The following is a 140,780-nucleotide window of genomic DNA, read 5'->3' as shown; positions in this document are numbered from 1 at the left end:
AAGTCACAGAGATGGGGATCCGCGCGGGCAGAACCCAGGGCATGCAGATCCAGAAGGGCCTGGTTCAGGCTCTTCTCCAGAAGCAGGGCGGCTTCCATGGCATCCAGGGTCTTCCCCCACTCATCTTGGGACGGTTTCTGCAGGTCCCGGAAGAGGGCGCGGCCGCCGCGCTGGTTTTGCATCTTCAAGAAACGCTCAGCGCCCTCGCGCTTCTCCTCAGCCAACTCGCGGAAGAAGTGGCCCACACCCTCCAGAGCCGCATCCTCAAAATAGAAGCCCAGAGAGAGGTAGGTGTAGGAGGCCCGCAGGTGCAGGTGACCAGGTGGTTGACGGCGGCCTCAACCTCGGTAGAATAATTCTGACGAATCCGGGAGCTTATGGTTGATCCCAGACAAGGAATTAAATTCAAACTTGGGTGTTCACTGCCGGTGGCAGAAGATGGCCAGGAAGATGGCTCCGAAGGTTGCGACTGGAAAAAAGGTTGGAGGGTGGCCGTTGGCTGGTAGAAGGGGCGTCCCTGGGTCTGTTCATCCAAACACTGTTGAAGCAAGAGACAGATCCGCAGGACCGCCGAGAGCACCGCCTGGTGTTAGATTTCTATAGGTCATGATCCCAGGGCCTGGGATGAAGTTCTGCATGGAGCTACCCAACCCTGCTTTTCCCTCTGCCTGTGTCTCTGCCTCTCTCTGTGTCTCTCATGAATAAATATACAGAGAGAGGGGCGGAGACATAGGCAGAGGGGGATGCGAGATGATGCCCTGAGCCGAAGGCAGACACTCAACCACTGAGCCACCCAGGTGCCCCTAAATAAATAAAATCTTTAAAAAATGTCCTTATGAAATGAAATGCTAGTGATATGGGTGATTGTTATTAATTTCTCTAATGTTATCTTTGACAAACTAAAAAATTAATAACTATATACGAGTCTCCTGATTCTGGTCAGTATATTTTACTGGTCTGTAAAACAGAAGAGTTTGGGAAGTACTAAACAAGTCATAATTATATGGGATTCTGTATAAGAGTGTAAGATGTTTCTTAATCTTTAGCTTATTTTTAACTCCAAAATTTAATGACAAGGCTAAAAAAAAAAAAAAGCATGGACCTACATCATGCATAGATAATAGATGAAAAATCTTTTTTTTAATTAATTAATTAATTAATTAATTATTATTATTTATGATAGTCACACACAGAGAGAGGCAGAGACACAGGCAGAGGGAGAAGCAGGCTCCACGCACCGGGAGCCCCACGTGGGATTCGATCCCCGGTCTCCAGGATCGAGCCCTGGGCCAAAGGCAGGCGCCAAACCACTACGCCACCCAGGGATCCTAGATGAAAAATCTTAAAATAACACCAAATATAACTCAGGACTATTTTGATTCCTACACCTCATGAATGTGTAGTGGTACAATTTTTATGTATTTCTGGATAATATGCATTATTTTTAGTGAATTATCTAGAGTTACTGTATTCATCTTGACCATATCATAGTCTATGGCCAAATAATATGCCACTTCACTTATGTCAGGATCCTACAACAGTAAACTTATATTTCTCTCCTCCCATCCTTTGTGCCATTGATGTCATACTTTTTATTTCTATCTATGTTAACCTCACAATACAGTATTATTTTTACACTAGGCTATATTTTCTTTATGTATATGTAAGTTAAATAATCTCTACACCCAGTGTGAGGCTTAGACTCATGACCCAGAGATCAAGAGTTACATGCTCCATCGACTGAGCCAGCCAGGCACCCCTAAACCACACTTTCTTAACAGGAATCATATTGTTCCTTTGTATGGGGGACTGATTTGATAAAAATGCCTAAAAGGCTCCTTAGAAAGATGGCATTGTTTTTTGGTTCTAACAGTTTTTTGGTATGTATTTTCTTTCTTTTTTTTTTTTTCCCCAAGACCACAGGCATGGTATGTATTTTCTTAGGTTTTTCTATTTGTAAGGTAATATTGGATAGTGTTCTATATATGTCTGTTAGGTACAACTGGTTATAATATTTATATTATATTAAATATTAATATTTAAATATTATAAATAAGTCCCCTTTTTCATTAGTGATCTTCAGTCTACTTAGTCTCTGTATTATTTAAAGTAGAGTATTAGAATTACTACAATTACTGTAGAGCTATCTATTTCTCCCTTTAATTCTGTCAACAATTGTTTCATATATTTAGGAGCACTGATGTCTGATCCATATAATTATAATTCTTCTTTCTTCCTGATGAATTGGCTTTTTATTGTTATATGATACCCTTCTCTGTCTCTTGAATAGTTTCTGTCTTAAAGTCTGTTTTGTCTTACATCAGTATAGCTGCCTCTCTGCTTTCCTGTCATTACCGTTTGCACAGACTACCTTTGTCTATCCGCTCACTTTCTAGCCATGTGTGTCCTTATATCTAAAGTGAGTCTCTTATGGATGGCATCCAGATGGACCCTGTTTTTTTTTCCATCCTGCCAATATATGACTTTTGATTATGGAGTTTAATTTATTTATATCTTCTTTTTAAGTTTATTCATTTTAGTAATCTCTATACGCAAAATGGGGCTGCAATTCATGATCCCAAGATAAAGAGCTACATGCTCTTCCAACTGAGCCAGCCAGATACCCCTAATTCATTTGCATTTAAACTAATTACTGATTAAAGAGGACTTAGTTTTGCCATTTTATTTGTTTTCTATGTCTTAAAGCTTTTATCCTTTCTCATTTCCTCCATTACTGCCTTCTTTCATGTTCGGTTGATTTTTTTGGTAGGGAAATTTTGGTTCCTTTCTCATTTGCTTTTGTGTATATTCTACAGATATTTTCTTTGTGTTACCACAGGGATTACACTTAATACCTTAAAATTATAAGAATCTCAGTTAAGTTGATGCCAATTTAACTTCAACCATATACAAAAATGACTTTTTTAGAGCTGTGTCCTCCATTTGTTATTGATGTATCAAGTTACATCTCTATACATGGTGTATCCACAAACATAGATTTTATGCACTTGCCTCTTAAATCGTGTAGAAAATTAAAAGCGGGGTTACAAAACCAAATTGCCATAATATTTGTCCATGTATTTACCTTTGCTAGAGAACATTATTTTCTTATTTTTTTGTAAAAATAATAAACTTTATTTATTTATTCATGACAGACAGAGACAGAGAGAGAGGCAGAGACACAGGCAGAGGGAGAAACGGGCTCCCCATGGGGAGCCCAATGCCGGACTCAATCCCAGGACTCTGGGCTCACGCCCTGAGCTGAAGGCAGATGCTCAATCACTGAGCTACCCAGGCTCCCCTTCTTATGGCTTTGAGCTACTCTCTAGTATCCTTTCATTACAACATGAAGGTCGGCCTTTAAGCTGTTCTCTGTAGGGCATTTCTAGTGGTAATGAATTCTGCCAGCTTTCATTTTTCTGGAAGCTTTAATTTCTTTCTCATTCTTTTTGAAGGACAGATTTGCTAGATACGGAAAACTTGATCGACAACTTGTTTTTTCTCTTTCAGTACTTTAATCGTCCCACTGCCTTCCAATGTCCAAGGTTTCTACTAGGAAGTCTGCTGATAATTTTATTGAGGATCCTTGCACATAAGTTATCCTTTTCTTGAAACCTTAAAAGATTTTGGCTTTTGAGAGTTTAATTTAAAAATGCCTCAGTATAGGTCTCTTTGGTTTATCCTGCTCAGAGTTCTTAAGCCTTCTGGATTTATAGATCCATGATCATCTTTCCTCAAACTTGGGAAGTTTTCAGCTATTATTTCTTCAAATAATCTTTTTTTTTAATTTTTATTTATTTATGATAGTCACACAGAGAGAGAGAGAGAGGCAGAGACATAGGCAGAGGGAGAAGCAGGCTCCATGCACCGGGAGCCCGACATGGGATTCAATCCCGGGTCTCCAGGATCGCGCCCTGGGCCAAAGGCAGGCACCAAACCGCTGCGCCACCCAGGGATCCTATTTCTTCAAATAATCTATTTCTCTCTCTCTCTCTCTCTCTCCTCTCCTTCTGGGACTCTCATAATTCCTATGAGATGGTATCCTATAAGTCTCTTAGCCTTTCTTCACTTTTCTTCATTCTTTGTCTTTCTGCTCCTCTGATTCACTGATTTCAAATGACCTATCTCCGAGTTCACTGAATCTTTCTTCTGCCTGTTCAAGTTTTCCAGTGGAACCTCTAGTGGATTTTTCAGCTCCAGAATTTCTATTCATAAATCATTTTCCTGATTTCCACTGATTCTTTGTCCATTTTCCCCCTTAGATCTTTGAGGATTTTGGGAAGGAGGTTTTTTTTTTTTGTTTTATTTTTGTATTGTTTATTTACATTCAATTAATTAACATATAGCTTATTATTAGTTTCAGAGGTAGAGGTCAGTGATTCATCAGTCTTATAGAACACCCAGTGCTCGTTGTATCACATGTCTTCCTCAATGCCCATCACCCAGCTACCCCATCCCCCCACTTCCCTCCCCTCCAGCAACCCTCCGTTTGTTTCCTATGATTAAGAGTCTCTTATGATTTGTCTCCCTTTCTGATTTCATCTGTTTTATTTTTCCTTGTGCTCCTCTCTTTTGTTTCTTAAATTCTGCATATGAAAAAAAAATCCACGAGTCAAATAATATGATAATTGTGTCTCTGATTGACTAATTTTGCTTAGCATAATACCCTCTAGTTCCACCCATGCTGTTGCAACTCGCAAGATTTCATTTTTTTTGATGGCTCAATAATATACCACATATTCTTTATCCATTCACCTGTCGATGGACATCTGGGCTCTTTCTGTGGTCTGGCTATTGTGGACATTGCTGCCATAAACATTGGGGTGCAAGTGTCCCTTCATTTCACTACGTTTGTATCTTTGGGGTAAATACCTATAGTGCAATTGCTGGTTTGTAGGGTAGCTCTAGTTTCAACTTTTTGAGGAACCTCCAAACTTTTCCAGAGTGTCAGCACCGGCTTGCATTCCCACCAACAGTGTAAGAGGGTTCCACTTTGTCTTTGAGCATTTTTAAGACAATTGTTTTAAAGTCTTTGTCTCAAAAGCCTATGTTTATAAGTCTATGTTAAACCTCTGTCTTATATAAGTCTATGTTCAGGAACTATTTTCGGATATTTGTGTTTTTCCTTTGTATGATGCATGTTTTATTTGTGCCTTGTGATCTTTTGTTGAAAATTGGGCATCTGAAAAATGTCCCAGTTTTTGTAGACCATTTCTGTGCAGAGGAAGACTTTTGCTGATTGGCCTGATATAGAGGCTCTTCTCAGGCTTTTTCTGGGTGTGCATCATCCCTGGGCCTATGTATATGCCTTTCTAATCCACCCCCCCCCCCCCAGTTACAAAGCTGCTTTTAAATGTCTTAATTTTCTTGAGAGTATTACCCCGTCTTCTCGAGCCTCAGACGTTCTATTATATTCCTCCATCAGTAATCTTTTGCCCCCAGTGTCTTCAGGTAGTCCTCTTGCAGTTTTCATGGGCCATGCCTGTTGCTTCTTGTAGCTTCCTGTATTCTGAGATTTGAGCTGTGCTGCTTTCGACTGAGCTCCAGGTTATGAGACACAAAGACTAGCCCTTCAGCCTCTGATAGGCTGCTTTGCTCTCCCTGGTTTGTAAAAAAGGGGACTGGGGACCTGGCTGCCACTTCCCCCAAACCATGCTGTGCCACACCTGGGAGGGAGTGCGGGAGGAGGCAAGGGCAAGTGAAAACACCTTGAAATTTCCTATCACTGTAAATGTAGCTTTTTCTTGACTGCACATTTGCTTGCTTGCTGTAGATGTTTGATTCCTAGAGCTTCCATAAAGTTGTTTCAGCCAGTCTGTAGTTCTTTGCTGTGTCTGTGGGGAATGAGGGCCCAGAGCTTCCTAGTCCTGCATTTTGGCTGACATAACCATCTACGCCTTTCATTTAAAGGTTATATTTTATTAAGTTATAATTTGCAAAAGTGTAAATTAAAAATCTTTTAAAAGAAAAACTCATTTACAGAAATATGTCAGTCTTAAAATCCAGTCTAAATCCAGCCCTTGACACACAAAAATGGGCTCTGAAATCCTCAAGTACTCTTAGGGCAGGTCCCATAGTGAGGGGCCTGGCACCAACCAAAATCTGTCCATCCTCACATTCTCTAGACTCAGGAAAAAAGGGAATAGTTACTCATGAGATTCACTTTTATGTCAAGTACGACCATAAATTAAGCCCCAATGATTGTAACAGCAATAAAACCAAAAGAGGAAAAATTGTCAAAATTGTCTTAGAGATTATTGTTTTATTTATGGATTATTTTAACAGACTTAGTAACAAAAATTCTATATTCACACTACCATAAATAGAGTGACATGGAATTATCTAAGTTATAAGATTCATATTCAGATATTCTTCAGTTATTAATCATCTTAAGAATAGTTTTATCAAGACTCTAATTTGAACCACTATATAATCTCTGAACATATGAAATATGTTTTATATTTTTAGCAATAAAGCTAAAAGAGAAAAAACTCAGTTACTTTAGTGCAAAGATAAAACTATGTAGGTAAGGTTCTAGATCGTTAGAAGGCAATCACTTCCTCAGACTGTGGATGAAGGTGGATTCTGGTGTAGACATTTCTCTTGTAGTGGAGTATGTGTTGAGCCAACAAAGACCACAGGAGGAGAGACTGCTTGGAGGGCAGCATTCTCATTTTCCTGAATGTAGGGAAGTACAGGTGCTGGGCTTGGTCCCTGGGACCTCTTGGTTTGGGAAAGATCTGAGTCCAAGGAGATGACTGACATCTTGGCCAGCGGTTCTGGGCAGATGAGTGTCTAAGCATCTGGGTCTGCCAGCCATCAGGAGGATGGACACACTCAGTGGAGGGTCTCTTCTCCTGAGGGCCTGAGCCTGTGGGGGATGCCTGGGGCCCTGTACCATCACAGCTCCATGTTCCTTCTTCTTCAGGGGGCTGGTTTCCCTGCTGGGCCTCTTGGGCCTCTGCCAGATGCTTCACCCAAAATATTAGGGATATATGTTAAACTTTTAATTTTTTAAACTTTTAATTCCTTCTGAGTAGCTTTTGTCTGAAGTCTGCATTCTTTTCCTAAATTACTGTGCTTCTCTCATGGGAAATGAACTGACCTTGAGAAAGTACACTGAGGATTTCTGATGTTTCCGGAAGAATTTTGGCCTCCTGACCAGGTTTTAGCTGTTCACATTTGTGTCTGACCTTTAAATTGCTTCAGAAAGATTCTCCTTTCTCTTTCCATGGAGAATGAATTCTTGATTGAATGGTAGTAGAGATACATTTCTTCATCTCTATTCAGTTTCTGCTGGACTCCTACCTCTCACTTTCTGTGACTTTTTTTTTTTTTTTAAGAGAATCGTAAGGAAAAATGGGAAATTTTTAACATCCAGATTCTATTCTTTATGTGATCATGAGCTCATGTAAAGTTGATTTTTACCTCTCAGGGTGAAGGAGCCCTCTGACTCGGAGATTAGAACCCCATTCCTGGGGATCCCTGGGTGGCTCAGCGGTTTAGCGCCTGCCTTCGGCCCAGGGTGCAATCCTGGAGTCCTGGGATGGAGTCCAGCGTCGGGCTTCCGGCATGGAGCCTGCTTCTCCCTCTGCCTGTGTCTCTGCCTCTCTCTCTTTCTTTCATGAATAAATAAAAAATAAAATCTAAAAAAAATTAAAAAAAAAAAAGAACCCCATTCCTATAGAGCTGCAAGAATGTGCCAGACTACACCAACCCCACCAGGTAAACGCCATGCCTATTTTAAATATTTTCCAAAAGCTGGGAGGTGGGCAGAATGACTGAAGGTGAGTGGGATTCCAGTTATGGAAGGAGTGTGTCCCAGGGAATACAGTCAGTGTTGGCATGGTAGTGTGGGATGGTGACAGACAGCAGCTATGCTTGTGGGGAGCAAAGCATAACATGTAGACTTGTCAAATCCCTGTGTTGTACACCTGAAACTAGTGTAACATTGTGTGTCAATTGTACTAAAAAATATATATATATTTTTCAAACCCAGAAGATCCTATAACTTTCATATGTAAATCATTATTGATACATTTTTATTTTTTTTTTTTATTTTTTTTTTTTTTTTATTTTTTATTTATTTATGATAGTCACAGAGAGAGAGAGAGAGAGGCAGAGACACAGGCAGAGGGAGAAGCAGGCTCCATGAACCGGGAGCCCGACGTGGGATTCGATCCGGGGTCTCCAGGATCGCGCCCTGGGCCAAAGGCAGGCGCCAAATCACTGCGCCACCCAGGGATCCCTATTGATACATTTTTAAAGTGATCTCAAACTTTTATTTTTTAAAGTACAACGAGCAGCAGGGTGAGGGGCAGAGAGAGAGGGAGAAAGAGAATCTTATGCAGACTCCATGTTCAGCATGGAGCCCAACATGGGATTCAATCTCATGACCCTGAGATCATGACCTGAACCGAAACCAAGAGTCGGATGTTTAACCAACAGAGCTACCCAGGCACCCCAAACTTTATTTTATTTTATTTTTATTTATTTTTTTTTATTTTTTCAAACTTTTTTTTTTTAACAGAAGTTTATGAATTTTATTTTTTTCCAGTTTGAGATACAGTTGACATATGACATTGTGTTAGTTCAAGGTGTACAATATAATGATTTGGTACATGCATCTATCACTGTTTTTCTCTGATTGCACTGAAGGATTCTCTGGAGATTTTAAATGGGACCTGTAAGGGCACAGCTAATTTTCTTTCCCTGACACCATAGCACACATTTGGTGTTCTCTTTTCTCAAGACTTTTTAAAGTATCTGAGCCACATCAATCAGTTTCTTCAAAACTTGCAACACACCTTCTGTGGGCTTTCTGCTTCCTGACAGAGCCGTCCCATCCAAGTTCACATCCCCACATTACATCCTCCCCGTATTGCTGGCCAAGCCCTCCTGGAGCTGAGCTGTGGGACCAGCTAGGGATATCCAGTGTCCCCTGCATCAGGACTGGCATTGGACTCCCTGCCCCACATGCCCTCTTGGCTCATCTGACACTTTATTCCATGCGCTGACACCCTTCCTCCTCCAGCTTTCTCCTGCTTCTGAAAATAGCTTTATGCTTCCCTAGAGATGATAATTCTGATTTAGGGCATTGTGAAGGGGACTTGTGAAGCCTCCCTTCATTCCTCTGTTGGCTTCTAGAGGTTGATTTGGTTGCAGTTACTTGGCGCTGGGTGTGTTTTGAGGACTCGCTTGAAGACTGAGCTTTCATCCATCAGCTGTTGGCGCAACTGTTCCACACATTGAGTTTTCTCTTTGCTTAGTTGACTTGTGAAACTCTTGACATGAAATCTCAAGTAAGGGGGGTTGGGGCTTTCTGTGTGAAGCTAAGCTGCTCAAGGGGGCTGCTTTTCCTTCAGGAAGGCTCCTTGTCTTGTTTGCACAAATCAGGCTTTTCGTGATGAAAAATCAAGTATGACCCTAATTGTCACCATCTCCCACAGCAATCTGTGTGTGCTGGTCCCCGGCTGAGGTCCTCTGCAGAAGTGTCACCTCTTGGCAGCATGACCAGCATGACATAGAGCACTGCAGCCGTCAACAGGTAGGTGAGCACATACTTCCCTGGCACCTACAGTACAAAGACAGAGGCGCTTTCGCCCAACCTCCCCTGGGAGCCCCTGGGCAGGAATCTGACCCCATGACCCCCAGCGCTGGTGCACATGGTCCCTTGGGGCCAGAGGGGCTTCCTGGAGTCTGGATCACCCTGGCCCTGCCTGATGGCCTATGAGCCGTGGGGGGCCGGTACATGTGGCCAGCTGTGGCCAGCACTGTCCTTTCCCTGCATCATTCTGTGTCTGGATGGCACATCCGCCCTGCAGGGCTCAGGAAACTCCCCCCATGCAGGCCCCTCCTGCATTAGGTCTGGCCAGCTTTGAATATCTAGGAGGGTTACGGGAGGGGTTCTGGAGGGTCTCACACAAGGTACTACTCTCCCCTTAAAAGCCAGTGGAATGTTCAGTGTTCACAGTTCAGGAATCTGAGGTCTAGCTGTGAGCAAGGAAACGATTTCAAACCCATCCTGCAAGCAGTGAAATGCTTGAGGTGAGGTAGAAGCCCTTCAGGATGTTGAGATCACAATAGGGATCCTGGGGGCCAAGGGCTCCTCCTGGGGGCAGGGGGGTTGGGGGCGCCTGGTCTGCAGGAGGCTGATCCTTGGCCAGCTCCAGGAGCAGCTCCACGTGGTGACAGGACTCTGCAGGTTCCCTGAGAATCAGCTGAGCTTCCCCAGGCCGAGATGCAAGACTGGCCATCACAGGCTGGCCCCCACACGGGATGGAGTCTGTCTCACGTCCTTCCACCTGCTGTGGGAACGGAGCAGGCGCCCTGCGATGGCATTTTTACCACCTCCTCTGCAGGTGCCATGTGGTGACTGCATCAAAGGGGACAGAAGTAGGCGGGCAGAGCCCAGTTAGAGGGTTACTGGGGCGGTCTTGGGGAGGTGCAGGTGCTTGGACAGGCCTGTCTGGCCCACCCCTCCATCCAGGCATCCCCCAGCTCATAGGACACCTGGTACAGGAGAGTGGAGCCGCGGGAATGCTGGCTATGGTGGAAAGTCAGCTGCTCGGTGTGGAGAGGGCTCCAGGGTGGCAACAGACGGGTGAGTGGTGTCTGGGGAGCTTGCAAAGCCCTGTATAGAAAACGAAAGTCTCCATATCAAGAATGGCAGAGGTAGAAACTTCTAGATAATATGTGGTTGCAAAGGCTTCCCCAGGTCACTCAGGTGCCTTGGATCCGGGTTCCCAGCCTTTGTGTGGAGACAGGGAGGACTAGGGCAGATGTTCTTCAGGGTCTCTTCTCTCAGGCTACAGCTGCAGGTTTGAGGGTGGACCCCTCCTCTATTCTACTTGGTGAACAACTTGCAAACATCTGTGTTCACTCACTCACTACCAACCAGACCGAGGGACCATGCACATCCAGAGGCCCAGAAACCTCCTTCAGGCCCTTTCTGGACATCACTGTCCTCAGATGGAAGGACTCTTCTGACACACTATCACTTCTGTCAACATTTTTGAGAATCTTCTGTGTTGCTGTATCAGAGGCTCAAGAGTTAAGTAATCCACCCCCCAAAGTCACAAAGTTATGAACTGGAGTTGGATTCAAACTCAAGACTCTCCCAACCCCTCCTAATCCTGCCATCTCCCAGGAGGTCACAGTGGGGTTGCATCTTTGCCCAGGGCCCCAAAAGATGGTTGGAGACTCTGGTTCTCGGTTCTGAAAAGTGCCCATCCAGCACACCTGCCCGGCATGCTGAGCAGCAGGAGCTGACTTCTGTTTTCTGGCAGAGGCTGCCCCAGGTTCTCAGGACAGCTCCTGGCTGGATGCAGAGAAGCAGCAGAGCCTAACACCCTGTGCCCCAGGATGCAGAAAGGTAAGACCTTTCACGTGTAGCATCATTACACATGAACATTACAGCAGAACAGTATGAGCCATTATGATGAAGTGCTTACATGTCGGCATGGAACATACTTAAATGGTACAAAGCCCCTGGGAGGAAGATGCTATTTTCCCCCATTTTACAAATGAGTAAACTGAGACACAGGGTAGGTAACATGTTCAGGGTCATGTTACAAAGCCAGATTCAATTCCAGGTCATGACTCTCAGTGATGCCATCCTTCCTCTTGAGGGTATTTTGTATATCTATCTATCTATCTGTCTGTTTCTGACCATCAGGTAAGCCAAGTGAGCCATTGATGTGGCTGCCCCACGGAAGGCCAATGTTGTTGGTTGAGGGGAGGATAAAGGAACAAACCAGTAAGTTTCAAAAGAGCAGATTTATGAAGTTGTTGAGAAAGTAAGCAGGGCAGGTGTGGGGACACAGGTATACTGATTGAACAGAGAAAAAGCCCTGATGTGCCAGACATTCCTAACCGGAGCACAGTCCCCTCACCAACAGAAGAGTGCAGGACAGCTTCTGTCTACACTGAGCCTACAGACCCCCTGTGTATTCCAGTGACCCATGGGTGGGAGGTGAATGCAAATATGACCAGTCATGTCAAGGACATTGGCAGAATAGAAAGCACTAGGAATCTATCTCCACTCAAACAAAAATTCAAATGGAATTCTGGGGCCATTTAAATGCTTGCAACTTTGAGCAGAAAGCTTTACTGGTAAATTCTGATAAACTGTGGCGAATTCTAGCCTATTTCAGCATTTAATGTAATAATGGCTGCCCATCCCCTTACTTGTAGCCCTCATGGCAGCCTGGGTTGTTGGTGCATCTTGCCAAAGCTGGGGGAGGAAGTAAGATCCTCGTCCTTCAACTGTGAGATTCTGTGTTCTGACCACTGATGGCTGCTTTTGACCTAAGAAGTGCAGACACAGAGGTGGACAGCCACTGTTGCATTCCCCACTGGCTGACGTGCCTTTCAAGGGATTTAAAGGAATGGCCCACTGCCCCAGTTGTTATTTCTTCCCTCTATTTCCCATTTTGGGAACCAAATGTTTAAGGAAAAGGATATTCAGAAGCAACTGCATGGACAGTCACTATGGTCTCAGGATGGCTTGTAGCCAAAAACTAGTAAGAAGCCAGGACTTTCATTCACAAAGCTACAACACATGAATTTTGCCAGCAACCCAAAGGAGCTTGACTGAGGATTCACCCCTGCTTGATCTCGAGAAGAGACTGTCGTATGACACACTGATTGCAGCCTGTGAGACTCTGAGCAGAGGACCAACTTGAGTTGTGGTAGGAGTCCTGATCCATGAAAAATGTGAGTTAAGAAAAAAAAGAAAAAAACAGCCATGTATACAAGGGAATTTAAAAAGCCATGCTCATGTTCATGGAAAGACACAAGTTCAAGAAAGACCAGAGAAGACCTCAAGCTTTCACCTCAGGCTCATCAGAGATACCTTCAACAATTGAAAAGAAAAAATAAACACCCTGGGGAAAGAGGATAATCTGATTTCCAGATTTACATTATAAAATTCAAATGTCCAGTTTTCAACAAAAAGTCACAAGGCATACAAAGGTATGGCCTGTTGAAAGAAACAAGTAAACAGAAATAATCACTGAGGAAGCAGACAGCAGATGTACTAGACCCAAGGACTTTAAAACAATGGTCTGAAGGCTGCTGAAAGGGCTAGAGGAGGACATAGAAAAAGACAGGAGGGGGATCCCTGGGTGGCGCAGCGGTTTAGCGCCTGCCTTTGGCCCAGGGCGCGATCCTGGAGACCCGGGATCGAATCCCACATCGGGCTCCCGGTGCATGGAGCCTGCTTTTCCCTCGGCCTGTGTCTCTTGCCCCTCTCTCTCTCTCTCTCTCTCTTTCTTTCTTTCTATGACTATCATGAATAAATAAATAAAATCTTAAAAAAAAAAAAAAAGAAAAAGAAAAAGACAGGAAAACAGTATGTGACCAAAAATAGGAATATCAATAGAAACAGGAATTACAAAAAAGAACCAAAAGAAAATTCTGGAGGTGACAAGTGTAATAACTGAAATGAAAAATTCCCCGAGTTTTAAAAACACATTTAAGTAGGAAGAATCAATGAACTTAAAGATAGGACAGTTGAAATTGAGAAAAAAAGACAAGTGCACAGAACCAGAGTCCTGTGGGACACCATTAACGCACTGTGCGAATCCCAGAAGAAACAGAGAGGGGAGGGAGGGAAGGAGGGAGGGAGGAGTCAAAAGAATATTTGAAGAAACAACGACCCAAAACTTCTCAATTTGATGAAACACATCAATCTATATGTATAAGAAGCTGGACAAACTCCAGATGGAACTAACTCAAGGAAACAGCAAGATAAAGAATCTTGAAAGCAGCAAGAGAGGTGACTTGTCTTGTACAAGAGATCCTCAATAAGATGATCAGATTTCTTATCCAACTTTGAAGGTCGGAAAGCAGAGGACTGATTTATTCAAACTGATGAAAGATACTTTCAGAATTCTATATCCAGCAAAATTGCTCTTCACAAATGAGGGTGTGTGCCACCACCAGGACTGCTTTACAAAAAGTGCTTAAGAAGTCCTTCTATTCAAAATAAAGGATGCTTGCTAGACAGTAACTCAAAGCTGCAAGCAGAAGTCAAAATCCCCAGTAAAAGTAATACCTGGACTATTATAAAAGCTAGTATTATAATTTTGGTTTGTGGGCAGCCCCGGTGGCGCAGCGGTTTAGCGCCGCCTGCAGCCCAGGGCGTGATCTGGAGACCCTGGATCGAGTCCCACGTCAGGCTCTCTGCATGGAGCCTGCTTCTCCCTCTGCCTGTGTCTCTGCCCCTCTCTCTCTCTCTCTGCATCTCTATGAATAAATAAATAAAATCTTAAAAAAAAAAAACCTCAAACTTTAAAAAAAATAATAATAATTTTGGTTTGTAAGTCGGCTTTTTAAATTTTCTACAGGATTTAAATACATAAAAAACTAATCTATATTACTGGGCACACAATGTATCGAGATGTCATCTGTGACATCAATAATAGGGGGAGATGGAGCTGCACAGGAGCAGGGAATTTCACGTGCTATTCAAATTGGCATAAATTAGGTTGTTGCAATATTAGGATGTTAAGTGTAATCCCTGCATAACCACCAATAAAACATCTATAGAATATATACAAGAGGAAACAAGAAGAGATTCAAAACATGTCGCTATAAAAAAATCAGATACAAAAGGCAGTTAATGGAGGAAGTAAGGGACAAAAAAAAACTATAAGGTACATAGAAGATGAATAATAAATGGAAGAAACAAGTTCCTTCTTCTAAGTAACTAAATGTCAATATATTAAACTCTCTAATCGAAAGGCAGAGATTGAAGATGTCTAACTAGAAGTTCCAGGCCTGTGCTACCCCCTTGGAAACACTGAAAATACATACATAAAAACAACTACAGACTAAAATAACTTTATAGGCCCTCTGGAAAGCAGACAAAAATTTACCTAAAATTTACCTACCTAAATTTTAAGCACCTAAAAATTTAGGTGAATGCCATCAAGAAAAAGCCATAGTCAAAATGGCAAGGTATTCTGTGGCAGTTTTGTTTGCCTTTGTCTCAACCCCTCCTAGCACAACAATGCGTGGTTGGGAGGAAGCAGCCCAATTCCTGGTTTCCTCCCTTGTGACGAAAGGAGGACAGCAGAACTCATTTGCCATGTTCTGAGCTGTCTGGACTGCCCGAGGGCCTGGTTTCTGTCTTGCCTGGCTTGGAGCTGGGGAAGATGGCATGAGGGACTGCAGGTTGGCAACAGCAAGCAACACAACATGTGCAGACCTACAGATGCCTGGGGCAAGATATTATGAGAAGCAAAATACAGTAACATGTCTAAGGTCCCGAGAAGAAGCTGGGGTGAGATTTTGGGAAATTAGGACTTCTTAAAAGCAGCCACATGTGTATGGGGAAAAGGGGCAGAGAGTGCTTGGGAAATGTATGGGCCCAGGCAGGACACGAGCCCAAAAAAGACCTGACTTAAGCCATCACTCTGGGTTGATCACAAGTCTTAGAACACACTCTGCTAATTAGTGAAGGTCTTCCTGCCATTCTGCAAAGAATGTGAAGATATGGCTGTTTTTTCAAATGATTTCAAAACAAATCTTTTGTTTGTTTTTTTAAAGGTATTTATGGCTTTTTTTTTTTTTAAGATTTTATTTATTTATTCATGAGAGACAGAGAGAGAGAGAGGCAGAGACACAGGCAGAGGGAGAAGCAGGCCCTATGCAGGGAGCCCAACGCAGGACTCTATCCCCGGACCCCGGGGTCATGCCCTGGGCTGAAGGCTGCGCTAAAAGCCACCCAGGCTGCCCAAATCTTGTTTTCAATGAAAGATCTCAAGGCATACAAAGAAACAGGAAAACGGGAATGTTCAAAGGAACAAAATATTATCTTCAGAAACCCTAGAAACCATCCCTGAAGAACCACAGGCATCAGGCTTACTAGAAAAGACTTTAAAATAACTGTTAAATATGCTTAGAGAACTAAAGGAAATCAAGCAACTGATATATGAACAAAATGAGAGTATCAAAAAGTTACCTTCTTAAAGTATATTAGTAAAAAGAGCCAAATTCTGGAGCTAAAAAATACAACAGCTGAATTGAAAAATACAATATAGGGATTCAGCAGCAGACCTGAGCCGTCAAAAGCATCTGTGAACTTAAGACAAGTCATTTGAAATCAGTGAAACAGAGGAGCAAAAAGAAAAGCAAAGAGGGCCTCAGGGCCTTATGGGACACCATTAAACAAAGATTTGCATTACTGGCGTCCCAAATGGAGAAAGAGAGGGGAAAGGAGCAGAGAACATACTTGAAGTGATAGACAAAAATTTCTCAAATCTGAGTATAGAAATGGACATACAATTTTAAGAAACTCGACAAATTTCAACAAGATAAACCCAGAGACACCCACAGCAAACACTGAAAAACTGAAGGGCAAATGGACAGCTCGACTTAATAGGATTCTTTAGGACCTCACTCTGAGTAAGTTAGAACAACCAACTAGAAGATCAGTAGGATCTTGTGAGGACTTGAACACTAGAGACCATTTGGACCTAATCAACCTATATACAAATATCTCTGCCAACAGCAGCATAATATACCTTTTCCTCAAGGGCGCAGGGAACATTCTCCGTAATAGGCCACATCCTGTAAGGCCATGAGTCGAGTCTCAAAAAATTTTAGAAGATTGAAAGCATACAACACAGTTGCTCCTCCCACAATGGAATGAAGCTAGAAATCAGTAACAGAAGGAAAATTCATGAGTATGTGGAAGTTAAGCAATACATTACAAGGGAAATTAGAACCTATCTTGGAAAAAAAAAAACCTATCTTGAGATAAGTGATCATGAAAACACAAAGCAGCACTAAGAAGGAAACTTAAAGCTATAAATGCTTACACTAAAAAAGGAAGGTCTGAAATAAAAAACCTACCTTATACCATAAGGAACTAGAAAGAGAAGATAAAACTAAGCTGAAAGCTAGCAGTAGGAAAGAAACAATATCACAGCAGAGAGAGAACAGAAAACAGAAAGCCACTGAAGTCAAGAGTTGGTTCTATCAAAAAATCAACATAATGGGAAACCTTTAGCTAAATGCCTATGGCAGGGGAAAGATGTGAACTCAACCACACAAGAGGGCACCTTACTACAAATACATTAAGAAGGATTATAAGAGAGCTCTATGAATAATTGTATGCCAACAAAATGGATAACCTGGATGAAATGGACAAATTTCTAGAAACACAACCTACCAAGACTGAATCATGAAGAAATAAAGTCTGAATGGACCTGTAACTAGTAAGGAGATTGAGTCAGTAATCAAATGCCTCCCAACAAGAAAAGTCCAGGACCCAATGGCTTCATCAGTGAATTCTACCAAACATTTAAAGAACAAATACCAATCCTCCTCAGACTCTTCCAGAAAGAGAAGAGAATGCTTCCTAACTCATTCTTAGGAGGCCAGCATCACCTTGATGCCAAAGGCAAAGACACTACAAGAAAGCAATCAGTCAATATCCCTCACGAATACTGATGTAAAAAATTTCCAACAAAACATTAGCAAATTGAATACAATAACACAGTAAAAGGATTAAACACATCATGACAAAGTAGGATCACCAAAATGCAAGGATCATTCAGTATATAAAAATCGATTTAATATGCCATATTAACAGAATGAAAGGGAAAATGATGATCTCAACTGACAGAATCATTTGACAGAATTCAATACCTTTTCATAATAAAAACACTCAACAAACTAGCAATAGTGGGAAAATGCCTCAACACGGTAAAAGCCATACATGAAATATCCCACAAGTCCTATCATTCCTAAAGGTAAAGGACTAACAATTTTTCCTCTCCGATCAGGAACAAGACAGCATGTCCACTTTCATTACTTCCATTGAACATAGTACTGGAAGTCCTAGCTGGAGCAATTAGGCAAGAAAATAAAGAAACAGGCATTCAAATTGGAAAGGAAAAAATAAAATTGCTGACAATACGATCTCATATATTGACAACTTTAAAGATTATACATGCATCATTAGGATAAATGAAATCTGCCAAGTTGAAGGATAAAAGTCAACACACCAGCCAGTTGTGTTTTTAGACAATAACAATGTATAATCTGAAAATTTAAAATTCCATTTAAAATAGCATTTAAAAGAACACAATACTTAGAAATAAACTTAACCAAAGAGGCTAGTGACTTAGACACTGGAGACTACACCACACTCCGAAAGGAAGCAAAGACAACACAGCTGTTAGTCCAGAATGTCTCTTCTAGGTACCATGGCCAGATCAAAACACATAAAGTCAACTATCACGACAAGTGTCCATCAAACCAAGGGAAATGAAAAATGTGCTACATTCCTACAAGGGAGCATTACTCAGCCATAAAAAGGAATGGAATTGTGGTATAAGCTCTAACACAAGTGGACCGTGAAGTCTGCTAAGACCTGGGGAGACAACTGTTTCATATAAGATTCCACTTATATGAAGTCCCTAGAATGGGCAGGTTCACAGACAAAGCAGAACAGAGGTGACCAAGGGTCAGGGGATGGAGGAATGGGAGTTACTAGTTAGTGGGTCCAGAGTTTTAGTTTGGGAGGATGTCTTAAGAGGCTTGGGTATAGACGGTGGTCACTATTGCACTATGTTGTGAATGTTTTCATTGCCACTGGAGTGCACTTTACCAATGGGTTAACTGACAGATACTATGTGTGTTTTACCACGAAAAAAATATATTTAAAAAGAAAATAAAAATGAGTATGCCCAGTGTGTGAAGATACCAGTTAACAGATTCAAAACTTTCTCTAGCCCACAAGTTTATCCTCGACAGAGCACGTTCAACTGCCTGCTGTGTTTTTATTCACTCTTTCTACAATTCTAAAGTTTAAAAAAAAAATTTTTTTAAAAAGATTTTACTCATTTATTCATGAGAGACACACACACAGAGGAGAGAGAGAGAGAGAGAGAGAGAGAGAGAGGCAGAGACACAGTCTCCATGCAGGGAGCCCAACGTGGGACTTCCGGATCCCGGGACTCCAGGATCACGCCCCAGGCTAAAGGTGGCACCAAACCGCTGAGCCACCCGGGCTTCCCTACAACTCTAAAGTTTGTCCCTTTTCCATTCCAAGTTTGTCTAACCATCACCTTTCTTTTTTGTGGGACTTAAAAAAAAAAACCCAAAAAAACAAACTCCACCTCATTTCCACACCAAAATATCAGACACCAAAAAGTGTAAAGTCGTGAGTTTATTGCATATGTAACAAAATGAATCTGACCTCCCGGGTCCAGCCTGCTGTACAATCACTGTTTGTTTTGTGTTTCCAGCTGGTTCCATAACCACATTAAATAGAACTAGTATTTCTTTAAATATTTTTGATTTTGACATAAAACACAACATTAGTGTACAATTTTCACAAAATAAATCAGCAATAAAAACAGTGGGAAGAATAACAAGGATAGCAGCAATACTTAAAAACAAGACGTTACAAAATAAATTAAAAAATACATTATAAAGTGGTTGAGAAACAAAAATAAACAAATTTTAAAAATTCATACTATGTTTTGGGAAGGCTGCCGTGCGGCACACACCTGGCTGCACATGGGGCTGGGGGACGGGGCATCTTCTCTGCGGAAGGCCATTCCTGACAGCCCAGGTTTGAGGACCACCTCACCTGAATTGGGACCACGCAGCTGAGCAAGCTTAGGGAACACACTCCACCTGGGGGGCAGACGTCCCCCTCAGAAGAGAGCTGTCCTCACGGCCCCCACACGGCCCCTCTGGTTTTCCTACCTACAGCACTGGCAGAGCGGTGGTTTGCTACATCCCTGAGGGTCGGCTGATGACCGCTGGTGAGGGCAAGCCTGGAAGTTGGGCCCCTGAAGCATCTGGGCAAAGAGGTGAGGGGGGACGGGTGGGTGGGTGGGGATTACTGAGGAGGCTGGCGAACGAGAGCTTGTGGGGAACGGGGTCTGCACAGACCCAAAGTGGAGCGATCGGGAGCTTTCACCCACTGTCTGCCATGCTACTCTTGGGGTAGCTCAATCCACTGTTGATAGTGAAGGTTCTAGAAGTGTGATGCCACTGACAAGCCCGTTTGGCAAGAGTAAACCAGGGCTCTGGAAGGTTCTGCCCTTTCAGGCTCCTTTGTACCACACAGCTGATGAGGGTGCCCACGTGCAAGTGTAAGAAGAAGAGCCAAGACCCAGGCCTTACAAGACAGGTAACACTCGCTGAGGTGACATCTGAACCTGACACACGGGAGCAACACGGGGCTGGCAGGTGCAGTTCCTAAGGACCGTGCTCTGATCCTCCCCACAGCAGGAAGATCGTCTTAAAGGAGCCAAACACAAAAACCCTACTAGACCCTCGTCTCCTCACTAATCCCTACAGATTTTGGCCAACACCACAGAAGACTCTAGAGGTCCTTCCCACCACGGTAGGGGGTGCTCTCAGCTCCCCCGGAGAGGACTCCTCCTCACACTGTGGAGGTTCACCTTGGAGAGGAGGCCTATCTAGGGGAAGGTCTGTAGTGGGTATTTCCTCGCTCTTCCAGAGGAAGATTACGAGTGAGGACGAGAGAGACAAGGGGGATCCAGCTTCTAGAACGCCCTCAGAAGGATCATGGTAAACGAGACACGAGATAAGCCCAATGGGGGCAAGGCAGAGCTTCTGGAAGACCAAGCCCACAAGTTGGCCTGGACTTCCTGAATAGATTTAATTTTCCTTCCGCGCTCTCTCCTAGAACCTCCACAAGCAGCCCAGAAGTGTGCTCTCGCAGCTCCTGGCACCCACAGCCGGCACCTGTGGCCCACCAAACTGGCAAACCCCTCATTCCAAAGGAGGGTCTCTCCCCCAAGAGGTCCCGGAGCTCCTCACAGGGCACCCGAAGAACCACAGCGAAATAGGAAGGGTAAGCATGCCTCCAAACCCACCATGGTCCAGAGATTTCAGTAACCGAGAGTCATCCAAAAAAGTCCTTCCGGACCCATCTCAGACCTACAGCTGGATCCCAACGCTTAACTCCAAAACCAACTGCAAAATTTCAACAGTGAAATGTCGTGCTAATGAATTACCCCACACTGGCCCCCCCAAAACAAAAACAACAACAAAAAACCAAACAGGACAATTTGCTGCTGCTGCTGCTGCCACTGCTGCTTCCCTTCATGGAAGTTTGTCTCCAATCAAACCACCCGGTTAAAATACTGCTTGAACTGCTTGTGCCCATTGGAAAGGGGTGTTAGAAACTCAGGGTCCGGGCTGACTTTGGCCTCGCTCAGCACGTGAAAGATGTTTGGGCAGGTGAAGTGAGCAGTGATTGCTAGTGTCGCCATCTGACACTTGGAGAATGAGCAGAATGAGCAGAGTGGAACCATCCCCCCAACCTCCCCCACTGTCAGAACAGCAACTCGGTGAGGGGAGCTAAATCACTGAGGTTATCCGTCTCCCCCTCTCCCTTTTAGACTAGTGCACACCAAGCCAGCAGCTGGAACAACAGACTTCTCTTGTTCAGCTCGTAGCAACTTCCTGTGATGCGGTGCTTTGTTAGTGTTGGGGGTGCCCAGCCCACATACAGGCAGGACAGGCTGCACAGATCTGAGGCTGCTGTGGTCTGTTCTTTTATAAGCTCTGTTATGTGGCATTTTCACTGGAAAAATATCTTGAACTAGATCAATAACATGGCAAAGGGGACTCTTAACAGAAAGATCATTCTTCTCGATGCAAAACACATTTTTCAGCCAGGACACCCTGAAAAATACCCCGGGCCTCCAGCACAACTGCCCTAGTTTCCTTTACCTTTCCAAAAGGGAAGCACATTTTCGATGCAAGCTTCCTGCCGTAGAATTCCGACAGGAGATATGGTTATTTTTTTCAGTTAGAAATTAATCTGCTACCCCGAGCAGACTGCTAGGCTGTGACTGGAATGTGAGCTGCTGAACTTGCAAAGGGCCTCGGGACTGTTTGGACACAGCACAGCTAGTGGAGCTACCAGTTACGAACCCTCAGTAAGTCAAGCTCAGTTCCAGAACTTGTGGGTCGATCCTCCGCTAAAGACCACAGGGCAGTGAGCCTCTCACCATAGGGTTACAGTCATAGAATATCCTGTGTGACCGAAGCCAAATGCTAAACCTGGCTGCCTTTTATTGGATGGGTGATGGAAGGGGGTGGGAGTACTGTCATAAAGGAGGAAAATACGGGTGGAAGCCACCAACCAAAGTCCCCCCACCCCCCTTGCTCCCCCCAACGAAAAGGAGGGGAGACAACCCTTTCCCTCCGGTTATCTAGGGTTCCCGGGCCTCAGCCAGCTTCGCAGGAGGCACACAGAAAGCTTGCTTTTGGTCTGGTGGTCATGAGCTAGAATCTGTTGCCTTTGGTTGCTCTTCACTCCACAGCAAACCCACAAGTCTCCTCCACGGCTGTCAGCAGCTTCTCATAGAGCTTCTCATATGATTCATAAGGTGGAATGTCAATCCGATTAAAGCTGGAACAGGACAAAAGAGGGAGAGTCATTGCTGGGGGTGGTCCAGACCTAGAACCTACTTCAAGGGCAGGACAGGCGGGGGCAGTGCCTTCGTGGCCCTGAGCTAGCAGAGTGTGTATGTGCGTGCACGGAGGAGGGATGGAGCCAAGGGAAGGGGAAAGCAGCTCATCGCCTCGTTGGGATAAGGAGGTAGAGGCAAGTTTTCCACTTCTCCCTGGTCCTTCTGCTTTGAAAATCAAGATTTTTCATTGAACACACAGCAAAACAGCTTCTAAGATCTTTAAAACCAAAATGAAACCAGTTACTATTTCTTGGTTCTATTAGGACAAAGCTCTCAGCTCGTTTTGTTTGTTGTCTTCGGGAGGAGTTACTGCTCAGCACCAGGAATACCAGCTTGGGAGACCACAGTAAACCAGACCAGCCGTGGTCAGATCACCACTAACAATCTACTGCATGTCTATCTAATCCTCCGTGACTTGATCTGAGACCAGATGGGCCAGCCTGGAATACTTCTTGCAAAAACAAGCTCTATCTCAAAACTAATGAAACGTCAAATCTCTGACACTGATGTGAAACAAATGATGAACCAGCATTTCCCTGGGGAAATTCATTTCTAATGCTGTTTTTAAGAAAAAGGAAAAAAGAACACCCTTAAGAAGGATATTCTCTCCTAACAAATAAAAAAATACAGAATTCAGACCGAGAGGCCATGTAGTAGCTTACTAAATTACAAGGGATTAAGCAATTAAGGATGGTTTTTCTCAAGAAAGATTTAGGCTGAATGGCGGTGAGTCTTTTTGTAAACTCAAGCGTCAGAGGACACTCCTCACATCTGGTTCCCTCGAGGCACAGAACTATGAACGGACAGAGCCTTACATGGAGCACAGCAGCTGCCGGGTATCAACATGGCACTGTTGGCCTCGCTGGGCAGAGCACTGTAGCCTCGCCATGGCCTCGGGATGGCGCAGACATCGGAACCCACGCCCTGAGGTTCCCAATCAGGAACCTTCTGTTACACCCTGATGCATCCTGGTGACCAGGAGCTGGCTCTCCTGAACTAGAACCACTAGTCTTTTCAATACACAGTTTCTGAGGCAAACTGTATGGAAGTAACTTGATTTTTAAACCACAAAGGAAATAACCTGCTATAGATATTATTTAAGTTAAAATTTAGGGAAGAAACATTTTTCAATATACAACATGCATCCATCATGGACTAAGTCCTGAGAAAGGAAACGGAGCCCCAGGAAGTGAAGACTGGTAACTCCAAATTAGAAACTACAGATTTGGGGACCTGGGTGGTGCAGTTGGTTAAGCATGTGACTCATGGTTTTGGCTCTGGTCCTGATCCCAGGGTCATGGGGCCAAGCCCCAGGTCTGACTCTGAGATCAGTGCAGAGTCCGCCTGGGTTCCTCTCTCCCTCTCACTCTACCCCTCCTCCCTCGTACCCTCTAAAATATTCAAGTCTTGGGAGGCCTGGGTTGCTCAGTGGTTGAACATGTGCCTTCGGCTCAGGTCATGACCCTGGGGTCCTGGGATGGAGTCCCCTATCAGGCTCTCCTGAGGGGAGCCTGCTTCTTCCTCTGCCTGTATCTCTGCCCCTCTCTCTCTCTCTCTGTGTGTGTGTGTGTCTCTCATGAGTAAAATCTTTAAAAAAAAAAAATAAGCCTTTTAAAAAATATAAAATACTACAGTTTTCGGGGCACCTGGGTGGCTCAGTCAGTTGAGCATCTGACTCTTGATTTCAGCTCAGGTCACAATCTCAGGTCCGTGAGATAGAGCGCTGGGTCACACTGAGTGTCCTGGAGCCTGCTTAGGACTCCCCCTCTCTCTCCCTCTACCCCTCCCTACCACTCACACATACGTGTCCTCTCTCTCAAAAAAATAAATAAATAAATTTTAAATGAAAACTAGTTTTCCTACTGAGAGGGACAGGTGTGCTCACACAAGACCCAGTGAGGACAAGACCTGAGCTGCTGGAGTGCCAGCCAACACAACAAAACTGGCTTCATGAAAGATTTCCGATAAGCCTCATGTGACACACTGCTGGCTGCTCGTTCCATTTGACACCAGGGCCACAGCCAGTTGTTCTGGGATGCTGATAAAGGACACAGAGTGCTACATAAAAGAAAAGAGCTTAGAAGAGTCACACAAAGGGTGGCACTCCATGGGGACAGGATTCCGGTCCTTACCAGGTGTGGGCCTTTGGAAGGTTGTCTGTGTTGGCGTCGATCAGGTGGATGGTGAAGAGCCGGGGCCCTGCGGCGCCTGTAGAACCTTACAAGAAAACATTCTAGTTAATGCACTTCAAAGGCAGGGCCCGGGCCCCACTGCCAACCACACCCCCAGCCCATGCCCGGGCTGCCCGTCTTGCCAGAGGGTCAAGGCCTTCACACTGCAGCATGACCTCAGCCTGCTTTCGGCTATGCTGACCGTGGCTGTCCTGTGACCTGTCTCAGACATTCTAGAAAAGCTCAGGGACAGAGCAGACTGCTGAGCGTTCCTCAGGTACCCTGGCCAGGAACCCACTCAAGTGGGCATATTTGAAGGGTAAAATCCTTCAACCACTAGTTATGTTTTTCCTTTTTTTGAACAATTTTTTAGCAAGCAGGCCTGCTACTGGCAGAGGACAGCAGAGTTATAATAAAAGCAGGATACAGGGTCAGGAAATCTCTGCAGGCAGAGAAACAATGGGAAAAGAAAAGAGACAAACAGCGAGGACAAAAGCCCAAGGGGATGGAAGTGACTTCTGTCAAAGAAGTCCTTGAAACACAGAAGAGTCTACAGGGAACATCCTACACGTGCAGTGTATCTGCTGTCACTAGTAACATGCAGAATTCCATTTACTAAGTTTTAGTACACTATCATTCTTCACTTTTTTCCCTCTGCTCTCAGGGTTATCAAAACTCTGGACATCAGATAATTTTGATCACAGTTGGAAGAGACAAGAGAGAGGCTGGGTACCTAAACCGCACAGCAGAGCCTATCAAGCAGTGCATCTGCACGGAGCAGGAAACTGAGGTCTGGGGAGGACCCCTGGCACTAATGACCCACAAGGCAACAAGAGACTCCACCTCCTGATGCTCAGGCCAGGCCTCTCCCCCACATCTCAGGGCTGCACACAGAGAGCTGCTATCAGAAGACAAAGAAATGAATCCATGTTGCACTTTAAAAACTCTGATTTCTTCCCCAAAGCCTGTTGCTCTTTGTACCCTCCCTCTACCAATCGATTCTATAGGGCAAAGGGGAGGCACTGGCTCCAGGGCCCTTCCTTGCTCAGATCTTGCCCGACTCAGCCTGGAACAAGTGCCTGGCTGGCTAGCAACCACCACGGCGGCTGCAGACTTGCCCACTGGGCCAGGGATGCTGCGAACGGTGAGCTCAACAGGGAGCTGGGCTTTGCTTTCCCGAGCTTCTCTCCTGTGTGTTTATGGGTATTTTCTTGGGCAAAACATCATACAGCCTTGAGCCGTGGAGCCGCCAGGGAGAATGGCGACTAGAGCCCACCATCTTTTACAAGGGAGCAAGTGCAGCCTCTCTGCCAGCTGCACACCTCCGCGATGGTAAACATTTGTTAAGGAACACAGGCCACAGCATTTCCTAGCAGATGTTTCAGGAGAACCACCCCACCACGGTGGTCCAGCTCTTCCTGCTGTAGCCTAGCAGGGGACACACATTGGGGGGGTGGGGTGCACATGCGCGTGCGCGCGCACACACACACACAAGGGGTCAGGAGCCCCGCCTCCACGTCAGTCACCTTGCAAAGCCTTGAACCCCTGGAGAGGGACCCGAGTGGACCCGGTCACAAACTGCAGGAGCCTGGCCCTCCTCTCCTCATCAAAGGTTTCCACGGCCTGCCAGAACCACCTGACGATGTTGCTGTCGGCCACGCAGTGCTTCAGCCGAGTGTTGGACTTCCAGTCGCTCACATCTATTTTATCCAGGCCACCTATGATGAGCTGTGAAGATGTTCAGAGGCAGGTTACTTCTCGAACGTCCAAACAAGGGTCCCTCCCGACACACCTCCCATGCCCAGGACGTGAAAGGAGGTGATTTACAGTGTCTGAACAGACTAGCTCCAGACTTGGGCAAGCAGAGAGTGCAGCAGGATGCCCGCAGCCCAATACCTCCAACTCACGGCCACCTTGCACCACTTTGCAACCCCTGGCCTGTGGCACATGTTCCTGTTCTAACAACCAAGTCCACATTTGTGGTTTTGTGCCACATCCACGAGGAGTTGGTACAAGAGAACCAACTGGCAAGACCAAAGGGGCCAAGTGTAAAAAAGGGCCACATCGGAGGGGGGGGGACCTCAGGGGCCGTGACAGGTGGAGCTCAAGATCTGGAGCAGAGGGACCACACCAGGAGCTGCGTACGTGTTTTTGCACTGGGGGAAGGAGGGCGCTCAGAGCTGCTTCCTGCCGCGGGTGACACCTCACCAGGGACAGAAAGACAGAAGGAATTCAGAGCCCTGAGCCATTTGGCATCGGAGGTGGATTAGAGATGAATGAACCACTATGTTCGAGCACATGAAGTGTGATTAGAGAAGACAGTAACACTTTGTTCTGAGTCTAATAATAGCAAGAGCCAAAACAGAAAGCTGACGTGGTGGGAGAATCTGGTGAGAGCAGATAATTTCTTCCCTCTGAGGTGGATACACAGGAGGGGGTTTAGGAACCTCCAGGGCTAGAGCTCCTAAAAAATATGATAAGACACAGAACGCCCCACACAACATCCAGAGAAGGATCTAGACTCACTGCTGCCAAGCAGACAGCCCCTCGGCCTGGACATAAACAGGCTCAGACACCCTCGACTCCCACTGGCTCTAGCTCTGTTCTTCTGGAACCCTGACAAACCCCAGCCTTGCTGGGGAGCAGGTGAGCCACACTGTCAGACAAGGCATCTGAGACCTCTACTGCTAACTTGGCTCGTCCCGCTGAGCACATACCTCTAGTTCCTTCTGGTCAAAAGGCTTCAGTAAGTGTTGAGGAATAAGTTCGTTAAACCCTTTCTGTAGAGCGAGGAACTGGGCTTCAATCCCCCTCATGAACCTCCAATTCACATACAACCTGGAAGACAAATTCACAAGTTAAAGCCAATAGCAAATAGTTCACGGGAAAGACTTTTTCCTCACAATAGGTTCTGACATCACCTGCTGAAGCTAATGCCTTGCCTACCAGGCCTCCCCTGGGGGGCACCAAACCCCCACCAGCTGGAAGTACCAGGTTAAAAATAAGTCAGCACAGGCCCTGACATATTCTGGTGCTTTGCTAAAAACAGCAGTAGGAATTAACCTGACCTGTCACAGCAAGTGGCATAACTGAAAAGTAGATTTGAAAATAAAACAAGAGACACCGTGAGAGCCACACGCCAGGCTGGCAGCCTAAGCACACCGACAAGCCCATATGCTTCCAGATTTCTAGTGTAAATGACTAGTCATTTATTTGCCATCAGAGGTGGGAAGGAAAACAGACCACAGTGAAGCAGACTTCCTGGAGACTGCTCTCAAGGAAACTAATAGGCTCCAAGTCTCTCCTGCGCCCACCACCTTCACACCCAGATTGGAAGGCCACCTGCAATCCCTTCCACCACTTGGGTTCTGGGCTCTTAGTCTCCCTTCACCAGGTCAGCCCTGGTGGGATCGGGGCTCCTCTGCACAGAGCCCCGCTGCTGAACCCGACTGCTCTATGACTGTGATTCTGGTCAAAAGTGCCGGTCGGGATGGGTAAGCCTCAAACAGCAAAGGAACTTTGGCAATCTAAATGTGAACCCAGGATGGTCCCAGGCATCTGGACGTCCCCATGGGCAGCCACCACGGTTCCCTGGAACATTACCGGACATATTCTTTCTTGTTCTCCTCTGTGACAGGAACATTTCGGCCATTGGGTTTTAGTTCATGCTGAAGAATCCTCCCGAAAGCATTGTGTTCCACACAGAAAGTGTGGTCTAGCACGGGGGTGATATCATTCTCTCTGTGGAAATTAGGACAGAAGACGGATGTCAGACCATGGCCACAATACAGCTGTGAACAGAACAGGAGCTGGAACAGTCCGGGGGATGGATGGACGGACCGATGGCGTTTACTGACTGCTACCCCCAGAGCTGAGTGGGGACAGGTGGGGAGCCTTGGGCAGACACAGGGCCTGGGACAGGCCAGGGACGCTTGGAGCGGGAGGTGCCGGGGGACCATGGTTCCATGATGCGCCCTTGACACTTGGCTTCCCTCATTCACAGGAAGGTGACAGTGGCTCTGTCATCCTGTGATTTTATGAGACACAGTGACCTGACTGCTTTGTAAACAGAGTCTATAAACAGAAGAGAGGGATGCATGAAGAGCCGAGTCAATGGGAAAGCAACCTGCAGGGAGATGCACTCAGATGATACTGTCCTCCCGCCCCTTTAAGGCAGCCCCTCACACAAAGTAGCACGTGAGAGTCTCAATGGGCTCCTCCGCCTGCCACACTTCTCGAAACAGAGGGAAATATCTCCCTACCCCTCACAGACTACCCATTTCCAGGAGGGCCACGTGAAGTGAGGCAGACAGAGTGCAAGACGAGACTCTCCCTCTGCCAGAGCCTGGATTTCCCACTGCTGTGGGATCAGTTCACGTGTGAGGACCTATGACATGCTGCTCACCATGCAACTGGGCCCACTGCTTCCAAGGGTATGTTAGGATAATTCTTTTAAATTTTTAAAATTATTTTATTTTTTAAAGATTTTATTTATTTATTAATGAGAGACACCGAGAGAGAGAGAGAGAGAGAGAGGCAGAGGGAGAAGCAGGCTCCATGCAGGGAGCCCGACATGGGACTCGATCCCAGGTCTCCAGGATCACGCCCTGGGCTGAAGGCAGATGCTAAACCACTGAGCCACCCGGGCTGCCCACGATAATTCTAAAACAAAGGTGAGGGGATCCCTGGGTGGCACAGCGGTTTGGCGCCTGCCTTTGGCCCAGGGCGCGATCCTGGAGACCCGGGATCGAATCCCATGTCGGGCTCTCGGTGCATGGAGCCTGCTTCTCCCTCTGCCTGTGTCTCTGCCTCTCTCTCTCTCTCTCTCTGTGTGTGTGTGTGTGTGACTATCATAAATAAATAAAAATTTAAAAAAATTAAAAAAAAATAAAAAATAAAACAAAGGTGACTGAATATAATTTCTCTTGATACTTTTCTTGTAGCAAATACTTTGACATAAGATACTTTGATGCTAATTTTGTTTTTGATACTTTCCCTCGACCTGCTAACCAGAGCCCCCCTAGAGAGTCAAAAGCAAACCACCCACCCACCTCTCAGGCTTGGGGACCAATTGTGATCAGACCTGAATAATGTGAGGAAACAGCAAAAGAAATGAGCCTATGAAGTGAAACTGGCCAAACATCATGAAAAAAGCCAGTCAACAGAGTATTTCTTGTTAAATCTTCTTTTATGTTTCTGGTTGTAAATCAGTGTTTCTTTATTTCTCTGCACCGACTTCACACCCACCCCTCAAAAGCATTCACATGTACACACGCATACAGAATGATAGTCTGGCACACAAGATGGGTGGCTGTGCACGAATTTTCCATGAACTGAACGGTGAGGCTGTACTTACAGAATCCACACTAAGCTCTTGTGTAATTCTGGGTCCACCGACTCCAAATCCGAGAGCTGGATGGGCTTCCCCAGGAGCTGCTTATAGAAGGGAACCGTGAAGCCCCCGTTTATGTAGTGCCCGTGGAACACAGCGAGACCCATGATCCGGCCCACAAAATGGAAATAAGACAGGTGGTCCTGTAGGGGGCACCAGAGAACATGAAGTCATTAGAAAAAGGCCGAGCCAGAGTGGAGAGACCCTGTGCTGCCTCCAAGCTTCTTGGGAAAACTGTCTCATTGCAGCCAGGCCCTGACTCCATCCCTCACAGGTTGTGCTCTCAGACATAGGAAAGAGAGCAGGTTAGGTGGTCAAAACTTGGAGCACGTCTTCTGCACGGATCATCTGAACATGTTACATGCCCTTAATCCAGACACCTGCTCAGGACTGCTGCGGCACTCTGTGTGAAAGGATAATGCAGGGCCTCTTACTCCAAAGTTGTTAAGGATTTCAACACAGCAACTGTAGGGAATGAAACCAAGCACAGGTCCTCCAAAGTGCAAGGTGCCCAGGAAGCTGGCCCCACGTCTCCCTGCTGCACCACAGAGAAAGCAAGCAGATGGCAAATCCCCTCCTTCCTCTACCATCCCTCCCTGAGTCCCTAGAGAAAGTGGAAGAGAAAAAAATCCAAAGAAGAAGAAACAGCAAAAAAGGAACAGAGAGGAAAATAAGTGTAAGAGGACCATTCTAAAACTAGAGCTGCTCTGGTTTTTCACAGGAAAACACACATCTCTGCTTTCCATCGGAATTATAATCAGAATTCATCAAAACCTCATTTCCATTTTGGTAAAGAACTCTGTCACACCTGAATGATTGTAGTGTAGAGCTGGTCCCAGGCTTTGCCTCAGGGGCCTTGGCCTCGGCAGCGGTGACCACGGGCCCCGCCCCACAGGACAGCCCCAAAACACCTGCTGCCCAACCCTGGGCTGGTCACGCAAACACTCCACACTTACAGCCTCCTCTCAAGCAAGCAGCTAAGACTATCAGCACTGGTGGCCCAAAAGGCCAGTTGGGGAAGTTCCCATTTTGATTGGGAGGAGGACCGACTACGTAGCCCACGTCTCAGAATGACACGGTCAACAAACACAGTCCTACCTCAGTTCCCCCAATTGGTGATTAAAGGGCTCTGAGCATTCTGAGCAGCTCATTTTCACTTCTGTCTTTGAAAACAAAATACCCAGTGATCCCAGGCATGGGACACACAGGAGAGAAATCCTCCATCTCAATCCAGTTCCCACTCTACCTTTCAGTATCTATTGTCAGAGACTTTGCATAAGTCTATAATGAATAAACTGAGACCAAACCTGAATATCTATTTACAAAAATTTTCCAATTCACTCCCTCTTTATAAGCGTGAATACTTACAGGATTGATTGAAGAATCCGGGTTGATTTGCAACATGTAAATGTTGTCCGTAGAATATTGGAAGAGTCCATAATACGGATTCAACATTTCATGGCATAATAAATAAAGCCACTCCCTAGGAACAATAACAATGAAAGCCATTTTATACGTGTGAAATGTCTAATCTTATGTCTTACCAAAAGACTCATTGCCTGTGCCCTGGAAGGCCACACTGGAGGGATGTCCTGCTCTGAGAGAAAGTGACTTGCACAGATTGATTGGGAAGTAATAACTCACTTCTGACTGAATGACAGATGGCTTTTATGGCCCAAACCCCGATGGTTCTGAAGCTGATGAACCAGATGGACCAGAATCGGGACCGCCTCCTGCAAGCAATGTTCTCGACACTTATCTTGTCAGCTTTCCTGCACCTCAGCTGGAGTTTTCTTTGCTACTGTGCAAAGATCCACATCTCAGGTGATGATGTTCATGATGTGGTAACGATGGACAAAAGTACAATAAGAACTAAGATCCTACTTTTATTTAAAAAGAGTGTGCATGCTCACACATGTACACACAACAGGATAAAACTATCCGTGGAGCAAAGAGAAAAAGGAGGATTTACACTGATACGTTGACAGTAGTTAACCTGAGAATTAGCAGTCTGGGGCACTTTCATTTTTCTTTTGGTTCTTTCTAGATATTTTTTGAATTTCCAACTTTAACATGTTTCTAACACGTAAGTGAGGAGAAGGTATTTCTGAGTCTGGGGAGACAGGGAATAAGAATGACTTTTGCCCTTCATAATCTTCTATCTTGTCAAATTCTATCTTTTTGCCATAAAAATTTATGACTTTTTTTTTTGTGTGTGTGAGAAGGAGAAAGTGCACATGCGAGCAAGGAAGGGGCAGAGGTAGAGAGAGAATCCTAAGTAGGCTCCACGCCTGGCATGGTGCCTGACTCGGGGCTCGATCTCATGACCCTGAGATCATGACCTGAATCGAAATCAAGAGTCACTCAACTGACTGAGCCACCCAGGTGCCACAACATTCATTACTTTTTGTAATTTAATAAAAAAGTTTAATACTTAATAAGATTAAGTCTAAGAGTTCTTTTTTTTTTTTTTTTAAAGATTTTATTTATTCTTGAGAGATAGAAGGAGAGAGAGAGCCAGAGACACAGGCAGAGACAGAGCCAGAGCCAGAGGCAGAGGGAGAAGCAGGCTCCATGCACCGGGAGCCCGACGTGGGATTCGATCCCGGGTCTCCAGGATCGCGCCCTGGGCCAAAGGCAGGCGCCAAACCGCTGCGCCACCCAGGGATCCCCAAGTCTAAGAGTTCTAAAATTTGGATGGAATATATAAGAAGAAATTATTTTCAGAATTCCTATATATTCCAATCATTTCATTGTTAAAAAAAAAAAAAAGCCCCAAATCAGGGACTCCTGGGTGGCTCAGAGGTTTGGCGCCTGCCTTCAGCCCAGGGCATGATCCTGGAGACCCAGGATCGAGTCCCACGTTGGGCTTCCTGCATGGAGCCCACTTCTCCCTCTGCCTCTGTCTCTGCCTCTCTCTGTGTGTCTCTCATGAATAAATAAATAAAATATTTCAAAAGAAAAAAAAGCCCCAAATCAGAAACAACACAAGCCTCTCAATAGAACCTGTATGATTCAGTGCTATGGTTAGCTGTGACAAGCCCAGGTATGGGGAGAACCTTACACAAGTACCTGTACCACTTCTACAAAGAGCCTCTTCTTTCTACTCAAGTTTTATTCTGGAATTTCTTACTCTGTCAAATAGAAAAGGCATGGAACTGAGAGAGATTATGAAAGGACAAGCACACATGCAAATAATCCAAGAAAACTGTGAGGATACTCACAAAAAGGATCAGACCACAACAAAATTATGTATCAAACTCAAAAGAATGGAAAGGAAGTGCCAGAAGCAAGGAGACCCTAAATGTCAAAAAAAAAAAAAAATCCTTTATTAGGAAAGGCAGAATTTCCCAACTATAAGACCTGGATTCATCCCTGCGTTTTAGAGTTTGAGTTTTAGAAGAATCATTTTCAGAAGCCAAGGACCTGCAACTGTCTAGACAGGAAGTGATTAAAATACAAGCAAACATTCTGACCGAGTCACGCACGAGGTAGGGAGGCATATTAGGTATGCTAAGGAAGTGGCAAGGGGAAAGCTGACCATACAGGCAAATGGTTTTTTAATGATACAGGAAATGGTTCAGAACCAAACACTGGGGAAGTGAGCGTAAACGGATTCTCATCGACCAGATGATGAGTACACACACCATGTGTGGGATGTATAGCTCTCTATAGCTCTCTGTAGGGGGTCTGCTTCCCTACAGTACACGGAGGAAGGACCCCAGGCCTGAAACAATACAAGACCCAACTGGAGGCAGGAAAAGGGCAGAACTCCCAGCTCTTTTTGCTAGAGCACCGTGTCAGCCAAAGCTGCTCCACAAAGACCTCTCTCCATGCGGAAGACTTAATAAAAACAGGACACGTAGAAGGAAGAGAACTCCTACCAAACTAAACCAAGCTATTCCTGGGAATATATATAATACCAGCCATGCAAAGGAATGATGGTAGGTTGGAACAGTTCAGGATACTGAATTTCTGAGACTATAAAGGAAATAGCATAGAAGAGGGAATGCAAGTAGTCTAATTTCAATTGTTGGGGCAAATAGGAATGTCTAGGGAGATTCTCTTTCTGCCCCCCTAATCCTCTTGCCCAGAGACAGAATTTGTGCTATTGAGGGCAAACAGAAGTTACATTTGCCAAAAGAAAGATGGTTTCTAGAATCAAGATCGGGAAGTTCAAGAAATAATCTAAGGATAGTCTTGAAAGGAAAAATGTTTCCCATGGAGAGTTGGTGTCGAGGTGAGCGCACTGTTGGGCAAACGCATGCCTTTCTGCATCTGTCATCCCAGGTGGATTTGGCGGGAGGGTGGGAGAAGGGCAGAGACAGTCAGTAGGAAGAAGGTGGAGGAATCATTCCATCCGGGCCCGAAGGCCAGATTGTAACTTCTTGCTTTTTAATTCTTTTCTCTGGCTGCTGAAGAAAATACCAGCTCTACCCAGAAACCAAATGAGACCACCTGACCACCTATAATGCTTTTCAGAACATAATTTTTTTTGAGGCAACTGCTGTAGGGCTGAGAGTTGGCTTGTGTTTTCTAAATCGTGGGCATGTGATGCTGTCCTACCCCCTGACTTCCCAAGACACATCCTTACAGGAGGAGCACGGGCCTCCTCTGTAGCAGCTACCAGAGATTTCATAATTATTTGTGTAATTCTTTCATTAATGTCTGTACCTAATCAGACCCGGGACTTTGGAGGGGCAGAAATCATGTTACTTTGCTCACTGTGGTATCCCTAGTACACGTAGAATCTCAACATTTAATGGTTAATGAGTAAACACAATTCTCATACAAATGACAGGGGTGTTAAGAAGATTCAGTCATGTGAAGACTCATAGATGATAGATAAGAACTTCTCAATTTATATTTTGTTACCATGGAATCAATAAATGAGTATGTTATGACAACATAAAAAGATTTTTTAAATGCTACAGCAGGGCAGCCCAGGTGGCTCAGTGGTTTAGCGCCACCCTCAGCCCAGGACGTGATCCTGGAGACCTGGGATGGAGTCCCATGTTGGGCTCCCTGCATGAAGCCTGCTTCTCCCTCTGCCTGTCTCTGCCTCTCTCTCTCTCTCTGTGTCTCTCGTGAATAAATAAATAAAATCTTTAAAAAGATAATTAAAATGCTAGAGCAGTGCAGCCACTGTGAACGGCAGTATGAAGGTTCCTCAAAAAATTAAAAATAGAAATACCATGTAATCCATGAACTCCACTACTGGGTATTTACCCAAAGAGAATGAAAACACTAATTCAAAAAGTTGTATGCACTCTATGCTTACTGCAGCATTATTTATAATAGCTAAGATCCGGAAGCCACCTCAGTGTTCACGGACAGGTGAACGATAAAGAACATGTGGTATACATACATGATGGAATGTTAATCATAAAAAAGGGTGAGATCTTGCCACTTGTGACAATATGCTAACTGAAGTCAGAGAAACAAAATACCATATGATTTCATTTATATGTGGAATCTAAAAAATACAACAAAACAAATGAAAGCAGAGACAGACCCATAAAGACAGAGAACTAACTGATGGCTGCCAGGGGTAAGGGGTGAAGGGCGGGGTAGGTGGGTGAAGGGGAGCAGGGGAGCAGGTGACCACGGCAATGAGGAAGTCCCAGGGAGAGAAGGTGCACAGCACAGGGTTATGGCCGGTGGTAGTGCCGTGGCACTCACTGTATGGTGACAGGTGGTGGCCATGCTTGTGGTGAGCAGAGTATAAGATGTAGACTTTTACAAAACATTATGTTGTACACCAAAACTAATGTTACATCATGTGTCAATACTTCAATAAGAGAAAAAAAAACCCTCAGAGATGGGGAAGTAAAAATAAATAAATAGACTGTCCAGAACCACCACTTTTGTTCACATTAAGAAAACACACTCAAGCACCGGAAGTTGAGATCTCCTAGAAGTAGGGGAAAAAATTTCCCAAGCAAAGATGGGAAATGAAAGAAAAAGAGGAGAGACCTGAAGGGTCAGCCCAGGGAATCCAGCTTCTGAGCAAGAGGCACTTCAAGAGCAAAGCAAGGACATGGAAGGGAGGACACTGTGAGTCAGAACACGCTGCTGCTTGGGCAGCCCCTTGTCAGGTGTTCTTCTGGGAAGTGGGGACTCAGCAAGGACAGGGCAGCTCCGGGGCACATGGGTCATGGCATGCAGGCCGGGGCCAGGGAAGGACCCTAAAGGGGACTGTGTGAGCAGACTCCAGAGAACAGAGGAACAGGCTACCCAAAAATCTCAGGATACTATAGGCCTGAGGCAGGCCACAGGGAGAGTGCAGCCACCACAGGCCAGGCCTGGGGCCACCTGTGAGGCGTCAGCTGGAGGCTCTGGAATAGGGAATGACCACCAGAATCTCTAGAAAGTTCACACTAGCTGCCTCAGGCAGTGGTCTATGCAGGACAGTGGGAAACAGGGAGGCAGGGGGAATGGCCACCGCATGGCAATCGGGAGCAAGGAATGGCAGAGCCTGAATGGGGACCCAGGGAGATGGAGGGGCCACAGGTGGTCGGGGCAGGGCTCTGCTGAGGACCATGGCTGGATGGGCTCTGGGAGGTGACAGGGAGGGAGTCAGAGCTGCCCAGGGACCAAGGTAGGAGAAACAAGAAACTAGTATGAGGGGGCCACCAGAGATTGGGTACTGTTAGGTTTAGGAAGCTTTAAAAATCCCTGAGAAGAGCCCAGGGCAAACAAGTGCACTGTTGAGGGGAACAAAAGGTAGGGCACAGGCGCAAAGATGTAACCCACGGCTCACTCGGGCAAGCCTAGGACTGAGATGAGGGCTGCCGATGCTCCGGGGTAAGGAGCACCGCACAGGGGACTGGCAGTGAGCCAGAAGGCAAACAAAGAGAGGGTAGTGTCCCAGAACCAAGTGGAAAAAGAGCTTCGAGAATAGGGAGTGACTGATGCTGTCAGGTGCTGCTGCCAGCACCTGAGTGGGAAGCACAGGAATGGTAAGGCAGGGCCTGGGCAGATGTAAGCGGAGGGAGACCTTGACACAAAAGGCTTCAGAGGGCAGAAGGGTTTGCTGGGGAGGGGTACAAGAGGAAGTGAGGGATGTAGAAGCAGGGCTAGGGTGGTGAACAACTCTTGCAAGGGGTTCTGCTATAAGGAGAACAGAGAAACAAAACAGGTCAGTGAATCAGGGAGGAGCATTCTTAAACATATTTTTGTTTTTCCCGGAATTTCCCATTGTTTTTCTTTTTACTTTGCTCCATTTGCCTTTCATGCCTCCTTAAAGCTTTGACAGAAAGGGATATGCTGTCCAGGGAAGGCTTGGGGGCATGTGTTTCTTTTAAGAAGGGAGTTGTAGCACACGTGTGTGTGGGCAAAACCAACCCAAGAGTAAAGGAGAGAGGAACTTTTTGAGGAAATGAGACAGATGTGAAAGAACAGTAGGAGCACAAGGTTCTGGCACGTACTGTACAAGGTGCAGGGTTGCCCTTCTGCAGGAACACACCTGGGCCACGTAGGGCCATTCAGGGAATACAGGGCCCCACACAGGGCCAGATGCTAGTAGCCTAGGTATCTGGTGGTAGTAAGGAAATACTCTTTACTTCTGTGTCCTCAGAGCAAGAGGAGCCAAAGTCAGCAGCTGGGAGTGAAGGTGGGTGGGAGCGAGGGAGAGGTCTGAGGAAGAGCGTAGTGGGGATGCAAGAGAAGCAGAGAGAAACATGGCAGGGAAGCATCTTCCTCCAGCCACCCTCTGCTGCTCAGGAGAGGCTCAGTGGCCCCAGGACGGACCTTTCGGAGCTGAGGTTCTACTGACCAAGCACAGCCAATGGAAAGAGAAGTGAAGGAGTGGCTGTGGTGGTGGATGGCACGTAAGGAGGAAGGATGGGACGGGGGTGTAAAAGACAAAAAAGGTAGTAGATCCTGGATGACAGGTAGTCCTGGGTGGAGCTAAATAACTTCTGGTGAAGGAAGGCCTAAAATCAGACTGTCATCAGACCACGGCTCAGGAACACCCGGTGCTGGAAGACAGGACAGCAGTGCCTTCAAAGCTCTGAAGCAAAGTTATTTTCTTCCTAGAAGTCTATAAAAAAATCAATCTATCAGTCAAAATGACAATTAACAGATATTTTCCGTAAAACCTTGGAAGATTTGCCTCCCACAGGTCTTTTCTAAGAAAGCTACTTAAGAATAGACTCTGGTAACATGAGAGAGAAAACCAAGGAAGAGAAAGCTGTGAGATCCAAAAAGCAAGGCTCTAGCCCAGAAAAGCAGCGAAGCCCCAAGACGACAACTGTGCAGAAGGCCTAGAGAGCCAGGCTGGATGGTCTCCACGACAGAGACACAGAAAGGAAGGGAGGTGTGGGGGATAGCAAAAGATGAAGCTTAATGGGGCCGTAAAGACAAAGCCTGCTTTTTTAGAAAAGAAGACAAACATGAATAAATCCTTGGAGAAATTAAAATTTGTTCAAAAGGCTAAAATAAATTATGAAATACCACCTAAGCCCTCAGTGAACAATATTTACGTAGTCATAACAGTACAAACAATGTACTGATTTTCAACTCTTAAAAAGAATAGGCCAACATGCACAGGATACAGAACAGTCTAGAAACCTTACACCTCTACACTGTGAAAGTATGATGGATGCCAGAACATAGGAGGTAAAGGGGGGAAGGACTTCTGAAGGGGAAGTCAGGAGTATTTATATCCCTTTTGCTTATGAAAATGAGGTCAAGAGATATCGTTTCCAGTTGACAAACCAAAAATAATGGTGAAAACACATCATGTAAAGTTACAAAGACAATGAAAGATCTACAAATTGTGACAGCACCAAACTAGGAATGGAAAGTATTAAATTAGATCTCACCACAAGCATTATCCCATCTATCTGTGTCTATGACCATATACATAGTCAATGCATAATGTGTGAACTTGGTCAATTTAGTGACACAATGTTACCTATTAGAAGAAAGAGTTAAAAGAGCAAAAAAGGCAGTTGTCTCAAAGGTGTAATGAGGTAGGATGGGAAATAGCAGCTTTTCATTTTTCTATTTTTAAGATCATGTGCAGGAATTCTTTTGACCAACATAGCATTTTGCAAAATTCCTTTAAAACAAGTGCCCCAAAAGTCCTCTCCTGAGAAGAGCAAGGCTGCCTCCCACCCAGACTAATTTCAGGAGCAGGTCCCTCGTGTTTCAGGTGTGGAGCTGCCAGATAGAGTGGAGGGGCGGGGGTGGGGGTTTGAAAAATTTAAACCTCTCCTTCCAAGAAGTAAAGTGTGGCTCTGCCACACCCTCATTGCCAGAAGCGCTGAAGGCCACGTGGGAGTCCTGATCACCCCAGGACAAGCGCCTCCCCGAAAACCTCCCATCCGGGCAGTGCAGAGCCCCATGGGCAGAAAGTGGGACTGACCCAGCCCCTCACCTTGCCACTCCGCCATAATCCAAACCTTCTTCTCCCCGGAACTTCACCATCAGCCGCTTCTTCAAATCCTTTGGCCGCATCTTCATGATCTGGCGGTAAGATTCCTGCTCGGCAAAATGACAGTGTCAGAGAGAGGAACAGGTGGCATTAAGTTACAGTTACAAAAAGGTGAAAGGTTGTCAAATGAAGCCTGAATTAGGATGCATAGTCATTTATTTTTTTTTAAATTAATTTATTTATTTATGATAGTCACAGAGAGAGAGAGAGAGGCAGAGACAAAGGCAGAGGGAGAAGCAGGCTCCATGCACCGGGAGCCTGACGTGGGACTCGATCCCGGGTCTCCAGGATCGCGCCCTGGGCCAAAGGCAGGCGCCAAACCGCTGCGCCACCCAGGGATCCCCTGCATATTCATTTAAATCCGAGTTCACTCTGGTTCCTTATCAGAGCATTGATTTGGTGTCTAGTGTCCCATGTAGCTTATGCAGTGGCTCCTGTCACCAGATCTCCCTGGGTCTCCCTCAGAAACAAGGCAGCTGGTGCCAAGCAACACCACACTGAAAGGACACTCACAGACTCATTCTCAGCATAATCACTAAAGGCTTCAGAGCACACATCCTCCCTAGAGCCCATGTTCTCCACACAAATTAATTTTAATGTGGCCATACTAAGAACAGCTTCTTTATTTTAACCATGAAGATGTCACTAGAGAATCTGAATAGTAAAAACATTCTAAGCCTGTTTTTATATCTGAGGTGAAGAACCACATGATTTCCACAGAGTCAAAAAAGCAAAAGAAGGGTTTTAGTAAGACATACAGTAGCTTACCCAAAACACAGAGAACAGGTGGCCAGCCCAGCCTGCCCCCAGATTCAGCATTTTGAGTGGAACTAGCTGAATGTTTGTAGACATTTTCAATGATAAGGCACTTGAGAATCTTTTCATGCTTTAAATTTAATGTAATTCAAGCTCTGGCATCCCAAGAGGGAAAGAGGATGCTGAGTGGAATGATCTGGCAGCAACATGTCAATAATTCAGCTCTTTTCTCTCCCCAGCAACCAGTTAAGACTGCTCAACAGCCATTTTGGCTGATTCCTCCATTCGCCCAACACTGGAACACAGGCTAACCCTGGGCATTTCCTCAGTACCCATCACCATGAAGGCCGTACTGGGCTCCCCAAGCCATAGTCCTTACCCCTGTGCCCCTCCTCCTGCTGCTGCAGCCCAGTAGGAATCTGCGTTCAGGCCCTATCCAGTCTCCTTTGATCACTTCTGCCAATGATGCCACAAAGGCAGGCCAGATGTGGCCCAGATGAAGGTAGAATCGTGGAGATTCTACCTTCCGATCATCTTCCTGGAGTAAAGGGCCCCGTCTACAAGAGGGTCCCGCCTGGTTGGTGGCCTTAATCTCTCCGAGGAGCTGTATGAAGGACAGAACCCTTCCCAGGACCCAGCTGATCTTCCTTATTTTCTGAAAACACAATGTAGTGGCCATTTGGTCCCTAAGCTGCTCTGAGGAGGCCATGCCAATGGATGAAGCTCTGTGCAAGGGCAATAGAAAGAATGACTGGTTCTGAAGAAACCAGGCAGATTTTGGGAATGCATATCTGCACAGAGCAGGTAAGAGGATTTCCAGGATTTTTTTTTTAATACTTTATTTATTCATGAGAGACACACAGAGAGAGAGGCAGAAACACAGGCAGAGGGAGAAGCAGGCTCCTCACAGGGAGCCCGATGTGGGACTCGATCCCCAAACTCTGGGGATCACAATGCCCTGAGCTGAAGGCAGACACTCAACCAATGAGCCACCCAGGTGTCCCAACAGGATTATGTAGTACTAGTTTCGGTATAAATCTTTTTATTTTCACTTTAGAGGCTCTTGAGCTTTTCAGCTTTTCAACTTCCACCACAAGAGGAAATACAATCTGTTTCTCTCTGTGACCACTGGTCCTGAAAAAGCCCTGGAATTCACTGAGTAATAAAATCAAGGCCTGAGGATCCCTGGGTGGCGCAGCGGTTTGGCGCCTGCCTTTGGCCCAGGGCGCGATCCTGGAGACCCAGGATCGAATCCCACGTCAGGCTCCCGGTGCATGGAGCCTGCTTCTCCCTCTGCCTGTGTCTCTGGCTCTGTCTCTGCCTGTGTCTCTGGCTCTGTCTCTCCTTCTATCTCTCAAGAATAAATAAATAAAATCTTAAATAAAAAAAAAAAAAAAAAATCAAGGCCTGAAACACCCAACAGAAAGGAGAATGCACTGTTTGTAAACAGGGATGAAGAATCTGTGCCTCACTGCTGGTCACACCAAATTCCATACCTCAAATATTTCTTCTCTGGATACTTCGATGCGGCAATGGCCGGCTTGGGGCTGCTGAAGTGAAAGCTCATGTCTGAGCACCTTCAGCTTCTGCACTAAATCTCGTTCATATCTCTGGGCAGGCAGCTCCTCATCTTCCACGGAGCCCTCGCTGGGCAAAGGCAGTGGCTGGCTGGGCTCCTTTAGTTGGCACTGGTGACTGGAAAGAACAGAAGCATCTAGGTCACTCCAAAGCAGCAGCCAAGGGAGCTGCAAGCAGCGCCCCCCACACTGAGTGACTGAACTGCGAGAAGAAATGTTCTCTCTGCTGATACAACCATACATGAAGATGTGTAAACACTGACAGTGGCCACCACTGGCCTACATAGAGAGGTCTAGATACGGCCTAAATAAAGAAGATACACCAATTCCAAGCAACTGCTCATCCCATACATTTTCAGTGCTAAAAAGAAAAGCATAAATTACAATCATTTACCACGCATCTGGTATGTATCTGTGAGACTGACCAACGTGTAGTTGGTGAGATGTGCCTTGGTGGCTAGGATTACATGGAGCTGACATGAGAAATTTTATAAGCAGATTATCATAAAGGGGCAAACAATGCCAGTGCAATATAATGGAAACCATTCCTCATTTTCACGACCCAGGCATTTCTAAGCTCACTCAGAAAATTCTGGTAGAATCAAGGAATAGGGCTAGTAGAGGGATGAAGTGGCATTTGTCTTGTTCAGGTTCTGCCACCAAGGTCAGCTGTCAATGAAAAGGGCTAACGTGGGCTCTTAGGTTCTAGAGAACACAACAAACCCAGAACACTGAACATGGGATCCCAGATAACTTCCAGTTCCAAGTTGTCCCAGAATGATGGGCATAGGACAAGGTTCCAGTGACGAGCATTATGTACTGTAGCAGCCCTTCCAGGTGGTGACGAGCAGGCACTAAGGAAAAGCCTAATTTCACTGCCCCTCGCTCTAAGGGCCATCAACTCCCTCAGAGAACTGCATGACGGAAGCTTTGAGAATGGAGCTGTACTGTCTAATACTGCCCTCTCAGTGAATTTTATTTAGGCTGCAAGCAATAAAAGGTGGCCAACAATACAGCTTCAGAACTACTCATGGCTTTTTTTTATTTTTTAAAAAATTTATTTACTTATTTGAGAGTGAGAGAAAGCATGAGCAGGGGGAGGGGGAGAGGGAGAAGCAGAACCCCTGCTGAGCAGGGAGCCTGATGCAGGACTCCATCCCAGAACCCTGGGATCATGACACGAGCCAAAGGCAGAGCCAACTGAGCCAACTGAGCCAACCAGGCACCCACAGAACTGCTCACAGTTTACTGAGAGTTTGAAATGCATATCTGCCCACCAAATATTTATATTTTACTTATTCTCCACTAACAAACCATGCAGTAGGTACATTAAGAGAAATATTAGTAGAAAACATGAAATTATAAATGTAAAAGATCAACAAAGATTTTGTAAAAAGTCTTACTTCATGATGTGATGTAATCTTGGGTCTGTAAACTGGGTTGTCCGGTTATTATGATCTACAAAATATATTCTCCCCGAAACTGTACTTCTGACTTCCCAACCTGGTGGCAGTGGTCCAAGTTCATCACAATTCACACTGTTAAGGTCTCTACCAAAATGGAAGATAACAGAGAGGTTTGTCCATCTGAGAGTGGAGGTATATGATCAAAACTTCAGTGAGAGGAACCTGGTCAATGCGGCTGTGTCCCAGTTCTGCTAAGAACAACAGTCATGGTGCTACTTATGTGCCAAAGTCCTACTGAGTCCAGGCCTCCGTGCTGCAAGTGGCAGCAACACACGAGAGATAAAAATGAGGCTTTCAGAGCCTACAACCATGAGGGAACCTGGTCCCCATCTTCCCCCAAGTCCCACCTAGGGAAGAGCATTTCTTACACGAAAGAGGGCCAAGTAGCTGGAAATAGCTGATTGCTGTCAGAAAACTATTTGAATTTACAAGCTAAATTAAATGCTCAAGGTCACAAAGGTATCTTCACTGAAAAGCTCCCAGAAGCACAAGTTTAAAGCTCCAGGGGACTTATGAAATGCCTTCGAAATCTCCCATTTCTGAGCAGATGCAGCGGAAAGCGGCATTCTCATGCTTTACTGGGCTTTGTTACACAAATGTTTCTGATTCTAACCTCTCGGTTACTGAGGTCAGTCCAGTCCAGTCACATGGGAGGAGATCATCACTGACCAAGTCACTTGTCTAATTAGCCCAACACCTGACATTTCCTACAGTGGGTACTAATGAGACACCTCATTCATTTGCAGGTAATATTTCTATTCTAATTATAGATACTGAATCTTAAACTTAATAGAGACTCGGGAAGTCAGTGACAGGAAGCTTGTTCTCAATCAAACAAATTATGAAGAGAAAGGAAAGGAGCATTACTAAAAATATTATTAGGTAGTAATGCTATTCGAAAACAAAACAAAAAATTTGGAAAGGAAAGCAAAACAAAGGAAAAGAAAAAAGACTTAACTCCATTATGGGGCAGGGGAGGGGAGGGGGTGTCTCTGACCTGGACTCAGGTGTATGGCCTTGTAGAAGGAATTCATATAGAAAAGCCTCATCTTCCCTAGCAATGGTCCCCAAGGGACTGAGGCCATAGGGACAGTCAAGTAGAAGAGAGAAAAGGTAATTGAGTCTATTTCCTTTGTAATGTTTTCTCATGGAAAATTTTCAGCACACAAAAAAGTAGAGCGAGACCATCAATGAATAACCAACATTGACAATTACCAGCTCATTGTCCATCTACCTTGAACCTGCCCCCTAAATCCCCCACCCAGATTATTTGAAAATCTCAGACATCCTATCATTTCAACCATTGATTATTTTTAGTGGAAAATGAGAGCAACACATCTTGAAGGACTCATTGGCTTTTCAAGCAAGAGCACATGTGATTTCATCTAGGGGTGAGGTTCTTTTTCAGTTATGTGAACTGCTTTCAAGGTAGAGGCCTGCTTTCTAAAGGACCCACTTGTGAGACAGCAGGTGCCCATTTACAAAGAGGAGCCTGAAGGGGGCAGCAGGGCTGGGACTCTAACCTAGAGAGCCTGGGTCGGAGACCCGGTGACTCATTCTCTCTGTGAAGCTGCTCTTCTTTCAGCTGGGGGTGGTGGTGGTGGTAGTGGTGTGTGTGTGTGTGTGCGCGTGTGTATGTGTGTGTTATCATCCAGTAGGGAGGTGGGGGGAGTCCCCTTGGACTGCTGGAGAGAGGGCTTTGGCTGTGCACATTTCAGAAGACCTACCTTGGTATCCTGGGGTCATGCCACGTGCTAACTCCAGTCTGCGTGTGCAAAAAGTAAACTTGCCCCTGCACTGTTGTTCTTTGCTCTGCACAAGACATCAGAGGATGCAGGTCAGTTAGATTCAATCCTGAGGAGAGCTTTCAACGAATCCTCAAAGCACAGAGTCTAAGCTTCCTTTCGGTATTCTTTAAAATCATGGAGAAGAGGACAGTGATTCGCCTCTGATGGACCTGCTAACTTCACTTGCACAAACCCTGTGCAAGTACTGGGGCAGCTCTCACTGCTCCCTGCTCACACCTGCAGACGTGATGCTCCCCTCCCTCCGCCGCACCCCATGAGTAGCTGGCCATGTCTCTGCCTGGAGACTGATCTCCCCTTGACCACGGTCACCTCCGTCTGCTCCCACTTCTACTATTATTATCTGCATATCTGAATCCTATTCCTCCTTCACTGTATTCTCCTCTCTGGGGCAGTCATATGATCCCTTCTCTCCCTCGTCCCAGCGCTGTCCTTCCCACATTCAAACCACAGAAGGCTACACCTACCCTCCTCCAGCCCACGCATCATCTAGGATTTTTTTGGGTATTCATTTGCCTAAAATTTTCACACAGTTGCTAAACTGGGAGAGTAGAGCATTTGCTGACAAATTCATGATTTATCACCGCCTTTTTTACTGGTCTCAGTTCTGACACAACCATCGTGTGGAATGGCTCTACACACATCAGCAGTTATGGCACATACCAGTTATTAAAAAAAGGGTTTAAAAAACAAACCAGCATAGCCAGCAGGCGAGATGGTGGGACAAGTTCTCTCACCATAGCCTTCAGGCAGTTCTGGTGACTGATGGCCGTGGGGTCGGTTCTGGGGCGTTTGTAGTGACCCCCGGACCTCAGGATTTCGGAGCCGCTGTGCCTGGAGTCTTTGATCTTGACTCGGAGATTCCACGAACCTACAGTCCCCTCCCCCTGCAGCAGCACCTGTACTGTCAGTGTAGGGGGCTGGCTCCTCCATGAAGCAGCTGAGTGGCCTCCCAGGCCCTGAATCTTCATACACGGTTCTGAAGAGGAGAGGAGGACAGCACACATGGGGGCAGTGGCCCAAGACAAGCACCGAAAAAAAACCCCAACTCGACACTCCCCCAAACCCATTTACTGCGCTTTTCTTCAATAGAGATAGATGCCCTCAGTGCCTAGCTGCGTGAAACTCATTCTATACTACTGAAACATAAAGACAGATTTTTTCACGAGGAAAAGCAGCCAAAGGGAGCCATATGTAAAGTGCCACCGAAGCCACATGCAGGATTCCAACCTCAGGGAGAGCTGAATGTTTGAAAACCCAACCTTGCACTACAAGGAGCTCCTGAAATGACATTTCATTTTTCTTGCTTTAAAATCAAATCCAAATACCCCATTTTCCTTGTTACTTTACTCTATAATAGAACTCCTGGCTATACAAAGTACTGCAATGACTTTAGTACTCTCCAACATAAATCTCTACCCCCTGAACAATTCCAAAGACAATTTACCTTAACAGGCCATTCCCTTCACAAGTATTCTTAAAAAAACATCTTTGAAACCTTGAATATTTCCAAATATATACAAATTGAGAGACCATCTCAACAATCATCCCCTACACCCCACCCCTGGAACTCATCACCCAGCTAGAACAATGGCCAGCTCGCAGCTACTCCTCCAATCTCTCCCCTCCAATGGATCATTCTGAAACAAATCCCCAAGTGTTTCCATTCCATCCTTAAATGTTTCAGGATATATCTCAAGAAGATAAGGACCTCTTCCATTATCATGACTAAAAAAAAGGACACTGATTTTCTTTTAATATCATCAAATACCAGTGTCCAAATTTCTTCAGGCAGTAGTCTCATTAATCAAGATCTAAACAAGGTCCCCACACTGCACTTAGTAGGTGTGTCTCTAAAGTCTCTTTTATTACTAATTTGTAGATTCTCTTTCTTTTTGTTTATTTCTCTTGCCATGTAGTTGTTGAAGACAGAGTTGCCTCCCACAATCTACAGAGCACCCCCTCTGGATGGTGCTTAGTGCCTTCCCTTGGGACTGGGCAGCCTATTTCCCCATCCTCTCCATCTCCAAGATGTGTGTTAATGTCAGATTACCTCTCTTTTTTGGTGTTTTAGCAACTATTAATGATTACTGTCCAGCTCCACTGAGGCACTGGAATTGCAAAACTGTGATAGTGACCAATGGGTTCTTAAGGCTGGTTTTTTTTTTTTTAATGTTTTAGGGCTTTGTCCCCCCTGTCATTATGAACTCAAGAATTTTTTTTTTTTGAACTCAAGAATTTTTAATGTATTTGATGCGTTTCCATTCAGTGTAGTTATAATTCTCATTGATGTCCAAACTTCCATCTTTGGCCCATGAAAATCTCCTTCAGTTGGATCCTGAGTCTTGTGGGCGCAACCCCAACCTATCTTTACAGCTCCCCTTATAAAGGAAACTGGACCCTGCCTTGATCCCAAAGTTCTTTCTTGTATCTCAGGCATTCAGCACAAAGGTGTGAAGGCTACTTTCATGGAACATGAGAGCCCAAGGCAGCCAAGACCTGAGTGGGTCACAAGGATACGTACCCTTCATTCTCTACCAGTCCTCTGCAGTCTACCACAGAGCCTCCAGTGCCTATCCTGTCTCGTGTCTGTAAACTGACTAAAACAGAAAAGAACATCTTGCATTAAAATCCAGTGGCATTTCATACAGTTGTAATACAATGAGCCATTCCAAATGTGTAACTTACATACATTATTAGACAAAGCGAGGCACATGTATATACAGAAACACATCTATTCCTAAGGCTCCCAAGTATGAAGCATTTACTCCAATAGCTGGATGCCACTGCATACCGCTTGGAACATTCCTGGTAAATGTGGAGAAGGAGGTGCTGTGTTTTCACATTCCCCACAAAGATAACAGATTCACAAAAGTCACTTCCTCTGAGTGACCTCATTTGTAAAGAAGATCTTGACTTATGTTTAACAAGGACACAGCACTTTCAGTATCTGTGAAGGTCTAGATGAATTTAAATATTAATTCTCTATCCCTACTACGAACAACAGAGACATTTATAGAGTTGCTTCACTTATTCATTTTTCCCCTGGCACATCACTCCATAGAGAAAAAGAAATCACAAACAAAAAAGTATTAAGTGAGAACTTTCTCATTATGACAATTATCAGGATGCATACCCACTGTTCATTTATTTGGAGTCAAGTCTCTTCAAGACAATACCTGAAAGTTCTGGTGTCCTAACTCACTTTGGTATGCTGCTGAAACTAGGTTTTCTCGGACTCCTTGCAATGCACACAGTCAACATTTGAATTACCCTAAAATGCTAGTAAGATGGGGTGGATAATAGAACAGGCCACTTGACAGATAAATCGCTTCCAATAGGATAACTCCAGTCAACACTTGTAACTTTAGCACATTGGATTTTCCTCCTCCTACATATTTCAATCCTGACTCTATAAAATCCTATTACACTGAAGTCTTCCGAAGTCATCCTTGCTTTGTACATACACGACAGGGCTTCCTGAAGAAACTATTTCTCAGCTCTTGCATGTGTGGCCACCATTCTTATGTACACTTGGAGGAGACAATGACAAATTAATTATCCATGAATACGGTATCTACAATTATATTTAAAATTATAACCCAAAATTCTTTTGAAGCCTGGTCATTTTAACTCAACTTGGAATGACGGGATGAAGGGAATTAGATAAAATAATAAAACCACACAAGATGAACGTTTTTAGTGCCAAAAAGATGGCCCCGGATGTGACTTGTCCTCTGAAATATGTCACCACTGTCAGTGCCTGTGTGTGCTTTCTTGGTGATGAAGCGTTGAATGTTAAAGTCTGTAAAAGCATCTCTTTATACAGATGAGAAAGTTCTTACCCACTATTTGGCCACGAACTGCATCAGTATCTGAGGGATTTAGTTTGCATAGATCCAAACGCTGGTCTGCAAACAAACAATTCAAAACTTAACCCAGGGAAATGTTAACTAGGGAGGAAGGCAGGAATTTGTGTATTCAGTATTCAAAAGAAAAAAAAAAAAAAGATGCCTCATAAGCCTTCTTCAGTTGTATTGAGAGGCAGAAAAGCATTTGGTTCTTACATCCAGTATCTTTTAATCTGCTGATGGCATTGGAGAGTAGGCGCACGCAGCCCAGAAAGCCAGCTCCCTGCTTCTTGTGGATCTTCTTGTGGTTCCACACGCTGATGGTTATAGAATCAGTTTTCCCAACATACCTGAAAACACACAAATTCCTTTTTAATTGTCTTTCTGCATTATGATAGCTCACTGAGATTTACTCTGATTGACTTGTTAGTACAAAGGAGTCCTTTTAAAATGGTGGTGGCTCTCTATTCCACATCTAACAGGCACTCAATAAATATACATCTCCTTACTTCAATGGTTAAGGAAAAGGACAACAGCCAGTTATATAAGAAGCAAATATACATAAACTAGACCATGATAATAATCTTGTAAGAGATTCACCCTATTTTCATAGTTCCAAAGGACAATGACATTATTCATAAATTCCCACCAACTAGGCTTAATGTAGAATACCAGTTTGCAACAAGGGCCTGCTTATAACCCACGGATCCACCCAAAGCACACTGAAGAGTACTAAGTCAGACTTTATACCCCTTCTATTCGCCATGCAAATCAACCAAGAAGGCAGCTTTTGAGACAAGGGAGGACAACCACTTTCCAAGCCACTTAGGATTCTTGAGTGTAACTGAAATGGGTCTTGGAATCCAGTTACAAAAAATCCCACTGAAAACTCAGTGCAATCTGTATCCTACAAAACCAAGAATCACTCCACGTTCCTTCAATCAAAGTTTCTTACCAGGGACATGAAAACGAAGGTGTCATGTGGCTTTCAAAGTACAATCCATCTTACGAACGAATGTAAGAAATTGTCTGATGGTTGCATAGGCTTATACACATTCAACCACCCCAAACTATATTTTCTCTTGTAGAAAATATATTTGTACTAAAAAGTGGGATTTTAAAAAGTAGAGATACATATAATACATATTTGCATAATAAATATGCATGATAATAATGCATTTTTTATTTTTTTTTAATAATGTATTTTTTAAAAGATTTTATTTGTAAGTAATCTCTACGATCAAAATAGGGCTTGAACTTACAACCCCAAGGTCAAGAGTCCCATGCTTCTACCAACTGAGCCACAATATGCATTTTTAAAATAAAATTCTAGGGGTGCCTGGTTGGCTCAGTTGGTTAAGCATCTGCCTTTGGCTCAGGTCATCATCCTAGGACCCTGGGATCAAGCCCCAAGTCAGTCTCCACACTCAGCATGGAGTCTGCCTCTTCCTCTCCCTCTGGCCCTCCTCCTCTGCTCCTGCTCTCCCTCACTTTCTCTCAAATAAATAAATAAATAAAATATTAAAAAAAAACTAAAAGTACAGTAAAAACTCTACAACCAGGTTTGGAGTCTCAGTGGAAAAGATAAAAAACAAAAAACAGTAGCATATAGAAGACCTGAACTATGGCCTTTTTTTCCTGTTAGGATGGCCAGGAGATTGAAAAGTCTGAACACCACAGTTATGAAAGCAAACCATAAAAATCCACGAAAATGTCAAATGTAAGAACTTCCAAGTACACAGATTCTAAAATAAGGCAGTATGTATTCATTTGGCTGTCCACTTTTGTTATCAGTAAGAAATCAGTAAATCATTTTTATCGTTATTATTAAACATTTATCTTAAAAGCTAGATACCTACTTTCCTGGGGTTCCCCAAAAGGCTTATAGAATATTCAACTCACAGGTCGTAGTGCTGGTTCCATTTTGGGTCCAACGTGTTTTTCACAGTGTCCGTTGAGTGGCACTGCCCAGATCCATCCACCACAATCTTTGCAAAGGGGTCGGGGAGTCCTACAGGAGAAGGGACAGCCACACCTGGATGAGACTACAGATCCCTCCATGTGACACAGAACACAATCTTCCAGGCTACAGAGAGCTTCCCAAACATCTAATCTGGTGAAGATCATCCTGGTGCATTTTATTCTCTAACTTAGGGTTAGTCTGATCAGAAAAATAAGTTATTGTTAGTTAGCTTTCTAAGAAAGGCAACCAAGTATGACATGACTCTCAGATTTTGAGAGGCTAGAAAAAGATTAAATACACTTATTTCATTTCTGATCACTGAGTGAGCTAATTAAATGGAAGAAAAGGGATCTATAATTAATTGTCTTTAACCCTTCTAAAAAAGAATACCTAGAAATCTTTACTGATATTTTGTCTGTTTTATCTATGGACACAAGTATTCACCAAGTCTTAATCAGGTAGGTTCCTAAATGGTGGCATCTGAATCACACACATCTATTCGATCAGAGAGGTGGCAAGACAGGGGCCTTTGGAGACACACCGGTTGGGAGTCACTACTCAGGAGCTTCCTAACTGCTTGAATAGAGCCTGTGAGCCTAAGTTGAAAGTGTAAAAAATGTCACTTAAGAACTGAGCAGCATTCTTGCAAGGAGGAAGAGTGGAGAACGTCATGCTGCCGGCACCTACCTTATAGTAGGTCAATTTCTTAAGGGGTGATTTCTTCCTTCAGAAAAAGATCCTCTATTTTTTATGCTTCCTGTCATTATGAGGCTTTCAAAATGTGCTTTAATTTCTAAAATTCAACTTAACAATTTGACTCAAACCCAGCTATTCTATAGAAAACTGTCTCTTGTGAATTTGAGCTGAGAACACTTCATCCAACCCAAAGCAATATATTAGTGGGTGGAAAGACAGAAAACAGGGTGTGGCCGGAACAGGGAGCAAGAAAGATCATTCTTCTTGTAAGAGTTATAAACTCCATGCCTGGCAGCTAAGGAGCCTTGCATTGTAGTCAACTCGGAAATGAAGTGTGTCAAACCAAGGAGCTATTCGCGAAAGGATCGGACTCTTAGGGGAACATTCTTGGTGGTTTTTAAAAAGTTTATTGCAAGAACATGTGAAGAGTATTAACATTGTAAAGGAGCAAAAGCAGGTGGGTACTTACTGAAGAAGTCTTTCTTTGCAAGGTTCTTGGCACATAATACTGAAAACAAACAGAAATCTAGGGTTAGCATTTAGGGAGAAGTTGTTCCCAACTAGTTGCTAGGGAGTGCCTTGTGTTGCCCGCCCCAACCAGCCCCCAATTACTGTGTCAAAGCCCTAACCCCAATGTGATGGCGTCTAGAGGTGGGACCTTTGGGGGTGCTCAGGTTTCAATGAGGCCATCAGGGTTGGGCCCTCTGGCAGGATTAGTGCCCTTATAAGAAGAGACCCCAGAGCTTGTTCTCACTCTGCTCTCCTTGAGAGGACACAGCAAGAAGGCAATCATCCCTATGCCAGAAAGAGGGCCTTCACCAAGACCCGAAACTGCCAGCGCCTTGATCTTAGGCTTTTCCAGCCTCTAAAACTGTGAGAAATAGATGTGATTTAAGCCAGGTAGTCTATGGTATTGTTTTATAGCAGCACAGACAACTGAGATATGAGTCTATATTTGCAATGGGAAAAAAATATTCTAGAAATTATCTTTGCCAATGATCACCTTTCAAGTTTAGTGCTATATTAAATTAAAAAACCTGACACGTAACTAGAAAGTATTTTCTCCTCCAATTGGGAATCAACTATAACAAGTTAAAGATTTAATTTAAGTTTTAATTTAAACTTTAAACCTTAAACACATATAGATTTATCAATATGCTCTTATAACTTCATAGGATCACATGAATGCCATTTTGGTGGTTTTTTTTTTAAAGATTTTATTATTCATGACAGACAGAAAGAGAGAGAGAAAGAGAGAGGCACAGGCACAGACAGAGGGAGAAGCAGACTCCATGCAGGGAGCCCGATGTGGGACTCGATCCCGGGACTCAGGATCATGTGCTGAGCCGAAGGCAGACGCTCAACAGCTGAACCACTCAGACGTCCCGAATACCATTTCAAATTAAGACCTACAATATTTACTTTATGGCTACTGCTAATAGAAACAAAAGGAACGGGATCCCTGGGTGGTACAGCGGTTTGGCGCCTGCCTTTGGCCCAGGGCGCGATCATGGAGACCCAGGATCAAATCCCACATCGGGCTCTGCATGGAGTCTGCTTCTCCCTCTGCCTGTGTCTCTGCCTCTCTCTCTCTCTCTCTGTGTGACTATCATAAATAAATAAAAAAAATTTTAAAAAGAAACAAAAGGAACTGTGTATTTTGCACATTCAAATAAATAATAATTTTGCAAATGCTAGAGAATGGAAAGCAAGCGGAGATTGATAGAAAATATGGGGCCACCATCAAGTATTGTGAAAAACAAATGAGAAAGTGCGTATTAAGAATTTAGCACAGGGGTGCCTGGGTGGCGCAGTCAGTTAAGCATCTGACTCTTGGTTTCAGCTCAGGCTGTGATCTCAGGTGGTGAGATCAAGCCCCAAGTTGGGCTCTGCAACTAGCGGAGATGTACTCTCTCTCCCCCTACCCTCTGCCTTTGCCCCTCCTGCTCATGCTCCCTTTCTCTCTAAAATAAATAAATAAATCTTAAAAAAAAAAAAAAAAAGAATTTTGCACAATGCTGGCATATAGAGAGAATACAATAAGTGCTATTGTTATTTTAATAATGAGATGGCATCAGCTACTGTGAAGAAATTTTGTCACCAGTTCTGTTACATGATGAAAGCTACTATAACAAGGGAAAATACACCAATGTCACTTTTATAGCGCTTCACAAATTTTGCCAGTTTTTAAGAATATAACCTTTTATTTTTAAACATATTTTATGAAGATATATTCATATATATTGTTCTGCAAATTTTCACTTGGTATATTTTTATGTAGCAGCATTATCAGATACAATTCATACACTACATAATTCATCCATATAATGCTTATAATTCAATGGTTTTTAGTATATTTGCAGGGTCATACAACCACCACAATCAATTTTAGAACATTTTCCTCATCCCCCCAGAAGAGATTCCACACCCATTAGCAGTTATTCCTCAACTACCCCCACCCCACTCCTAGGCAACCACTCATCTACTCTAGGTCTCTGTGGATTTGCCTTTTGAACAGTTCATATAAACAGAATCCTACCATACATGGCGTTTTGTGACTGGCTTCTTCCACCATACATGTTTTTAAAGTTCACCCATGTAGCAGCATGAATCAGGACTTCATTCCTTTTCATAACTGAGCGATACCCCTTTGTACGGATAGACTGCATTTTCTTTATCCATTTGTCAGTTGAGAGACATTTGGGTTGTTTCCAATTTTTGGCTATTGTGAATAAACTGTGGTATAGACCTAAATTTTATTTCTCCTGTTGGGAACTTATAAGCCGTCATGTCTAACATTTTGAGGAAGTGCCAGACTATTTTCCACAGCATCTGTACTATTTCATCGTCCCACCAGCAGCTCTGAGGGCTCCGATTTCTCCACACCCTAATACTTGTTATTGTCTGTCTCTATGGTTTTTCATCTCTGTGGTTTTAATTTGCATTGCTCTGATGACTAATGACTTTGAGCATCTTTTCATGTGCTTATTAGCTATTGGCAAATCTTCTTTGGAGAAATTTCTATTTAAATTGTTTTGCTATTTTTTAATTCGCTGATTTGCCCTTTTCTGTGAGAATTATTCTAAATATATAGATATCTATAGATAAGATATCCTTATCAGATATAGGATTTACAAATATTCTATTCTGTGGGTTTTCACTTTCTTGATGGTGTTCTTGAAGCAACAAAGTTTTTAATTTTGAGGAATCCAATGCATCTATTTTCTTTGGTTGCTTGTGCCTTTGGTGTCATGTTTAGGACGGCTTTGCCTAACCAATGGTGTTAGAGATTTACTCCTGTATTTCTTTCTAAGAGTTTTAGTACTTTTAGCTTCTTTACGCTTTTAACTTTTTTTTTTTTAAAGAGATTTTATTTATTTATTCATGAGAGACACAGAGAGAGGCAGAGACATAGGCAGAAGACGTAGGCTCCCTATGGGAAGCCTGATGCAGGACCCAATCCCAGGACCCCACGATCACAACCTGAGCCAAAGGCAGAGACACTCAACCACTGAGCCACCCAGACATCCTTACACTTTTAACTCTTAACTAGACAATTTAGGCTATGATCTATTTTGAGTTCATTTTGTGTGTAATGTAAAGAAGGGATCCAACTTCATTCCTTGGCAGGTGGATATCCAGTTTTACCAGCACAATTTGTTGAGAAGACTATTCCTTCCCCATTGACTGTCTGGACCCTTGCTGAAAATTAATTCCCTATAAATGTGAGAGCTTATTTGTGATCTTTCAAATCTAGTGCATTGATCTACATGTCTCTCTTCATGCCATTACCACACCATTTTGATTACTGTCTTAGTCTATTCAGGCTACTATAACAAAATACTATAGTTTAGGTAGCTTATAAACAATAAACATTTACTTCTCACAGTTCTGAAAGTCTAAGATCAGGAAGCCAGCATGATTTGGTGAGGGTGCTCTTCCAGGATGCAGACTTGTAAATCCTCAGCAGAAGGGGCTAGGGATCTCTCTGGAATCTATTAGAAGGCACTAATCCCATTCATTAAGGTTCCACTCTCATGACTTAAGTACTTCCAAAGGCCTCACCTACTAATACCATCACCTTTGTGAGGGGTGGGGGTGGGGGGGTGGGGGGGTAGCAAACAAACATTCAGACCACAGTAATTACCCTAGCTTCATAGTAAATTTTGAAATTAGGAAGCATGAGTCCTCTAACATTGTTCTGTTTCAAGATTGTTTTAGCTATTCTGGATCTGTCAAATTGTCACGAATTTTACAATCAGCTTATTAAACTGGGGGGGGGGGGGCAACAACCTGAAATTTGATAAGGACTTCACTGGGTCTGCAGGGAATGTGGGAAGTAGTGTCAGCTAAGAATCTTAAAACTTCTACTCCATTAACATGGGATGCCACCCGCCTTACCAGTTCATTTAAGTCTTCTTTAATGTTTTGTAATTTTCAGAATATAAGTTTTGTATTTATTTTATTAGACATATTCCTATTTTAATCATTTAAAAATATTTTTATTTAATTGAGAGCAAGAGAGAAAGAGTGAATGAGGGGAGAGGGAGAGGCAGAGAGAAAGGGAGAAGTAGACTCCCTGCTGAGCAGAGAGCCTAACTTGGGGCTGGATCCCAGGACCCTGAGATTATGACCTGAGCCAAAGATCGATGTTTAACCAACTAAGGCACCCAGACGCACTCCCACACACAAGTAATTTAATATTTTGGGTGCTGTTGCAAATGGAATTGTTTCCTTAATTACATTTTAAGATTGTTCATTTCTAGTGTGCAGAAATATAACTGATTTTGTATATGCAGTTTGTGTATTACAACTTTGTTGAATTCATTTATTAGCTCTATTACTTTTATTATTTTGAATTTTCTGTATAAAAATCATACCATCTGCAGATATAGTTTTACTTCTTCCTTTCCAATCTGGATGTCTTTTATTTCTCGTGCCTAACTGCCCATTACCTTCAATACAATACTAAATAGCAGAGGTGGGCATTTATCTTGGTCCTGATCTTAAAGGGAAAGCATTTAGACTTCTGACCACTGAATATGATGTTAGCTGTGGGGGTTTTTGTAGATGTCCTGTATTTGGCTTGGGAAGTTCCCTTCTATTTCTCGTTTGTTTTTATCATGAAGCACTGTTAGCTTTCATCAAATACTTTTGCTGTGTCTACTAGGATGATCATTTAGTGTTTGTCCCGTATCTATTGGTATAATATAGTACATTAATTGATTTTCAGATGGTAAACCAACCTTGGATTCTGAGATAAATTCCACTTGTATGGTGCATAATCCTTTATGTGCTGCTGTATTTGGTTCACTAGTAAGTTGTCAAAAATTTTTGGTCTATATTTATAATGGATATTGGTCTATAGATTTTTTATTTGTATCAGGATGATGATATTGACTTCATAAAATGGGTTGAAAAGTGTTCGTGTTTTTCTTTTTTAAGATTTTATTTATTCATGAGACAGATTGAGAGAGAGAGGCAGAGACACAGGCAGAGGGGGAAGCAGGCTCCATGCAGGGAGCCCAACGTGGGACTCGATCCTGGATCTCCAGGATCAGGCTCTGGGCTGAAGGCGGCGCTAAACTGCTGAGCCACCCAGGCTGCCCTTGTTCTTTTTTTTTTTTTTTTAAGTGAAGAAATGATATTCATTGTTCTTTAACATTTAGTAAAATTTGCCAGTAAGCCATCTAGGCCTGAATTTTTCCTTTGTGGAAAGTGTTTTCAATTACGTATTCAGATTTTTCTTTTCTTCTTGAATCAGCTTTGGTAGCTTGTGTCTTTCTAAAAATTTGTCAGTTTCACCTAGGTTATCAATTTCTTGGCATACAGATGTTTACAGTATCCCCGATAATCCGTTTTATTTCTATATAGTCAATTGTAGTATTTTCTCTTCAGTAAAATCTTTATCCCCTTCTTTCCCAATGGACAGGGACATACACATTACAAACACACACACACTCTCTTTCTCTTTAGTCTTTTTTTGTGAATAAATCATAATTTATTACAGCTCCTGCTGCTGTTTTGCTTCTGTAATTACAAAAGTAATACTTACCAAAACATGAAAACTTGGAAATGCATAAGTAGAAAATGCATGACCCTGATATCTCATTAACTCTTTGCTCAGAATTCTCCTGGCTACTTTCACATGCTTATTATTCCCACTGAACTTTAGAATCATCTTGAGCAAGTTAAAAAAATTACTTCATAAATAAATTCGAGGGAATTTATCTCTTTACAGTACTGAGCATTCACATTCTTGAACATAGTATATTGATTCATTTACTAAATTCTTCTTTAATGCTCTTAAGTGAAGTGTTATAGTGTGTGTGTGTGTGTGTGTGTGTGTGTGTGTGTGTGTGTTATAGTATTTCAAAGAAGTTTTCCACATTTCTAATTGGGTTTATGCTTAAGCGATTTTTGGTAGTACCTTGGGTGGGAGTGTTCCTTTCACTGTATTTTCTGTTATCTGGATGTAAGAAAGCTATTAATTTTCTTATGTTAATTTAAAATCACCCATCTTTTGCAACTCCTCAATGGATCTGTGATGTTCTTTCCTTCCACTTCTCTTTTCTTTCCCAAATGTGAAAGTCTCAAAAAGGCTCTCACATCAAACTCAAATGTCCAAAACTGAAGTCAAAATCTTCCCACTGCCTAAAAACCTGGTCCTCTCCCAGGATCCATTACTCCAGATATCATCAGCTAAACCCGTCAGTTGCTTAAGTCAGAAATCTATGTGTCATGCTTTTACTTAGTGAGCTCTTTCAAATGTCTTGACTCTTCACCATCTTCACCCTTGTTCAAATCCCCAACATCAGCCATTACCTGGTGACCTTTCCAAAATTTAAATCTCCCGTATCTTTCCACACTGGCTTCTCATTGCAAAACTCCAGCCCTGTCATACTCTGACCGCAACCTACTACCTCACCTCTTCAGCCTCAAACATTATCCACCAGCTCCAGCCCTTAGTTTTTCTCAGGTGCTGGTGGTTGGGCTGCTTTCAACTGGAAGAATTCTGCTCACATCTCAAAAAGATGAAACTTTGTTCATATTTACAAGACTAGTAATGTTTTGATTTAAAGCTCATTCCAGTGGAATTTGATTACATCATAAAGTGGAGAGGGTCTCGATAGTGTCAGCAAAGATAATCTTGCCTCCATTTTGTGATCATTTAGGGCCATACTGAATCTAGTCTGGTTAATGGAATTATGATTCCTCCTACAAGAATAATTTTGTTATCTTGTCCACTCTAGGGGATAAAATGATCAAATGTAATTTATTACTACAGTGTAACATCCCACTTTATTTAGAGCTACCACTCATTTTTAGACACCAGTTCTGAGTGAGCTTTGGAGGACACCACAATGAACAGAAAATGAGCTTCTTTCCCTCAGCATAGAGACCACCACCTGGTTGCTTTGACCCCAACTCTCAGGTGCCCCTCTGCTTTGGACACAGCATGTGTCTTACCATCCCAGAATTTCCTAATCATATCCCAGAATATCCTTATGTTGGGAATAAGTAAAGAGTAAATTACATAATGTTCACTTTGCATCTAAAAATACATGGAAAGGAAGTGCTAACTTGAGGTATGTTCTGTTAGCAGACAACCTCTTTACCAGGTCCTCAAAAAAGGCAATTTCACCATAACACTACTTGTGGTTTCACCCACCCTCAGGACAGGCTGCAACGGCACAAATTTAGTACTTTATTATAATAACCAACTGAAGGAAAGCTCTAATTTGTGTCATTATGTCCACTATTTTTCTCTTCTCCAAGGCTAGAGCCTCTAGCTATCATTTTGATTCCTCCCTCCTCCTATATTTACATGTGTCACCGGGTCCTAGCTTTTCCTTCTTCTGAGTATCTCTTGAATTTGCCCTTTCCCCTAATTTTGTACCCAGTCTCTCACTGGTGGCTTCACTGGCTCACAGTTTAATGGAAGAGGAATGGCACCCTCCCTCCTCCAGCTTCTCCAGGCCACATGACGTTCGGCCACCAGATCCATCTTCTGAGATCAGACAAGATCGGGCGCGTTCAGGGTGGTGTGGCCATAGATCAGAGCCATCTTTTGAAACGCTGTTTTCATGCTCTGAGGCCCCCAAAAAAGCTCCAATGGGTCTGTATTGTATCTTCCTGCCAATCTAAACAACTTCCTGGGTTCTAAAGTGTCCCATTTGCTGGTATTCCTTGCATTTCTCGCCATTCTTCAGAGCACAGCTTGGTTCATCATGCCCTCTTCCCACCCTAGCCAGTACCACCTGGAAGCAACCATTCTTGCTTCTCAACCAACCCAACAATCCTCTCTTTTTGCTCTGTTTCATCTTCACCGTTCAGGCTGAGGCTCCTTTCTCAGCGAAGCCTCATTCAGGCCAGTGTTTCTGGAATGTCACTCTGTGGTAATGTTTCTACCAGTGCCACAATGAAGCCAGTAAGGCCAATATGGTGAGAAGTTTGTAAAAACGGAACAAAATCATTTTAAGCGCCTGTCCTTTGTTCTGGTGTTATGTCTTCTCTGTATTTTTTCAGGTTACAATATCCTCTCGTCTTTAATGAAGTGAGGTAAAACAGGGATAGTCTCACCAATGACTAGGTAAAATAAAAAGCTGGCAATTTGCTGTTGAAAACTACATTTACTGCTCCAACCACCAGCCACCCATTCCCTCTTGCTGCTCCTATTTATGCTAAGAACCAAATGGCTGAGCAGTCCATTACTTTTCACACAGGTAGGCTTTTGTCCACCCAGGTAAATGATGTTCTCCTCAGACAGGGTTTTGTGTGGAACAGGCCCCTCAACAGCCACGTAACACAGACCGTGATGAATAAGAAAGAAAGACCCGACAGAGTAATAGGCTACAAACACAGAAGGTATTTGAATTACATATAACATCTAAGTAAAATGTTCATCTATTAGAACTTATAATTTGCCACAGAGGAGAGCTGCCCACAACATGCACTAAAGTATACGGTTAGCTGTCTACCTCACCGAGCTCTTCACTCTGAAACACGCGTTTTTTTAATCAACTTAGGGGAAAATCCTTCAAGCTACAAAAAAAAAAAAAAAAAAAAAAAAAAGGGGGAGAAAAACGGAATCCCTGCTAAAGGCAAAGCAGACGGTTTCCTAGTCAATGTGTCACCAGCATGTCACTCTGCAGGCCCTGAACCAGAGTCACTCACCTGTCAACTCTCATACAAGCATAAGAAATCCTCAAATTTGCATTAAGAGGGGGGAAAAAAAATCACATTTCAGTTACATCAACAGACAGACTCAAAATGCCCAAACCTTTAAATCCATATAGAACTGAACTCTGTGCCACTGTTTGCTTCATGGAATAAACAACTTTTCCCAATCCTTCTCCATAAGCTTACACACACACACACACACACACACACACACACACACACACAATGTTTCCACTATTCACACACCATCAGGTGATATAATGATTTCTTCTTTGCAGGGAAAATTGACCAAGCGACTCAAATACATTTTAGCAGCCACCAACCATCCCAACCGGCTTAGGAGCCGGGGGGACTCTCATAAAGTACAATCCTTAGACGGATTTCTAAGCACCTCCTTTCTTAAAATACGAGTGTTGCAGCTTCATCTTCTATAAATGTATTAAATTAAGAGATAAATGACAAAATTGTGTGAATTATTTGAACTCTAAGTGTTAACAGAGCTCGCTCATACCCCCAAACCCTGCAGGGTAAGGTGGGGCTGCCGTGACAAAAATTGTGCCCTCCTCCCCACCTCACCCCCCCACCCCACCCCAACCTGCCAAATACACACACACACACATACACGCACGCACACACACGCACACACACACACACACCAGCCGCAGCAGAGCTTGGCTCAGGGACTAGAGATCTGCCTTCTCCTCTGCCTGCCACTACGGGTCCCCACCAGCAGCAATACCAACACCCGCTTTATGACTTGAGAGGCTCAGAAGCTCTTTTAAGTATGTTACTCCCTACCTGATCCTTAGAGGATGAGGCAAGCAGACATACAGGGCAGGTGTCATTGTTTTCCACTTTACTGGTGAAAATGATTAAGATTCAGAAAGATTTAGTAGCCATCCCCACCTTCCACTCCATCCCATATTATGCTATCACAGCAGCATCCCAGCTGTCACCAGTTTTTTTCTTTTCTTTTTTTTTAATTGGAGTTCAATTTGCCAACATATAGCATAACACCCCATGCTCATCCCATCAAGTGCCCCCCTCAGTGCCCGTCACCCAGTCACCCCCACCCCCTGCCCACCTCCCTTTCCACCACCCCTTGTTCGCTTCCCAGAATTAGGAGTCTCTCATGTTCTGTCTCCCCCTCTGATATTTCCCACTCATTTTCTCTCCTTTCCCCTTTATTCCCTTTCACCAGTTTAAAATTAAATCCTCTACTTGTATGCTGCTTCCTATCTGTTTCTCCCTTACAGAAATGTACTGGAACAAGGAACTATGTCTTTTATATTCACCCCTGTATCCAGAGCTTGGTATAGTGCCTAGCACATAGAGGTTACCTTTAACATGTATACTGAATAAATTATTTACTTATTTATTAAATCCATTATTCTTCTTCCTTTTTTTTTTTTTTTTTTTTTTTTGAGAGACAGAGAATGTAAGCAGGGAGGGATAGAGGGAGGGAGACAGAGAATCTTAAGTGGGTGCCACATGAAGCCCGATGAAAGACTCAATCTCAGGACCCTTAGATCATGACCTGAGGCAAAATCAAGAGTCACACACTTAACCAACTGAGCCACTCAGGTGCCCCTTGTAAAAACCTTTCTTTCTTTTTTCTTTTTTCCCTTAACTATTCACTAGAACATAAACACCAAGAAGGCAGAGACTATCCTCCTGAAACATTACATTCCTGCCATAGAGCACAGGGCCTAGCATAAGTTAAATGCTCAGTAAATGTTTGTTGAAATAAATGAGTAGATGCTTGAACAAAAAGGATAAATGAAGGAGATAATTTCGCCAGAGCCTCTGCTGTGGTGTGCCTGCCTGCCACCTTCACACTCATCTGGGAGCCCCGGGCCTGGTGGCTTTATGTACACAATTGCCACCCAACAGATCCTGTTCTTTGGAACAAGTTTATGCTATTTCTTAAGCATAAGAGCATAAGGGCCATTGGACTGACCCCTGTAGTTTCAAGCCAGAGGTAATATTCCAATGAGGGAAAAATAAAGTAGATGTCAAAACACCAGTGATAGAAGTCCAAGGGGCATTTGGAACTTTTCATTTGAACAAAACCCTCATTAACAAACAAAGTCATTTTTACATCTTAAGGGGTAGTTTTCAGAGATTGATTAGGCCACTGCATTCCAAGATCTATATAACATATTTAATTTTTAATATAAATCTTTTTTTAATTAATTTATTTATTTATGATAGTCACAGAGAGAGAGAGAGAGAGAGAGAGAGAGAGGCAGAGACACAGGCAGAGGGAGAAGCAGGCTCCCTGCACCGGGAGCCCTACGTGGGATTCGATCCCGGGTCTCCAGGATCACGCCCTGGGCCAAAGGCAGGCACCAAACCGCTGCGCCACCCAGGGATCCCCTAATTTTTTAATTTTGATCTTAAAGTGTTGTTTTTCTTGACACCCTAGATTTGCCCCTACAGAATGGACAGGAGGAAGACTCCTTCCTGCGGGAAAAAATGGACAAAGCCAGCCTGACGGGAAGCAATTTCCAAAGCTACTGTTGGCTTCTGTTTGAGTTCTTCCCAAGCATCACAGGCTAGACACTGCATCTCATTTAAAGTCTCTTTCACTTCCAGATCATGTATTTGTCTTAAATCAACCAAATGGAATGTTTTTAAACCATGAGAGTGGACCAGAAGCATCAAGGATCAGGGTGACTTTACATGTGGAAGCATATATCCTTGCCTTAGAACACAGGAAAATCCAGGTTGTTATTAGAGAAAGTTTTATCTAAATATTTAAGGTTATATTCCACAAGTAATCAGTTCCTAGATAAGGTAATTACCAGTGTTGTCTCTCTAAACATGTTTGTTTTTCCTTTCAAATGTCCTCATTCAAATGTCATACGCAACGACACTTCTTCAAGTGACACTAACTTCAACACTTGAGTCCCCAGAGTGTGGTATCTCAGATCCTGAAACGCACATGGTGATTTGGCAACCAGGAGCTAAGGGGGCATTTTGCAACGTGAGCTTCCAAAACCATTCTGGCAAGCAGACTACCTCCCAGGCAACCATCTGGCCAAAAACCTCCAATGAAACCTATCCATGGAATCTAAGGGGAGTCTGGAAGATTTGGAAACTTTGTCATTGCTTTGTGAAACTTCATTTATTTTTTTTTTTAAGATTTTATTTATTTACTCATGAGAGACACAGAGAGGCAGAGACACAGCCAGAGGGAGAAGCAGGCTCCCTGCAGGGAGTCCGATGCGGGACTCGATCTCAATCCCAGGACCCTAGGATCACAACCAGAGGCAAAGGCAGATGCTTAACCACTGAGCCACCCAGGTGCCCCGCTCTGTGAAACTTTAAAAATACAACCTAAGTAAGTGCCTTTAGTGTAAAGACAGCAGCTAAAATTTATTGAATACTGACCAGGTAAGTATATTAAGTCTCTGACACACATAATTGCATTTATTCAACACCACAATTCCATGAGGTAGTTACATTATATTCATTTTCCTGATGAGAAAACGAAGGCTTTCAAAGATCACATAACTTGACTGCCACCTACCTCCCCAAGACGGGCTCTGAGCAGTGAATCCATTTATTCACTTAACAAATGTTTGGTGATCACACAGGACAGGTGGAGCTAACCCTGTTCTACCTCTGAAGATTCCACGAAGCACAAAAAAACCTTGGTGCTTGCCCTCAGGTTACTTTCTCAGGGTTTGACCTTTAAGAAAAGTAAATTAACTTTTTAAATTTTTTGTAACAATTGCTTAAGACCAACTTCTCCAGCATGGACTATCTTCCTAAGGTTATATAATATAAAATAAAACTCGAGGTTGTCAGGAAGGAAATGGATTTTAACCCCAAAAGGCCTGTCATTAAGTAAATTATATCTGATCGTCATCCTAGAAGGAAAGAAAAAACTCTATTAACAGGAGATAATCCAAGGTTAATAGGGAAGAGAACCCAAATATCCAAACATCCTCACCTACTTGACTCCTTAAAAAAATCCCTTAATACAAAATGAAGCTGTGATCTTCTGATGAAGCCATTGTAAAGGTGATAACCACTGAGAGTGAAGGAAATTGAAGGATTTAGGGAGAAGAAAGCCAGAAATAAGCAAATTGGTCTACAACCTGATCATCAGACCAGACATAAAACAAACAGGTAAGGGGGAAAAAGTAATAATTAACAAATAATAGCAGGAGAAAGTTCTCTGAGCATTTCCTCTCCTTCAGTTACTAAGCTGACAAATGAGGCTTTATTAATTTGCTGCATTGAAAGGTTAACAGAAAACTTTAGAATGAGAACAAAGTTTAACAAGGTAACACACTGCAAATATCTCCATGCATGTTATGAAAAACCCATAATCTTCTAGAACAAAGTCCCTTATAATTTCTTCCCTATTTATCATTTTATAGCACCAAGTTCAATAGAACTGAAGTATTTAAAGGTATTATTTTCTATGATTTTATCATAAAATCTGTTATAATTACTTAGCTAATCATTACTTGGATCATGGGATAAGTCAAGGCAAAATCATTACACTCAATTTAGTCAAGAAAAATAAAAGCTCAGGAGATTGAGCAACTTGCTCAAAGTGACCCAGCAAAAGTTAGTGATGGACACAAGAGCTTGAGCCAACTCTGAATTAAAACCACAGAATTCACTCAATTAAGCTCCTTCATTAAGACCACTGAATGGTAAGAAGGAAACAATCCATTACAACATTACAATTTCAATTCAATGTGGCCAACACTAGATTCATAAGATCATTTAAAATAGAAAAAAAAAAATCTGGGGCACTTGGTGGCTCAGTTGGTTAAATGTCTGACTCTTGATTTTGGATCTGGTCATGATCTCAGGCTTGTGAAATCGAGCCCTGTATTGGGTTCCACACTGAGCCTGGAACCTGCTTAAGATTCTCTCTCGGGCGGCCCTGGTGGCGCAGCGGTTTAGCGCCGCCTGCAGCCCAGGGCGTGATCCTGGGGGCCCTGGATCGAGTCCCGAGTCAGGCTCTCTGCATGGAGCCTGCTTCTCCCTCTGCCTGTGTCTCTGCCTCTCTCTTTCTCTCTCTCTCTGTGTCTCTATGAATGGATGAAAAAAAAATATTCTCTTTCTCCTCTGCCCTTACCCTTAGCCTGCTCTCACTCGCTCCAATAAATAATCAATTAATCAATCAATCATGACCCAGCAATTCCACCTTTAGGTATGTAATCAACAGAAATGCACACATATACATATGTTCACACATAGAATGGTTATAGCAGCAGTCAGCAATAGCCAAAGGCCAAGAACCAATGATTAGATAGCCATCAACAGTATAACAAAGAAGCTGTAATATTCATAAAATATTCATAAAATTCATAAAATTATACAGCAGTGAGAAACAAATAACAACTATACATAAAATTAGGAAGGAATCTCATAAACATGGTATCGAATGAAAGATACAACATATATTATACAACGCCATTTATACAAAGCACAAAATCAGACAGAACTAGTATACACTGTTGAAGTCAAGTATGATTAACCTTTAGCGGGGACAAAGTTGGGACTAGAAGGGATCCTTGTCTGGAATACAAGGCTCTGTGTCTCCTGATTTGGGTGTTGATGACAACTGTGTGCTTGGTTTGTGAGAATTCAGTGAGTTATACACTTAAATATTTATAAATCAATCATGAAAATCATCAGAACAGAATAGAAAGTCCAACTATAGACCCATAGGTATAAGATCAAGTTGATCTGCATCAAAGGTGCTGAGATATTCAATGAGGGAGATAAAAGGGATAGTCTTTTCCAGGCTGGAAAAGGGATGTCCAGTTATCCAATTGGAATAAATAGGATATACTTAGAATAAAAATAAACAACCTTTAACTCTTTCTTCACATCATACACAAAAATGGGCCTGAAATGTTTAAGTCTCTGCTCCATTAGGTACCACTAAGAAATTAAAAACGCATTTTTCAGGGAAAAATCTTCACAATACATATATCTGATAAATGATTTATATGAAGAATATATAAAGAACTTACAATGCAATAATTGAAAGGAAAAACAGCCCAACTTAAAAACTGGCAAAGAAAAGTGGGATACTTCCTGAAGATATCAGATGGTTGGGAAGCACAACGAAATATGGTAAACAGCACTAATCATCAGTGAAACGCACATGAAAACAACAATAAAGTGTCACTACACAGCCACAAGAATAGCTAAAATTAAAAAGACTGACAATACTACGGTGTTGGAGAGGGTGTAGAAGAATGTAGCTGGTGAAAGTATAAATCAGAACAGCCACATCGGAGAACTGTTTAGTGGACATGTACCTTATGACCGAGCAATTCTACTCCTACATTCCTGTTCTTATGAAAACATAATAGCCACAAAGATATGTGTGCATGAAAGCTGACAATAGCTTTACTCATAATAGCTAAAAACGACAGCCCAACATGCATCAACAAGTGAATGGACAAAGGGTGGTATACTCATAAAACAGAATGAATTACTGATACAAGCAAAACATGGATAAATCTTAGAAGCATTGAGAAACACTTAAGAGTATATGCTCTATGACTACATATACGTGAAACTTAAGAATAGGCAAAGTTAATCAACATAAAAAGCAAATCACTGGGTGAGTGGGTCCAGGAGCTAGGTAGGCAAACTAGCTGTCTTTTAAAAGGTCATCAGGAACTTTCTGGAATGGTGGAAAGGTTATGGATCTTAACTTGCATAGTGGTTATGTGAATGCCGTGCATTTGTTACAACTCACTGAACTATCCACTTAAAACGAGAGCATTTTATTTTAGGTAATCTATATTTCAATAAAGGCTATTTCAAAGTTTAAAAAAAGTCATAGTGCTGTATAAGAATTTACAATGATGCGAGAAGATAATCAGTATAATTAACTGAGAATAAGCAGGGCTGCTGGGTGGCTCAGTCGGTGAAGCATCTGCCTCTGGCTCAGGTCATGATCCCAGGGTCCTGGGATGGAGCCCTACAATGGGGTCCTTGCTCAGTGGAGGGCTTCCTTCTCCCTCTCTCTTTGCCACTCCCCTTGCTTGTGCGGGTGCGCTCTCTCTCTCAAATAAATAAATAAAACCTTAAAGAAAATAATAATTGGGGAAAAGTTACATTTCTAATATCATCCATTAAAAGAAAAAAAACTGCTCCATGGAGAAATGTATGCTTCTAGGACCGGGATACATAACATAAAAGGTAGAGTACTTTGTAGTGACAGAGGGAAGAAAATGCTAAAAAAATTAAAATAAAAAATAATTTTAAAAAAGTAAAAAAAAAAAATTCCACCACACTTTCACACTTTCAGCTTGACTAAAACGAACATGTTATTAGGTTTCTAGACTGAAAGAGGGAGTACATGCTGCTGTCTGCCCCTTTCTCCAAAAGCAAGAGGAAACCAAAAATAGTTAAGACAGACATACACATAGCTCTGCTCACAAAGTAAAGGAACCTCTAAAAGATGTAGCACAGGGATCCCTGGGTGGCGCAGCGGTTTGGCGCCTGCCTTTGGCCCAGGGCGCAATCCTGGAGACCCAGGATCGAATCCCACATCGGGCTCCCGGTGCATGGAGCCTGCTTCTCCCTCTGCCTATGTCTTTACCTCTCTCTCTCTCCCTCTCTCTCTGACTATAATAAATAAATTAATTAATTATTTAAAAAAAGATGTAGCACAAACAGGAAAAAGAGGGAAACCTTAGAGGTAAACAGATGACACGGTCACAGGCAGGTAACTGTGACTGCAGAAGTGGCACCAATATGGTGGCATCTCGGGTGAGGCCACAGGAGTGGAAGATGCGGTCCCGCGACCCGCTGCGGTAGGTGTGGCCAGACTTCTCCAGGCTCCTCAGCAGAAGGCACACTGTCCAATGGGAGCCAGCGACCCAGGGCCAGGCTCCGCCTCCAGCTGCAAGAGTTGACCACAGAGCATGGCTTTGGGACACAGGATGGTGTGTCAGCAGGATCGGGTGACTCGAGCTCAGAGCTCATTCACTGCAGAGAGTAACAGCCTCTCCTGCAGCACATCGCTCCCTCATCCCTCCATCCCTCTCGCACCTTGACTGAGAAGCTCGAACCCCAGCTACAAAAGCATACAACTGAAAATCACTAAACGTTTGCAGGAAGTCACATCACAAAAGAGAAAATAAACTCAATAAAACTGTTTTCTGCCTAAAACAGAGAACACCACATTCTTTTCAAACACACATAGAATTTGGAAAAGCAGACTTCGTTCTAAGCTGCAAAGGAAACTTCAACTTCCCAAGTTGATAAACAGTCCACATTCATTCACTAAATGTAATAAAACATCCATACCAAATATAGAGCCTAAACAAATCCACACATCTGGAAAATTTAAAACCTATTTTTAAATAGCCCTTGTGGTCAAAGTGGAAATGAGAAGCTATTTACAATCCAAAGAAGACAAAAAAAATACTATATATTAAAATGCACAGGCTTACCTTCATTTGTTAAAAATCCAGAAAGATGGAAAATATATGAACTAAGCTTCCAGCTCAAAAAAGATGAATAATCCAAAGCCAGAGAAAAGAAGGAATAAAGATAACAGCACACATTAATGAAAAAGAAAGCAGGAACATTGCCCCAAAATCCCAGAAGCCAGTTCTTTTAAATAATTAGGGTTTTTTTTAAATGAACAAATCTTTAAGCTCAAGAAAAAAGAAAGGCAGCAAATGTAACCGACCCAAAGACAAAAGGAGGAGATAAAACCAGAAGAATAAATCTTATGAATCACAACAGTATACCACAGGAGTAACTTTAAACCAATGGCTAAGATGAAAACTTTCCTAGGAACACAGAAATTGCCAAAATTGGGCCCCAAAGCAGTATAACCCTGGCCATTAACCATAGTTAGTTGAAATGGTAATTGAAAATCTACCCACAGGGGCACCTGGGTGGCTCAGTGGATCAGAGTCTGCCTTTGACTCAGGTTTTGATTCCAGGATCCAGGGATCAAGTCCCACATCAGGCTCCCTGCAGGGAGCCTGTTTCTCCCTCTGACTAGGTCTCTGCCTCTCTCTCTCTCTGTGTGTGTGTGTGTGTGTGTGTGTGTGTGTCTCTCATGAATAAATGCAAATCTTTAAAAAAAAATGTACCCACAAAAACAAGGCATCAAGCCCAGGAAGTCTTATGATAGAATTCTATCAAGATTTCAAGGTATGGATAATTCCCACCTTATAATAACAAGAGAAGCCGCTCCAACTGAGTTCATGAGCCAGACATCAAAGTCAGAAACAACCAGCAAAGAAAACAACAGACTTCGGTAGACATCCCTAATGCTCCCGGCATCCAGTCCTACTCTCCCTCATGAGCAACCAACGGGAGACTAAAACCTCAGCTCCCCCGAGTTGGCTGGGACCATGTGACTGTAGTACATCTGGCAGAGGTGCTGTGTGTCACTTCTGGGCCAAAGATCAGAAGAGCTGGTAAGACATCTCCATGCCTCCATGAGATGGTGGACCAGCAGAACCCCCATCCGCCTCAACAGCAGAATGACCATGTGGAAAACAGCCCAACTAACACGTACAAAAGTTAAATGAAGGTAACCTAGGGGGCAGGGTGACAGAGGGTGATACAGGGAGAACACCAAGCTGGGATCTGGTAGATTAGGGGGCCTTCACCCTGACACTTGTGTTCTTCCATAAGAAGGATGTATTTCTTTATAATACTGCTTTTTAAAAATAAATCTCGTCAAAAAAAATAAATAAATAAAAAAAATAATAAAAATAAATCTCATAGGTCCCAGAAAAAAAAAAAGGAGGAAAAGGAAAAGACAACAGACACAGAAAAGGGAAGAAGGAAAATATGAAAGAGGCAAGAAATTCATTTAATATCTGGAGAATAGGGGCACCTGGTTGAGTGGCTGCCTTCACGTGATCCCGGAGTCCTGGGATCAAGTCCCACATCGGGATCCCCTCAGGCAGCCTGTTTCTCCCTCTGCCTATGTCTCTCTCTCTCTCTCTGTGTTTCTCATGAATAAATAAAAAAATCTTTTCTAAAATCTGGAGAATAACGTCACAGTCTTTGTAGAATCTTGGGTTGGGAGAACTTTTGAGACTACTCTTTTAACAGAGAGGAGACCATCTAAAACTATTATTGATGCTGTTTTCCCTGTTTATCTTCTTTTTAAACCAGGGGGAAGATAAACATGATAAAGATTAATTTTCCAAAAAAATTTCCAAGTTTAAGAAAAAAATTAAAAAGCTTCTAGGTTCGATTTTGTAGGAAACAATGTCCCAGCAATGTCCCACGTATAGAGGGGTATATTTAATAATTATTAACTGTAAAACTAACAACAATAATTTCTGATATTTACTGAGCTTATTCTGTGCCAAACACCCATCATAGCACTTCCAGATTATACTTTACCTAGTGTTCACAGAGATAAGAAAACCACGGTTAGGTGAGATTCAGTTATTTGCCCAAGACCATACAGCCTGTAGGAGGAAAATCTTGAGTCTGTCTGACCAGGCTTTACACGGCACCATACTCTGATACAGCGTGTTTGAAAAGCTGTAATTATGGTGACAAATTGACATACAACACAAGGAAGCCAGAATACTCTTGAGAAACCTGTATTTTTAAAAAGGCAAACAAACATGACTTAAAATAAAAAGGGAACTCTTGCTTCTAACTAGAGAATGGAAAAAAAAACCTGTAAAGTAATGGTATCTCACTGAGTATACATTTTAAAATACACCACTCTGTTTAGAATTCACAAACCATCAAACTCATACTTTTAAAGTGGGAATCCAATTCAATGGGTTTTAGTATGTTTAGTTGTATAATCATGACCATTTGATTTCACAACATTTTAATCACCCCCCAAAAAAAGCCCTGCACCCATGAACCACCCCCATTCCCCTTTTTCACAGTCCCCAGCAACCACTGATCTGCTGTCTCTATGGATTTGCCTATTTTGGACATGTTGTAGAAATGGAATCATACATATGTGACTTTTTAAAGTAAGCTCCACACCCAAGATGGGGCTTGAACTCACAACCCCAAGATCAAGAGTCACTTGCTCTACCGACTGAACCACTGAGGTGCTCATATGTGATGTTTTCTGACTGGTTTCTTTCATTCAACATAATGTTTAACATTTCATTCTGAAATGCTCATTCATGTTGCAACAAGCATCAGCACTTCACTCCTTTCTGTGGTCAGATAATATTCAGCCATATGGATATACCATCTTCTGCTTATCTAGTCATCAGATAACAAACATTTTAGCTATTATCACATTTCTTTTTTTTTTAATTTTTTTTTAAATTTTTATTTATTTATGATAGTCACAGAGAGAGAGAGAGAGAGAGAGGCAGAGACATAGGCAGAGGGAGAAGCAGGCTCCATGCACCGGGAGCCTGATGTGGGATTCGATCCCGGGTCTCCAGGATCGCGCCCTGGGCCAAAGGCAAGCGCCAAACCACTGCGCCACCCAGGGATCCCTTATCACATTTCAGAAGTTGTTTGGGCTACCATGAACAATGCTGCTAATGTACATTTGTATAACAAGATCTTATGGAGACCTGTGTTCAATTTTCTTATGTATATACCTAGGGAGAGCACTGCAGAGTCCTCTACAATCAACATTTTGAGGAACTGCCAAATTGCTTTCCAAAGTCGGCCATACAATTTCACGTGCCCACCAGCAGTGCATAAAGGTTCTAATGTCTCCACCTCCTTACCACCTCTTATTCTGTCCCAGCACCACTTGTTGAAAAGACCATTCTTTCGTCCCACCTCATAGTCTTGCTATCACTATCAAGAATCAGTTCACGATGGGACGCCTGGGTGGCTCAGCGGTTGAGCATCTGCCTTCAGCTCAGGGAGTGACTCTGAAGTCCTGGGATCAGGTCCCACATTGGCTTCCTGCATGGAGCCTACTTCTCCCTCTGCCAATGTCTCTGCCTTTCTCTGTCTCTCATGAGTAAATAATTAAAATCTTTAAAAGAAAAAGAATCAGTTCACGATAAATGTGCAGATTTCCCAACTCTGGGTCCCATTCCATTGATCTATGTATGCTGTTCTTATCCTGGGTAACAATGGGTCTTGATTACCTTAATTCAGTAGTACATACTGAAGTTGGGAAGTATTTCCAACCCTGTTCTAGTTTTTCAAGGCTGTTTTGGTTATTCTGGATCCCTTGCATTTCCATATGAATTCTACAATCAGCTTGTCAAATTCTACAAATAAAGTCTCTTGGGATTTGCCGAGGCGGGTCCTGTTCGGCATCTGTCGAGGAATCTGGGAAGCACTGCCATCTTAAGTTTTCTGGTTTATAAACATAGGATGTCTTTCCATTTATTTAGGTTTTCTTCAGTTCCTTTCAACAATGTCTTGTAGTTTTCAGCCTACAAGTCTTGCACTTCTGTTGTTGAATTTCTTGCTAAATTTTTTATGCTACTTTAAAGGGAATGGTTTTTACATTGCTTTCCTGGTAGATGAGTGGTTGCATAGGAAAGGTGGGGATGACAGCTAAGGGGTAACAGGGTTTCTTTTCGGGGTGATGAGAATGTTCTACAATGGACCACTATGATGGTTGCACAACTCTGTGAATATACTAAAAACCACTGAACTATATATTTAAATGGGTGGATTTTATAGTATGTGAATTCTATCTCAAAAAAATAAAATAAAAGAAATAAGAGAGAGGGATGCCTGGGTGGCTCAGCGGTTAAGTGCGTCTTCCTCTGGCTCAGGGCATGATCCTGCATGGAGCCTGCTTCTCCCTCTGCCTATGTCTCTCCCTCTCTCTTTCTGTGTCTCTCATGAATAAATAAATAAAAATCTTAAAAAAAAATTTTTTTTTGCTTTAAAAGAGAGAACAAACCCTATCAGGTAGATGAACAAACTCTCAGCATTTTGTACTTTTCCATTTATATCAAAAGGAAAGATACTCCACTTCCCTAGGCCAATGTCAAAGACATTGTTAACACACTGGTGGTTCACTTGGAAACATTAACACTTATTAAACTGGCCTCAAACAAAGCTTGGCATGACTGCCATTATACTAAACTAGGGGAAAAGGGAAAGAAAACTTCTGCTGTTTACTCTTCTTAATGTTGATCAGGTACATTTTAGAGTGACAACTAAGTACCCTGCCCATTAAGCAAACCACCTAATGACTGCTGTGATGCTTTCAAAATTGTTGGAATAGCCTCTCAATTGAAATCCCTGCTTCTTCTGTTGATTCGAATCCAATTATTCTTAAGACATTACCAGAATCCTTTCTGATAGTACCTCAAGGGTCTCCACTGCTACAAACTGCTTTCTTTGGAGTTCAAAACACAGAACAGTTTCTCTTGGGGCACCTGGGTGGCTCAGTGGTTGAGTGTCTGTCTGAGGCTCAGGTCGTAGTCCCAGGGTCCTGGGATGGAGTCCCGCATTGGACTCCCCGCAGGGAGCTAGCTTCTCCCTGCCTGTGTCTCTGCCTCTCTCTCTCTCTCTCTCTCTCTCTCTGTGTGTGTGTGTGTGTCTCTCATGAATAAATAAAATGTTTACAAACAAAACAAACCAAAACACAGAGTCGTTTCTCTTGATCTACTTTGCCAACTTTCTCACCCAACTATGGATCATTTAATTGTTTCTAGACAACACAGTAATTTTTTACCTTTGGATCTTTGTTCATGTCACATGCTGTCCTTATGACATCTCACCAATGTTTCTCGTGCCAGAATACGGGCTCAACCATAGTGCGTGCATACAGTTGGCTCTCAATCACTACTTGTTTAAGAACACTACTTCCTATTTTATGCTAGACTCTGTCCCAAGCACTTCACCTGTGCTATCTTCTATAATCCTTCCACAAATCCTGTGAAGAAACGAAGGGTCTTGAGGCTTGCCCAAGGCTATGCACACTGAACCGCCATCCTGATAGAAATTCTATTCATTCTTGGGATACAGCTGAAATCCTATCCCTTCCCTGTTAAACCAATGGAGATTTCTCCTTTCTCTGAACTTCTAAAGTACTTCCTGCCTTTGACACAAAAATCTACACTACCTTTAACTGTATTTTAGAAGTAGACTTTATTCTTTAGAGCAGTTTTAAGTTCACAGCAAAATCAAGTGGAAAGTACAGAGAGTTCCCATATCCTCCCTGCCCCCACACAACATACCCCCCCCCCACTATCAACATCCCCCACCAGAGTGCTGTATTGGTCACCACTAATAAATCTACACTGACACATCACTATCACCCAAAGTCCACATTTACATCAGGGCTCAGTGTTGTACATTCTGTGGGTTTTGACAAGTGTATAATGACATGTATCCACCATGATAGCAGCACACAGAATAGTTCCACTGTCTGAAAATTCCTGTGTGTTGCCTATTCATTCCTCCCTCCCTGCTAACTCCTGGCAACCACTGATCTTTTTCCTACAGTTTTGCCTTTTTTAGAATGTCATCTAGTTGGAATCATACTACATACAGGATGTAGCTTTTTCAGATCAACTTTTTTTCATTTAGTAACAGGCATACACGATTCCTCCAGGTCTTTTCGTGATTTGATAGCTCATTTCTTTTTTAGTAGTGAATAATATTGCATTGTCTGGATGTATCAGAGTTGCTTCCAAGTTTTAGCAATTAGAAACAGAGCTGCTATAGACACGTATGCAAGTTTTTGTGTGGACGTAAGTTTTCAGCATCTTTGGTTAAATATCAAGGAGCAGGATAACTGGATCATATGGTAAGAGTGTTTAGTATTATAAGAAACAATCTTCCAAAGTGGATATGCCATTTTTTTTACACTCCCACCAGCAATGAATAAAAGTTCCTATTGCTCTACATCTTTGCTTGCACTTGATGTTATCAGTGTTTTGGATTGTGGCCATTTTAATAGGGGTGTAGAGGTATTTCACTCCTGTTTCAGTTTGTATCTCCCTGGTGACATATGGTATGGAGCATCTTTTCTTATGCCTGTTTGTCATCTGTGTATCTTTGGTGAGATGTTTGTTCCGGTCTTTTGCCCATTTTTTAATTGGGTCGTTTTCTAATTTTAATTTTTTTTTTTTAATTTTTATTTATCTATGATAGTCACAGAGAGATAGAGAGAGAGGCAGAGACACAGGCAGAGGGAGAAGCAGGCTCCATGCACCGGGAGCCCGACGTGGGATTCGATCCCGGGTCTCCAGGATCGCGCCCTGGGCCAAAGGCAGGCGCCAAAGCGCTGCGCCACCCAGGGATCCCAATTGGGTCGTTTTCTTATTGTTGAGTTTTAAGAATTCTTTGAAAATTTGGGTTAACAGTCTTTTATCAAATACAGCTTCTGAAAATATTTTCTGTCTGTGGCCCCGGCATTTTTTATTTCTCACATTATTCTGTCTTACAAAATTGGGCTTAAATACATTTTCTACTTATTTTTTTTTAAGGTAATCTCCATGCCCAACATGGGACTTGAACTCACATGCCCAAGATTAAGAGTCACAAGCTCTTCCGACTGAGTCACACAGGCACCAACTGGGCTTAAATATTTCAAAGTTATTCTAAGTAGCCAGACTGCTCCTCACCTTGGGACATAATGCCACCTAATATTTAAAGTAACTTCAATGAAAATTCTTATCTTCCACATAAAAGACCATGGGTAGCCTTTCTATTTAGTGGCAAGCAAAGTTACAAGGTGGGTGACTTACAGAGCACTGGGAGCTATGCAGGAGAACATAGGTTTGCCTGCTGCTTGCCACCTCCCCGAGCTCCCTCCCATGCCTCTCTAATCCCAATCTAATCCAATACAGTTTACAGCCCAGGTACAAGGCTAGTCCAGATTTTGTCATTTCACAGATTTGTGTCTGCTGTGGCTGATGTAAGTGCCCAGTTCCTAAGAGTGCAACCCATAGCAAACCTAGCCACCATGGGTCCCAAACACGGGCAGTTTGCATGTAGCCTGAATTGGATACCACTGGGGCTCTAAGAGTTTTGAACTCCTACTAAGCTGGTGAAAATTCTATCCACAAATTCTTTGAAGTTACCCTTATTGATGCAAACCAGGGTTATCAGAAGATATCAGGGGTATCACCAAGCCAAACCATAAACACGAGGACACTGGTGGCAAGACATCCCCTGGCTGCAAATACTGTGGTTTTGGAAAGGACCATAACTTTCATGGCACTACTATCAATAGTTCTCACAGTGTTGCTTGAAAAAGTCCCAATACTCTCAAAATCCAAAATCACCACTAATTTAAGCAACCTCTGTAAAATTCAAACCCAATAAACAAGAATTTTTACTTAAAGTTATCTGTAAAAATGGTGGATGACTGCACCTTATTTCATGAATGTGCTGTCAAACTTATGAAAATTAAAATCTGATAGTGGTGCCAAGCTAGTTCAATGAGAAGAGAATAAGAATCTTTTCAATGAGTAGTTCTGGGACAACTCGATATATGCACATGCAAAAGAACAAAGCTGGACCCCACCTCACATCCTTATCCAAAAATTAGAAGAAACTATAGGCATAAATCTTCATGACCTGGGACTAGACAGTGATTTCTTAGATGTAGGATTAAAAGTATAAAGAGCAAAAGAGAAAAGTATATAAATTGAACTTCATCAAAATTAAAAACTTCTGTTTCAAAAGACTTTATCAAGAAAGTGAAAAGACAAACTACAGAATGGGAGAAGATATTTATAAATCACATATTTGCAAAATCTAGTAAGGCACTTGAATCCAGAATTTATATAGAATTTTATAAACCAACAATAAAAGACAACCCAATTAAGATATGGCCAAATGATCTGAATAGATATTTCTTCAAGGAAGATATACAATTGGCCAAGAAGTCCATAAAAGATGCTCAACATCATTAGCTAGCATCAGGGAGATACAAATAAAAACCATAAGGAGATACCACTTCATACCCACTGGGATGGCTAAAATGAAGAAGGTGGACAAATCCAAGTGTTGCAAAGGATGTGGAGAAAACCGAACACTCATGCATTGATGTTAGAAATGTGAAATGGTGGAGTCATTTTGGAAAACAGTTCGGCAGTTCTCAAGAGGTTAAGCACACAGTTGCCACATGAACCAGCAACCCACTGCTAACTATATTCAAGAGAATTGAAAACAGAATCTTGTACATAGGGCAGCCTGGGTGGCTCAGCGGTTTAGCGCCACCTTCAGTCCAGGATGTGATCCTGGAGACCGGGGATCAAGTCTCACATCGGGCTCCCTGCATGGAGCCTGCTTCTCCCTCTGCCTGTGTCTCTGCCTCTCTCTCTGTATCTCTCATGAATAAATAAATAAAATCTTTAAAAAAAAAAAAAGAATCTTGTACACAGATGTTCATAGCAGCACTATTCACAACAGACAAAAAGTAGATACAACCCAAATGCTTATCAGCTGATGAATAGATAAATAAAATGTGGTATGTCCATACAATGGAATATTATTCAACCATAAAAATTAATGAAATACTGATATATGATACATACTACAGCATGGATGTGCCTTGAACATATTATCCTGAGTGAATGAAGCCAGACACAAAGGACTACATATTGCATGATACCATTTATATGAACTGTCCAGAATAGGCAAGTCTGTTGCTATAAAATGAAATGTTTGTGTCCCCTCAAAATTCATATGTTAAATCCTAATTCCCAATGTGATGGTATTTGGAGGTGGGGCTTTGGGGAGGTGAGTAGGTCATGGGGTAGAGCCCTCCTGAATGGGATTAGTGCTTTATAAAGGGATCCTGGGGGCACCTGGGTGGTTCAGTCAGTTAAGCGGCCAACTCTTGATTTCAGCTCAGATCATGATCTCATGACCTCAGGGTCATGAGATTGAGCCCTGCATCCAGCTCCCACTCAGCACAGAGTCTGCTTGTCCCTATCCCTCTGTTCCTTCTCCTGCACTCTCTCTCTCAAATAAAATCTTTAAAAAACAAAAAAGGAGCCCAGAGAGCTCCTGAAACCCTTTAGCCAAATGAGGACACAGCAAGAAGATCCCATCTATGAACTAGAAGCCATTCTCACCAAGCAATGAGTTGGCCAACACCTTGATCTTGGACTCCAGCCCTTCAAACTGTGATAAATAAGTGTTTAGTGGCTCCAAGGGCTGAGGGTAAAGTGAATAAGACCTGACTGCCAAAGTATGTGGGGTTTGTTTTGGGGGTGATAAAATATCCTGAAATTAGCTGGTTATGGTGGTGCAACTCTCTGAGCACCCTAAAAACACTGGTTGTATACTCTAAAGGATAAAGTTGATGGTAGGATCATTATATGTCAAAATATAAAATACAATAGTAGTTTTTTTTTTTTTTTACAATAGTAGTTTGAATACTAAGTGGTACTGGTTTTTTTATACGACAAACCAAACCCTTTGGCCTTAGCTTTTATCTAGTTGGTTGAGTTACAGGCCATTATTTAAGATGTCATGCGTGCTATGTGGAATAATACATGTTACATAAATTCTTTAAACAAGAATAAAAAGATAATGGCCACCTACTACAAAAGGAGTATAAGATGTAGAGTCTATTCCAAAAGACTTTACAGTTTAACTCAAGAAACAGAACACATCAACAAGAAAACTAAACAACAGTGCAAAGCAGCTCACTTTAGCTAACCAACATTCAATTACTCATGAAGTCATATCAATTCCTCTTTTGTAGTATCTTAAATCCATTCTCTGCAGTCCCAGCACCACTGCTCAATTGCAGGCAACTCTTGTCTCATGTCTGGATTATTACAATAGGCTCTGGCATCTCTTTCCTCTAATTCATTTTAATCATGAAATAATTATTTGTTGGATAAATGAATAGAACACTCTTCATTATGTAAACTCCCCTACACATAAACCTCTGAGCTTAATCCCACTTCCAAAGTGAAATCTAAATTTTTCCCTGCCCCATATCCCTCCACCCCAAAATAGAGAGGGAGAAAAAGCATAAACTCCTAGTAGCTAGCACTGAAAACTTTCCAGAATCCTGTCCCACTCACTTTCTTGTCTTATCACCCACCAACCCTTCCTCTCTGGTCACTCCTAGATTTAGCTCATGCATTCCCACCTCACCTCCCAACTCCTTTGCTGTGGTCCCTCCCACTAGTGTTGCCTCTCCTCCTCATCATTCACATCTGTGCTTCCTGGCAGAGCTGAAGCCTCCCTTCTTCTATCAGCCATCCTCTATCCGTACTGCCCTGTAAAGTCACTTTTTTTTTTTTTTTAGATTTTATGTATTTATTTGAGACAGAGAAAGAGAGAAAACAGGAGCAGGGGGTGGAGGAAAAGCAGGTGCAGAGGAGGGAGAAGCAGACTCCCCACTAAGAGAGGGCCAATCCCAGGACACGGAGATCACGACCTTGACCTGAGCTAAAAGCAGACACGCTTAACCAAATGAGCCACCCAGCGCCCTGAAGCCACATTTTTTATTATTTACTTATAGAAGTCTCCAAACAGATTTTAAACTCATGGGAAGTAGGACCCACGGCAGAGGTAAATCTAAGACTAACATCTTGCTCCGCAAACACTGCCATATGGAATTGAACTTCCAAATGAGCTCTACAGACAGATTACCGGAATTGAGAAAAACAGAATGTTATTGTGGGAATGCTTACTTACGTTCTGTTTGCTTGTTTTTGTGGAAGTGAGACAAGCTGAATTTCAAACGGCCAGTGGGCTTTGGATTTATGAAGAGGAAGTCATGTCAGAAATCAGATGGGGTGGGCAGGGGGAGGGAGGTGTATCCCAGGATCCACGTGCCAAATGCTTACATTTTGCAGGGAGGATCTAGATATTGATAACAAAATGAATCTTTAATATACAGTTGGTTGGGGATTTTGTCTTCAAAACCTTTCAAAATTCTACACAATTCATGAAAGTCACATTGGAAAGTTAACTAGCATTGCTCCCCTGAAGCTGACGCTTGCACAGACATAAAAGTCTGTATTTTTCAGCCTATTACTCACATGTAATAAGATTTTGAGTTAACTTTTCTGCAAACCCACCTACATGGATCTTTTCACCAGACTACGTTTTCTGCTCAGTTTATATCTCCAAATGGATGGTGTGTATATGGTAGGAAAGGGCTCATTATTCATATTATAATATTATCACAAATGCTTAAAGCACACCAGTCTTCATATGAGGTCATGTGAAAGAAAAGAGTTTATTTCCTGACAAGAAAAAAAACCATGAATTTATGAGGACTGCTGACTATAAAAAAATATTTTCATGAACATAAATTAGTTGGTTAAAGTCCATTTAGATAGATGTGATGGGAAACAGGTGGATAATAGTTGATGCTTCTGAAATGTGAACTATTTTTCCCAGAAGAACCCACATACAAACCCACCTCTGTGGCCAAGACCAGGTGGTATGGGGTTCTGGGTGTAATCTCAGGTGTTTTAAGAAGGGGGCATCAAAACAAAGCTCTTATAAAATGGATCTTCTTCTCCTCCATGATCATGATGAACTGAACATGTTGCTCAGGGTTCGGGAGCCCTCCACCTGTTCGCTCTTTCCTTCAGCTTACAGATATCTCAGCTCACTGTAGGAACACCCCCCACCACCACCACGGTCTCATCTTTCCACATAAATCCAAGGCTCTTATAGTCAGCTTCTCTAACCCAACATATGGGACAGGTGAGAAAGGGAGAGACAGAAAAGGGGAGAGAGAATGCACTGCATTTTAGGGGAAAAATTAGCAATCTCTGCCTTCTGTCCTGAGATACTAAATACCCCCAAAGTTTATCATTAAATGCACAATTTATAACAGAAGAAAAACTAGTGAAATGTAAGCTCTTACAATTCCTGGTATTTAATTTCAATTTTCCTTTCCCACCAACACCAACAAAAAATGTTCAATACACCTAATATGTTGGTAGGGCACCCAGGTGGCTCAGTCGGTGAAACATCTGACCCTTGGTATCAGCTCAGGTCTTGATTTCAGAGTTGTGAGTTCAAGTCCCACGTTGGGCTCCACACTAGCGTGGAGTCTACTTAAACAACTTAAGTAAGATCTTGGTATCAGAATCTTTTTCATAGAGCAAAATTCATAAGAGATAACAAGTTTTCTATATAATGTTACTTTCACTGCCCAAGGTTACAATGCAAATTTTGAAATGCTGCACACACACAAGATTCTACTAGGGTTCAACCCTACAAAGGAGTTACGAAGATCTTAAAGTAAGAGCTATGCTGTCAACCGGGGATTGGTTAACGATGGCCCATAGGCCAAATTTTGTAAATGGGCCTCCTGCCTGTTTTTGTAAATAAAGTTTACATGGAACACAGCCATGCTCATCTGTTCCCTTAGCGTCTATGGCTACAATGGCAGAACTGAATAGTTGTGACAAAGACCATATGGCCCATAAAGCATAAAATATTTACTCTCTGGGCCTTTTTGGAAGAAAGTTGCTGGCCCCTGCTCCAAATATAAAATAGCACTGACTGCATATACATAATAACCTCAGTGGGCAAACTTCTTGGGGATCCACGAAGAGAAACATATCCCCAAAATACCACCCTGGCTTTTGACTGCTTACTCACTTATTTATATGGATGCTAAATACAAACACAATTTGAAATGTATGTGATGCATATCAACCAAACTTGAACCAGATGTAAGAAATAAGCATTCCACGAGAACACCATGAAGCGTCCCTCTCAAATTGCTATGTTGTTGTCTACTGAAAAACATTTGCAGACTCCAAGTAGAAAATGATAGAAAACTTCCATGTGTCTCTCAGAGTCTGGGCATTCACAACACTCTGCTCAGCCCTGGCTCAGAAAAACCTCTAGGTCACAGTTGGATGAGAGAGTGGGAATTGCTGCCTTTGGGAGCCTTTTACTTACCAAAGCACCAGACCTTTCAGGCTCTGAGTTCTGGGATGGTTCCAAATTCACTCCACCTACAAACATGAACTGTGTGAATATGGGAAGCCCTTCTCCAAAACCACCCAAAAAAGGGACCCATCTCTGGAAGAAGACTTTGGAGGAAAAACCCCTCTGAAGCCAGTCATTTGGAGCACTTGAGAAACAAAGAGCTTTCCCCAACTGCCCACTTTCCTATAGATAACAGGACCTATGAAGGTCAGAAATACATACAGAGAAGAAATTATAAGTGCTACCCTTCACAGATCCAGTCTTGGACAGCTATGAAGATGAACACAGATTCTCAAATTCATCACCTCCCTCAGATATAAGTGTTCCCTGCCCAGAAACTCATGTCAGCTGAACTCTACCTAAGGCCTCTATTCTTTGAAGCATCCCTTGGCCTCTATCCCAATCTATGTTTTAATTTTATGCCTTTGCAGTCCAAGACCTGTTGTGTGGATCATTCTGGGCCCTGTCTCACCCTAATTTCTCCCACTCTGGGCAGGAAGCATAAGCTCCGGCCATTCTAACACAGTCCTCTTTGCCTAAACATCTCTGTCCTCTGCTGGGGAATCTGGATATACAGATCCTAGCTGGATCACTAGGACCCTGACACCATATATAATCCTTCTTCACTTGACATGATCACACTCTGGGCTCAAATCGCAGCTCAGCTATTTAGCAGATAGGTAACATGGAGCAAACGACTCAACCTCTCTGGGCCTCCATTTTCTCATTGGTACCACAGAGATGATATTTCCTATTTTTCAGGGTTATCATGAGTATCAGAAGAGGTACTTGATAAAGACAGATGCTATCAGTATTAAGCTATCTTACTCATTACTACTAACATGACTACTTATCAAGGACTCTCTGTATACACGGCAATGTGACAGCAACTTCATTCATTTAAATTCACTAACTTCTGATGTAGGTAATATTTATCCCCAATTTACAAATATGAAAACAGACACAGACAGGTTAATTTGCTTAAGGTAACAATACATGTATTACATGGTGAGGTCAGGACCCAATCCTAGTCGTTCAAGTAGAATTGATTCTCATTAGTCATGAATTCTGTATTTGTGAATTGTCTACTTGGTAAAATTACTGGGGCACCTGGCTGGTTCAGTCAGTAGAGCATATGACTCTCCATCTCAGGGTCATCAGTTCAAGCCCCATGTTGGGAGTAGCATTCACTTTTTTAAAAAATTTACTTGTGAGGCACTTGGGCAGCTCAGTCAGTTGGGCATCTGGTTCTTGATTTTGGCTCAGGTCATGATCTCAGGGTTGTGAGATCCAGCCCCAAGTCAGGGTCCACACTCAGTATGGAGTCTACTTGCGATTCTCTCTCCTTTTCCTTCTGCTTCTCCCCCTACACTTGTGCTAGTTTGCTTGCTTGCTTTCACGCTCATAAATAAATAAATAAAATATTCAAAAAAATTTACTCATAACCCCAAAATCAATACTCCTGGTACTTTGTCATCATTCACAGATACATGAAGATCAACAAAAAACTTGAGTGTCCCAATGTACACACTCCTAGCTGTGGCTGAACGATGCGACATTTTGCCTTCTTATTTCAACACTCATGCTACAAACGAATATTGTTTTTGCAGTCTATTTAGTGACTCCTTTTCCACATTTTTGTGCTTCTTGTGGGTGACTCTGCTATTTAAAATCACCCCTAGTGTAGAAGTGCTACCTGGTATCCCCAAACTCAAGGCGGCTATGATGTGCCTCACAGAAAAAATGCATGTAATTAGACCAGCTTCATTCAAGCATGACTCACAGCACTGTTAGCCACAAGTTAAATGCTAATGAATCAGCATTATTATCCATTATTATTAGTTATTAATACATAATACATTGTCTTTAAACAGGAGCATACATGAAACATACTATTGCTCAGTTGACAGAAATGTGACCAGAGACTCATAGGAACCAATTCTGTATCCTTATGAGCAAAAGGTCAGGAGTCACTAACTCAGTGTTCACGGACACTTCACAGAACGTAGTTACCGTGAATAACGGTCATCAACTGTATAGGCCTTGTTCTACTGTCATGGCTGGTATTACCCACACCTCAGATACTATCCCCAGACCCACCCCAGAAGGTTTTGCTCCCAAGGCCACTCCCACAGCACCCATCAGACACATGGGTGGGAGCTAGGGAGGGCCCTGGCATAGGGAAGAACCAGAGGAGAATTAAAAAAAAGGTAGAGTAAATGTTCCAATAACCTACAGCTCAAAAAAGGTGAAGTGGGAATGCAAGCTATACCCTAAAAACATAAGCTTGCTACCCTCTGCTCCCTTCCTACTTCCAGAATTATAAGCTTTGAGGATCTTGGAAATCCCTATATTCAGAAAACATTTCCAAAAATGAATTAAGGAATTAATCAAATTTAAAGCCATCTTCAGTCTTGGCATTCTCAATAACTATCAAATTTCCTTTCCTCTCATTACAAAGCCAATCTCCTCTGTTTCCAGCTCTAGCTGTAGCAATTAGGAGAGAATATGGACAGTACAGCTGCCACAAAGATGTATTATGTTGCATCCTGGAAAACAAAGATTTCCCTGGAATTTGCTCCCCCCAAATTCAATAAAATAAATTAAAAATAAATAAATTAATTAATAAATAAATAAATAAATAAATAAATAAAATAATTAAAGATTTAAAAATTAAAAATTAAAAAAATTTAAAAACAAATTCAATAAAATATAACAAAGCAAACACCCTATAAGGACATTAAAATATTGCCAAATTGCCAGTGCCCTGTAGAAAAGCCACCCAAATTCTGGGGAGTTTTTGCAAATTCATTCCTAAAATTCTCATGCAAAAATCATTTTATGCCAAGCTAAGTACAGTTTGATTTCTTTTTTCCTCATGTAAAGAGTTGCTCTTAAAGACATTTTCTTCATTTAAAACAATCTACTCCAAAGCATATCATACACTCTTCTGTATATATATATATTCCAATTTAAAAAAAAGAGCCAAATATATAACTCCAGGTTATACTGAGATAAGCCAATTTTTCAATTATGAGTTGATTATAATTTGATAAAATAAAAGCTTTGCAGTCCAAATATTAAAGCTTTGGTAGTCTTTCTACATTGCAATATATTAATTTCAATTTTCAAAAATAACAGATAACAGGCATCTGAGTGGTGCAGTCAGTTACAGGTCTGATTCTTGGTTTCAGTTCAGGTCATGATTTCAGGGCCATGAGATCAAGTCCCACATTGAGCTCCACACTCAGTTAGTCTGCTTAGGACTTTCTCTCCCTCTTTCTCTACCCCCTCACTCCCATGTGTTCTTTGTCTCTCTCTCTCTAATAAATAAATAAATCTTAAAACAAAAATAACAGGTAACAAAAGTCAAATTGTAAGTGTCATTAACAGCCCAGTTGATATTCTCACACAAGATTAGAAACAATTGAAAACTACTATTTGAAATCATATATATAATATCTCAAAATTAAAATCCTACAACTGTTAACTTACAGTATCCTTAAATATTTAATTTAAATATTAAAAATACTAGAAATACAAACAGGACCAAAGTAAAAATTCATCCAGAGGTTGGGCGTGATTGTCAGGTGGGAAGCTTGCAGGATTCCCCCCACTGGTTGTGGGAACCCATCTTCTGTGCACACACACACTCAAATAAAATAGTGAAGGAATAATGATTAAATTACAATAAGTAAATCAAAAACCCACAAACCTAAAAATTCATAAATAACCCCTTTTGAAAGAACAATGAACAGCTTTATAGATCATAAAGGGAATATCTCCCATGAATTGGGAATATTAAAACTGAACAAGTTGAAGGTAATGCTTATATCAATTTTTAAGTAACTCCACAACTAATTTTTATTTATTTTTATTTTTTTTATTTTTATTTTTTATTTTATTTATTTATTTTATTTATTTATTTATGATAGTCACACACAGAGAGAGAGAGAGAGAGAGAGAGAGAGAGAGGCAGAGAAAGAAGCAGGCTCCATGCACCGGGAGCCCGACATGGGATTTGATCCCGGGTCTCCAGGATCGCGCCCTGGGCCAAAGGCAGGCGCCAAACAGCTGTGCCACCCAGGGATCCCTCCACTAATTTTTAAAGTATTCACAGCTCTGACTAAATCTGTGCCTTTTAAGTCACATTAACATAAACAGGAGACTAACAGGTGAATCTGAAGAATACAAAAGGGAATTCAATTCCATTTAAATACCATCTGTTCTGCTGGGAGTTTCTGTAACACAGATGAGTTCATGTTTGATTGGTAAGCGAGGAATGACATCATGACAGCATGGAAGCCTCACTGATTCATTTGTGAGTTTCCAAAACAAAGAAGTGGAGGGAATGGAATTATGGGAGATCTCAGGCAAGAGAAAAACAAGGCCTCATCTAACTTGGCCTTAACAGGAAGCTGTATTTCAAGCAAGCTGCAGAAGGAAGCCTGCACCCAGACCTCACTCCCCAGACAGGTGGAGTCACAGCCAGGCTGAGGTCTCTCAGCTGGGTTGTGGCACTGGCTCCTGTCCCTGTCCCCTGTAATAGCAGCCCCACTGTCTCAGAACTCAACACCAACTATCCATACACCAGTGGTAGCATTGCTAGCTAGAATTTCCACTTTGCCGTTCTTGTACACTTTTAGTATCCATTTTAACAATGTCCAGCCACGCTGAGATGTTCACCTAAGCGATCCAGGTAATCCTCTAGGGTACTGATTATTGTTTTTGCTAGTAGCTACCAAGCTGCAGAGATTTTAAGAGATCTGCCACCACCTTATTTTTCTCTTATGAGGCACTATTTTTAGTGTATGGTTTGCAGAATGCACGATTTTTTAGAAACATAAATATTCCATTTTAGTAGAAAGAACTATAAATGTTTCTCAAGTGCCTACCTACTATATACAGGCAACGGGCCATGTACTCAAGTTATACTTCAGGACCTAAAGATAACAGGTTTTTTTTAAAGATCTCAACTTAGAGAAACAAACAATCTCTTCGTTAGTTTGCCAGAGCGGCCATCACAAAGTATCAGGTGCTGGGTGGCCTTAAGCCACAGGAAATTTGTCTTACATTCCTGGAGACTAGAAATCCAAGACCAAGGTGCTGGCAGGGTTGGTCCCTTCTGAGGGCAGGCAAGGAGAATCTGTGCTTCGCCACTCTCCTAGCTTCTGTTGGTTTGCTGGCACCAAAAGGTGCTCTCAGGAGGAGCGCTAATGTATCTATAACCTCTACCTTCATATCAATATGGCATCCTCCCTTTCTGCTCATCTGCATCCAAATTTCCATATTTGATAAGGATAGCAATCATAATTGGATTGGGGGCCCACCGTACTCAGCATGACCGCATCTCAACTAACTGCATCCACAATGACCCTATTTCTCAATGGAAAGCACATCCTGAGTTACAGGGGGGCTGAGGACCTCAACCTATGAATCCTGGATGGTCAAAGTGCAACCCATCACCACCTCTAACTCACAAAGTGGAAAATACTAAAAACTGTCAGTGTTTCCAGCCCTTGGTAATGGCAAATAAGGCAAGTCAGTCAGCTAAAAACCATAAAAGCTGCAGGAAATATGAAAAGCATCTTCCTGAACACCCCACACAACTAACACGGTTGTGAGGACATACTGAACCCAGGTTCAAGTCAGTACTTGACCTAGAGAGCACTAAGAAGCTCAGCTGCTTTTTTTTTTTTTTGCCCTGTAGTCATTTCCTAAGAGGTGTCTTTTTAGGACTTTGGGGAATGAGGGCTGGGATCTGCTAACAGGCAAGGATGGAGTCCTGATGAAGCACATGTCAGTTTGGGATAGCCCTTGAAAGGCAGCAGGCAGGAATAGGAATTCAGATAGCAGCCCAGCTTTGTAATAGCTAGGTGACCAAGAAAATCTCAAGCCTTGATTCTGGACTGCTAGTGATAACTTTCAAATACACACATCCCATACACCTGAACTATGGGGTAGACCCCTGGCCAAGCCCCAGGCCACCAGGAGCACACAGATCAGATACAAATAACACTGCAAAGGTTATGAACACGTAAGTGACACTGAAACCACAACCCGCAGAAGACCATTTGGAACGCATACCCTTAACCCAACTAGGCCAATGCCTGCTAAAACAAATACATCATCATTCAACCACAGGATCAGAACAAGATGCAGAGCCTCAAAACAGAATATTCAAGATGTTCAGGATATAATCCAAAATTACTCAGCACACAAAGAATGAGGAAAATTGCCACTCACCTGGGGGAAAAGATACACTGTGCAAACACTACCGTAAGAAAGCCGGTGTGGCTATATTAATATTACACAAAGCAGACTTCAAAACAAAGAAAACCATAGGGGATAAAGAGGAACATTCCAGGATGATAAAAGGGTTAATTTGCCAGAAATACATAACAATCCTAAACGTTTATGTGTCTAACAACAAAGCTTCAAAACACGTGGGAGCAAAACCTGACAGAATTGAAAAGAAAAACAGAAAAATCCAAAATTACAGCTGGAGACTTCAGTACTTCTCCTAGTAATCGACAGAAGGGGTAGTCAGAAAGGATGGAGAGCCATCAACTCAATGGCTCAAATATACATTTATCGAACACTCCATACAAGCAGACACATTCTTTTCAACACACATGGAACATTCATAAAAAAATTTTAACAAATGTAAAAAACTTGAAATTGTATAACTATGTGCTTCTGATTATAATGGAATTAACCTGCAAAGCAACAGAAAACGATAACAGGAAAATCTCCAACACTTGGAGAGTAAACAGCACACTTATAAATAATTCATGGATGAAAGGGAATGTTTTAAGGGAGATTAGAGAATACTTAAAACTAAAAGAAAAATTTTAAATTAACATAGCAAAGTCTGTGGAATTCAGCTAACACAGTACTGAAAAAGAAATTTAGATATCTTTTCTATTCTAATGTAAAGGGCACAGTGGAGTCATATCTGAAAATTGAAATGTAGTCACTTGCTGGGACTTCATAACTCATACTGTGAAAGTGGGCAGAGGACCCACCACCAGATAACCACATTGATTTCTTACAAATCAATATCCACTAACTCTAAGCTGCACTTCTACAATTTCTCAAAAATCACTAACAAACCTAAATCACTAAGGAAAACAGTAACAGAATGTTTAAAGTATCTTTCTGGTTGTGTGCATCAATGTCCAAAGAGTGTCCTAACCAATATGGCTTAAAATTTTCAACTCAAGCTATTTAATAGGCTATGAGTCCAACCAGACCAAATAAAACAGAATAAAAGTAATAGGAAAAACTGGCACAGGTATTCTAAAAAAACAAATCTCCATTAGCTAGCTTCTTGTGATAAAATACACACAAACCAAAAAAACAAATTTGCACCTTTTAAAATAAATAACCAGAGGTCACGACTGTTATCCATAAAATGTTATTTACACAAATTTTTATTGGAAAAGCTGCACATGAAAAATCTAACTTTATACCTTAGAAAATTAGAAAAAGAGCAAAATAAACAGAGTGAGAAACTCCACATGAAGTTTACCTGGAGTCCCAGAGAGGGGAGAATAAGAGAGGATGGGGCAACAATGAAAAAGACCCTGGCTGGGAAATTTTCAAGAAGTGATGAGAAACATCAACCCATAAATTCAGAAAGTCCAAGCAGAATAAATAAAGGGAACACACATCAGGGTATATCACAGTGACACTGCAAGGAAGGAAAGACAAAAAGAAAAATCTTAACAGATGGCCACAGAAAAAGGAATGACAACTCATTTCTGAGTACTGACGATGGACTTCTCAAAAGCAACAGGCCAAGTCAGAAGACAACAGAACATCTTCAAGAAAATAACCACTAACCTAGAATTCTCTACCCAGCAAAAAGTACCTTTTAAGAATAAAGATGAAGGAAAGATGTCTTTGGACAAAATCTGAGTTAGCCACCAGTACAATTTTCATTGTTAACCATCGTAAGATGCCTCTATTTAAAACACACATTAAATTAAATGAGCACTTGGGTGGCTCAATGGTTGAGCATCTGCCTTTGGCTCAGGGCATGGTCCCGGGATCCTGGGAACCTGCTTCTCCCTCTGCCTGCCTCTCTGCCTTTCTCTCTGTGTTTCTCATGAATAAATAAATAAAATCTTTAAATAAAATTTGATAGGATTCAACGAGGGTATGATATAGAACAGTCCACTTTCTTGTTTTCATCACTAATTGATGCCTATTTTGTTCTGTGTCACACATCAGCCCCCTATTCACAGATACTCTGCCTGAAGCTTTACTAAATACAGGACAGCTAGAGAAAACAACACAGTGCATCTACAAAGTGTACTGATCACTAAGCCCTGTGGCTGAGTAAAACCGGAGAGATTTATATTTGTACCATATCTGGTCCAGAGAAACTGCAGAATTTAGCTACATAACAGTTTCCCATCCAGGGACATATTAGGGATTGTCAGCCCTTTGAACGTCTTCCCAGCTTGTGAGATTATCAAGTCCTCTGAGCAGATCTCTACCTCATTTGTTTAAAATAACATTTAAGAATTGCTTTGGTCAGGGCCTGTGCCACTGGAGAGAGAAAGAGGTGATGGAGTCTCTGCCTCTCATCTTTGGCAGCAGCAAAGACAAAGACATGCAGAATACGAAAAAGTTGTGTGGAGCCCTCCATAGGAAGATGAGAAAGGGGAACCAGCCCCTGCCAAGCAGGGAGTGCTGGGGGAGGTCATTCTATGTGGACAAGGAACATGGACAAGGATATGCTGAAGAGGCAGATGCATTCAAGGCCAAGGGTGTGCTTCTATGGGATGTTTGCTTTAGGAGAGAGAGAAAGAGCTAGGGCCAGACTAGAAAAAGTCTCACCTGCAATTCCTCAGGAATTTGAACTTTACCCTGTGGGCAATGAGAAGCCAAACCTAATCAGATTGGCTTTTTGAGGAAGCTAGAAACTCCGGCACTAGAATAGAAAATGAGAAGGAATGGGAAGAAGCAGAAAGGAGGCATCTATCTAGAGGCTGCTGAAATAGTCCAAGGGGGAGGGGGGGGGAGACATAGTCCAAGGAGGTTTTATTCTAATGTGAGCCCCCTGTGGGGGCTAGCATAATGCCTTAGGAAAAGCAAGAGAACAATGTTGGACTGACCCTACCAAAAAAAAAACACCTAAATTTCTTACAAAGTGCTTTCCTGCTTTCTAAGACAATTCCTTCCTCAGATAGGTGTGGGGAGAAAAAAATAAAAGGCAGCCACACCACCATATACTCTCTGATAAAACTACCAATGCCATTCTAATACACAGCTAAGATGCTGAAGAACCAGGGTTCTCACAGATTCTCCTTGTCTTCATATTATCACATTTTTCACTGATCTCAAGACACTGGTGGAAAGAGTTCTGAAAAAACCTGCAAAGCAAATATGCTGACCAGAGGATGCCACATATACATATTTTAATAACAAAACCAAGGAAAGACTTCAATATGTAGATTGTATCAGTTCAGTGTTTCTCCAAATAATCTAGTTTCAGATGTGCACTGATTTATCCGCCAAGATACAAATCTTCAATGTATACTCCCAACAACTGAGGCCTGTCCCAGGAGTTGAATGCAATCAATAGCAAAGACTCGGTATAATATTTAAAATACGATGGCATCTACCCAATGCATTCCCTTTCAAAATTCCAGCTGGGTTTTTTTTTTTTTTCTTCTTGCATAAATTGACAAGCTGATCCTAAAATTTGTGTGGACACTCAGGGACCCAGAAGCCAAAACAATCTTGAAAAAAAAAAGAACACAGCTGGAGATTCACACCAATTTCAAAACTTAAAATCAAACTATGGTAACAAGATGACATGGGAACAGTGTAAGGCTGTACATACTTAGGTCAATAAAACAGAATCGGAAATTCATAAATAAACCCTTATATGTATACCACCTGATTGAGTACAAGAGCGCACAATAACTTAATGAGAGAATAGTCTTTTCAACAAATGGTGCTGGGACAACTGAATGTCCACATACAAAAGAACAAAGTTGAAGCCTTACCTCACACTGTACACAATAATTACTTCAAAATGGGTCATGGAAAGTTAATGCAAGAGTTGAAATTATAGAACTCTCATAGAAAGAATATATAGGAGTCTTTATGACCTTGGGCTTGGTAATGGTGACTTAGATATGATGCCAAAAGGGTAAGTGACAAAAGAAGTTATATACAAATTGTACTTGATCAAAATTAAAAAGCTTTGTGTTTCAGAGGATACTATCAAGTAAAAGACAATCCACAGAATACTTCAAAACCATTGGAAAATATGGGATCCCTGGGTGGCGCAGCGGTTTGGCGCCTGCCTTTGGCCCAGGGCGCGATCCTGGAGACCCGGGATCGAATCCCACATCAGGCTCCCGGTGCATGGAGCCTGCTTCTCCCTCCGCCTGTGTCTCTGCCTCTCTCTCTCTCTGTGACTATCATAAATAAAAAATAAAAATAAAAAAATTAAAAAAAACCATTGGAAAATATCTGATAAGGGATTTGTACACAGAATATATTAAAAAGTCCTACAATCCTTTTTTATCTATAGAGATATAAGATATAGACATCTTTATATCTACTTATAGGTAAAGGGATTTTTTTTTAAAGATAAAGGGGATTAAGAGGTATGAAACTCTGGTTATAAATAAGCACAGAAATTAAAAGTACAGGAGAGAATATAGTCAATAATATTCTAATAAAAGGGATCCCTGGGTGGCGCAGCGGTTTGGCGCCTGCCTTTGGCCCAGGGCGCGATCCTGGAGACCCAGGATCAAATCCCACGTCAGGCTCCCGGTGCATGGAGCCTGCTTCTCTCCCTCTGCCTATGTCTCTGCCTCTCTCTCTCTCTGTGACTATAAAAAATAAATAAAAATTTAAAAAAAATATTCTAATAATGGTGTGTGGTGACAAATGGTGACTCCACTTGTCATGGTGAGCAATGAGTAATGTATAGAATTACTGAATTACTGTATGCCGGGAACTAATATAACATCGTATACTTCAATAAAAATGTTTTTAAAACTCCTAAAAATTAGAAGTGAAAAGGCAATCAATTTAAAAATGGGCAAAGGATTTAAAGAGAATTTTCTCAAAAGAAAACATACAAATGGTAAGTACATGAAAAGATGCTCAACATCATTATTTATCAGAGAAACATAGATCAAAACCAGTTAGATACTACTTCTCACCCATTAGGATGATTAAGATAAATATGACAATATCAAGTACTGGTGAGAATGTGGAGAAATCAGAACACTTAGACTTTACTGGTAGGACAATAAAATGGTTCAGCCACTCTGAAAAACAGTTTGGCAGTTCATCCAAATGTTGAACACAGAGTAGCATTTGACCCAGCAATTCTCCACTTAGGTATATTCTCAAGAGACCTGAAAACACAGGTCTACATAAAAGCTTGTACATGAATTTTTATCAGGAGCATTATTTACAACAGTCCAAAAGTGAAATAATTCAAATGTCTATCAACTGATGATGAACTAACAAAATATGGTATGCCCATACAGTGGAATATTATTCAGCAATAAAAAGGAAGGGAGTGCTAATATATAACACAACATGGATGAACCTTGAAAACGTTATGCTAAGTGAAAGAAAAACCTGCATATTATATGATTCCATTGCTATGAAATGTCCAGAATAGATTATGTCCATATAGACAGACTATAGATTAGTGATTACAAGGGCTGGGGAGAAGGATACAGGGAATGACTGCTATTGGTACAGGGTTTCTTTTTAAAGTAATGAAAATATTCATGCTCACTTCGGCAGCACGTATACTAAAACTGGAATGAGACTGGGGGTACCTGGGTGGCTCAGTCAGTTAAGCATCATCTCTTGATCTTGGCTCAGGTAATGATCTCAGGATCATGAGATCAAGCCCCAAGTCAGGTTCACGCTGGGCATGGAGCCTGCTTATGATTCTCTCTCTTCCTCTCCCTCACCACACACGTAGGCTCTCTCCAAAAAGGATAAATAAATAAAATTGGAATGATACAGAGATTAGCACAGCCCCTGCACAAGGATGACACACACATTTGTGAAGTGTTCTATATTTTTTCTAGCCATTTGCAAGGGCATGGATAGAACTAGAGAGTGTAACACTACGTGAAATAAGTTAGAGAAAGACAAATACCATATAATAGCACTCATATGCAGAATTTAAGAAACAAACAAGCAAAGGGAAAAAAAGAGACAAACCAAGAAACAGACTCTAAACTATAAAGAACTGATGGTTACCAGAGCGGAAAGGGTGGGGAAATGGGTGAAATAGGGGATGGGGATTAAGGACTGTACTTGACTCGATGAGCACCGGGTGATCAAAATAAAAACTTAAGAAAAAAAATCGTTCTAAAATAAGATATTAACAATCAGCTTAAAAATTATTTGGAAAAATAATGAACCAAAAACATCATCACAAAAGGTGGGATGAACAGCATAGGGATACCACTCTATGAAGATTTTACCCTTAAATAATGCCAACCTGTCATATTCTTTCTAAATGTATACAATAAGATCGATTTGATCTTAAAACTTTAGGTTAAGGGATCCCTGGGTGGCGCAGTGGTTTGGCGCCTGCCTTTGGCTCAGGGCGCGATCCTGGAGACCCGGGATCGAATCCCACATCGGGCTCCCGGTGCATGGAGCCTGCTTCTCCCTCTGCCTGTGTCTCTGCCTCTCTCTCTCTCTGTGTGACTATCATAAATAAATAAATAAATAAATAAATAAATAAATAAATAAATAAATAAATATTAAAAAAAAAAAACTTTAGGTTAATCTCTTCAGTCTGATCAATAGACTGTTTTTACAAAGTCTAGAGCTATTCGGGCACCTGGGCTAACTAACACCAAAGCAGAAAAAGCACATGGTAAAAATGTGAGCTCTAACAACTGAACCAGAATGGTTTTTGAGGGATTGAAGCAAACCATGCTTGAAACTGAGTCTCTGACTTATATTTTAAACTACCGATTTAGGACCATTATTAATAATTGAAGCTTACAAATTCTTGGGAAAATTAATAAAGAGAAATCCAACTAAAGGGGACTCAGGATGCCAGGAGGGGAGGCTGCAAGGCGGAGACATACTACCCAATGCCAATTACAGACCCCTTATAGAAGAATCCTTAACAGGAAAGAATCCTCAATTACGTGCCAATACTGAAATGTACATGCATCCCTTACAAGAAATGGACCATCCCAGAAACTCAGCCAATGAGAAACCCTTATCACTCTGAACTCTTTACACCACTGGACTTTTGTTCAAAACAATCCCTCTCAACTTCCGTGTTCTTCTCCATAAAATAACATTCTTGTCCTCTATTGGACTTGCCTATGGTTTTATCATAGCTTGCTTGTCCTGAACTGTAATTCTGTTATTACCAAATAAAACTATTTTTGCTGGTAAAACAAATGACTTTTATTTTTAAGGTTAATGTACTCAAACGTTCCCTTAAAAATAAAAACCCTGAGGTTAACAGCAGGCTAGATGGCAGGAAATCTATGAATTTGGTGCTGGAAAGGTGTATTTTATCTAGTAAGAAAGGAAGAGAGCAACCAGCCCCTCAATGTAAAAATGCAGTTGCAAGTTCTGAGCCAAACATTATAAAATTATATATCCAGCCTTCCCAGGTGATGTGTGAAAAGAAGCACATTTATTTGAATGAGGTTTGTATCTTTGTTAGAATGTCAATCATTAGCTCCCAGTCATAGTTAATGAGTTACTGCTAGATGCATTCTATCAATGATCGAACTGAGGCTGAACTCATAGGCAAGGAAAACCGCACAATGTGGAGGGGAAAGGAAATGTAGATAGACTCACAAATCAGCAAGAATATTCTGAGTCAAAGAGAGATACAAGACAATACTCATCAAATTTTTTTTTCTTTTTTTTTTTTTAATTTTTATTTATTTATGATAGTCAAAGAGAGAGAGAGAGAGGCAGAGACACAGGCAGAGGGAGAAGCAGGCTCCATGCACCGGGAGCCCGATGTGGGATTCGATCCCGGGTCTCCAGGATCGCGCCCTGGGCCAAAGGCAGGCGCCAAACCGCTGCGCCACCCAGGGATCCCTACTCATCAAATTTTAAACCCAAATCCAAGAAACAAAGGCCAGAGATAAATCTGGCAGGCAAAAGAACCCTTTACTTTATTAGTAAAGTGAAATTTTTTTTAGACTTTAAAAAAAAAATAATTAGACAAAGAGGTATCCAATTTTTTTTCATCCCCATGTTCTTTTTTTTTAATTGGAGTTCAATTTGCCAACATATAGCATATCATCCACTGCTCACCTGGGTCAAGTGCCCCCCTCAGTGCCCATCACCTCGTCACCCCAACCCCCCGCCCACCTCCCTTTCTACCACCCCTTGTTCGTTTTCCAGAGTTAGGAGTCTCTCATGTTCTGTCTTCCTCACTGATATTTTCACTCATTTTCTCTCCTTTCCCCTTTATTCCCTTTCACTATATTTTATATTCCCCAAATGAATGAGACCATATAATGTTTGTCCTTCTCCGATTGACTTATTTCACTCAGGATAATATCCTCCAGTTCCATCCGTCGAAGCAAATGATGGGTATTTGTCGTTTCTAATGGCTGAGTAATATTCCATTGTATACATAAACCACATCTTCTTTATCCATTCATCTTTCGATGGACACCGAGGCTCCTTCCACAGTTTGGCTATTGCGGACATTGCTGCTATAAACATTGGGGTGCAGGTGTTCCAGCTCACAGAGGAAGACACAGACATGGCCAACAAGCACTGAGAAAATGCTCCACATCACTTGCCATCAGGGAAATACAAATCAAAATCACAATGAGATACCACCTCACACCAGTGAGAATGGTGCAAAATAACCAGACAGGAAACAACAAATGTTGGAGAAGATATGGAGAAAGAGGAACCCTCTTGCACTGTGGGTGGGAATGTGAACTGGTACAGCCACTCTGGAAAACTGTGTGGAGGTTCCTCAAAGAGTTAAAAATAGAGCTGCCCTATGACCCAGCAATTGCACTGCTGGGGATTTACCCTAAAAAGAGGTATCCAATTTTTAACTGCGCTCAAGTTTTCCTACCACTTATTTTCATTTTAGAATTCAGTTCAATCTTCTGAAAAGTTACCTCTGAATAAATAAGATTTATTTATTTATTTTAGAGAGAGTACATGAGAGCATGAACAGGAGGAGGGGCAGAGGGAGTGAAAGAAAATCCTCAAGCAAACTCCCTGCTAAGCGTGGAGCCCAACGTGAAGCTCGATCCCTGAGATCATGACCTAAGCCAAAATCAAGAGTTGGCCCCCTAACTGACTAAGAACCCAGGTACCGCTAAGAACCTGATTCTTGATGAGGAACAATCTACTATTACATCCTAAAGAAACCGGGGGTAGGGTGGGGAGGGAAGTAGTGGTAAGAATGTTCCAGCAATGCTAACATGCCATTTCCACTAATTTAAAAGCTGAGATACTGTATTCCTGGCCCCTACTTGAGTGGAGGTTTAAACATACAAATGAATACACTACAGAAGACATGCACAATTAAATCTCAAACTGAAACACAATATGTATCTTTACCGTATGATTTGCATTCAATTTTTGTAATACGAGTGGGAATTCCACATCTAAAGATCCAAACATTTTAATCTCACATTAAGGGGGAAAAATAATATGTACAAAAATATACAGTAACTTTGTTTTTCTTAGTTTGCATTCCCACATCTAGACAAGCTTAAGGACTATTTTAATATGCTACTGGGGCGATAAAAATATGTAACTTATGGTGTGTATTTGAAATTTAAAAATTTAAAAAATTAAAAAAGACAAAGAATCATAAGTTAGTTCTTTTATAGGAGCATATTAGGATTATGAATTTTGATCCCATTTAAATCTATACCCTGTACAAAATACAGGGAAAATATATAAACAGTAACTTGAAATTTTTAGATCTTTTCTAAAATCACACTAACATTTTAATAGAATTATCTCCATACTTCTCTATTCTTAGTATGTAAGTTAGTATGTAGTACTAACATCCCATACATCTGTCTCTTAGGAGTTTTCAAAGAGAATTTATCTACTACCGTCATATCAATATTATAACAAAGACATGCTACAAGAGGTGAGGGGGTAAATTCCTGGATTCACTGATGAAAGGAATCAAGGAACAGGAAAAAAGGTCTGGCAGAAATTCAATAATGGAGCAGGGACCATGTGCTGCTCTGATGTGCAGATGCAACACTTATAAACAAAAGTGCATAGGGGACGGAGATGGAAAACCAAAGCTACAAATGCCAGCTACCTTCTAACAGAATCTGGGCAAACCTGGAAGTTCTCACAGAAGAGCCACACTGTTCTGAAAAATTAAGTAAACACTAAAAGCATATTTGTATTATCTGGAGTCACCAAAGGAACTAAAGATAGAAACTCCGGGGCGTGAAGAAAGGCAGGAAAAGGTACTGTCAATTTTTCAACCTAATCTCTTCTGTACTACTTTACTATTTATTACCATATGCAGGTATTCCATTTTTACGAACAAACATTTTAATTAAGGAAAAAATAAAATGACATCATTAGATCTCCTTATGTATACAATAGACCTGTTTCTAATTTGAAAAACAAATTATAAAATGTTAGTATGATCCCATGACAATGAAATATAATGACAATAAAATGATAGTAATAAACATTGATACAGGCATAGAACAAAATTACCTGATGGGTTAATGGGGCAGGAGCAAGGGGGAGGGGAAGAAGCAGACAGCTTTCACTTTCTATTGCAAAAACTGTAACTTCAAAATTGAATATATATTACTTTTGACAGGAATCCTAAAGATAGAAGAATTAAACTAAAACATGTATGTCTGGAAAAAATAACCGAGAAACAAAATCAGAGTAAAAGACTAATAGCAGTATTTCTCAGAGAAAGAGAGAATAGGCAGGGTTTTTTCCTTTCTTCATATTTTCCTAGGGTTTGCCCCAAATATTGTACAAATGAAATGTATTCCTTTGTAGCAGAGAACTTGTAATTCTTACAAATGATTTTTAAGAATATACTTGGATGAAGATCTAATAGAAGTATGTTGACCCATCACTTCCTTAAAGGCATCCAGCTTTATGAAATATCAAAATACAATATTTCATCAATCCTAAGGCCTGTGTCTTAACATCTCTGAAATCAAGATGCATCTTACAATCAGTCAGTGACAGGTGGGATGTAGCTGTCATTGCCTGTACGTGTGTGCAGATCAAAAGTACCAGCATTAAAACTTAGAGGACGATGAAAGGTAAACAGAGAGTGACCATATGACCCAAAAATTCCACTCCGAGGTATATACCCCATAGGAACTGGAAGAAGAGGCTCAGTACATACTTGCACGTCCATGTTCATCACAGCATTATTCACAATAATAGCCAGAAGGTGCAAAGAGCCCAGGTGTCCATCAACTGATTAATGGATAAGCAAAATAGTATATCCATGCAATGAAGTAGTCAATCATAACACAGAAAGAAATCGACACATGCCACAACAGGAACAAACCTTGAAAACACGCTAAGTCGAAAGAAGCCAGACTCAGAAAGACAGACACTGCATGATTACACTTTTATGAAATATCTAAACCAGGCAAATTCATTTAAAAAATAGATGAGAAGCTACCAGGAGGTTCAGGAAGCGGGAAATGATCAGTTATTACTTCATTACTGAACTTCTGTTTGGGGTGATTTAAAAAAAAGTTTTGGAAATACATGGTGGTAACAGTTACAAAGCACTAGGAATGTAATTAACAACACTGAATTGTATACTTAAAAATGGTTATAATGGTAAATAGTTCTACATATATTTCACAACTTTTAAAAATAAGAAAATACACCAAAACCCATTTTACATCTACATGGGTGAATTGCGTGGTGTGTCAACCGTATCTCAATAAAGTGGTTTTTAAAAACTAACAGAACTAAGAATGGCCCATTCTTCTAGAAAAGGGTGCATGGTCAACACTATTTATGGCACAGTATGCAGAAATACACAAAATATTATTGATTTTGTGTCAAACAGCTGATTCAGAGAGATGAATACTGAATATGAAGATATTTTAGGAATTCTTTCATTTATATCGCTTTTACCTTTTAATTACAATGCACAAGAATACTACAGGATAAAAATTTATACTTAAATAAGTTACCCTTTCAAGAGTATACATAAAAATGAGAGATAATAAGAACTCTGTCAGGGCGCCCAGGTGGCTCAGCCAGTTAGGCATCCAACTCTTGATTTTGACTCAGGTCTTGATCTCAGGGTTGTGAGTTCAAGCCCCACTTAAAAAATAAAATAAAGAAAGCTCTGTTGTTTGGTTCACAGCATTTTGCTTCATCTAGGGGCGCCTATAATGGCGCCATCTCATAATCAATGTGCATACGCCACTCACAGCACCATATACATACATGTCTGTGTGCATACACATGTATGCATACAGACCCTTTTCCAAAGCATCTTGTGAAATCAAACATACATTTTCATTCCAATACAGTAGTTTCTGAAGATTAATAAAAAACACAGGGAAGAATATTTAAAATGAATGCCATTTTGCCAATTCAATGTGTATGCCATTGCAAGTACTAAAAGAAATGCACTGGCCTCACGTAGAGGTATGACAAAGCAGAAATCTAATATAGATATAATGTCTATTACTCATTTGCATCCATGACTCAGAGTATTTTAAACATACATATGGAAACCAGAATCTTTTCATAACTAGACTACAAACGAGAAACTCATGCCAAGATGTGACAAACACAAATCTTAAAAAGCTTCCCAGATTTAAATTTTCCATTTAAAACACAACTATTTTATCAATGCTTTGATGTAATCTTGAAAATGCAGCAACCACCAAATTTAAAATCCCAGTAACATTTTCTGGTTTTGATGATGGTTAATCACTTGTCCAGTTAGTGGTAAATACACACTGCATGACACATGCAAGTTCAGAGAAAATTCATGTATTCTTGGAGGTGATTATTGGGATTTCTTGCTACATTAAAAAAAAAAAAAAAAAAGAAATTTGCAGGGGATACCTCCGGACACAACTTTTCAACTGGAAGAAAAGCATTCCAAGACTTTCCGTTTTTACAATAACTTAATCAGTTTGGTCACTATAGAAGTAACATATGCTCATCAAAGAAATCAGAGTAACTAATAAAAGCACCCATAATCTCACCACCTCTTCCATTGTTTTCATATGGATCCTTTCGTGTATGTCAGAGGGTGAGCGATGAAGTGGCTAAGGGTCCATCCAGTTCTAGAGTCTAACTTGTAGCTTCAAGTCTTGCTTCTTCTACTTACGGCCAAGGGGCCATGGACAAAGTAGGCAATAGTTCTATGCCTGTCCGTCAAGTAGGAATAAGAAGAGTAGCTCCTTCATCAAATTTTTGACTATAATGATCCAACCCTGCCTTTTGCTACCTGCCTCTTGCACTTAATAACATGTGTACACAGTTTTCATGTCATTAATTATCCTTCTATAAAATGTTGAAGGGCCACAATGCACTCCATTACACAGCTGTTCCACCATGTATTCTGATCCCTACAGCCAGGTACTTGAATCATTTTCAATCTTTCTGTTATTCCAACAAGGCATTTATACAAGGAGACCAGGAACAACTAGAAAGCAGATGGTCTAAATCTCAGCAACAGTGACACTACATACACACAGACCAGGTCATTAGCCCAGAAGATGGCTGTTGTGCTTCCTGACCATCCGAGCTACCTTAGTTTTTGTCTTTTTTCAAGTTTGGTGTCCGGCCTTCTAGCCATTTTATGAGTTCCCAAAAACCTTCCAAAATTCTCTTATGCTTAAGTTAGCCAAAGTCCATTTCTGTTGCTTGTAACCAAAACACTTTACTGATATACAAGACCTCATTCTCGCCCATAATATTCCATTACACACACAGTACACAACCAACCAACCTTCCCAGGTCAGCTATGTCCCAGGAAGCAGTCAGTAAAACCAACAGCTATAATGCAAAGCACAAAAGTTCTCCAGGAGAAATTTTTATTCTGTTGAAAATTCTGCTATGAGACTCTTCATGCATTTATAGGCCTGGGATGCTACAATTTCACTTGTGCAAAATTACACTGAGTATATAAATCTACAGAAACACCAATCCAATCTTTCTCAGACAAAAAAAAATATCAAATTGCAAATACTAATATTATTATTACTAATAATAATTACTAATATTTATATGCCACGCTATTATAGGCCAGGCACTGTTCTAAATACTATACCTATTAGCCATTTCATCATTGCAATAATGTGTACATACTATCATTATCCCCACGTGATATGCAAGGAAAGTGAAGCATCAGAGAGACTGAGTAACTTGCCGGAGGTCACATAGCTATTCAGGATCTGAACACGGGCAATTCAGCCTCAAAATCTATGTTCTCAACTGCCATATATACTGTGACTTGATTTCTGTCTCAGAATGACAGACTTTTAAATTATGATCATATGGGGATCCCTGGGTGGCGCAGCGGTTTAGCTCCTGCCTTTGGCCCAGGGCGCGATCCTGGAGACCCGGGATCGAATCCCACATCGGGCTCCCGGTGCATGGAGCCTGCTTCTCCCTCTGCCTGTGTCTCTGCCTCTCTCTCTCTCTCTCTGTGACTATCATAAATAAATAAAAATTTAAAAAAAAATTAAAAAAAAAATAAATTATGATCATATATTAATTACATTTTCATTTTATATATCATAGTTGATATGTGAATGGCAAGAGTCTATTGTTTTTTAGATTGATTGATTGATTGATTCATGAGAGACACAGAGAGAGGCAGAGACACAGGCAGAGGGAGAAGCAGGCTCCATGCAGGGAGCCTGACATGGGACTCCATCCTGGATCCCAGGATCATTCCCTGAGCCAAAGGCAGATGCTCAACTGCTGAGCCATCCAGGCGTTCCGGCAAGAGTCAACTTGAAACGCAGATGGACTTCAATAAACACTTCATCTTTTACCATAGCTTCTCCTGCTAAGACTATGATCCCAAGGCCCTGAACCATGTATCATTCCCCTTCCTCCAGCAACAAATGCCAAGTGCTGTTCCCCTTCTAAGCCTTCACTCAAGCTATTTCCATTATCTAAAATGCCCTCTGAACCCATCACCCATCTACCTATCTCCATCCAGTAAGGCAATGGCAAGCTCAAATACCACATCCTCCACAAACCCTCCTCAAGCCCATCCAGGAATGATTGACTCTGCCTGACCCCATATTCCTGAGATTCTTTCTGCCTCCAATAGACCATGTATTGCAATCTGCTAGTTTTCTTCCCAATCCCTCTCTTCCCAATGTAAGATTCTAGAAAGCAGAAACTACATCTGATAAACTCCCTTCTTTTGTGTGGTATTCTCCAGTGTACAGAAAAAAAGTTATCGCTGGAAGCAGTTACACCATTAATGACTACAGAGGTGAAGGGAATCGAGGTGTTGAAGCCTATTAGCATAGACTAGCCTGAGGAAGCAACAGGAAAATATCAATGATCTAGAAAAAGTTAGCCTATCATGTTTAATTACTCTAAACCCTTATAAATTGAAATCTAAAAACCTATCATTACGAGATACTATCATTTGTGGAATTTTAACGTGTATCTCAATAGGTCCTTTTATGGTCTGAGTGTGCACACTGTGGAAATGGACAAGGAGATTTTTTGGAAAATATTTAAAATATTTGGTAAATACCGGGAACACAAGGTCACAGGAACCACGAAGAAAGAGCCTAAACTCTGGCCATCATTACAGCAAGCAGTGAGGGGACCAATGGTAGGCAAATCAGCTCTCTCACTCTAAGAATCCCATTGCCTTCTACATCTCTCATCTTCCTTCTATTGGTCTTTCTCAAGTGATTTATGGACTAAATCAAAGCAAGGAAGCACTTTGCATTTTCTGAGTTATCCTGCTCATTGCTGCAGTAAAGATGAAATATCCTCCTTGCATTTTTCCCATATTGGATAAGTAAATATGGAAAATGATAGGATGAAATCCACATAATTATAGTTATTAACGAAATGGAATAAACTGTAGATTCTATATAAGTTTTGGGGAAAGGTACATTCCTGCAACACCAGGCAACTCACTGCCCACATCACCTGCAGATCAAACAAAGGAGCTCTCCCATGCCATTTGCAGGAACAGAATTGGAAGCCACCCTTCCCACCTGACACATTAACTCTTCTGCCACCACGAGGAACCCTTACCAGCAGGAGCATCTCAAAGAATGCATTCTTTTCAGAACACTAAAGCCTCACTTTTATTCCTTTTTAAGATTTTTATTTATTATTCATGAGAGACACAGAGAGAGAGGCAGAGACACAGGCAGAGGAAGAAGCAAGCTCTCCGCAAGGAGCCAAATGTGGGACTCAATCCCGGACCCTGGGGTCAGGCCCTGAGTTGAAGGCAGACACTCAACCACTGAGCCAACCAGGCATCCCTCTTTCTTAAGATTTTATTTAAAAAAAAAAAAAAAAAAAAAAAGATTTTATTTTTAAGTAATCTCTCCACCCAACATGGGGCTCAACTCACAAGAGTTGAGTCATGCGCTCTACTGAGCTGGCCAGGCATCCCTCACTTTAAAAAATATCTACACTGATATCTGTCTAATCAGGCTTGGTCAATTCCTTATAACCCACACTCATTAGGAGTTCTTGGAAATCCCTTGCACCTAACAAAACAGGAAAACATCTATTCTCGGATACAGAGAAAATTGGGTACTCACGACCTCCAACAGTCCCCAGTGGAAATGATTTTTCTGTTCCATTTGCAGGGCTGCTTGTGCCAAACAACATCCAGTTATAGGAAGCAAGCAATATTAAGCTGGTTTCAGCCTTCCCAAAGCCAATTCCAAAGTGGCACCAAATGGTATTCCCAGAGAAAAGAAGTTACCCTTAACAAAATCTCACTCATTCTTTTGAGTATTAGTAACACCACCAGGGTAGTGAGACATTTGATTGTTCACCTCATCAGCAAACTTACTTGCACTTATCTACACCTGGCCCAGAAAATATGTGACAAATCTGCCAAAAGCATGACAGGGAGAAAAAGTGAGGGTGTTCATCTAATTTACCTCACCGAGAACACTATCAAAAGTCATTCTTCTTTTAAAAAGAAAAAAATTATTCAAAACAGACATCTCTGGGCGGCCCCGGTGGCGCAGCGGCTTAGCGCCACCTGCAGCCTGAGGTGTGATCCTGGAGACCCGGGATGGAGTCCCATGTCGAGCTCCCAGCATGGAGCCTGCTTCTCCCTCTGCCTGTGTCTCTGCTTCTCTTTCTCTCTGTGTCTCTCATGAATAAATAAATAAAAATCTTAAAAAAAAAAAAAAAAAAACCAGACATCTCCAAATCAAAAGTTTTAAGAAAATCCCTTGAAAATATGTAAAAGGTACTAACAGAACACAGCTAATCACAGTGATACTCACACCCCAGTCACCACCTAAAAAACACTTGGCCATTGTTGCTGTGCATAGTCTCAACAACTGGCCCATACCAGGCATTCCCTGTTACACACTTGTACTCAAGACTTCCAATTTTTACAAGAGTAATAGGCTTTCTCATCTTGAAAAGAATCATCCCTTTAATAAAGGATAACATCTAAAAGAGAAAAAAATCTTTTTTAGAGATATGCACATGTCTGGCGGTATGTATGCACAACATGTGACGTCAGACAAGTTGAATAAAGATCCTTATGTGTCTATGTAGCTACACATGCCTTCAGTCACGGGCCCTTCTGTTAACTTCAACCTTGGACTCTAGCGTCTCTCCAGATGACCTGCCCACAGGGTGACACAGCTAACATCTCAGAGGTTAAGTTTTAGAACTTCTAAGAATAGAGCTACACTAGAGAAGATGACTTAAACATCAGTCAGATGGATAAGTTTCATACCCAGTGACCATATCAACCAAACTAGGGCACATTTTGAAAAAAGAAGGATACTATTATTAATTCTGCCAGGACAACAGGTTTAAAACAGAACTGTTCCCAGCAGAAACAAAAAATACAGTCACTCTAGACTATGCCCACCAGATGAAACAGATTTTCTACTTCCAAGAGGTATTTCTCCGGTTCTATAGATGTGAAAGTATGCAATAAGTCACCTCCTTTTAGGCATGTTATCTGATGATGGGAGAACACTAGGAACCAGGGGGAAAAGGAAGGTAAGATATGGCTAAGACTTGAGATACACTGTCCAATAAAGTAATGTACACACTGACAATACTCCTGCTCATCTGGGATTTGCAAAGGACGTGGTGGTATTGTCCATGAGACATCACTTTGCAGAGCCATTTTTTTCAATTCAGTCACTAAAGATACAACTGTAAGCCTAAAGAAATAAGCACTGCCTTAGTCAAGAGAAAGGGTTAATAAGAACCAGGGATCAGATTCAGAATCTACACGATCAACACATTTGTGATGTGAAGAGATTAATTTTTCCTAATTGATACTGAGTTAGTTTCACTTAATTTTAAGAAGTTGAAAATCAGTCTGCACTTTTGGAAATAAGATGTTAAGAGAATATGATGATTTCTCACAGGCAATTATTTCCCCTCTTCTCTCCTCTTCCATACTCTGCTATACACTATATACTCTACCATGTGATACTGGGGCAAGGTAGGGCTCCCCAACCTCCAGCTGGCTGGTCCCTGTTCACATCTGCCAATGGGAAGTCCTAGAGAGAGGAAGAGATAAGGAAGAAGAGGAGGTTTCTTGCCTATTTTCCCATTTCTGTCAGCATCATTCCAGCAACAGCTGAATTTCCATGCAGAAATTTATCCACAGAGGTGCTTACAGATGTGTAAAATGACACACATTCAAGGACATTCACTGCAGCATCGTGTGTTAAAGTGCAAAACCACAGACACCCTACATGTCCATCAAAGAGGGTCAGGTGATTTAACATAAATAAGGCAATGATGGAGGAATACAGTAACCAAAAAAGGGACATAAGACAGAAAGAAAACACACCAAAATGGTAGAAATCTTTTTTTTTCTGCTAGTGATAATAATTAGCATTTTATTTTCTTCAGTATGGAACCAATAATAAAGCCCAAGTTGAAAAGCTGCATCTGGTTATAGACTCCTTGGTATAAATGCTTACATAACACAAATGTATGTGCCCAGGGATATTGGTAGAAGTCTTTATCAACAAATACATAAATTTAAATGTTAAACTCATCAATTAAAAGGCAGAGAAAAAAAATAAAAATAAAAGGCAGAGAGGAACAAAATGGATAACAAAACATGATTCAACTATATTTTTGTCTACAAAGGATTAGTTTTAGATTCAAATACACAAATAGGTTGAAAGTGAACAAATAGAGGGGCACCTGGGTGGTTCAGTCGGTTAAGCATCTGCCTTTAACTCAGGTCATGGTCCCAGGGTCTTGGGATCGAGCCCCACATAAGGCCCCTTACTCAGTGGGGAACCTGTTTCTCCCTCTCCCTGCAACTCCCCCTGTTTGTGCTCCTTATCTCTATAAACTAAATAAATAAAATCTTCCAAATATAAATAAATAAATATTAACATAAAAAAAGATACTCCACACTAACAGTACCCAAAGACAACAGCTGGAGTAGCTATATTAACATCAGACAAAATAGACTTTAAGACAAAAATTGTTACAAGGGACAAAGGGAGATCTTATGTAATGATAAAAGAGTCAATTCATGAGGAAGATATAACCATTATAAATATCTATGCACCTAACAACAGAACCCCAAACATACAAAGCAAAAACTGACAGAATTGACGGGAGTAGAAAGTTCCATAATAATAGTTGGAGGCATTAACATTCCACTTTCTTTTTTTTTTTTTTTTAAGGATTTATTTATTTTTTTAAATTTATTTGTGATAGTCACAGAGAGAGATAGAGAGAGGCAGAGACACAGGCAGAGGGAGAAGCAGGCTCCATGCACTGGGAGCCCGACGTGGGATTCGATCCCGGGTCTCCAGGACCGCGCCCTGGGCCAAAGGCAGGCGCCAAACCGCTGCGCCACCCAGGGATCCCAACATTCCACTTTCAATAGACAGAACAAATACACAGAAGATTAACAAGGAAACAGAAGACTTAATGCTATAAATCAACTAGACCTAACAGACACACAGAACATTCACAACAGCAGAAAACATTCTTCTCAAGTGCATGTGAAATGTTCTTTTTTTTTTTTTTTTAATTTTATTTATTTATGATAGTCATACAGAGAGAAAGAGAGAGAGGCAGAGACACAGGCAGAGGGAGAAGCAGGCTCCATGCACCGGGAGCCTGATGTGGGATTCGATCCCGGGTCTCCAGGATCGCGCCCTGGGCCAAAGGCAGGCGCCAAACCGTTGCGTCACCCAGGGATCCCTGAAATGTTCTTTAGTATTAACCATACATTAGGCCATAAAGGAGTCTTAGTAAACTTTAAAAGACTGAAATAATTCAAAATGTTTCCTCCAACCACAGTGGAATAAAACTGGGAATCAGTAACAGAGGGAAATCCAGTATCCACAAATATCCTGAAGTTAAACAATGTACTTTTAAAAAACTAGTGGCTGAATGGGGTACCTGGGTGGCTCAGTCAGTTAAGCATCCAACTCTTGATTTTGGCTCAGGTCATAATCTCAGGGTCATGAGATCAAGCCCCAAATCAGGCTCCATGCTAGGCATGGAGCCTGCTTGAGATTCTCTCTCTCCCTCTATTCCTCCTCCCCTTGCCCCTGCTCGCTCGCTCTCTTTCTCTCTCTTTCTCAAAACAAAACAAAACAAAAAACCCTTAGTGGGTCAAGAAAAAATTACAAGGTAAATTAGAAAAGACTTTGAGATAAGTGAAAATAAAAATGTCACATGTCCAAACATATGAGATGCAGCAAAAGCAGTGCAAAGAGGGAGAATAGTTGCAAAGGCCTGCATTGAAAGAGGAGGACTTCAAATTAATAACCTAGCCATCCATCTAAAGAAACTAGAAGAAGAAGAGCAAACTAAACCCAAAGCAGGCAGAATGCAACAATAAAAATCAGAGCAGAGATAAGTGAAGTAGAAAACAAAACAAAAACAATCCTTAAAACCAAAAGTTGGTTTCCCCCTAATAACAGGACTAAGATTAGAATGTCTGCTCTTGCCAGATAAAAAGCATCCACATTGGAAATGAAAACACACACACACACACACACACACACACACACACACACCACACAGCATAATCTTATCTACAGAAAACCCTGAAGAATCTACACAGAAACTATAAATGTTACTAAATGAGCCCTGCCAAATTGCAGAATACAAGATCAACATACTAAAATCAGTTGTATGTTTATACACTAGCAATGAACAATCCAAAAATAAAGGAGATGATTCCATTTTACCTTATCAAAAAGAACAAAATACTTAGCAATAATTTTTTTTAAAAGATTTTATTTTTTTATTCATGAGAGACACAGAGAGAGAGAGAGGCAGAGACACAGGCAGAGGGAGAAGCAGGCTCCATGCAGGGAGCCCGACGTGGGACTCAATCCCAGGTCTCCAGGGATCACGCCCTGGGCTGAAGGCGGCGCTAAACCACTGAGCCACCCGGGCTGCCCACTTAGCAATAAATTTAATCAAAGAAGTACAAGACTTATACACTGAAAACTACAATACATTGTTACCAGAAATTATAAAAGACCTAAACAAAAAACTATCCCTGTTCATAGTCTGTAATATTCAATAACAGTAGGATGGCAACAATCCCCAAATTGATCTACAGACCCAAACCAATTCCTATCAAAACCTCAAGTGCCTTTTTATAGAAATGGACAAACTCATCCTAAAAATTCATATGGAATTGCTAGGGATCCTGAATAGTCAAAACAATCTTGAAAAAGAACAAAATTAGAAGATTTACATTTCCTGTTTCATCTACTGCAAAGCAATAGTTACCAACATAGTGCGGAACTGCCATCGGAGAGACAGTCTAGATCAACAAAATACAACTGAGAGTCTGGAAATAAAACAATACAATTATGCTCAAATGATTTTTTACAAGGTGCTACATCCAATCAACAGAGGTTTTCAATAAATAGTCTTTTCAACAAATGCTGCCAAAACAACTAGATACCCACTCGCCAAAGGATTCATCTGGACCTGTATCTCATAATATACAGAAATTCATTCAAAAGGAATGAAGGTCCTATATGTAAAAGCAAAAACTATAAAACTCTTGAGGAAATACAGTGGTAAATTTGTCATTACTTTTTTTTTTAAGATTTTATTTATTTATTCATAGAGACAGAGAGAGAGAGAGGCAGAGAAACAGGCAGAGGGAGAAGCAGGCTCCATGCAGAGAGCCTGACGTGGGACTCGATCCAGGGTCTCCAGGATCACACCCTGGGCTGCAGGCGGCGCTAAACCTCTGCACCACGGGGCTGCCCAAATTTGTCATTACTTTGAATTAGGCAGTGGTTTCTTAAGTATGACACCAAAAGCACAAACAATATAAAAATAAAATAAATGACTTTATCAAAATTTTAAAACTTTGCACGTCAAAGGACACTATGGGAAAATGAAAAGACAACGTATAGATTGGAAGAAGATATTCAGAAATCATATATCTAATAAGGGTGTCGTATCCAGAATATATTTTAAAGACTCTGATAACTCAAAACAAAAAGACAAACAACCCAACTGATAGACATTTATCTAAGGGAGAGATAAAAATGGCCAATAAGCACATGAAAAGATCCTCAACATCTTTCATCTTTAAAGAAATATAAATCAAAACCACAATAAGATAGCATTTCATACCCATTAGGATGGCTATAACAGTAACTCAAAGAAAAAAAAAAGGAAGAAAGAAAAGAATAAGTGTTGGTTAGGATGTGGAAAAAATGGAACCCGCATACACTGCTGGTGGGATAGTAAAATGATGCAGCCACTGTGGACAACAATTCAGCAGTTTCTTAATATTTAAACATAGAATTCCATATGACCTATCATTTCTATTCTCAGGTATATATATCCAAGAGCACTGAAAATATGTTCACACAAAATTTTGCACATAGCAGCATTATTCATAATACACAAAAAATGGGAACCACCAAGTGTCCATCAACTGATGGAAAAATGTGCTCCATTCATACAATGGAATACTATTCAGCCATCAAAAGGAGTGAAGTAGTGATACACGCTACAACATAAATGAACCTTGAAAGTGTTATGCCAAATGAAAGAAGCCAGACAAAAAGGGCCATATGTTGTTAGGACTGCATTTTTATGAAATGCTCAGAATAGGCAAATTCACTGAAATGGAAAGCAGACTAGTGGCTGCCAGGGCCAGGAATGGGGAGATGCAGAGTGATTGCTAAGTGGGTACCAGATTTCTTCTTAGGATGATGAAAACATTCTGTAATTCAACAGTGATGATGGTTATACAACACTGGGAATATACTAAAACCACCGGATTATACATAGTAACTTTTACCCCAATGTAAAAAAAAGAATAAGGGGGCACCTGGGTGACTCAGTTAGTTAAGCACTCAACTCTTGATTTTGGCTCAGGTTATGATCTCAGGGTCATGAGATCGAGCCCCATGTCAGGTTCCTTGCTCAGTGCAGAGTCTGCTTGAGATTCTCTCTCTCACCCTCTGCCCTCCTCCCTCTGCTCATGTGCACATAAGCATACTCTCTCTCTCCCTCTCTCTAAATAAATAAAATCTAAAAAAAAAAAAAAAGGCAATTCTATATATACTGATACATACGGAAGCTTTCCAAGATGTATTATTGGGTGAAAAAAAAAAAGCAAGCTACAGAACTGAGTCCCCCACCTCAAGAAGGGGAGTAGGGAAAGGAAGAATATATAGGCATTTTCATCTAACACATCTTTGCAAAAATAAACAAGAACGTGTTTCCATTGGACTATCTCTGGGGAAGAGAATTTCAAGGCTAGGGGCAGGTGTGAAAAGACTTCCTTTTTAAAATAAGCCATCTTACACAGTCTACATGTTGTGCCATGTATAGATACTTCCCCCCACGCCCCCATGTCGAAATAAAAACCAAACTGACCTTTCTAAAAGAGGAAATAATGGAAATAAAGAGGTGGTTATATAATGAAAATATGCTCATGGGAAAATTGTTGATCCATGCTGGGGGAGAAATACCAGGTAGTAATGAGATTCTTTTTTTTCCTTTTTTTTTTTTTTTAAATTATTTATTTGAGAGAGAGAACACAAGCAGGGAGGAGGGGCAGAGAGAAGGGGAGAAGCAGACTCCCTGCTGAGCAGGGAGCCCAATGCGGGGCTGGATTCCAGGACCCTGGGATCATGACCTGAGCTGAAGGCAGATGCTTCACCAACTGAGCCACCAAGGTGCCTCTGGAAATGAGAGTCTACATGTGTTTGTCTAACAATGAAGGGTACTGGAATACTGTTTTAGAATACAGTCACATCATTCCCAAATATCAGGGCATATGAATAGTGTGACATTTCTGCAACAGAACCTGGAAGGCTATTCGGGTATGTGACAAGAGGCTGGTCCAGCTACAAACACTGCCCGACAGGCAGTGCTCAGGCTCCCTGGTCCCCTCTCCTCCCTCTTGAGATTTCGCTCTCTAGTCTGGGACCTGTGGGCATTGACAGGTAAGGGAGCTCATTATCGAAAGGATGTAAAAACATGTTTTCTAGGATTCCAGGAAAGAGGGAAATTTTGTAACACATCCATGATCGTCCTCAACACCCCATATTCAACTCTTTCTCGGACTCAGAAGATCTTCCAACCATATCACTCTCCCAAAAATTAACATGCACTGGTTTAACTCACGGCTTCTAAGTCTCCAGTAAATGTACCCATGCCGGACCAAAGGAAGTCCTATCATTATCCATTACTACTTACAACCTACAATACAACCCAAACAAAGTGCTCATTTTAAACATACTTCCCTGGACTGGTGACTGTTTCCCATTTTGGGGGATTACCATCAAATCTTGTCCCCTTATCTTTCAATTCATTACAGAAGCTGCTAGGGATTCTGGCTACAATAGCAGACTGCACACATACCCCCACCCCCCTCCACTCAAGCAGCTGGGAGTGACAGCCAGTCCCTTCCTGCTCCATCTTCCTTATTTAGAGAGCAAGGGAGGGAAGAAAAAAAAAAAAAAGCCACCACCAAACCTGGAAGCCCCACATGGCAGCTGCTTTTGCGGTCTATGACTTAATTTAAGGAAGTATTCTATGAAACCTCTGAAAAGAATCTAAATTTAGATAGAAGTCTTTCACCACCAATACCAGCCTCTCCAGCTAGGGAACTCACATGCACAGCAGCACAGTGAGAGGGAAACAACAAATTTAAAATACATATAAATGTGTCATCATAGAGGGAAGTGAAGCTGGCATTATTCAGGCCAAAGAAATTTTCTTCTGGTACCACCAACATCTGAATTCTCAAAAAGAAGGTGGAATGACTACAAAAACTTTTAGGGAAAGAAGTGGTGACATAAAGGAGACAGGTTTTTCCGTGTAAGATTTCTACTAAGAGAGCAAGACACTACTCTATATACCAGGATGTCTGTAATGACATAAATCCAGCAATGAAGTATTAAAGTCAACATATTGTCTAAAAAAGAGTTCTCCAGCACTGAGTCAGACAGGAAGGAAAAACCATCTACTTAGCACTGCTATTTCCCCAACACCTCACTCTTCCCAAATGTGTCAAGTGAGACCTTGAACTCTGAGAAAAGAGTCACAGCAAAAACACTGGGGTGACTTGAGATTAACGGCAATTAACAGGGAGATAGGGCTCTTCTGTCTGCATTTTTTTTTCACTTTAAAGAGTAAGTCTGATCTAACTTTTTTAAGATTTTATTTATTTATTTACTCGAGACAGAAAGAGGGTGACAGCACACAAGCAGCAGGCAGAGGGAGAGTTCCTCAGAGGGTTCCCTGCTGAGCAGGGAACATGGAGTTGGATCCCAGGACCCTGGGATCGTGACCTGAGCTGAAGGCAGACACTTAACCGACTGAGACACCCAGGTGTCCCAAGTCTCACATTTAAAAGCTAATCTTCCCAATGTTTCATTTCCCAAATAAAATTAAAATATCATATATAATTCTCAAATTAACATTCAACAGTGGCTCAGTCAGTTAGGCATCCAACTCTTGATTTCAGCTCAGCTCACAATCTCAGAATCCCAGGATTGAGCCCCACATCGGGTTCCACACTCAGCTGGGAGTCTCTGCTTGAGGATTCTCTCCCTCCCTCTGCCCCTTCTCTCTTTCTCTCTCTCTCTTTAAAATAAAATAAAATAAAAATTAAGATTCAACAGCCTATCCTACTTGTACTCCAGAAAGGTTCTATTTTGCAAGCCATATCTGTAGACAGATTTCAGCTGATAACTATGTAAAAGATAAAAACAAGAGTGAAATTTTCTCTGTTCTTTCAGACACGCATCCTCCTCTTCTCCCCACCCCCAATCAGCTGGGAAACATTCCCAGATTCTTCTCAAGCTTGGTTCGGAAGTAAAGCTCAGCCTCAATAAACATGTAGCCCAGGAAATGCTTTGGATCATAGACCACTTAGAAGACTTAATCTGTCCTCCCCCAAGAGACCCCTTTTCAAACTCCATTTGATAGGAGGGCAGGCAGTTTTATATTTTCACTCAAACCTCCTGGAACATTGCTGAAAGAGAAAATCATAGCAGTCTGGCAACTCTACAAATGGTGGAGGGAAGTGCCACACCCAAGGACACTCTCCTCAGACTTCAGGGCAAACTATTGTCCCAGTGGGCTCCCCATAGCACTTACTCCCTGTGGCAGTCAGGGAGCTGGGAGGGGGACAGCCTCCACCAAGTGCCACTGGCCATGCTTCAGACAGGGTACCACCTCAGTATCTGCTTGATGCTGTCAGGACACAAAGAAATAGCTACAGTGACTCGCTTTTTTAGTATTTTTGAAATGTTCATGTCCTTAGCCCTGTACTAACAAAAAGATAGACTCAATCAAACAGATCTCAACCGTGTTTCTTTTTACATAATTCTATTTTCACATCATTCCCCTTGTGTATTTTGGACAACTACTGGTGTTACAGTTGGGTACTGTTCAAAATGTCTCCCAACAGTCATCTACGCTAGCAAATTCTCTCCTAAACTTGGTTCACAAGTTCAAATGCTGGATTAGGTGGAACCACAAAATGCTCTACCTCAAAGTAACAACCAGCTTTATGACACTATTAAATAAAATATAAAATTCTTACAGAGAGAAGGTAGTGAGGAGGCCTAAGGACCAAACCAAATAGAAAAATATCACAGGTGGGGCATCTGGGTGGCTCAGTTGGTGAAACATCTGCCTATGGCTCAGGTCATGATCCTGAGGTCATCCTGAGATCGAGCCCCACATTGGGTCCCTGCTGAGGTGGGATCCTGCTTTTCCCTCTCCCTCTGCCTCTCTCCCTGCCTGTGTATGCATTCTCTTTCTCTTTCTCTCTCTCTTTCTCTTTCTCTCTCTCTCTCTCCCTCTGTCAAATAAATAAATAAAATCTTTAAAAAAAAATTCAAACTTTTAGAAGTCACCAAAACTTTACAGTTGATCCCTGAACAACAGGGAGCTTGAGGGTTTAGGGGTACTAACCGCTCCATCCCTGTGCAGTAGAAGATCTGTGTATAACTTCTGACTCCCCCCAAAACATAACTACTAATAGCCTACTATTGACTGGAAGTCTTACTGGTAACATAAACAGTCAATTAACACATATTCTATATAGGTATTATATACTATATTCTTGCAATAAAGTAAGCTAGAGAAAAATTAAGAAAATCCTAAGGAAGAGAAAATACATCTACGGTACTGTATTGTATTTATAAAAAAAAAAAAAATCTGTAAGTGGACCCGTGCAGTTCAAACTCATGTTGTTCAAGGGTCAACTGTACTTATTTTTTAGTGGAACTGTAATTATAGAGTAACGTTCCAGTGATCTATACATGATACATAATAAGACACAGTTTATTCTGATTTTTAGTAAATAATCAACAGGAATTGATTTTAGGCCAAGTCAGAAATGGCAATAAAAAATAAATACTGGGGCTCCTGGGTGGCTCAGTAGTTGAGTGTCTACCTTTGGCTCAGATTATGATGTCATAACCTAGGTTCCTAGGATGGAGTCTCATATCTGGCTCCCCACAGGGAGCCTGCTTCTCCCTCTGCCTATGTCTCTGCTTCTCTCTGTCTCTCATGAATAAATAAATAAAACCTTAAAAAAAATGGGATCCCTGGGTGGCGCAGCGGTTTGGCGCCTGCCTTTGGCCCGGGGTGCGATCCTGGAGACCCGGGATCGAATCCCACATCGGGCTCCCGGTGCATGGAGCCTGCTTCTCCCTCTGCCTGTGTCTCTGCCTCTCTCTCTCTCTCTGTGACTATCATAAATAAATTAAAAAAATTAAAAAATTTAAAAAAAATAAAATAAAAAAATAAAACCTTAAAAAAAAGAGAGAGAAAGAGAGAGAGAGAGAATATTCACTTTCCTTTTTATATTGTCACTTATCTTTGTCACAATAATGCTACTGTTTACCCTCACCACCTCCCCCACCATAAACAACCTTCAAAGTGATCACTTTCTGGGAAGGCCGAATGAAAAAGAGATATCCTAACTGAATGATGTTTACCAGTGATTTTTTAATTTGGAGACAAAAAAGAACTAGATTCAGAAGTAGTATTTACACCAACTTGTAAAGTCAGAAGCCAAGTAACTTCCAAAGTGGTTAACTTTAATCCACTTATAAGATACTCAATGAAGCAAGGTAGACCCTACCATATGCTGGGCAACAGCCAGGTGCTGAATTACTTCATTTACTTCTTGCAACAGCCTTATGAGGTAGGTATTGTCTGAGGCTTAAAATTGAAATGCATGATTTGCCCAAGGACTCTGGTATGCGGTGGAACTGGGTGGACAGACTCCACAATCTCTAAAATGGGGACAAGAATGATGCCTGCTTCGTAAGTTTACTGAGAGGATAACTAACTCCTGAAACATGCGTAGCACACTGCCTGACTGCCTGATGAGTAGTAAAAGCCCAAGAATTGATAGATATCTTCATTATTATTGCCTAAAGTGACCCCAATCCTGAGCAGCAAAGCTGGACAGGAAATTGAGGTCAAGGGTATCCTAAAACCCACAGTCAACCATGAAATTCACCTTAGAATTCTCAAGTAGTTTGTATACCTGACCTAGTTTCCATAAAAAGAGCTAAAGGGCAGAAGGGGTACTCCAAAGAGTAACATTTCAACGCTAAAGCTGAAAGCTAGCATTTGGCAGACTCTCATTCTAGAATCTCTTTGGAGAGATTCCAAATGGGGTGTGAAGGTTGTACGGGCCCAGCATCCGTGATCCAGGACAAGAGCTAGCTAAGGGAAGGGAAAGGGGACTGGATCTTCCACGGGATCTGCCTCCCCAACTCGAGTAATTCCCTCCTGTGCACTTTACGTTTGACCTACTTTGCCCACAAAGAGATTTTAAACAGTACCTGACTGTCCACGGAAGCAGTCCCGGTGTCCAAAAAAGGAAATCACTACACAAACACCAACTTATCATCCATACTGGAGGAGCCACAGCTGGGCTCCAATTAGAACCTCTAAGAAGGTCTGAAGAAAGCATCTTACAATAAAGCAGCAAGAGACTAAAGCGAGTCCATCAGAGGGAAGGGCTTTTTTTTTTTTCCCGAAAGCCCACTGCGTTCCATCAGGATGTCCAACATCATTTAGTACTTATATCACTTAACTTGCTTTACAGATGCTTCTTATCCCTTCTAATTGGAAGGGTTTTTCAAGGACCAAATAGGGAATCTGATGTTAACTTGGTAACAACGCACAGACTGGGTAAATAACAAGTATTTTCCTTCATCTGCTCTCTGTCCCCTTCCTGATGTCCAGTATTTACTTGCCAGGCAACCTAGCACTTAGTAGTCATTCAATAAATTTTTGTTTAAAGAAACTCTGTAGCCCTAAACTCGGCCCCAACAAAGGATTCCTTGTTTTGCCCCTAGAAAGAGGATCATCCGGCATTTGCATAAACACAGTCACACACAACACTTATGACTTTGTGAAGGGGCTGAATTTACTTCCTACTTAGTTTGTTCTGTTACCAAGTTCCCCTCGAATAACAGCCACGCACAGTAGGCATCACAACTGACCTCCTCAAAGCACTTACCCTTCCTACCCTTTTTCTAGCACTTTCCACAGCTAGCAAATGGCAAAACTAGAACTGGCACACAGGCCTCCAGCGTGGCTGGCTCCTAGCCACTACACTATTCCATTCACTGGTGCTGCCCTCTGGGTATGGAAGAGCCCCTTGTACGCTGCAGGCCTCTAAAATCAGAATTTATCATCTCACTTCCTGATGGAATCTCTCTACTGCTATCCAGGCCCCTGAGCTTGTCACTGAAGCCTGTGTCCTCTGTTTCCTCTGTCTGGTCACACTCTTGCCCCATTCTGTCTTTCCACGTGCTATTATCCCATGGTCCCTCTCTCCATGCAGATCTTTCCAGAGCTACTTCAAATTCGACCTCCCCAGCACCTCAACCTCTGTGGCCCACAAGGAGCTCTCTTTTCATTCTGGCATTAAAAAAAAAAAAAAAATTTTTTTTTTTAATGCTTAACTGTTTCTAGTGACTGTCTCACTCCCTACTGTACTGTTAAGTTCCTGGCAGAGACTATTTTTATAACATTCCTCTCATCTTTAACACTCTTAAGTATTGTGCTCAATCCTGAGTAATGCAGTGTATTGGCTTTGGTGCTCATCCTCCTTTAGAAATAATCTGACTAGAAAATTAATATCAAATGCAAATGCAAAAATTATTAACTATAATGTTAAAGAATGAAGCCTCACTAAAATAATAAAGTGCTTATTTCTCCTTTATATTTTTCAACAGAAAAGTATTCCTTTTTTAACAAATAGATATGCTACCTTTGTTTAGTAACACACTGGGGGACAATGTGCTTCTCTGGTATTTATTTAAATGATTATTCTTTAACAAGATGCCCTTTTGTCCTTAAACTAAACTATCAGATCATCTGATATGCATTTCACAACTGTTAAAAAGAAATACACAACATCAATTGGGAAAGGTTGAGATGATTCAGAAACAAATTAACATAACAGGTTTGTTCCCTGCTATCACTTTATATCCACCGTAGGCTGGGTACTCCTTGAGAGAATGGAGGGGGTGGTGTGTGGGCCAGGGCAGAAAGGGACTCTCTGCTCCACATAATCATTTAGGGACCCAGGCTTATAAACGCTCCATCATATGCCACACGGTTCCCAGTGCTCCATGGAGGAGCTGGAGGCTCTTAACTGCCTCAGCCCCACTGTGGGACAAATCACTTCTCACAATTCATTAGCCAGAACTAGACATGTGGTCCCACCTAACTACAAGGCTTCTGAAGAGCAGAGAGGTTTCAGCTACAGAGGCAGCTATGGGTGAATGAAAATCGACCAATCCCTGATCTATACTATGTGGAAAAGCATGATGCATAACAGTGCACAGCATATCCTATCATCTGTGTTAGAGAGGGTGGGGGGAGAAAAGGAATGAAACAGAGAAACTTTGGAAGAATACAAGAGAAACTAGTAATGCCATGATAATAATAGTTACTTCTCTAGAGGCAAGCCAGTTGACAAGGGACAGGAAGGATAGGAGACTTATTTTAATGAACACCCTTTTATATCATATGCATACATCATCTATCTAAAAACTCTTGCTGAAATTTTTAGGCTGTGATGTATACACTTCAAATTAATGAGCTGGGGTTTTTTTCAGAATCAAGTCCCATCTAATATAAGAAACACCAAATCCTTGACTCATATCGCTTGAAATTAAACCCCTGGAGTAACACTGACATCATCATAGCCTTTTGTAAAGCCTCCCTGAGAGATCTTGACTGGCTCCTGTCTATTCTAAACATAAACATTGCTACGGTGCAGGCGATAAGAAAACTGCTTCTGTTGATAAACTGAAATAATTTTCCTGGTATTTCAATTTAGGTACCACTTCCTAAAGTAAAACTCCTTTTCTGAAATTAAAACACACACACACACACACACACACACATTTTCTGCTGTTAGGCTGAACCCTCTACGAAATATAGCAACCAAGGCTGGGTTTCTAAAAAGAAAACAGCACTGCTATCTCAGAATGCACTAAAACAGGGAAATGCATGGAGACAATCTTTTCCAAAACCCTAATCAACACCCTCAAGTACTATTTAAATATTTCATGTCCCAGATGTACCAGGGGACAGCCTCTGGGGCTTATGACAAGGTAACCCTAACGGCACATCTGCTCCTCTCTTGCAGCTGGCTTAAACAAAAGTGGAATCCCGCTGGCATTCAGCTGATGAAGTAAGCTATAAATAATGCAATAAGAAAACAGGTAGGTCAAGTCTCCAAAAAGACTTCCGTCATTCATTTCAATCAATATCAAAAATAGGTCTAAGAAATGAGCCAAAACAGGGTTATGCTACTCCCGTCACAACATCCGACATATCAGGCTCTGGGAGAAACAGAACGCTATCAAGGCTATATGCTATCCTTATAGATTTTACCCTAAATTCCAGCTTAGCATATCACATGGCAACTTTTTACTGCACCAAGTTAGTACCTAAATAGCCTGTGACTATAGCTCCAGTTCTACAATATACTTCCACATTTAAATTTTAGTGGAAAATCAAATAGCATACATTGCTTTCAAATATCAATATTATGCCTTCTAAACTGAATGTATGGGACTCCTGGGTGGCTCAGCAGTTCAGCGTCTGCCTTTGGCTCAGAGCATGATCCCTGGGTCCGGACTCGAGTCCCGCATCGGGCTCCCTGCATGGAGCCTGCTTCTCCTTCTGCCTGTGTCTCTGCCTCTCTCTCTCTTTGTGTGTGTGTGTGTGTGTGTGTGTGTGTGTGTGTGTGTGTGTCTCATGAATAAATAAATAAAATCATCTTAAAAAATAAAAATAAATAAATTGAATGTGTTTGCATATATCAAAGGTGTTTCTCTAAGCAGGCTTTCTGCCAACAACCTAGGTGTTCTAAAAAGTTCTGGGTGCTATCATTTCATCAACTTTCACTCGGAATAGCTTTCTCTAACTGACTATTAATGATCTCCAAAAATGCGTCTCAATTCTTTTTCTAAATTGCTGAAGAAAAGCAAATTATCAAAGTTCCCAAGCCCATCATGGGTCTTGTACAATCCATTATTAAACCTACAGAATGAATTAGCAATTATGAAATTGCCAATATTGCAATACATGAGACCAACACCAAAGTAAGTTTAGAACAAAAAAAGAAAAGATACTTCAGGTCCCACTGCATTATGTTTAAACCGAAGACAGATGGCATTAATTTGTGGGTATGCAAACAATTTCCAGGACTTGCAAGTCAGAGGCAGCCATAATATCCTATATCATCGATTCTAAGACATTTTTTTCTGATTTTAACATCTCTGAAACCTTCATATGAATCACGTTGTAGAATTACTGGTGTTTCTTTTCTTGTGGTACATAAAACAATGTTGTGACTTTCAGTCAGAGTCATCTTCCATTCACTGAAATATGACAATGTTAATATCGGCTAACATATACTGAACATTTACTATGGACAAGATACCGCATGTGGATTATTTCTTTTAATACCCACAAACTCTCAAGTGACTCCAACTATTTCCCACCCCCTTTTATTTTAAGCTGAGAAAACTATGAGTGACTAAGGTCACTCATCTAAAGGCACAGGCTGGCTCCAGCCCAGCTCATAACCACCCAACCTGGCTGACTCCAGAGGAAAAGGACTTGGAGGGCTGGGAGAGCCAACCTGTCTCCTCGGAACATGGGTTCAAAGCTCTGCCAACCATCTTATAAGCCCCTCTCGCTGTTTTTTAGAAAAACAGCAGTTCTAAGTATCAAGAATGGGTATTAATTCAAAGCTTTCACTATAAAGGGTTGGTAATCACTAATCTTATTTTTAAAAATATACACTTGCAAAAAAAATTATATATTTGCATAAAAACCATTTTTTTTCTTTCTGTTCATCCTGAATTCAATTTATAAACAATTAACATGTACTTTTCCCCTCTCAAAAATATCCTATCATCTCTAGAGAGACAATACAAGAATTTCCAGAATCTGTATCTGAATTTTGTTTAAATCTTAGTATTGAAATCATCCCAAATAAAACAACAGTACACAACAATCAAGAAACAAATCAACAATGACATTTATTGGGGTTAAGTTTACATATAAAGCTACCATTCCTAACTCTCAGGAAAAATATTTGGCATCTCTACAAAAATACATCTTTTGCTTTGCACTACTACAAAGAAGGCATACTTCTTTTTCCTAAGTTCATTAAATGGTAGCTTTATCATCCTCAAACTCAGCATACACAAAGCTAGCATTACAAATTTTTTTAATGGTATTATCTAGTTATTCATTGGTTGCCTTCCTAGCAACCATTTCTGTCCCCTGAAAAGGACCCAGTTCTATATGTTGGTTGGGACTAACACCATTACTAGATTCCAAGAAAGACCCGAACTGTCCAACCAGCACATCCCATCATTCTTGCCAAGACGGTTGGTTCGAGATGGACACATGACCCAAATCAGACCAACCCAACAACAGGATTCAACTCCAGGATTTCTACTCCAGCAATGAGCTGTTGGGAAAGTGGACTTGCAACATTTCTGCTGGTTAAAGCTAGAAGTAAACAGTCATGGGAGTTCTTTGTAAGAGCCAATCTTTTGATCACAGGGGAAGGAGATAGCCAAGAATGGCTCAGAGGTCACAGCACTGAGAATCAAAGAGAAACTAGGTCTTTGTCATGCTATTAACTACTTTTGGACTTTTCAGTTAATTTACTGAATAAAATGCTTCCCATTGAACCAATTTAAACTAGGTTTTCTGCTACTTACATCTGAAAGCATTCTGTTGTTGTTGTTTTTTTTTAACTAAAAAAAAAAAAAAATCTGCATCATGACGTAAAGTATTGTAAATACAAGCCAGTAGTAAAAATGGGCTGAAGAAAGGAAGCAGGGTAAAATTCAATGAACACCTTACCTGATGGATGCTGTCACTTACTAAAATGGGGCAGAGTAGGATCAGAGCACCTTGGGGAATGACCTAGGGGAGGTTGAGGGAGGAGGTGTGGATAAAATCATGAGTTATCCAGAGGCAACCAATATGCTATTCCTATATGAGAAAATGTAATGAAGCCATGAAGACTATGTATTTCCCATTCTAAACTCTTTCAAATAGAAGTCTTCAGTTTGGTTTCCTTTTTTTTTTTTTTTAAGATTTTTTAAATTTATTTATGGGAGAGAGGCAAAGACACAGGCAGAGGGAGAAGCGGCGCCCCCCACCCCACTTCTGCAAGGAGCCTGATGCAGGACTCGATCCCAGATCCCGGGAACATGCCCTGAGCCGAAGGCAGATGCCCAACCACTAAGCGACCCAGGCGTCCCCAGTCTGGTTTCCTGATCTCCCTCATGGTTGCACACAATTAAACTTGTCATCGGCCTTCCCTAAATCATCAAACCATGAGAAGCTTCACATACCCTGACAAAGACAACTTGGCTATCCTCCCAAAAGCTCCTGGAGATGAAGCCAGAGGCAGAGAACACAGAAGCAGAGGGGGAAGGAGCTGCACAAGCTAGGAGAAAGGGCAATGTTAGCAAATCTCTGCCAGCTCCCCTTTTAGAATAAGCCAGCATGAGGACTTCTATAATGAATCCTTTAGCATCTTGGGTAAAGGAAGACTGGGGAGAGGAAGGCTTCTGGGGAGGAGGGAATCAAGAAGACTGGGACACATTCAGTTTCAGGTATCTATGAGGTAGGTTTGGGAAGAGGAATGCCACCTTTTCAACCTTGCACAACAGAGAAGGACAAATAGGTTACCTTACCAAAAAAAAATTCTGTAAGTGTAGATTCTCCTCACTAAAGCTCAAGAAAAGCTAAATCAATGTCCCATTAGGATAGGCTGGCCGCCTCCTACACAAGACTATTGATTATTATAAAGATAGAAATTCATTATAGTTGGATTAAGTATGCTTCCGAGTATTTCTGTAACTGTACATGGTATGATTATCCATGTAGGACAAGAAAAACTATCCTTTTCCATCCTGTAAAATGTGTTTTCAAAGAGTAAAACAAATTGCATGCTATTTTTTTTAACCTAGGAATAAAATCACATACAAAACAAAACACACAGGGGATCCCTGGGTGGCTCAGCGGTTTGGCGCCTGCCTTTGGCCCAGGGCGTGATCCTGGAGTCCCGGGATCGAGTGCCGAGTCGGGTTCCTGACATGGAGCCTGTTTCTCCCTCCTCCTGTGTCTCTGCCTCTCTCTCTCTCTCTCTCTCTATCATAATAAATCTTTAAACACACACACACACACACACACACACACACACACACACAACCCTCCTGGAGCTTGGTTTGATGACTTGCCTCCAGTGAGGAAACAGAACTCTTTGGAAACAATGAAACACAGAGAGAAGGCATTACTATTACTGTCATGTGTAAGCAGGCATCAAGCAATCCTTAAATCCAAAATTTGTAGGTAATATATGTAGAAATGCAATTTATTAAAACTTAGAATTTTTATCCCAAAGATCTAGAAGAACAAAAAGGCAATAAATTACAGGTGGTTACAACTTTTTCTACTTTTATACAGTCAGATATTTCTTTTTTAGGCACGGCTAAAATTAATAAACAAGCCCTCAAAAAAAAGTTTAAAACAAACATACTGATTATATAAATACTCTGGGAAAAGACCAAGTAAGTTATTGTTACTGGCTAATGCAAGTTAGCATTTTTACCCCCAATTTACGGATAATTTTATTTTCTAAAATTAGGTTAGAGATAACCCCAAATGACATTCCAAATAAAAGATATAAACCAGCACTATTATTTACCCCAGTTTTTCAGAGGACTCACTATAGAAAGTAGGTTTCAGGAGGACCTGCTTTCTGAATCTGAAAAGAACCATTTGGGCTTACTTAGTATTTTGCTGGAACAATGGAGGGGGGTGCCCAGAAGGTGTTTAAATATCAGAATAAAACATATTTCTGGGTGTTTAAGTATCAGAATAAAACATACTCTCTGGGAAAGTAAGTTTGTTGAGATCTGCAAAGGAGACAGAGTATTTTCTTACTCTCCAGAGCCCAGGAATCTTCCTGTGAAGAAATACACATAAACATGGATACATGTCTTTAGAGACCATTTCAGCCTTTTAAAATATATGTGGCACAATTATTTTGAATTTTCAGAACACCTACATTTGAAGACAATTACTATTAGTGATTAATGTACTTGTTGCTCTAGGAAATGCTTAAGAGCTGTAGACTGCTCTTTGTTTTAACATTTCTAATTGTTGAAAGCAATTTATTCTCAAGGAGGAAGAGGGGGAGAGATCAAACAGTACAAAGGGGAGGGGCACCTGGCTCAGTGGTTGAGCATCTGCCTTTGACTCAGGTCATGATCCTTGGGGTCCTGGGATCGACTCCTGCATCATGGTGCCCACAGAGAGTCTGCTTCTCCCTCTACCTATGTCTCTGTCTCTCTCTGTGTGTCTCTCATGAATAAATAAATAAAATCTTAAAAAAAGAAAAGAAAACAGTACAAAGGGGAATACTGGGAATACTGTGAAAAGTCCCTCTCACGTGGATTCTCAGGCCCTGGTTCTCCTTCCTAGAGAAAAAATCACAATAAGTATTCTCAGAAGTGTCCTTGTAGCAATATTCTATACAAATAGATCTATATCAGGGCGCCTGGGTAGCCCAGTCAGTTAAGTCTTTGCCTTGAGCTCAGGTCATGATCCCAGGGTCCTGGGATTGAGTCCCACATCGGGCTCCCTGCTCAGCAGGCCATCTGCTTCTCCCTCTCCCCCTTCCCCCTTGCTCATGTTCTCTCTCTCAAATAAATAAATAAATAAATAAATAAATAAATAAATAATAAATAAATAAATTTCTTTTAAAAACATAGATCTGTATCAATTTCCCCTTTTATTTTTTTATTGCTCATATAGTATGTACAACATTCACTCTTTAGAGTCTTTTTCCCCACTCAACAATATATCTTAGAAAATATGTTCCATATCAGAATATAAAGCACTATCTCATTCCATTAAACAGCTACACATTCCTGGGGATATAATGTAATTTATTTAGCGAGTACTCTATTGATGCGCATTCAGATTGTTTTCAGCCTTTCATCAATCACCTCAAACAATGCGGCAATAATTTTGCATAGAAGACTTTTTTTTAAGTTATTATTCATTTTTAAGTAATCTCTCCACCCAATGTGGGTGGGGCTCGAACTCATGACCCCAAGATCAAAAGTCTCAAGCTCTCCAAACTGAGCCACCCAGGCACTGCCTGCATACACTTTAAACGTGTGAATGTATCTGTAAGAAAAATTCCTAGAGGCAAAATTGTTTGATCAAGGGGTATATACATTTATTATCTGATAGTAACAAACTCCCCTCCTTACTCTATTGTGCCAATTTGCATTTCACAGCCAACAGTGTGGAAGAGTTTCTGCTTTTCCACACCTTTGTCATCCCTAACATATCTTCAAACTCTTCGGTCTCTGCCAATCTGCTAACTGAAAAATGGTTTCACTCCTAGTTTTAACTGGTGTTTTGTTTGGTATGTAGGGCTGGGTATCTTTTTGCCTGTTTGAAACCCATTTTCTTTCTTTTTTGTGAATTGTCTATATTCTTTGCAAACAGGTTATTGGCCTTTTCCTAATTGAATTCTGAAAGCTCTTTATATACTAAGGAAGCTAGACTTTTATTTTCATATAGATTGCAAATTGTTTTACCTAGTTTGTCTTCACATATTAATTTTTACCCATTTTCTTTTTCCATGGAGAAATTTCCTATCCAACTACTTAAGTTTTTTTTAATTGTTTATTGGCTGATTCTTTTGGATTTCTAAAGCTATAAATCATATCACTTGCAAATAACAGAAATTTTGCTTTCCTATGTCTTCTTCTAGTCAATGAACAATTTTGACAGTGCATATCCCTGTATTGTTCCTGATTTTAATGGGAGTGCTTCCAAGGATTCACAGTTACAGATGATGCTGGCTTTGGCTTTAACGCTGTTTCTCTAAGGAACTTTCTGAATACACGGAGAATTCAACAGTTTGTTCTTGAGTATATTTCTCATGTTTATCAATAGGTTTTATAGATTTTCTTCAGTGTCAAAGTATACCATTAGCTTTAGCATTTTACATAATTATCTAGGAATAAGAATTAACAGGAACTTATGACTCTGTGTTTACACCATGCTACTCTATAAATAATTCATAACTAGTCATCATAATATTTAATCCACATCTAGTCCCTGTGTGACATGAAAAGGCAGGTATCTTGCATCACAGACAGACAAACTGGATCTCTAAAAGATAGTATTTCTAAGCACCCCCTTCCCCCATAGTGGCACTTTTGGGAGCTAAAAATCAGATTCAGACCTTTGGACTCCCATCCCAGTGTTTAAGCCCTAAGAAAGCACCACCGGCCTCTGGAGAATTTAGTGAATATCCAACATACAAAGAAAAAAATAGGCTGCTCTCTACAACCCGCAGCTTAGCAACATCCTCTTCCAGACTCCTGAAAGCAACCTCCAAGTTGGACTCAGGAGCTTAAAACATCTGAAATGCATCACCCAGCAGCCAGCATAATAGGTTCATGCTCAGTGATACACAATGTTGCCGACATTCCTCAGCCAATTAGAATTCCTTTCAGCTGCGATGGAGGTGAACACAGCTGGAATTAGGTGGGGCGCTTCGCCAGATGCACTGATTGTACATTATTTATGCCTTGTTTTAAAACAATAAAAGGGTTTTTTTTTCTTTAAGCCAGAAGTATGGAAACAACATTGCATGCACTTAGTTTAAATACCCAAATGGATTAAATTGCATCTGTAGACACAACAGTAATTCTAACATTTTAAAAAGAAGATACGCCTGATCCACATGGCTAGGTGCTTTTGTTTTTCAACAGAGCTTTCCAGCTCCTCTCTAAGTAGCACGCTTAGGGATTGTGGTCAGCTAGGATGAGCATGCAGTGGAAGACAAGCCAATATGAATTAGGGGCTGTCTCTCAATAAAATCACTTACAGAACAGCTAGCAAACCAGTCACTTATGAAGCTGAGGGATAGAAATAAATAAATGGCCACACAGTTTTAATTCTCTACTTGTTTAAAAATAGTTAACCTCTAAAATGGTTCTGAAATTACAAAAATTTGATCCAAATAAGAATTCTAAAAGTTAGGGTTTCTCAACCAGAAAATCTGAGGCTTGCCAAGATACTAAATTATTTCATCTATTTCAGAAGGTTCTTAAACTTCCCTTTTGCTCTTGGCACTCAATAAAATGCACAATTCAGCTATTTTAACTTTTAACCAGTGCCCACAAACATGTTACAAAACAGCCAGTCTAGTTAAGTGGATCACTGAGCTGATGTTGAAATATTATGGGTCAGTCTTTCTTTTTTCTTATTCATGAGGAAAGACTTCTTCCCAAGTGACTCAGCCCCCAGAACCTCCCCTTACCCCCAGCTTTCCACATTAGGACCCAACAACGTGACCAAACAGAGAAAATGAAAATTTGTAAAAGAGAAGGAAAAATTCAAAGTTCAGGTACCACTTTCACGGTCACAAAAACAGGAGTTCTGACCTCAAATAGTTAGACTTGAAGGCAAAAAACTCTAGTTGGATTTCATTACAACTGCTATAAAAATACAGATAGAAATAAAGTGTATGAAATATTTCGTTGCCCAGGTCAGTCAGGTGGGGCAAGAAGCTTTAAAAAAAAAAATGGATTTGAAAAAAAAAAATGGATTTGAGGGACACCTGGGTGGCTCAGCAGTTGAACATCTGCCTTGGAATTAGGCCGTGATCCCCAAATCCTGGGATCGAGTCCCACATCGGGCTCCCTCTGAGGAGTCTGCTTCTCTCTTTGCCTGTGTCTCTGCCTCTCTCTCTCTCTCTCTCTCTCTTTCTCTTTCTCTATGTGTGTCTCTCATGAATAAATAAATAAAATATTTTTTAAAAAATGGATTTGAGAAAAAAAGGTTTCTCTTAAGACAACCCAAACGTGATCAAACCACAAAATCGGTTTGATTTTATATAAACCTATATTTGAAAGAATGTGATTTAGAGTAAAATTGAAGTTTTGCCATCCATCCCACACCCTTAGCTAACTCAGCTCAAAGAAGTGCCTTGACCGTACCTTCCTAAACTTGAGGCTGACCCTGAAGAAAATGTTCTACAAACTCAGAAGCAGCTCATGGCTAAACACCAATGACATATTCCACCTTATCCTGGTTACGGTTGTTAAAACCAAAAGTTCTGCCTGCCTTACATAAGCGAGAGTTTCCTGTGGGCATGATTGGACAAAGGCAACACTCTTAACAGCTTGCTTAACCTTTAAGAGAAACCGATCTATTCCAAATCAATTAGGCCACCCATTATTGATGAATTAGTTATTAAGTTATTAATACAACTATTTCTCTCCAAGTTGCATCAGCTGGATGCCAAAGCCCAAGTCTGCCTTACTTCCCATGTGCTACAACTTTAAAAATAGCCTCCATTTCCACAGGCTATCAAGGAAGGTCTCTTCCCCCTCCTTGACTTGGAATTAGAATTTTTCTCTCTTCATAACACACAGGCACACTCCAAAAGACATAAAAACACAAGGAGATCTGAAAGTATTGCAAGGCATAAAAACACAAAAAAAGTTTAGGCATTTGCTATTTCAACTAACTAGTTAACACTGAGAATAACATTTAATTTGCTTGAAGAGCACCATGGAACCCTTAGGGTTCAAAATTCCATTCTTTACAACAAACTGGCCTAAATGACATATCTGGGATTCATTTGCATACCACATAAGAACAAAGTTTTTGCAAACCCGGCTTGAATTTAAAATAAAAATGTTTCCAAAGTGTTTGATTTGCCAGTGAACTCTAAATGTCTGCAAGATAATGTTCTTTAAGATAACTTGATTTTGCACGAATTATACCCCAAATCTAACTGGACCTGTTTAAAAACTATTTTCCTGTTAAAATACCACAAAGACATCCATTAAAGTTAAGTTCTTTGAATTATAAAGACTCAAATATCCTTTTACTGCAGAGGCCAGGCCTCCAAAGCAGCTCCACATACCACCCAATCATTTCCAAAAACCGAAAGGGTTCCAAAGAGAAAAAGCTATAGCATAATCAACACCACAAAATTAAGGCTTCGCATAAATCAAACACAAGTGCTGTGTTTTAACAGAAATCCCTGAATATCAGCATTGAGACTTAATAACAGAAAGCATTAGTACCCAGCATAATGTGGAATAAGTAGGTACCCAAAATGAGAAAGAGAATCAAAGGTTGTTACAATAAAGTTGAAATCTCATCTTATATGAAGAAACGGAGACCCAGCAAGGTTACCTAATTTGTTCCATATTATGCAGTTTACGGGAGATTTGCCCAAAATCACGTCTCTTAATTTTAAATCCAATGCTCTCCTCACCACCAAATACAACTGTGGACCTCAAATTTTAAAGGCTGTTTTATACTCCAGTGTCTTCAGATGTTGCCTGGAATTATACTCTGTGTGATACTACTTACTGGTTAGAATGCCCCTTGTTTTTAAAAAAAATTTTTTTTTCAAGTATCACGCATAGAAATAAACTCTAAAACTTGTAACAAAAGTATACAACTTTTGAAAGATGGCTACCCAATATGCCAGAAAAGAAGAGATTTTCAAACTGCCCTGGACAACCTTAAAAATGATGCCAAAACCTACTCTACACCAAAACATCTGAGGTTCCAGCACCTCAACATAAATTAACATTCAACAGACAACAGACATGGATCTGCCATCACCACTAAAAATCCTGTTGCAGGGATGATCACACTCACATCATCCCAATCACTAACACCAACAGGGTTGAAGGGAAAGGGAGCTTTGGAAATAACACTCATCACTTGATCCTTCAGTATCAAATGCCATCCAAAACTCTTCAAAGCATTTCTGTATCTTTGGCATGTAAATTTCTGAATCCAAAAATAATTTGGGAGGACAAACCCAAGCCCTCCCTTTCGCAAGGGAAAGGCTCAGACCTGCCAACTTGGTTTGATAAATAAATGTATATATGATACAAACATTGTAATGAGAACCTATTCCTTCTGAAACATTAATCACATTTCTACCAAAACTCATGAAATCAGTTATTTCTGCTTTTAACAAGAAAAATGAAACCAATCTGATGTCAATTACAGATTACACTGTAAATTAGAATCCAATTAAAGTTGTCAGTAATTAAAGTTTTACAAGCATTACAAAGTCAAAAACATGGCTTTCATGTAACCATAAAAATAACAATGCTTTATACTGTATCTACATAGTGAGAAGCATTTCCTCCTGGCCCTGGAACAGAGTATGTTCCTCCAGAAGCAAAGATCCCTGGGACAGATCACACAACCAGGGTCTGGTTGGGTCCAAATCATTACCTGGCCGCCTTATCTTGTAACCTAATCTGACACCTTTCTACAAAAAAAAAAAAAAATTACAACCCTTTTCTTGAGAAAAATGTGAGTCACGCAACAACTCCGTACTTTCAAAGGAAACTTTCGTTTGAAAACGATCGCCCATTGTTATTTTCATGGATTTTACCGAAATTAGGGCTACGCATCTGCCACAAAGTGTCCAAAACTCTCATTTGCTCTCTGAAAGCATCCGACCGAACTCTCTGACTCTGGGGTCCTCACCAGACTGGCCATCGAACAGAAAAATCCAAGGGAAAGCCCCCCGACAGGAACTAGCCTGAACTCTGTATTTCCCTTCCAGGGCTGGAAATACTCGAGTCCGGAAAGTCCCCTGGCAGACGCGTGTCTGCAGCCCTACGATCCGGCCTAAGGTGTGAATCTGAACCGGGAGGCGAGGCCGCAGCTCCGCGGCCCCGAGGGCCGGGGAAGGGGCCGCCGGCGAGGGGCGCATCCACCCGCGGCCGAACCACCGCGTCGCCGGCCGCAGCCGAGCTTCGCGCTCACCCTGGAAGGTGGCACTACAGAGCCTCCGAGGAGACGCGGGCATTTCATTGAGGACTCGGTGAGAGTGAATCGAGGAGCCGGCGTTCGTGCAGCTGCCACAGCCTCCAGTGGGGGGCGGGGGACCCTCAGCCCCACTCAGGGCTCTAGGATGGGGGGGCAGTGCTGGGAAAGTGCAGTGGGGGAAGTGCCGGGGCAGCACGGCAGGCAGCCGACAGTGGCCTGGCCCGAGGCACAGAGGAAGTGGGCCAGACTCAAGAGGTCTGGAGCAGCGGCGAAGTGAAGAGAACAGGACCGGGACACGCTACACCACAGGACTGAGGAATTCGAGGCTGAAGGAAAGGGTGGAGGCGGCGAGACCCAGCGAGGGGGCGGGGCTGCGAGATAAGCAGGGGCGGGGCCTAGGGGGAAAGGGAGCGAGCCCCGCAGAAGGAGAATAAAGGGGCGGGGCCGGGAGGGAAGAGCCGGACGGGGGGTAGGTGGGGGCGGGGGGAGTAAGACCGGGAGGGTAGGGGGGCGAAGCGCCGGGTACCGCGGAGAAGAAGCCACCGAGCCGAAGAGGATGGGGAGGTGGGGAGAAGCGAGGGGCGGGGCCGAGAGCGAGGGGCGGGGCCGGGAGGGAGAGCGAGGAGGCAGGTGAGGGGAGAGCGGGGAAAGTGAGGGGGGGAAGGAGGCTGAGCGGCGGGGGGCGGGGCCACGAGGGGAGCGAGAGGGGAGAGCCCGGGGCCGAGTGGGGGCCGCGAGCAGGGACGCGACGGGGCAGGTCGGGGGGGGGCAGGAGGGGAGCCGGAGGGCCGCGGTGGGGGGGGGAAGGTGGGGGGTGAGGAGCGAGGGGGCGGGGCCGGGAGCCGCGAGGGGGCGGGGCCGGGAGCGCGGAGCGAGGGGCACTCGCCGAGGGGGGTGACGAGGTCCTGGGACAACGGCCGGCGTGGGGGAGGGCCACTCCACCGGGGCGCTCTGCGGGAAATTCCGGGGCTGCTGAGGGGCCGTGCGGGGCGCCAGCGGGCGCCGGTGGGGTGTGCGGGGGGAGGCGGGTGGGCCTCCCGCCGGCCGTACCTGTCAGACGGATCTTAATGCTGGAGCCGTTCCTGCGCGTCCCGGGGTTCGACATCTCCCGCCAACGATCGGGCAGCCGCGGATCCAGCGCCGCCGCCCCCCGGCCCGGCCCGGCCCGGCCCCGCCGCCGCCGCCTCAAGGTTACGGCTCCGGGCTGGGCGCCGGGGTCCGAGCCGGGGCACAAACTCCGCGGCCCAGGCGTCCGGGCGGCGGGAGGATGGTCGAGCCGGGGGATCGGCGCTCGACCCGGCGCCCCCGACCCTCGCCCGCCCCCAGCGGAGCCCAGTCCAGAGCCGCCGCTGCCTCCGCCGCCACCGCCACCGCCACCACCACCTCCTCCTCCTCCTCCTCAGAGCCGGACGCCCGCCGCCCTCGCCGCTTCCGCCGCCGCCGCCGCCTCCCGGAGCCGCGCGCGCTCCCGCCGCCGTGCCGGCCCGGCCCTGCGCGTGCCCGCGCCGTGCGCCCCCGCGCCTGCGTGCGTGCGCGCACCCGAGAGCACGCCGGGGCGGGGCGGGGCTACGTCGCAGGCCTGGCTAGGGGCGCGCGGGGTCTGGAACCAGTGGCGGGGCCTGCCCACGTCCTCCCCCCGGGAGGCGGGCGAAGGAGCTCGGGGCCTGGGAGCGGAGCTCGCCCTGGAGGCCGGGGGAAGGCGAAGCTAGGGTGCGGGGCCCCATGTGGGCCCTCGAACCGCCACCCTCAGTCCGCCACATTGTCCAAGGGAACAGGTTTGCAGATGCGGACCGAATTGATTTTCCGGGTGTCTCTCCAGCCTCCGGGGCGCCCCCCCCCCCCCACATAGATATTGGAAGGAGGATTACGTGAACCCGTAGCCTGTTACGACACACCAAGCACCTTGCACAAATAGGTACCACTTTTTCTTTCTTTCTTTTTTTTTTTTTCTTTTTTATTTATTTATGATAGTCACAGAGAGAGAGAGGCAGAGACACAGGCGGAGGGAGAAGCAGGCTCCATGCACCGGGAGCCCGACGTGGGATTCGATCCCGGGTCTCCAGGATCGCGCCCTGGGCCAAAGGCAGGCGCCAAACCGCTGCGCCACCCAGGGATCCCTTTTTTTTTTTTTGAGTAGAGCTTTCAGAGAATGCTGTTTCAATGGAGAGACTTCTCAAAGACACAAAAGTCCCCTACGTGTGTTCTGTGCAACTAGTGCGCTCTGTTGACCCGTTACACTTGCCAGAATCGCTGGAAGTGCCATATATGGACAAGGTAAACAAGATGGGAGAGAAGGATAAAGTTGAGTAGATGTTTGTTATGATCCAATCTGCATACAATCCAAACCAACAAAGGCAGCTTTACGGCCTTGGTTTCCCCGCCTTCTGCTAACACATCCCTCCCAGGATTGCAGAGTTGAACTAAAAACTAACATTTTCCTCCCAGAGTTGCAGGGTAGAGCTAAGAGCTCATTAGGCTTTCTCCAGCAAACAAACTCCTCTCTTTGTTAACCTGTAATGGAGAGGAAATAACTGTTACTAAAGAAGAAAAGCTGGGCTTGTTTACCAAAGTTGTTTCTGACCAACTACCTAATTCTTGGAAAGCCTTTATTTGGTTTGTATCTTAAGGAGCCAAGCTCCGAGCCCTTGAGCCACCCGCTTCAGTCAGAGACTTTCCTGGGGTCACAACCTTTGAAATAGATCCCTCTAGGGCCCCTAGACATGCCTTACCCCCTTGCCCCGCCTCAGGCTGAACCCAGTGGAAGCTGAGTGTCTCTAGACTGGATTCAGAGCTGCCTTGCTGGCTCTTGAGCTTCAGTCATTCAGTCAAATCAAAAGACATGCCCTTGGGTGGCTCAGTCAGTTGGGCATCTGGCTCTTGATTTTTGGCTCCGGTCATGATCTCAGGGTTGTGAGATCGAGCCTGGTGGCAGGCTCTACACTGGGCATGGAACCTGCTTGAGATCCCTCTGCTCCTCCCCTGGTCTTTATCTCTCTCTCTCTCTCTCTCTCTCTCTCTCAAATAAATGTATCTTTAAAAAGAAAATGGTCCAGACCATTTCTGTGGCCCCTTAAAGCTCAGACTTTGAATAATTCTAGTGAAGTATCCAAGAATACAAGCTATGTTTAAGCAACAGAGCAGTAGACCCAGAATCGAGCTGTTACTCTGTAGGCAATTGTCACTAAGAGTGAGTCCCTAGGGTCCAAATAGATCCATTTAGAGTCTCTAACCCCTGCCCCCAAGTGACCGTCATTATTCTTTCAATCCGCCTAGTATCTCTTCTCTTCATTTCTGTATTCAAGAAGCTCCTTCTCTCTCAACCAGACTAAACCTCTCTCTGCTTGCCTGAGTGCTGGCCCCTGTTCTGATCCCTAGCTATTCCCAATCTAAAATCCTTCCATTTCTTAACCTCATTGTTTTCTTACCTGCCTAGATGTCTGGGTCTTTTCCTGATTGTTTCCTCAACACATGAGACAGGAGGTCACTTCTGGAGGTCACTGAAAGGCATTTTGTTTACTCATGAACAAGTCATTGCCGCTTTCCTTTAACCAAATAACACCTAACGGTGTCTTTCAACATGGCCTACCCAAGGAGGGCCTTCCTAATGGAAGCTAACGTTTTATCCATAAGCAAACTCCAGCCACCACTATGCGGCCCAGGGACAAGGAAGACTAAATAAGTCACAGCTACAGCATTTCAGAGGCTCATGGACCAGATGAAACAGACACAGAAAGTGCTGACAAGGACACAGTGATGAAAGTGTGTACTAATGGCTAGAACATAAATTACAGGACCGTTCTGCCTGGGAGGAGAAGGATGGGAAAATCACAGAAGAGTCATGGAAGACCTCAATCCAGAATGTAAACGCATTGTTCAAAGTTGTTGGACAAGGGCATTATAAGCAGAGGGAAGGGCTTGGGCAGAAGGATGAAAATGAATGTTTTTTCCAGCACAGATTTCAGCATAAGTGCAGTAACATAACTGTTGGATCTTCTTTTTTTTTTTTTTTTTTTTTTTTACTGTTGGATCTTCTATCTGCACACCTGACCCTATTTAAAAGTTGACAAAGATGAGGGGCGCCTGGGTGACTCAGTCAGTTAAGCATCTGACTCTTTCTTTCTTTCTTTTTTTTATTTATGATAGTCAGAGAGAGAGAGAGGCAGAGACACAGGCAGAGGGAGAAGCAGGCTCCATGCACCAGGAGCCCGACGTGGGATTCGATTCCGGGTCTCCAGGATCGCGCCCTGGGCCAAAGGCAGGCGCTAAACCGCTGCGCCACCCAGGGATCCCAGCATCTGACTCTTGATTTCGACTCAGGCCCTGATCTTAGGATCTGGCTCTGTGCTCAGCAAGGAGTCTACTTGAACTTCTCTCTCCCTCCCTCTGTCCCTTCCCCAGCCCTGTGTGCACACACACTCACTCTCTTGAATAACTAAATCTTTTAAAAAGTTGATAAAGATGATAAAAGCGGGATTCCTGGGTGGCTCAGCAGTTTAGTGCCTGCCTTCAGCTCAGGGCGCGATCCTGGAGTCCCAGGATTGAGTCCTGCATCAGGCTCCCTGCGTGGAGCCTGCTTCTCCCTCTGCCTATGTCTCTGCCTCCCTCTCTCTCTCTGTGTGTGTCTCTCATGAATAAATAAATAAAATCTTTAAAAAAATGATAAAAAGTATTGGCCTACATAAAATTTATCAGCCACAATTTTGTGCTAAACCTGTGGACCAGCCCTTATCCTGAACTGAAGGTACTTTGATATCCATTCATTATGTATCAAATTTGTCAAAAATACTATCTTCTAAAGATGTCTGGAACAAGTAGATGGGAAGTGTTTAACAATTCTGCTGAGACAGAGATGAAATATGGTATCTTCAAGTGCCCTCTCTGCAGTGACTTTACAAAAAGTGCCGTTTTGGGGCAGCCCCAGTGGCACAGTGGTTTAGTGCCGCCTTCAGACCCGGGATCGAGTCCCACGTCAGGTTCCCTGCATGGAGCCTGCTTCTCCGCTTCTCCCTCTGCCTGTCTCTCTGCCTCTCTCTCTCTCTATCTGTCGTGAATAAATTTTTTTTAAATCTTAAAAAAAAGATTACAAAAAGTGCGGTTTTGACTTTGACCCTGCTTTCTATGTAGGATTTGGCAACTTATTTTATTTCTCCTAAATGTATCACTTTCCTTTGTCAGTGTTATTGGGCATTTGAAACACTTTCCAGTGAAGGTGGAAAAAATCTCTTTGGATCTAACCGCAGTAGTTCTTAACCTGTCTTTTGAGTCCCAAACCTCTTTAGGGAATCTGATGGAAACAATGGATCCTAAGCAGCCCCGGTGGCGCAGTGGTTTAGCGCCGCCTGCAGCCCAGGGCGTGATCCTGGAGACCGGTGATCGAGTCCCATGTTGGGCTCCCTGCATGGAGCCTGCTTCTCCCTCTGCTTCTCTCTCTCTCTCTCTCTCTCTCTCTGTCTCTATGAATAAATAAATAAAATCTTTAAAAAAAAAAAAGAAAGAAACAATGGATCCTTTGCCCAGAAAAGTTAATATGTGCAAATATACACCAAATTTACATCCAATTTCAATGGGTTCATTATCTCTGGAAACCAATTTGAGGATCCTGTAGGGTCCCATAGCCCTTAGATTAAAAACTCCTAATCTGAAGGAAATGATCGAGCAAATCATGCTAGGAACATCCCATATGTATGTGTCCAGGAGCCAACACAGCAGAAGCCCTTTCTGAAGGCAGTGGGTATGCATCCTGAAAAGAGGGCAGCTGTGGCCCACAACTACCCACACTCTACTGTGCTCAACAACGTTACCAACTAGTGCCAGAGCAAGTTAGTTAAATTCACCAAGCCTCACTTTGCTCATCTGTACAATGGAGATAATAGTGCCTCTCACTATTGTGAGGTTTAAATTAGATGTAGATTTAGCAGTCTACTAGAGCAGGCCCTTGGTAAATGGTAGTTGTTATTAGTACATGTAAAATGCGTGTACTAGTCTTTCCCCAAAACCTACGGTACTATTATCCTAGGGAAATCAGGGATGTTGTACAGAAGTGCCTGGCAGCTATACCAAATGTCTCTTGGGAGTACACTGCTGTACCTGAGCTGGTGCCTCTGTGGCCAGTGGCTAGATCAGACTAACCTTTAAGATCTTTCCTAGATCTAGGATCTGGGTCTCTTTTGCTTTTGCTTTTAAAAGCATTAATTTTTTTAAACAATCAGATATACAAAGTTGTGATTAATTAGCACATTTCTTTATCCTATTATGCCCAGAGGTTTTTAATTACACCCTAAGTTTAATATTACCAATATGCAAGTCTTTCCATGTTATTATCATTGGTAGGCTTTATCTTTGGCAGGATCTTTCTTTTTAAGGATTTTATTTTTTTATTTGAGAGAGATCACATGCACAGGCAGGGGAAGGGGCAAAGGGAGAGGAAGAGAAAGAATCTTAAGCAGACTCCATACTCAGCACAGAGCCCGCATGGGGCTCCATCTCACAACCCCAAGATCACAACCTGAGCCAAAATCAAGAGTTGGACACCCTGGTAGGATCTTTTGTTTTGTTTTGTTTATTTATTCATGAGAGACACAGAGAGAGGCAGAGACATAAGCAGAGGGAGAAGCAGGCTTCCCACAGGGAGCCCCATGCGGGACTTGATCCTGGAGCCCATGAGCCAAAGGCAGACACTCAACCACTGAGCCACCCAGGAGTCCCGGATCTTTTTTAATTAAAATGTTTATTGACATCATTGTAGATTCACGTGCAGTTGTAAGAAATAATACAGAGAGATCCTTTGTGCACTGTGCCCACTTTCTCCAATAGTAACATTTTACAAAACTATAGTATAATACCACAACCAGGATATTGACATTGATACAACCCAATGATGTTCAGATTTTCCCAGTTTTACTTGGATTTATGTGTATTAAGTTCTACATATTTTTAACACCTATGTGGGTTCAAGTATCCACCGCACAGACAAACTAGTGAACTGTTCCGATACCACACTTTCCTCATCCTCATGTTGTCCTTTTATACCCACACCCTTTGTCCCACCACCAGCACCTGACAACTACTATTCTATCATGCATTTCTAAAATGTAGCCAATTCAAAAATGTTACATAGATGGAATCATATACAATATAGTCTTTTAGAATGGGTTTTTCTCACTCAGCATATTTCCCCAGGAAATTCATCCAAATCATTACATGTTTGAATAGTTTGTTCCTTTTCATTACTGAGTAGTATTCCATGGTTTGGATATATCACTTTTTGTTTAACCATTGGAGGACCTGGGCTAACTCTAGTTTTCAGTTATTATAAATAAACAACTATGAACATTTATGTGAAGATAAGTTTTACTTTCTCTGGAATAAGAGCCCTAGAGTACAACTGCTGTGTCATATGGAAATTCCATGTTTAGTGTTTTAAGAAACTGCCAAACTTTTTTCAAGTGGCTGTAGCATTTTACTTTTCTACTAGCAATGTTTCTCAGCATTCTTGCCACAGTTGGTATTGTCACTGTTTTTCCTTTCAGCCATCCCAATAGGCATATAGCTGTATTTTATTGCTGTGGAATTATCTGAGATTTAGATTATTTCTTCAAAAATATGCAACCAAGGGACAATTCTAGAAAAAATAATAATTCCAGGCACCTAAATGGCTCAATCAGTTAAGTGTCTGCCTTCAGCTCAGGTCACGATCTCCAGGTCCTGGGATCAAACCCTAGGATCAAGCCCTGTATTGGGCTTCCTCCTCAGTGGAGAGTCTGCTTCTCTATCTTCCTCTGCCCCTGCCCCCAATCCTGCTCCTACTCTCTCCCTCAAATAAATAAATAAAATCCTTAAAAAAATAAAGATCCTAGTTGAACCCCACAGTCTGTGTTCAGAAACAGCTAAGGTCATAGTGAAAATAAGAAAATGATTGAACTGCTATTATACATTTAAAAATGTAGTTTTAAAAAAAAATAAAAAATAAAAATAAAAATGTAGGTTTAAAAAATAAAAAAATAAAAATGTAGTTTTGTCTATAGAGTAGTTCCCACTTACATAAGAAGTGTTTTAAACAATTGACTATCCTA

General features: G+C 42.1%; 1 protein-coding gene and 1 pseudogene across 3 annotated transcripts; one reads left to right on the top strand and one right to left on the bottom strand.

Annotated features, from left to right (window-relative positions):
• Positions 1–19,168: 19,168 nt before the first annotated feature.
• SMURF1 (SMAD specific E3 ubiquitin protein ligase 1) lies at positions 19,169–134,137 on the bottom strand. 3 transcript variants are annotated; one of them, XM_041750294.1, is made up of 18 exons: positions 133,759–134,137; positions 52,070–52,108; positions 50,844–50,952; positions 49,158–49,291; positions 48,936–49,001; positions 47,615–47,690; positions 45,828–46,069; positions 45,013–45,097; positions 43,223–43,369; positions 41,739–41,937; positions 39,430–39,533; positions 31,413–31,527; positions 30,009–30,187; positions 28,256–28,393; positions 27,370–27,490; positions 26,179–26,380; positions 24,614–24,698; positions 19,169–22,420 (listed from the first exon to the last, which is right to left on the bottom strand). In XM_041750294.1, the coding sequence occupies exons 1-18, from the start codon at positions 133,811–133,813 to the stop codon at positions 22,321–22,323; spliced, it is 2,196 nt and encodes a 731-aa protein (XP_041606228.1). In that variant the 5' UTR covers positions 133,814–134,137; the 3' UTR covers positions 19,169–22,320. The 3 variants fall into 3 exon arrangements, with proteins under 3 accessions (XP_041606228.1, XP_041606230.1, XP_041606231.1); XM_041750296.1 differs by having other exon boundaries at positions 24,614–24,689; XM_041750297.1 differs by lacking the exon at positions 133,759–134,137 and adding an exon at positions 132,706–133,075.
• Positions 94,599–94,698, top strand: LOC121488471 (annotated as a pseudogene).
• Positions 134,138–140,780: the final 6,643 nt, after the last annotated feature.

This window comes from Vulpes lagopus, chromosome 3 (assembly GCF_018345385.1).
Source record: "Vulpes lagopus strain Blue_001 chromosome 3, ASM1834538v1, whole genome shotgun sequence".
Taxonomy (NCBI): domain Eukaryota; kingdom Metazoa; phylum Chordata; class Mammalia; order Carnivora; family Canidae; genus Vulpes; species Vulpes lagopus.
The sequence above is the reverse complement of the archived record's forward strand: the minus strand, read 5'-3'. Positions and strand labels throughout refer to the sequence as shown.

Bases quoted from the DNA above. Each gene is read 5' to 3' on its own strand.
- SMURF1 (XM_041750294.1), bottom strand. From the start codon at position 133,813: ATGTCGAACCCCGGGACGCGCAGGAACGGCTCCAGCATTAAGATCCGT. The intron at 49,002-49,157 runs GTAAGAACCAAA...GTTTGTTTGCAG, and splicing joins CAGATTAAAAGATACTGGAT to ACCAGCGTTTGGATCTATGC. The intron at 43,370-45,012 runs GTAGGTCTTCTG...CCATTTTGGTAG, and splicing joins CATGACCCCAGGATACCAAG to AGACCTTAACAGTGTGAATT.